Source organism: Macaca mulatta, chromosome 3, assembly GCF_049350105.2.
Source record: "Macaca mulatta isolate MMU2019108-1 chromosome 3, T2T-MMU8v2.0, whole genome shotgun sequence".
Lineage (NCBI taxonomy): Eukaryota > Metazoa > Chordata > Mammalia > Primates > Cercopithecidae > Macaca > Macaca mulatta.
Genome location: NC_133408.1, coordinates 97,967,036 through 98,086,231, shown reverse-complemented (window position 1 = coordinate 98,086,231; position 119,196 = coordinate 97,967,036). Strand labels below are relative to the sequence as shown.

At 37.2% G+C, this 119,196-nt stretch overlaps 1 protein-coding gene, 1 non-coding gene and 2 pseudogenes across 3 annotated transcripts; 3 read left to right on the top strand and 1 right to left on the bottom strand.

Moving 5' to 3' along the window:
• Positions 1-8,228: 8,228 nt before the first annotated feature.
• LOC114677317 (U5 spliceosomal RNA) lies at positions 8,229-8,366 on the bottom strand (annotated as a pseudogene).
• Positions 8,367-9,963: 1,597 nt separating this feature from the next.
• On the top strand, positions 9,964-101,391 carry ZNRF2 (zinc and ring finger 2). Its single transcript, XM_002803334.4, has 5 exons — positions 9,964-11,201; positions 54,469-54,564; positions 86,389-86,494; positions 92,661-92,740; positions 96,334-101,391. The coding sequence occupies exons 1-4, from the start codon at positions 10,739-10,741 to the stop codon at positions 92,716-92,718; spliced, it is 723 nt and encodes a 240-aa protein (XP_002803380.3). The 5' UTR covers positions 9,964-10,738; the 3' UTR covers positions 92,719-92,740; positions 96,334-101,391.
• MIR550 (microRNA mir-550) lies at positions 15,174-15,266 on the top strand. Its single transcript, NR_032604.1, has one exon. It is a non-coding gene; the product is annotated as a microRNA mir-550 (primary transcript).
• Positions 101,392-101,761: 370 nt separating the features above from the next.
• Positions 101,762-109,160, top strand: LOC144339877 (26S proteasome regulatory subunit 8-like; annotated as a pseudogene). Its single transcript, XR_013415413.1, has 2 exons — positions 101,762-101,887; positions 101,958-109,160. The product of XR_013415413.1 is annotated as a 26S proteasome regulatory subunit 8-like (transcript).
• Positions 109,161-119,196: the final 10,036 nt, after the last annotated feature.

Here is a 119,196-nt window from a genome sequence, read left to right as displayed (position 1 = left end):
GTATAAAAATCCTGCTGTATTAAAATGAAAACCTAATTGTAGCTGTCATTCTCCTTATTAATATTGGTCTAGACAGTATTTTTCAATGTTTCACCCCATCATTAGTAGTTGTGGGGGGGCAGTGTTAAGCAACAGAGCAAGATTTATTGCTAGTATGCCATCTGTTAAAAACTGTACTGGAGAAACCAGACACGTGTACCTCTAAACGTACTGAAATGCTACGTTTTACCAAAGAAATTCTAGGTCATTTCTAATGCCTCTTCGGAATGTCAATGAATTACTATTGCAATTGATTACAAACTCTAAAAAGTAAAAACTCATTATTTTCAAACCCTTTGAATTTGCTGTTTGTACAGATCAGGTCTGGAGTGCCTTCCTAAAAGTTATTTATCTTCCCCTTTTTTGCTTGCTTCACAAAAGCAACTGAATTCTGTCAGTGTTTTTATCTCTCTCATATATTTCTGAGAGTCAAAACTGCCTTACGAGGTTTTTTGTTTTTTGTTTTTGTCCTTTCTTTGCTAAATCTGTATGTTTTTAGTGCAGCACATTTTGTTTTCTCATCTGTATGATTTGCTTGAAGGTTTTGATATTTACATGTTATAAAAGAAAATGTCCAAAGTGTATGAAAAACACATTCCTTGTAAAATCTCATTATTTCCTAATGTTTAGGTCTGTTTGTTTCAATGTGGAGGTTGTAGAAGTTTTTTGGCATTAGTATTCTAAAGAGTTTAGTGTTTGTTCGTGTGTACGTTTTGCCTATGAGAATGATGTGAAAATGTATCTGCATCCAATCATTTGATCAGTCCTGCAGAAGCTTCTTCCATTCCTACTGTTACTGATGCTGTCCAGCCTTCACTATTTTTTTAATTGAGGTAAAATAGACGTAACACAAAATTTACCATTTTAACCAATTTTAAATGGTTTAGTGACATTAAGTACATTCACATTGTTGTGCAGCCCCCTCATTCTTTTTTACCTGGGTTACTGAAACAACCTTAAAAATGCAGTCTTGCTTCTAATTGTGCCGCCATTAAGGAAGGAACTAGAAATTGTATCTCTGCTGACTTATTTTCATTGGTGTACAGAAGAAAAATGAAAAGACAGAAGCAGCATTCTTTGTCATTTCTTCTGTACCTTAGACTTCTGAGTTGCTGAAAATGAAATGCAGACAATGTTCTCAGGGCAAAAAAAGGACAAGTACCTGCTGTACTGGTTCCATCCCCTGCTGCAGATCATTCCTTGCTCAGGACATTTCGGCCCAAGCATTTGTTCTGAGAACACATAGAAAATAAAAAAATTTATTTGGCATTAAAGGGTCTGGCCACTGGAAGCACAAAGAAGCTTTCAGAAGTAAATTCTACAGCTTTAAAATGTGCTGAAATGATCATTTCAAAAATTAAAAGGCAAAACTCTTAGATGGCCAAACTAAGTTTGTAAGTGAAAATAAAGAAGCCTGAACTGCTTTGGCCCCCACCAGGGCAGCTGAAATTGGCTGGTGTGCACTGAGTCTTCAGTCCTCTTGAGGGGCAGTAGAGTAGGTGCATCAGAATCAAGGAGCCCACTGCTGCAAATAGCTGTGGTTGGAGCCTTTGGCAGTGCAGTTTTGTATCACTAGATGTCAGTGTGGACTTTCCCAACCTCCACCTTCTTGCCTTTGCAGGAGGTGGACTAGACATCACTTGGGGGCCTTCCTCAAGTCCTGGCAAACATAAGGCTATTTTCAGAACTGTAATTTCACCAAATATTTTGTCCACCTACATATATTGACTTTTAAGAGTTCTAGAAAACACAAACAGAAACTTTGAACCAAAGGTTGTTCTTTTTAATGCTGTGCCTTTCTAATCTCAATGCTTACATTTGGAAGCCTGCTTACAAGGATGTTCCAAGGCCAGCAATGGAAAGTTCCATGTAGGGTCTTTTAACTGCAGCATGGCCAGATACCTGCAGGCCTAGCTTCAAGAAAGTGTGGCTCCTTACACTACCAGGGCTCAGGAGGAGGGGCAGGAAGTCAAGAAGAAGTATATTAGGGCCAAATGTGGTGGCTCAGGCCTGTAATCCCAGCACTACAGGAGGCTGAGGCGGGTGGATCACCAGAGGTCAGGAGTTTGAGACCAGTCTGGCCCACATGGCAAATTTTGTATTAAAAACACAAAAATTAGCTGGGCATGGTGGCGCACACCTGTAATCCCAGCTACTTGGGAGGCTGAGGCACAAGAATCGCTTGAACCTGGGAGGCAGAGGTTGCAGTGAACCAAGATTGCACTACTGCACTCTAGCCTGGGTGACAGAGGGAGACTCTTAAACCTGGGAGGCGGAGGTTGCAGTGAGCCGAGATCGGGCCACTGCACTCCAGCCTGGGTGACAGAGCATGACTCTGTCTCAAAAAAAAAAAAAAAAAAAAAGAAAGAAAGAAAAGAAAAAAAAAAAAAGAGAAAAGTATATCTGATTAGCCATATAGGGATTTAGTGGCCATATTTATCAGATTTTTTTTTTCAAGTAGTTTGTAATCAGCTGCCTTCTGAAACCTTAAAGAATAGTCTTTGTATTAATTTTCCCATTGCTGATGTAACAAATTACCATAAATTCAGTGACTTAAAACAACACAAATTTATCTTACTGTTCTAGAGGTCAGACATCTAAAATGGGACTCAAGTGGACTCACCTAAAATCGAGGTGTCAGGAGGGCTGTGTTCTTCTTGGAGTCTTGGGGAGAATCCATCTCCTTGTCTTTTCCAGCTTCTAGAGGCCACCTCCATCCCTTGGCTGGTGGCCCTCTTCAGGCTTCAAAACCAACAACAGCCTTGAGCATTTCTTTGAACCACTCTGACCCTGCCTCCCTCTTTTACTTTTAAGGAACCTTGTAAGCACCCTGGGACCACACAGACCACCCAGGACTAGCTCCCTATCTCAAGATCCTGAATTTATTGACAACTGCAATGTCTCTCTTGCTCCGTAAGGTAACATATTCAGAGGTTCGAGGGATGAGGACATGGACATTTCTGGGTGGGTGGAGTCGGCACTTTTCTGCCTACTACAGTCATTACTTTTAAAGTAATACATGATGCAATTTTTCAGGTGATGAATTTTTTAACAGACTAATTCAGTGTCACAAACAACTGTTTCTATTGGAGACTATGTTGGAAAATAACAAGGGCTACATTTCCTTCGCTTATGGAGTGATAACAATGAAAATTAATTTGCCACACCCAGCATTCGTATTTGGTCACCTTCCAACTGAACTGAGCACTAACTCCACTCCTTTGTTGACCCCTATGCTCAGGGTGTCCATTCCCAGAACAGCACTGAGCAGAACAGGGTGAACACATACAGAGAGAGCTGGAGACATGATTCCCACACCAAGAAGCACTGAACAAAGTGAAATCCATTGCACTGAGGGACCAGACTAGGGTAACCTGTGCATACCCCTGTGCAAATTCAACATACAGCTGGAGGCCTAAAGCCAAGAGAACCTAACCCCATGCCTTGCCATAACTACAAGGCTGGTTTTGTTCTGCCTATGTAAAGCTGAATTCAGCTCCCTTTCTGGATGAATTTCAACTTCTTAGCTCAGTACGCCAGGCCAGTTACATGCAGCTTTCCAGCCTATTCTCTCACCCTCTCACCTGTTACTCTTCATTCCAGCTATAATTAACTGCTTGAAGTTCTTCAGCTACTCAAAGCCCTCTCTTGCTTCACAATCCCTCAGCCTGGAATGCCTATGGGTGCTGAAGCCAGAAGTCTCTCAAGACTCAGCCCAGCGTCCCTTCTCGAACTACATCTTTGTCCTTCACCAGTCCCCATCCCTTCAGTCAGCTCCAGTATGCTTTTACCACATGGTACTCTGATCATCTCTTCATTTCTATCTAAGTCCCTTGACTAGAAGCTATAAGGTTTTTGAAGCTATATGGTGTTTGATTTAACTTTACATGCCCAGATGCTCAGCCACTCTATTTAAAGAATGAAAATATCTCCAGTGTGGGTCCTAAGGTATTCTGATGTTTCCCTGCACTAGGAATGACCCAGCTCAGGGCTATGTTCCAAAACCTACCCAGTTTAGACTTGTATCCCTAGAATTCAGCCAGAGCCCAGCTAGCTTCTGGGAAACAGAGGGTGGGGTAAATTGACCAGGAGCTCTTGTTGCTCCATCTTCTCATGGTAGAGGAAAGGCAGTCCCGCAACTATGCCTTACCCTTTCCAACCTGGCCTAACTTGGGGGCGTATATCATTCAATAGCAAACTCAAAGGGAATTGGCCCCCTTAGGCACAAAGTTGCCCTGGCTGAACAGTGGGGAAGACAGCCAACTTCACACACAAACTTAAGGTGGTGATGACAGTCTGTTAAGTCAGTAGTAATTCCGGACATGCATTAATCACTGCTGCCTGCCCTTAGCGAGCCATAGCTGTTACTCAAAGTCTCTTGCATATAGATTGTCTTCAGGCTCTCTAGAAGCAGGCACTGTGGGGAGTTAAAAATAAAGCAGAAATAGAGTTCCTGTACTTGGGAGGCTTAAACAATCTAGTCCTAAAATGTAGGGCTTGCCTTTATGGGGGCTTTTGGCTACCTTTGAGGGAGGAAGTGGTAAGAGAAAATGTCTCATAATACATTTTAATCATACATGTGCAACAATCATTCACATACAGTATTCATGATTTAAGCAAGTGACAGGAGGCAGTTTGGAGGGTGCATCTGCATTGGAGGAGGAACCACATGCATTATGTAGCAGAGAGCTATTTTTTCTCCAAGCTAGTCTTCACTTCTTTAGGCTGGGAAAATCCCCTCGGTACCGACCCCATGATACATTTTTCCACTAAATTTTATGTCTTTTTAACAGTATGTCCCCAGTAAAGATCTTGGATTCCTTTCAAAACACTATGTATGGAATCTGAGCGTTTCCTTTATAATGGAGTAAAAGCATCATGGGTTGTGGTTGGTTGGTATTAACAGTTTTTAAATAAGGGCTCTTAAAAATTAAAAAAAAAAATGTTTGAAAGCCCAAGTGAATTAATTGAGAATAGAACGTGATACAAATATTTAAGCTCTTAATAATACTACATACCATTTTGGTAAGCAAAAATTAAGTTATTTTTATTAGCAGGTGCTGACATTGTATCTCAAGCTGTTTTTAGAAAGGAAAATGATTCCGGAATCTATGTTAAACATAGCCATAGGGCTTCGGTCATCGATTAATCAACATGAAATGCTTTTGTGACACATGTAAGCCTATTTAGGACCCAAAGACTCTTTAGCCAAAGTGTTAACTGCCCTGTGGAATCAAAAGAAAAAAAATGTTTAAGGGTTTAAATATTGGAGATTTCAAATAGGTAGTCTCTGATACCTTAATGATAATTTCCTTTCAAATTTCATCTATCTATCTATGAGTATGTGTACACACACACACACACACACACACACATCCATCCATCCCATGGTGGAAAGATATAGATTTGTCATCATGACATATCATACTATCATCATTATAGCAGTGATGTAAATACTTATTAGTAAACTACTGCTAATTATTACCAATACATCCTTATGCATCAATAATGTATTAAAATTTCACAAAATGCTAAAATCAATTCCAGTGAGTGTTAGTATATATTGAACTGTAAAATGTCACAACCTACTGGAGATAATATGGAAATTATTACAATCTGCTAGGAATAATAACATTGAGATTAAAATTTGTTTCTCTATTAACACATTTCAAAGTACTCTCAAATAGAGACTGAATCTTTTGAGAATCATAACCACTCGGTGAAACTGGTATTACTATATGATCATCTGTGTTTTACAGAAGAAACAGGTTTAGCCAGGTTAAGTGGCTTGCCCTAAATCCCACAGCCAGTGTTAGACAAAGCCAGGGCCTAACCCCAGCTTGAGCTCAACCACTTCATGGCATGTACTTTTAATCCTGTCATGATTGGCTCTTGTCTTTTGCTTCTCATTAAAAAACCAATGCAAGTACAGGGGAGGGAAGACAAAATTTTGTTAAAGATATTACATAAACTTTTGATGTTTTCTGAACAATTACCCAACAATGTGATTCGTTACAAACTAAGCTTTTGAATTTAAGATGTAAGTTTCTAATCACCACTAAGATCTTGGACAGTGTATGTGGGATGTATTAACACATATGTAGGATGTATTAAGATTTATTTTAATGTTTAGATGGTCCATTTGTTTCTTTAAAAAGTAAAATAATAGGAAAATAGGCCTATTTAAAAATAGGTAATTATACATATAGTCCTATTTTGGTAGAGATGAGGTAGTGTACGAACACTTACTTGAAAAAAAGAAAAAAAAAACCCAAAGCCATAACCATCTCTTAAATCCTATAACAAGGGGAAAAGTGGGATGGCAAAACCTTAGCAAAATGTGTAAGGCTAGTGCTGGCTGCAGGACAGCCCTGTACAGAGGCTGTGGTCCCTGACTGAGAGGACTAATGGGTGTCACTATGCAAATTTGCTGGCCCACACATCAAAGGTCTGATCCAGCAGAGTTTTAAAAGAGAAACCAAGAGAGGAAAGAGGAACGCAAAGGAGAGTAAGGGAATACAAAGGGAAGAGGCTCGCCCCAACTAAACTTCAAACTAGACAACAACAAACTGATTGGTTAGGCATTTTTATTGAAAGCCCAGAAGTAGCTTACCTGTTCCAGTGTGGGTTTGTGGCCAATAATTTTGTCAATGCAAAGTGCTTTAACAATACCTAATTTTGCACCCCCAAAGCCTTTGGTCAACCTATCATTGAACAGCATCAGGAGGAATATAGTGTATTTTGAAACCTTCAAATTTGAAACATTTTAAAGAGCTGGGCTCTCGTCTCTTAATAAGGTCATGAAGGCATTAAAACAACAGTTCTGACTGTAGAGGAAAGCGCCATTTAGACCAGTGCTTCTCCAAACAAGAGTCTGAAGTCTGACGGCAGCAACATCACTGCGCAGTTTGTTAGGATGCAAATTCTCCAGGCCCAACCCTGAGCTATGGAATGAGAATCATTGAGGGTGGGGCTCAACAGCCTGTTTTAACAAGGTTTTCCTGTAATCCTTGTGTGTGCTAAAGTTTGCAAAGCACTGATTTAGACTACTGTTTATCCAAGTGCAGATTACAACCCCTTAGGGGGTTATAAAATCAATCCAATAAGCGGTGACCAGCATTTTACAAAAGTGAAGTCAAATAGAAAGCAGAGTGCATTTCTGATAGCATGGGTATTATCTCAAAAATCCGTTGCAGTTCTACATATGCGTATACCTGTGTGTACTCATTTGGATGAAGCAGCACTTTTAATTTTTGAAGAACTGGTAGGTATAATAAAGAAGTGACGGCTGGGCGCAGTGGCTCACGCCTGTAATCCCAGCACTTTGGGAAGCCGAGGTGGGTGGATCACAATTTCTGGAGTTCAAGACCATCCTGGCCAACATGGTGAAGCCCTGTCTCTACTAAAAATACAAAAACATGAGCCGGGCATGATGGCATGTGCCTGTATCCCAGCTACTCCAGAGGCTGAGGCAGGAGAATCGCTTGAACCTGGGAGGCAGAGGTTGCAGTGAGCCCAGATCCCACCACTGCACTCCAGCCTGGCGACAGAGCAAGACTCCATCTCAAAATAAATAAATAAATAAAGAAGCGACACATTTTCAATGAAGGCAGAACTATTTGGTTGACAATAACATACATCGAAAGCTTCATGCTGGTGACTGGAGAGAGATGAGAAAGGTGAGGAGAGAGGAAAGAGGGCCAAGGAAAGAACATAGAAGGCCAGCATTTTATCTCCAGAATCCTTGTGGGGAAAGAAACAAAAAGGCCCACCAGAGAGGAGGTGGAAGGGGCATCCACCGCAAGGGAAATGTCAAGGAGAATAAGAACATAAGTTAATGAGTGACATTCAAGAAATAATCGTTTTAGTACAACTGGTGAAGATATATGTATTCACTCACTCATTCATTCATTCATTCATTCACAAAACATTTTTTGTACCATTGCAAGACCAGACACTATGTTAAACACTGGAGGTCCAGACATGAAGTTTATCATGGAGCCAATTGTGACAAGCAAGATGTGTAATAACAATAACATGATCAGAGCTATGAAGGAGTTATTGTACAGCACTGAGTGGGAACACTGAAGTCAGTCTGTGATGCTGGGATGGGGAAGGAGGTGGCAGGAAACATCTGCAGAGGGCACTTAACCAAAATAATGACCATATCTTTTTTTTTTTTTTTTTTTAGCCCCCCCTAAGCAGGACGTCAAAAAATTTGGTGGTGAACTCACAATTGTTCCTCTCCACGGAAATCTTTAGTAAAAGGCGAAAGATTTAATAATGACCATATCTTTTTTTTGTTTGTTTTTGTTGAGACAGAGTCTCGCTTTGTCGCCCAGACTGGAGTGCAGTGGCCAGATCTCAGCTCACTGCAAGCTCCGCCTCCCGGGTTCACGCCATTCTCTTGCCTCAGCCTCCCGAGTAGCTGGGACTACAGACGCCCGCCACCTTGCCCAGCTAGGTTTTTGTATTTTTTAGTAGAGACGGGGTTTCACCGTGTTAGCCAGGATGGTCTCGATCTCCTGACCTTGTGATCCGCCCGAATAATGACCATATCTTAACATGATATTGCATATAAAGCACTGAGTACCTTTGTTTTTCCATTAAATATGTGTGTTTGTGTACATAGATACACGATGCATGTCTTTATATGTATACATATATTCTCCATTTGTTTAAAAACTTGATTCCCATACCCTAAGAGTGATGAAAATCATTACATAAACGACTTATTGCAAATAGTGAAAAATGGCAAAGTATTTATTTCTGTAGTTTCATAAAACACCACTTGCTATTATTTTCAAGTAGAGACTAGACATTTTCAAAATGGGAGTCTCAGAGCAGGCTATTCCCTGGGTATCCAGACCCCACTCTGCCGTGAAGAGACCACACCAACACCGAGGAATGCACTGAAGAGAATTTTATTACATTCAATTTTAGAGAAGTTATAGGATCTTAAAGATGCAGGTGCCCTAGGATTTAACACAAAAAGTCGGCCAGGTGCGGTAGCTCACACCTGTAATCCCAGCACTTTGGGAGACCGAGGCGGGTGGATCACTTGAGGACAGGAGTTCGAGACCAGTCTGGCCAACATGGTGAAACCCTGTCTCTACTAAAAATACAAAATTAGCCAGGTGTGGTGGCACGCGCCTGTAATCCCAGCTATTCTGGAGGAGGAGGCAGGAGAATTGCTCGAACCCGGGAGGAGGTTGCAGTGAGCCGAGATCGCACCACTGCACTCCAGCCTGGGTGACTGAGCGAGACTCGGTCTCAAAAACAAAAACAAAAACAAACCTGAAGTCCAAAAAAGTAAAATAATTTGCTCACTACACATAATTTAGTTTGGTGTTGGGCCTAGATCTTAGGTTTTGTGAGTCAGGTGCAGCATTCCTGGCACGACGGTTTTTGCCCTACCACGGAAGGTCAAGTTGGATTATCCCGAGTTCTTCCAACTCTGCGCTTCCTCCCAGGTTGGTGTTTCACGAGTGAGTCTAATTCAGATCAAGCTGGCTTTTGAGATTCTGTTTTTTAAATCAGTGTGTAACACCAACACCCACCGAAACCAAATGGCTCTGGGCACAGGACACAGCCATTCACGCCCCCTGCCAGGAAAAGCTGCAGCTGACACAGGCTCCTCCAGCGTCGGCGGGCCACATGCGGGAGGAGGGGCCGCCTTCTGGTTGGCGCCGGGTGTCCGTCCCTCCTATCAGCGTAGGCCCCGCGAGGAAGACACGGGCTCGCCCTGGCTGGCGGGGCGGGGCCAGACACCTGTCCATCACCGAGTCCACGGGTGGCAGCACCTACCACACCGCAGTACCTTGGAGAGGCGGAGCAGGGGCGGGCAGGTCGCGGCCAGGGGAGGCGGAGCAAGGCCGGCAGGAGCCAATCGGCCCGGCGGCGCGAGGGGGCGGGGGCGGGGTCACCGCGCGCGACCCAAACACACGGGCTGGGCGCACCCTGCCGCCGCGCCGCTCCGCGGTCTTCCGGCGCGAGGGCTAGGGCACCTCCTCCCGTCTCGGGCACCCCCACCTTCGCGGCCCAGATCCTCCCGCCAGTCCGGCCCCTCCTTCGCAGGGGGAGCGAGGAGACGGTTGCCGGGAAGCGCGCGCCACCCCTCCCTCCCATTCTTCGTCCTCCCCTCGCGCGCCACCCGTTTTTCCTCTTTCTCCGTTAATAACAGCTGGGTGGCTGGGGGAGGAGGGAAGGTGGCCCCGGCGGAGTCTGGGCCGGCACCTCCCACTCAGCCGCCAGCCGCCGTGGGAGCCGGAGGATGGCGGCGGTAGCAGCGGCCGCCCGAGAGGAGGCGGTGCCGAGGCCCGGGGCGCCGAGCGCGGCGGCAGAGAGCGGCAGCAGCCCGTCGTGGCGCACCAGAACCGAAACCAGCGGCAGCCGCACGGCCACCTGAGCCGCCCGTTCCTGCTGGAGCCAGCGAGGGGTGCCAGCCGCCGGGACCTCTTCCTCTCCGCGTCTCTTCGTCTCCTGCGCCCGCGTCAGGCCGCCGGCCTCACCCACTGCCCCGAGAAGAGCGCGCCGGGCGCCGACTGCCCCTCGGGGCGCCGGGCGGCGGCCCTGGACGTGCGGGGGCCTCTCTGGGCCGGCCGCGGCGCCTCGGCCCTGCCCTCTAGCTCCTGCGCTCTCTCCCGCCCTCCCGGCTCTCGGGGCGCAGCGCGCGGGCCCGGCCCAGGGCAGGGCGGACATGGGCGCCAAGCAGAGCGGCCCGGCCGCCGCTAACGGCCGCACGCGCGCTTACTCGGGCTCGGATCTACCTTCCAGTAGCAGTGGAGGGGCCAATGGGACCGCGGGCGGCGGCGGGGGCGCTCGGGCTGCCGCGGCTGGGAGGTTCCCGGCTCAGGTGCCCAGCGCTCACCAGCCCAGCGCCTCAGGCGGCGCCGCGGCGGCCGCGGCGGCCCCAGCAGCCCCGCGCAGCCGCTCCCTCGGCGGGGCCGTGGGGAGCGTGGCGTCGGGGGCCCGCGCGGCGCAGTCCTCCTTCAGCATCCCGAACAGCAGCAGCGGCCCTTACGGCTCGCAGGACTCGGTGCACAGCAGCCCTGAAGACGGCGGCGGCGGCGGCCGGGACCGGCCGGTGGGCGGGAGCCCCGGCGGGCCGCGCCTGGTGATCGGCTCCTTACCAGCTCACCTCTCGCCGCACATGTTTGGAGGTACGGACCCCTCTCCGCGCGCCCGCGCTCGGTCCTCCCGCGGCTGCACGTGGGTCGTGGCCGCCGGCTATTTTTACCCTTCTCCTTTTCTCCTTCGGCCGGGCAGGTCTCTATCCTGGGAAGAAACCCCCGGCACTTAACTCCTGCGGTGCCGCTATCGCGTAGACGCGTGGTTTGGTTTTTAAACATCGTGAGCACCCTCACCTCAGCGGCTCCCCGGTAGAGAAAGTCTGTTTTCCATAGAGATGACTGGAGCAAATGTTGTTTTACAACAAACAGACGAAACAGCCCTTGTGGTTGTGGCTTTTAGTACCAGGAAGTCAGGAGGAGACCCGTTGCTAAATGTAGTTCTATCTGGGGACTCAGTGGGGAACAGTTTTTAAAGGCCAAAAGTCAAAGGGTCTCGAATGAACGCTGAGTTACCATCTTTGGACTGACTTTTAATATAAAGCTATAATCCTTAAATCTGTGTCAGTCCCACTTACTATGTCACTCTAGTTGTATGAATGCGTTAATGAAAAGTTTGTTTTTAAACCTCACTAAACCGCTACTTAAGGTCACAGTTAATGTGAGTCCTGCTTAATTTGGAAAACATTTAGAAAATGGAAAAATTTCCTAAGGAAGTAAAAATTTTGCAAATCAGCCTACTAGGTTCTTTTGAAGAGCAGTGTTGACTAGAGTTAAGGAAAAGTCAGTTGTGAAAAATGGGCATTTTTAATAGCAAAAGATGGCTTTACTATAGAAACAGGAGGAAGGGTGCATTGTCCTGGGAAAAGTGAATTCTTCTTCAGTTGTGTTTTATGCTGATCTACTTTATTGCAAAACGCTAATAGTAAATGAATCAAGACCACCTCCCCTCCCCGATTTATGAAAATAAATAGAAGTATAGAAGATAAGCATTCCCATTTCATCGCATTATGCATCTGATATTAGAAGAATTCGCAGCTGAGCACAGATTAGCAGCGAAAACAGCATCCCCTACATTTTTGTGCCTCTTTTACTCATGTGTTTGTAAACGTAGGAACTTTGAGTGGAGACTTAGTAAAGTGGAATACGTAGTAAATGCATTCCGTTCAGAGCAAGGGACAAACAGTTGAGCTCCATGCTTCCTAGTAAATGAGTAAATTTATCTCTTCTAATGTTCTGTACTATCAGCATATACGCCAGCATAAATTAAAAATAAGAATGTCATGTTTAATTTTTCCCATCTTTTAGTAACGCTTTGCACATTCAATATGGAATGATGCTTGACTTTTAATTAGCTACCTTGTTTTAAAGTAATTTTTGCTGCTTAAAAATATGCATCCCTCTTAAAATTGGGCCATTTTAAAAAGTCATTTGCTTTTGAGTAAAGGAACTCTACTGGTGTCCTTAAAGTGATTTGATCACAACTAACCTACCAGTTGAAGTTGCTGTAGTCCACATTGAAGAATATAAAAGGCAGTTTCTGAGAATTGGTGATTAGTGTGAGATTGAAGAGCAAACTGGTTTTTAATATTTATATTTTTAAAGTGAAAATTTGCATTTAGCAGTTATCAGAAGGTGAATATTTAAGTTTGCTAAAGAAGGGTGAATAGGAAAAGCCTTGTCAAGTTAATAGTTAATATTTATTTAATATGCTGATTATTAAAAATTCATTTTCTAAGAGCTGATAATTCCCTTTGAGAAACATTATATTTCTGTGGGTTTATTTTGTTAAGTAAATGCATTCCGTTCAGAGCAAGGGACAAACAGTTGAGCTCCATGCTTCCTAGTAAATGAGTAAATCAAAATACCTAGTTGCTTAAAGTTGGAGATAAAGCATTTATCTTTTTTCTTATCTAAGTTCTAGGTTTGTGCACTCACTATAGTTCTTTTAGTGCTGTTGGGGTTGGGTGACTGGGACCTAGTAGTACAGTGACAGTTTCTGAGGAACTTATAGCAGCGTGTCTCAACCGGCTTTGTGGAGAGAATTGTGCTGTAGTGTGCAATGCATTTTAACTTTTAGCTCCAGTGCATTTAGGACGGTTTTAGTTATGTATCATTCTTGGAACAGTTGAGAAAACAGTCACTGAAATAATTTCCTGTGTTTGGTGATTCAGATGAGGAACCTCAGTTGAGAATTGCTGGAAAGGGATTGGAGAAACTACCTATTCTTATATGACAGGATCAGATGAAAGTGCCACATCCTGAAATTTTTGTTGAGACAGGGAGATGGAATACACTTATGTAAAAACCCATCTTAGTGGCGTGCTTTACTGAGATTTTTACCTATATTTTAGTGGACAGATTATTAGGAATATAATAGAAGCATGTTTCTCATCATCTTGAGATTTAGGGAGCTAGATGAAGAATCATAATTAAAAAAATTAGACTTGACTATACTTCACATTTACTTAATTTTTTTAGTATCTATTATAGCATTATTGTATTCAGTTACAAATTGTATAAATGGTTATATGCAAATAACTCCATCTGAAAATTGATAAAAGGATTATTTCAGTATTAATGGAAAGTTCATATTGTTTTTTGTAAAACTGTTGTTTTAATTGTTGTTTAGATTATTCACATCTAATAAGAAAATATGGTACCAATAAGATTCAAAATTATTCTCTTGTGAGCTGTCATGTAATTTACAGAGAATGAAAAACAGTCCCCCCCCCTTTTATTTTTAACACTTAAAGATTCTAGCAAGTGGAATTGTTAGTAGTTCCCTCACAATGAATTGCCACATTGAACGAGGAAGTTTTCTGTGTTGGTTTTATGTTTTGCTGTCTTTTGGACATCTATTTTGGCTATATACGCTCTTATTCTCTCTAGAGACTGGAAGAAAAATGCCTAATCCAGATATTTCAGTTTGTAGAAATTTCCTAGAATTGAGTTGTTGGACATCAGAATATGATTATATTTATATGGGAGTTTTTAGGTGAAGTAAATCTTGTCTTTGTTATTCTTTTCAGACTGGGGAGTGTTAAAGTGAACAGACACTTTCTTGACTACTGCTAGTATTGTCCATCACCTTTGTTTTAAAACAGGTCTTAAGGGTATTTCCTAATATTTAAAAATCTTGATAGTATCTTAGAGAGGGTTTGTTTGCCTTTAATTTATGTCTACTTTTTTTTCCACTGTCAAGTAGCTTTGTGCATAAGAGCATAACGTGAGTGGTAAAATAGCCTTTATTGATGCGGCAAGGATGGGGTAGATGAATTGGGCTATAGAAATATACCAGTAAATGGAGATTATTTCCAGAGAAATCGTGTGGACTTCTATAATGTGTCCTTGAGTCCGGAAGTGAAAATGTAAAATGACTTAATCTCAGACAACCAGTGGTGCTGGGTTGCTTTTGACCTCCTGATTTTCTTGAGCTTTTTTGGGTGTGGCTTGCTCTTGAGTATTTCAGTAGTCTGATTGTCATTCAGGTGCCTTGTTACTTGTGAAACATGTTTTCTTATATTAAAAGAGTGCGGGTTATCTCTTAAAACTGAATATGTTGAAGAAGACCTATATTTCTAGGAAGATTTCTCTTAATTTTTAAGGCAGATGTGAAGTTTTATGGTGTTAGGTTATCTTCGTCAATTAACCATTATTGAATTGGTCTCAGTTATCACTTCTTACCAATATCAAGTGCCAAAATGTTTGAATTTGGGATATTGTAATTTATTTCCTATTCTTGAATGTTATTTTGTGCCATTGAAGGCTTTTACGGGGAGTGGCAGAAGAGGAATGTTTGCCTCTTTCTAAGAAAAATGAGCCTTCTAACCACAACCCCTGCCACTCCTGAAGTAACAAGAATTTTGGTGGTTATTGTTTCTCACTTGTAATTTCATACCTTCGTATTATATGCTTTGCTGTGTGTAAGTGTGGCCTATGTCGTGGAAGTTTCTGCTTTGGGGATTTTTTGGAACTATTCTTGACTGCAAGGTGGGGAGGATTGGTGAGTTGCACAGGGCATCACCTGATCTGAGAGCAGCATGACCTGAGAACCTGGTATTTTGATGCTTTGCTGGCTGGTGCAGTGCCTGAGGGAGTAAGAGCCCTGTTGTTGTAAGATAGTGTCCTACTCCCTCAGGCACATCTCCAGCAAGTTCCTTGCTGTCCTCCAATTTGATTGCTTTGCCTGATGACTAGTAAGTAAGTTCTTCTGACTACCAAATATCGTTAATTAGATATCAACTTTTAAACTATTTATTATTGTTTGGGCTTGTAAGGAGAATTGCCCTAATGTTACACTTATTACATCTACTAAGTATTATGTAAAATTGGGTATATTGGCAAATGTGTTAAAAGAGAGTGTAGGAACTGCTTTATGTAGCAAATTACTTCCTAAGTTTTACCTTATGTAAATATTCTTAAGAACTATTGTTTATTTGAAATGTTAGTCTGTGTTTTAATTTTGCATGTACATGACATTTACTTGTTTAGAAATTGGACAAAACGTAGGCCTTTTTGTAAAAAAAAGAGTTCAGAAATGCCTTAGGTTCTGATTTTATTCGTTTTCTAAGCTGCTTATTAACAAATGACTACAAATTTAGCGATTCTAAGCAACACATTTACTACCTCGCAATTTCTGTGGGTCAAGAGGCTGGGCACAACTTAGCTGTGGCCTCTGTAAGACTGCAGTCAAAGTGTTGGCCAGGGCTGGATTGTTATCTAGAGACTCAACTGGGGAAAGGTCTGCCCCCAGACTTCCTTGGGTTATTGGCTGAATTTCTTTCTTTGTGTCTGTTAGGTTCAGAGCAGCTTGCTTCTTCAAGGTCAGCACAGGAAGAGAGTCTAGCAAAGGTGAACTGGTACTATGTTCTTACATAATCATGTACACGTAATCACATACAACCCATTGCCTTTGCTGTATTTCATTGATTAGAAGCAAGCCATAGGTCCAGTTCACGTGCAAGGGGAGGGAATTATACAAAGGTTTAAACACCAGGAAGTGTAGGAATCAAGAATAGTCACATCAGTTCTGTCTGCCACATGGATTATAGACTTAGATTGACAGTTGAACATGTAACTTTTTTGTTAAACTCATTTTCTATTTACTTTTAAAAAGTTGTCCTAATGCATATGGTAAGTATAGTATTAATAAACATGAATCGAGCCCCTTTTAGGGGCTGCGCATTGTAGTTACTGAGGGTTCAAATATGGGGCTTCTTTATGCACTGCTCAATTCTCCACTGAATTTGAGAGATGGGTATATGTGATTATTATACGGTGCAACAAATTCTGTAATAGAACTGTTAGCAAAATGCTTAGTGAAGTATCTTTGTCTAGGCTAGTCAAAAAATGCTTCCCAGAGGAGGGTACATTTGAACTGTAGTTTGAAGGATTTAGAAGTTTTACGGAGAGAGGGCACTATAGACTAAAGAGAAATCCACAGAAGCGTGGGTTTTGATAGGGCATACTGAAAAGTTAAATATGTCTGGACTGCAGGGTGCATAGAGGAATGATGAGAACCTGAAGCTAGAAAAATAGAAAGTGGAGCCAGTTGAAGGATTTTGTAGTGCTATAGGTTTGTTTTATCTCATGAAGTTTGAAAGCAGGGGGAGTATCATGATTAGGCCATTGGGCACAATTAACAATCGTAGTTTACGTGGATGGCAACCTTCTCTAGTGGTGCAGACTTCAGGCTGTATGCAGCAAGCCTTATCAGGATTCAGTTCTTGAGGAGGAGAGTGTGATAGCAGGAGGGTAAGTTAGGATTCGAATTTTAGAATATAACTGATAGAAGATGCCTATGTTGAAAACATGGCATTGGTGAGGGAGAAGAAAAGTTAGATTTGATTGAGATTTCTAAGGTAGAACTGATAGAATTGAGAACCAGGGTACATAGTGATGTCTTTAACCAGTATTAAAGATGAAAAGAACAAGTTTTAGGAAATGATAATGAGTTCCTTTTAGGCCTGTTAAATTTGAGTGGCTGTAGGATTTCCACCTGGATAGAAGTATCCTTTAAGTGGTTGGAAACATGAGTCTCTAATTCAGGATATTACAAAAAAATTGAGAAATCAATTTTCAGGTTATAAATGAATCCAGAAAGTGGTTAAGATTACTAAGGGATGAATATAAATCGACGAAGGACAAGGATGGAATCCAGAGAAGCAAGTATTTTAAGAGACAGGCAGAGGAAGAGGCCAGCAATTAGAATTCAACCACAGGGAAAGGAAGTTTTTTAAAACCTTTTTTTAAAAAATTATAAAAATAATATCTGTTCACTAAAGAAAAATTAACATACAGAAAAGCATGTATAAAAATCGCAAATCACTTGTAATCTTATCACCAGAAATAACCAGAAAAAAGTGTTAATGTCTTTTACATATGTATTTGTTTTAGACACAAAATTAGGAATATTCGTTTTTATATTGTTTTGATTTTAACCTTTCTGATATTCTAATACAAAGTTTTAAAGCTACAATTTTTCCTCTAAGAATTGCTTTACCTGAATCCCACTGATTTTGAAGTGTTCTTGTTAACATTCAGTGAAAAATGTATTTTAATTTCCCGTATGATTTCTTCTTGATCCATGGGTTACATATCCTTTGATAATGTGCTCTTTCCATTTCCACCAGTTTCTAACATCCCATTAAAATTTTTTATAACAGCATTTTTAATTATTACCCAGTATTCCAAAAATCACTCAAATATTTAACGAGGACCCGCTCTTCTGGACACTGTTCTGGAGATACAGCAGTGAAGAAATAAGATAAAAATCCCTGCTTTTAGGGGCCTTGTTATTCTATTTGGGAGAGAGAGTAAACAAACAAGTAAAGTAAATAGTGTGTTAGGGCATTCAGTGTAATGGAAAAAAATGGAGTGCAAAGGCTGATAGAGATTCTGGGATGGAGCCCTGTCTACAGTTGCTATTTTAAATAGGGTTTTAAGGATGACCTCACTGACAAGGTGACAATTCAAGCAGAAAGTGAAGGAGCAAGCCATGAGGATCTCTGGGGGAAAAACATTTTCAGGCACAGGGAACAGTAACTGTAAAGGCCCTGAGGCATGAGTGTACCCGATATGTAGATTTACTGCAGCTGAAGTGCAGAGGGCTGTAGAAGATGAGAGCATAGTGGGGTGGCGTGAGGTTGGGACAGAATCATAAACTGCCTCGTAACCACTGACCTGTAGTTTCTGGCTTTGGTTTTAAAATGGGATGGGGAGACACTGGAGTATTTTTGTGCAGAGGATTGACATAATCTGACTTGGGTTTTAAAGGATTACTCTGGCTATTGTGTGAGGTGGCAAGAGTCAGCAAGGAGGCAGAAATCCAGATGAAAGATAACAGTGGCTTGGAGTAGGGTGGCAGTGCTGGAGGTGCTAAGCCGTGGCCAGATTCTGGATATCCATGTTTTGAAGATAGAGCCACCTGGATTAGATGTGGAGGTATGAGAGAAAATGAAGAGTCAGGGATTTATTTGGTTGTGCCTTATTGTTAAGCATTTAGTTTGTTTGCAGTTTGGTACAGTTGTAATAAAATACTGTTGCCGTGAACATCCTGGTAAGCAAATTTTTACAGTTTTTTTTTTTTTTTCCTTTGGATGGAATCTCGCTCTGTTGCCCAGGCTAGAGTACAGTAGTACGATCTTGGCTGACTGCAACCTCTGCCTCCCAGGTTCAAGTGATTCTTGGGCCTCAGCCTCCCAAGTAGTTGGGATTACAGGTGTGCACACCATGCCTGACTAATTTTTGTATTTTTAGTAGAGACTGGGTTTTGCCATGTTGGCCATGCTAGTCTCAAATGCTTGGCCTCAAGTGACTCGCACACCTCAGCCTCCCAAAGTGCTAGGATTACAGGCGTGAGCGCCCGGCCAGTTCTTAAAAATTTACCAGCGACATGGGATTGCCAGAAACAAAGATATGCTTTGTTCAAGGCATTTGATCTTTATTGCCAATTTGCTCATTAGAAATGGAAACAGCTTCTAGCAAGGTATAATCTTTAGGACTATGTAAAATTTTTTAACCCATACAAACTTGTGTGGTTTTTGATATTTATAAGTGCAGATTGGTAGATATATTTTGAGTAATATCACCTATCAGAGTCATTATTTCATTTTAGAGCTCTTTTTTTAGCAATGAAAATATTTAGTGTGTCAGAAAATTATAGGTATATTCAGCCATTTCAATTTCATAAGTTCTGACCATGTGGAATATCCTAATTTTTGCTTGATTGTGGTTAGTCTGTAATAGTTCTTTAATTTACCTATTTATATGTGAACTGAGGAAAAAAAAAGAACAAAGAAGCCAGATATACATAATGGGTTATTTCTTTTGTGTAATATGTTTCAGAGAGCCAGTGCTCAGTTTGGACAATAAATTTTGCTATTTTTGTTGGTTTTTAATTTTTTCCTACTGTTACCTCTATTCTGTTCTTTCTCATTTTGTAAAGTTAATTTTGTTCTTTCTCCTAGCTTCTTAGTTCTTTTATTTTTTATTGAATATTTTTTAATGATAAAAGTGTTTAAGGCTGTGTTTACTTCTTGTTACATATAGTCACTTCCCATAGCTTTGGATACTTACCATTTTCATTATCATTGAGTACACATTTTCTTTTTCTTTGAAAAGTCAGTTCTATCGAGGAATAATCATGTTAACTGCATTTTGATATTTTCTTTTACTTGGAAGTTATTTTAAAGTGTGGCTTTATTGTGGTTGTCCTTACTACTACCCTTTCGTTACTTCTAGTGTTAATTTAGAAATATTGAACCATGACTGGGCATGGTGGCTTACACCTGAAATCCCAGCACTTTGGGAGGCCGAGGTGGGTGGATCATCTGAGGTCAGGGGTTCGAGTCAAGCCTGGCCAACATGGTGAAAGCCCATCTCTACTAAAAATACAAAAATCAGCCAGGCATGGCGGCAGGTGCCTGTAATCTCAGTTTACTAGGGGCTGCTGAGGCAGGAGAATTGCTCGAACCCGGGAGGCAGAGGTTGCAGTGAGCCGAGATCGTGCCACTGTACTCCAGCCTGGATGACAGAGCAAGACTCCTGTTCAAAAAATAAAAAAAGTATTGCACCATGGTCAGAGAATCTTAAGTCTGTCAGTTGTAAAGGATAGAAGCATAACTCAAAATAACATTAGGTGGAAAAACTGTATATTGTTTCAAATTACTGAAAAGAATCCTAGGGTAACTTAGAGAATTGAAGGAACTAATGCAGGAACCAAGGCCCCTGGAGCTGAAATTTAGAGAGGGGGGTGTGGAGGGGGCGAGAGAGAGAGAGAAAGTGTGTGTGCGCGCACGTGTGTGTTTATGTCTTTGTGTCTGTGTGTGTCTGGGATTACAGGTGTCAGCCACTGCCCCCAGGCAGTATGGACCTTCTTTAAGCTGGGGCCTTGAGACTCTGTACTTTGAACTACATGCGATCTTTCAGGCCTGAAGGGAGTATCTTTCTCTACCTCCAGACTCAGATTAACTCAGTTTGAGTTCTGTGTGTGTCCATAAATTACAAAAGCAGAGATGGGATGCACTTTATGTCCAGGCTGTATTCTGTTATTGTGGGGAAGAGTTTAAGTCTTCAAGTCATGTTTCTTGGGCTGACCTTAAGCAGATTTCTTAGTTCCTCTGTACCTCTGTTTTCTCATCTCTAGAATCAGGCCAGGTGCAGTGGCTTGCTCCTGTAACCCCAGTACTCTAGGAGGCCGAGGGGGGCGATTGCTTGAGCTCAGGAGTTCAAGGCCAGCCTGGGCAACATGGGGAAACCCCGGTTCTACCAAAAATACAAAAATTAGCCAGGTGTGGTGGTGCGTGCCTGTAGTCCCAGCTACTCCAGAGGTTGAAGCAGGAGGATCGCTTAAACCCAGGAGGCTGAGGTTGCGGTGAGCCAGGATTACACCACTGCACTCCAGCCTGTGTGACGGAACGAGACTCTGTCTCAAAACAAAACAAAAACCTGCTTTTGTAGTATTGTGAGGGTTAAAGTAGTCCACATACTTCATGCCTTTATGCTTCTAACTATTGAATGAACCTCTTCAATGAATGAAAAAGTTAAAACATCCAAGATTTATGCCCCACTTCCAGTCTTACCCTCCTCAAAAGACCGTGTGCTTTACTCTGATACCATATTCCTTTCACTTGCCAACTGCTCAGACTGCAGAAGCAATCCAGTTGTCATTATTTTTATAATATGTATCTTCCTTGTATTTATAGAATTCTCCTCTGGACATTTAAATTGAGTTTTTCAGCACATTTACCCTGCTAAACACATGGTAAAAACTTTGTAAATATTGAATGTTTCCCAAAATGTATTTGATAACTACTTTATTGTTTTAAGATAAGATTATTATCAGAATTATTGCTGTGTTTAAATTATGTATAAAAATGTATTGCTCTAGAAAGAAGTGGTATGCTTTGTTTTTATTTGTGTAATGTAAATATAGATAATTAATTTTTGAACCAAATAGGTATAATGTAGATTATATAAATGGAGGCAGTTATAAAATAGCCTTAGAAGTAAAATTATACTGTGCTTATAGCTCTTTTATAACCATTTGAAGGTGTTACAAAGTGTTATCAATGTGAGTGTGTTTTGTGGGCGGTCGAAGATGGTTGGAAGGATGGTTGATGAGGTAGGTCAGTGTTTTCATTAAGTGTGTGCTGCTGCTTCAGGGCAGAGGCTGAAAAACTTAGATTTTTTTTTAGTTCCATGATTTACTGCATCTCAGGCAACCTGGATGACATGGCATTTACTAAAGCAATTCGCTGCTTTGCTGGTGCTTCAGCACCCTTCAGTCCGAGAGTCCTGAAGTCTTGATTTGTAATTCTCCAGATTTCCTGTCTATCATAGCACTTCTTCACAAACAGTGTATCTGGTCACCTTGAATTCTCAGTTCCTTAATAACTCCTTTTGTCCACTCTTCCTACCACTTTACCGTACACAGAGTTCTTTGGAGGATTGCCATTACTTTCTTTAAAACAAAATAAAATTAAGAATTAAGGATATTTAATATTATTGGCCACTTTAAGTGTCTTTATAAACATTGAACTAATACAGTCACTTTCATATAGTAATTTATGTGTTAGGATAGTTACTTCATAAGACTTTTGAGTCTATGTCATAAGAAGTCGGTGGTAGAGTAGATAATTTCTTTAGCTGTTATCTGGAGATGAGACTCAGAAGTTAGATCAACCACTTGTAGTATTTTAAGTGTGAGTTATTCTATATTTTAGTTGTGAAATGTACAGAATCTAATTAACTTTTAATAATTCAGAGTCCTTTTCATACTTGGCTGCTTTTCTTTTCCTGTACAATTTTGTGTTTTCTCTTTTGTCTTTTAAAAAATTGTTAGTTAAAAACATTGTTTAGTTTTACAACCCTCCCTCATTTGTATAAATCTCCTCTCAGATTATTCATATAATATTTCCTGAACGTCATTTTCTTGTTAAAGTCTCTTCTGGGACCCTCTGACCTACCGTGTTCTGAACTGATTATCCTGAGATCGCTTTTTGTTCATCATCATCTTGGAAATTGCATTTACCTGCCTCTCTCTTATGTTCAGTTTCCTGGTTCCTTGAATTTGTGTGTCTTCTTTCTTGATGTTCTCCATTGTTTTTAGTTGATATAATCTCGTAGTTCCTACTGAGAAAGAATATGTGTAAGGTAAAAATGTTTTGAGACTTCCATTTCTGAAAATATTTTATTTCTGCCCTCATTTTTGATTAGTACTTTGACTTGATATAGAATTCTAGGTTGAAGTTATTTTCCCTGAGAATTTTAAATGTGTTGCTTTGTTGCCTGCTGGCTTCTAGTGTTGCTGTCGAGCACATAGACGTCATTATGGTTTTTGATCCTTTGTATGAAAATTTCATTATTACATGCCTTGGGAGGGAACTGTTTTCATTCATTGTGCAGCATATTTGGTAGGCTTTTCGAATTGGCTGCTTTCTGTGATTTTTTTTTTTTTTTGCCATTTTTTTCTTTCATGATTTAGATGTTGTACACCTAGAGTAATCCTTTGCTTTTTCTTTTTTCTCTTCTTTTTTTATGTCCTTGCTTTTTGTTCTTTTTTTCTTTTGGGGGATTTATTTATTTATTTAAAGACAAGGTCTCGAGACTCTGTCACCTTGGTTGGAGTGTAGTCGTGTGATCCTAGCTCACAACAGCCTTGAACTCCTGGGCTTAAGTGATCCTCCTGCCTCAGCCTCTTGAGTAGTTGGGACTACAGGTGCATGCCACCATGCCCAGATAGGGACTTTTAAAAATGTGATCTTATAACTCTTCTGTCAATTTTTATTTGTTTCTGTAATTTTAATTTTTAACTTAATTTTTAATGTTTTTAAAATTTCTGAGGTCTTTAAAAAAGTGTGTTTTCATATATTCCATTTTTGTTTTGTGGGTACAGTATCTTTTTCTAAGAATATTACTGATATGTATTTACATATACATCTGTTTGTGTATATATTTATGTGCAGGTTTGTATATGTGTGTGTATGCTTTGTTCCGTTTCCTGATTACTCAGTTTCTTTCCACTTGCTTTTTCTGTTTGTTTAGCTTCATTCTTTTGTTAGATATTTTCCTTAAATGTTTGGTGATCTTTGGCTAACTCCTGATACTGTTAAAGTGGGAGATCACTAAAAAGCAAATTGGAAACTCTCTGTGCATGTAGTGTGCTCTATCTGGGCCATTTTCTCGGGAGTATTACTGTCTTTTTTCTTGGGCTGGTCATACTTTCCAGAAATGGCTTTTCTTGCCTGGAAGACGCAATCGTTTATGCTAGTGATCTAAGAGCAGAGTGAGAAGAAGATTGAGAGTCCTAATACTCAAAATGATGCTTTCATTTAATCTCCATATTTAGTATCAATACAGGACCTCTGCCTTCAGCTATTCCTGTTGTCTGCAAGTCTAGAAACTTTTCCCTCTCCAAATAACAAACTTCTAGTGTAATGCCAGAGTTGGGGTTGCTTAGCTGCTGGAAGTCAGGGAGGACAACTGGGAGATCTCACAGCTTCTTACAGAGACTGGCAATGAATCTTTCTTTTTGAGGCCTGCCTTCACCCCTGCTTCCAGGGATATCTTGTGCTTTCCAATTCTGGTGCCTGCTGTCAATCAGTTTGCTTCTCTGCTTTCCTAGTTCTGCAGTGAAAATTATTACTCATTAATTTTCTTTCCAGAGTCTAAAGGTACTGCTTTTTATTTCATTTTCTTGATTTTTTTCTAGGCGTATTCCCTTTAAAAATTACATTTTTATCATTTTAGTAGGATGTTTGGACTGAGCAGAAACTAATGAATGTGTACAACTAGTTATCTTTACTTAGAGGTTTTCTTTTTTTAATTGCAGAAGAAATAAGAATTCACTCCTATAAAAATTTAGATGATGCAGCTGGGCGTGGTGGCTCACACCTGTAATCCCAGAACTTTGGGAGGCCGACGCGGGTGGATCACCTGAGGTCAGGAGTTTGGGACCAGCCGGACTAACATGGTGAAACCCTGTCTCTACAAAAATTAGCCGGGCATAGTGGTGCATGCCTGTAATCCCAGTGACTCGGGAGGCTGAGGCAGGAAAATTGCTTGAACCCGGGAGGCGGAGGTTACAGTGAGCTGAGATCTCGCCATTACACTCCATCCTAGGCAACAAGAGTGAAACTGTGTCTCAAAAAAAAAAAAAATTCAGATGATGCAATAAAAGTGGAAGTCACTTTCAGTCCTCTGGTATGAACATGTTCAACTAGTCCTCTTTATCTGGAAGTTCTCTTTTTTTAATTGCAAAAGAAATAGGAATCAACCTCTATAAAAGTCAGATAATTAAGATAAAATGACAGTCACTTCCAGTCTTCCTTTGCTGATCCCATTGTCTTCCCAGATGTAACTGTTATTTTTTTTATATGTATACTTCCGTTTTAACTCATTTACATACTTTTAAGTACATAGAAAAAAGTAGTTTCATTTTGTATGTGATTTTGTGATGGAGGCTGTTACTGGCAAGAATGTGGTCATACTGTGTTCCTCTAAAACCTACTTTTTCTCCATAATATGTATTTAGAGGAGTTTTTCATGGGAGAACATATGAATGCAACACATCTTTTTTTTTTTTTTTTTTTGAGATGCAGTCTTGCTCTGTCGCCAGGCTGGAGTGCAGTGGCACGATCTCAGCTCACTGCAACCTCTGTCTCCTGGGTTCAAACAATTCTTCTGCCTCAGCCTCCTGAGTAGCTGGGATAACAGGCGCTCAACACCACGCCTGGCTAATTTCTGTATTTTTAGTAGAGACAGGGTTTCACTATGTTGGGCAGGATGGTATCGATCTCTTGACTTCGTGATCCTCCTGCCTCGGCCTCCCAAAGTGCTGGGATTACAGGCATGAGCCACCATGCCCGGCACAACTCTTCTTTTTAAGTGTCCTGTACTTGCTGTTCCATAGTACATATGCACCATAGTTTACTTAACTGTTCTATTAGTAAATGTTTAGAATGTTTATAATTTTCTACTTTTCCAGTGTTACTGTAAACATCTTTATGAATACGTTTTTGTACATATGTATGTTTTTTTTTTTCTAGGATGATCACTATTCTGATACCAACAAGTATATTGCAGTATAATTCTAGCACGAATTACCTGAAGTTAGTGTCAGATCCCACAGGTGCTTTTGGGAAGGACACTATCCCAAGAAGGCTGCTTTCTTCAAGTGGCACTTCAAGTGCCAGCCACATCTCAGAGGTCTCCAGGGCACCTGCATTTCTGCCCACCAGGCTAAAATTTGGGGAATTCCATGACGCCTCAAGTTTGATAGTTGACTAGTATGACTCACAGAACTTAGGAAAACATGATACTTATGATTCTTGTCATTTAGTTTTATTATAAAGGATATAGATCAGGATCAGCCAAGTAAGAGACACACAATGCCAAGTGCAGGAGGATCCTGAATGCGGAGCTTTCCTTTGTTCTCCTTGTGGAATCAGGCTGTGGATCCCTCTTGGCATATCTGTGTGTTCACAAACCAGGAAACTCCTCCAAGTCTAGGTGTCCAGACTTACTTGGATTTCATTATGAAGGCATGATTGACTGAAAATTGGCCGGTCAATTGATGGAACTCAATCTCTAGCTCACCTCTCCCCAGAGATCGGGCTGTCCCAGCCCTCTAATCACGTGGTTGGTCTTTTTGGTGACTAGCTCGCATTCTGAATTGTCTATTTAAAGTCAGGTGTGATCCAAGAACTTCATGAATAACAAAGACACCCCATCACTTGGAAAATTTCAAGAGTTTTTGAAGTTCTGTGCCAGGAACCAGACAAATTCTTTATTATACAACAGACACCTAGAAGTAGAATTTTCTGCTTGAGCGGTAGGCACACTTCAATTTTTAATAAATATTGAAAACTCCCCTTTACAAATGCATACTAATTTATTCTGTACCAGCAGTATAATTTCCTATAACTTTTCTGTTATTAGATGGTATTCTATTCTCTTTTCCTCTATTTTGCTTGATGAAAAATTTGATTTATTAGATATATTTTCCAATTGCTAGTGAAAATGGGCATTTTCCCATGTGTTTATTATTAGCTACATGTTTCTTTTTTCAATTGCTGATTCATTGAGTTTACCCGTTTCTCTATTGGGTTATTCATCTATTTTATATTGATTTGTAGTTTGTTATATATGTATTAGCCCCTTTTTGTTGCTGTGAAGAAATACCTGAGACTGGGTAATTTATGAAGAAAAGAGCTTTAGTTGGCTCATGGTTCTGCAGGCTGTGCAAGAAGCATGGCACCAGCATCTGTTTCTGGAGAGGGCATCAGGTTGCTTTCATTCATGGTGGAAGGTGAGGAGGAGCTGGCATGTGCAGATCAGATGGTGAGAGAGGGAGCAAGAGAGAAAGGGGAAGGAGTGCTAGACTCTTTTCAACAATTAGTTTTTGCAGGAACTAAGAGTAAGAACTCACTCCTGAGAGAATGGCACCATGACATTCATGAGGGATCTGTCCCCACACCCAGACACCTACGGTTAGGCCCCACCTCCAACACTGGGGATTAGGTTTCAACATGAGACTGGGAGTGGGCCAAGGGGCACCAGAAGAACCATATCCAAACCATAGCACTATATTATACATGTTAGTCTTTTGTGTTTATATGTTTTAAGTATTTCCTCCCATGCCATTGGTTTCTAAATTAAGTTTTTACAAATTAGATTTATTGTGTTAATTCTAATGGTAGAAGGTTATGAATTTAAAATAAAATGGTATTTATAAGTTTGTTGCTTCCCGTGAATGAAGAAAGGGCCTTTATTGCCAAGGCATTTTGTGATTTTAGCTAGCTTAGATATGTTGGATTGAATTCCATAGAAATTTAAACTACATCGGTTCCTGTCTGCCTCCTTATTTTTTGGAACATTTGAACTCCTTAAGAGTTGGAAGGAAGAAGAGAAAGAATATTTATTGTGGCAGTAGAATGGGAGAAGTCTAAAGGTGATAACTAACTTAAAATTTCTGTGGATGTTATTTATCCAGATCACCCCCCTTTGTTTTATTAAAGGTGATTAAGAATTGGCCATACTCCAAGTTACATAATTCTATAAATATCAAATTCTCTATTATAATTTGTTGTATATAATATTTTCATACCTTTTACTTTTAGAAGTTTTTACAAATTACTGTGTGATAAATTCTGTACTTTGTTCTGTATGGAATATGGAAGTATGTAATAGAAGACTTCTTACATTCAAAATTTTATTACCCCAATTTCTAAGAGATTTTCTAGAGATTAAAATGCTGGGGTTTTTTTGTCATAAAACCCTCAAAAATACATATTAGAAATAGCTTCAGTAAATATTAATGAAGCTTTGTTTCTAGAACTCTTCATTGTATATGGTATTTGAATGTATTTTAATATGCCAGCGTGAATGTTATTTTGCTCATATGGATCTTGTATAATAATATTATTTGTTCACATCTGTAGATGCTTTATAGCTTACAAAAGCATATTGATATCCTCTAATTAAATTTTTCAAGTAACACTTTGCAAAAGGCAGAGAACATAATTTCCTCACTTTATAAATGAGAAAACTGAGTCTCTGAGCTATGTAGAAATTTGACTTTTAAGTAGTATAACTCATAATAACTCTGAATCAGTCCAGTGCTTTATTTTTCGTTTCACAATGAGTGTAGTTTCCGACTGATGCTGTAACAAATTACTGTAAACACAGTGGTTTAAAACCACACAAACTTGTTACCTTTCAGTTCTTGAGGTCAAAAGTCTGAAATGAGTCTCACAGGACAAAAATCAAGGTGTTGGTAGGCTGCTTCTGGAGACTCTAGGGAGAGCCTGTTTTCTTGCATTTTCCAGCTTCTAGAGGCCACCCACATTTCTTGGCTTCTGGCCCCTTTCTCCATCTTCAGAGCTAGCAACATTGAGGCAACACTTAGCACACTGCCATCTCTGGTTTTGACTCTTTTGCCAGACTCTTCCATGTTTTAAGGACCCTTGTGATTACATTGGGCCTACTCAGATAATCTAGGATGATCTCCCTATTTTAAGATCAGTAGATTTAGCAACTTTAATTCTACCTGCATCCTTAATTCCCCTTTGCCATGTACCCTAACATGGTTCCAGGGATTAGAATATAGACACCTTTGGGAGGCCATTCTGTCTACCACACTGTAATAACTCTTGTGTATCCTTATTGTATAAGAAAAATTGCAGTGTTTTTTATTACATAGTGAGTTATCAGAAGAGAAAGAAAAATGATTGAGATTAAACTGTAAAAAAAAAAGATAATTTGAGTAAACTTTAGTGAGCCATTAGCTGTTACACCTGAAAGAAAGTTATGAGTTGTTTCTCTAAAGGAATGTTATATGACTTTCTATGAAACACAGTATAAATCAATGGACTTGCAGAATTGGAAAAAAAAAGGAAAAGAAAAGAAAAAACTGCAGTGATCATCTGGTTTAGTTCCTAACTTGAATAACACAAAGCAGAGTTGTCTTTTATTTTTATTTATATTAAGCAAAATGTTAAAATTGTGTCTAGTTATAGAAAGAATTTTTTAGGTTACAGTGAGAAGATCCCCGAGGAGTCAGTTACAAAAACTTTAGGTGATCCATGAAGCTTTTGTAATTGTATATAAAATTTTGTGTTTTATGATCATTCTTCTAGAGGAATAATTTATAGTTTTCATTAGAATTTCAAGGGGGATTCTGTCACCCCCAAATTAATTACAAACCGTTGATCAGAGATTTTTTTTTCATGTCTAATTGAAGTTCTTATTTTTGGGAGTACAGCTCTCTGATGTTTTTGTACGGTTTTTTAATTCTTGAAAATTCGTATAATACAATATTAAGCTTTTGCTATGTACTGGGTGATAATAATAGTGGGTGTAATATTCATGGACCCTGGCTTCGTGGAGCTTGGTGATTGTCACATTCTTCTTGCGATCCTTTTTTTTTTTTTTTTTTTTTTTTTTTTTTTTTTTTGAGACGGAGTCTCGCTCTGTCACCCAGGCTGGAGTGCAGTGGCCGGATTTCAGCTCACTGCAAGCTCCGCCTCCCGGGTTCACGCCATTCTCCTGCCTCAGCCTCCGGAGTAGCTGGGACTACAGGCGCCCGCCACCTCGCCCGGCTAGTTTTTTTGTATTTTTTAGTAGAGACGGGGTTTCACCGGGTTAGCCAGGATGGTCTCGATCTCCTGACCTTGTGATCCGCCCGTCTCGGCCTCCCAAAGTGCTGGGATTACAGGCTTGAGCCACCGCGCCCGGCCTTGCGATCCTTTTTTAACTGTTTTGATAATTTTTTTTTCTTGAGCTTTAATTTTATCATCACCAGTTGCTGACCTCTTAGTGGGAAGGAAGCAGCTGTTTTTTTCCTTTTTTAAATTGGGGATTAATTTGCATACAGTGGAATGCACAGATCTTTATTTTACTGTAAGTTCTGGGATATATGTGCAGAACATATGTGCAGAACATACAGTACATTAAGTTGTTGCATAGGTATACATGTGCCATGGTGTTTTGCTGCACCTATCAACCTGTCATCTAGGGTTTAAGCCCCGCATGTATTAGGTATTTGTCCTAATGCTATCCCTACCCTTTACCCCCCACCCGCCGACAGGCCCCCGTGTGTGATGTTCCCCTCCCTGTGTCCATGTGTTTTCATTATTCAACTCCCATTTATGAGTGATAACATAATGCACAGATCTTAATTGCCTGATGTGAAGAGTTTTGACAGATACGTAAATGGTGTACCAACATACTGTCAAAATAGAGATTACTTTCATTACCTCAAAGAATTCTCTCATGTTCCTTCCCAGTCATTCCTGCCCCACTGCTAAGAGGCTGATTATTGTTATGTATTTCTCTTGCCTTTGACTAGTTTTCCTGGTTGTTGAACTTCATATAAATGGAGTCATACAGCGTGTACTGTTTCATGTCAGGAGTTTGGACAACTGTAAAATGAGGTTTAAAAAGGGTAGTCATTAGAAATGTTAAGAAAATTCTTGCTATTGCCCTTTCCCCTTCACTCTACCTTGCCTAGCCCCCACCCTGTCAGTTACTGTGTAGTAACACTGCAGTCTAATTTGTGGGCACTAAAACTAAAAATACCCCAAGTTTTTTTTTTCTTTCTTTCTTTCTTTCTTTGAGACAGAGTCTCACTCTATCGCCCAGGCTGGAGTGCAGTGGCACAATCTCAGCTCACTGCAAGCTCTGCCTCCCGAGTTCAAGTGATTGTCCTGCCTCAGCCTCGTGAGTAGCTGAGATTACAGGCACATACCACCATGCCCACCTAATTTTTGTATTTTTGATAGAGACAGAGTTTCACCATTTTGGCCAGGATGATCCTGATCTCCTGACTTCGTGATCTGCCCACCTCGGCCTCCCAAAGTGCTAGGATTGCAGGCGTGAGCCAACGCACCTGGCCAGAATACCCCAGATGTTTAATTAATGATAGATAAGTGAGGCTTGAGTGTGTAGATATCTCTAATAAAAGATAAACTTAATTAGAATCTAACACTTCCTGTTTTATCTATTCTTTAATTTTGCATTATCTGATTAGCAAAGTTTTTGGATGATATTAAGTGTTTTAAATAGGATTCACTACAGCAAAGTGGGATATAGTGGTTGATTCATTTGCAAATTCCAAATCTCCAGGAAAAGGACAAAGTTCAGAGAACTTTATTTTTAGGATAAGTGTTTCCAAATTTGGGAGAAATTTCACTGTTCAAGGAATACAGAGAAATGGTTGAATGAAGATTGTGAGTTGGGAATTTATTATGTTTTGTTATAGTCTGAATCTTTCAATATTAGGTAGACAATGACTACATACATGTAGTTTTCTTTCTGCTTATATGTTTCTTTTTTGTTTTCATATTTAAGCCCAGAAAGTATAAATGAATCAAACAATTTAACTGTAATCCAAAATTACAGCTGGGGCTAAAAAAAATTTCAGCCTTGTGCAAGAGGAGCCTGGGAAGTTCTTATGGTTGTTACAACAATCAGACTATACTGTCTTAAATACGGACTCTGCATTTATCAAAGATGAGAGCAGAGTCTGCTGCCCTGCTCTTACAGCCTTTCTTGTCAAGTTGCCTGGATTGAGAAAAACAACTGGGATGACAGAACCTCATCCTGGATTCCTTTAGTATCTATGGGAAGAGAGTGTTTTAAAAGCTAGGAAAGGGGCTAGGTGCCGTGGCTCAAGCCTGTGATTCTAGCACTTTGGGAGGCAGAGGTGGGCAGATCACTTGAGGTCAGGAGCTTGAGACCAGCCTGGCCAACATGGTGAAACCCTGTCTTTACTAAAATTAACAAAAATCAGCGGGGTGTGGTGGCGCACACCTGTAATCCCAGCTACTTGGGAGGCTGACACAGGAGAATCGCTTGAACGCCGGTGGTGGAGGTTGCGGTGAGCCAAGATCACGCCACTGCACTCCAGTCTGGGCAACAGAGTGAGACTGGGTCTCAAAATAAATAAGTAAAAGCTAGAAAAGGGACTTAAATTACTAAAAGCAATCTGGGGCATGGTTCGCTGCATTCACTTTTGATATATTAAATATTTTTGGAAGAGACACTGGACATGGTCCTCTGAGGTCAATCAGTCTAGCTTTAGAACCTTCATCTTTCACTTTCTTGGGCTTCACTTTCCAAAATGGACCACAGGATAATGAGGCTTTTTTTTTTAAAAAAACAACTTATCTTTGTCTTAGATTTGAATATACTAGAGCGGGCAAAATTCCCATTATAATCCCATTATACCTCCAAAAAGGTAATTAAATGTATAATATAAGAACAGACGATTATGTCAGCAGCCTGGAGCAGGGTCCTTTTATAGGCTAGTGCACTGAAAAGAGCCGTGACGAGATGTGAACAGGAGCATGCTGCTGCTTGTTCAGGGAAGGAGGCTGCTTCACTCTTTCCACAGGGGTGGTGAACCAGTTCTGTCGGCTTCACTCCTTGGTGTTCGCAAGGCAGTTTTTGGAGTCAGAAACTGTAGAGGAATTTGAGAACACAGACACACTTACTTCATAGAAAACTGAAGTCTGTTGAGGACCAAATTGTCTGCCATGCCATTGACATTCCTGCTTTTGCTCTATGTCCATGTACTTAATATTTTAAAGAACTTTTACTTTTTAAGAATTACTATATGTAGCAAGGACTAGAGAAAAATGCACTTCATTCTATATGTGAATATGTGATAGTGGACTTTTATAAACCCAAGCTGCACATGGCTTAAATGTTCTTTTGTATTTTAGCTGACTTAAAATTGAGCATAGAGGAAACTGGAAATGTTCTTTAATATCATGCATAGTCTCTATCTTATTTTCTTTGTTTACTTATTCATTTAGTCAAAAAATACTTCAGCGCATGTTGCAATAGGTTAGGGAGGCTTTCTGGTCATGGGAATGCAAGGATGAAGAAAAACTTCTGTCTATACATTTAAGAAATGTATGGTCTCTAGTGTCCATCCATCAGGGCCTTGGAAACAAATGATTATGCTATAAAGTACTATGGGTTTTTTTTTTTTTTTTTTTTTTTGGTAATTTTGTTACCAAATTAGTGTATATATGTACGTAAAAAAGACAAAGACAAGGTAATGTCCATACACTAAAAATTGGTTATCTCTGACTAGTAGAAATACTGCTGTTCTTTTATTCTTGTATATTGCCATTTATTTTCTATGGTAACACATGTATTTTTCAAACAGAAAGGAACTGGTGACGGTATCATCACTGCTACTCTTTAACTGCTCCTTCTCCCATGCTACCACTACTAATGCTTTCAGAGCTCAAATTCATACTCCAGTCTGACTCCAGGTGTGTGCCATTAACTATCAGCGCCCATAGAGCAAAATCCACTCTGCACAGCATCACTGAAAGTTTATCCTGGAGAATACTGGTCTCATAAGATTCTCCTGGAAGGAAGACTTCAGTAACCGAGCAAGTTGGTAACCTACTAAAGTTCTGTAATAAAGAAGTCTAAGGCTGGGCGTGGTGGCTCATGCCTGTAATCCTAACACTTTGGGAAGCTGAGGCGAGTAGATGGCTTGAGCCCAGGAGTTCGAAACCAGCCTGGTCAACATGGAAAACCCTATCTCTACCAAAAATAGAAAACAATTATCCAGGTGTGGTAGTACGCACCTGTTGTCCCAGCTAATCAGGAGGCTGAGGTGGGAGGATCACTCAACTTGGCCTCAGTTCACACCACTGCACTCCAGCTTGGGCGATGGAAGTGAGATCCTATCTCAAAAAAAAATTAGAAAAAGAAAACTAGTTAACTCATTTTAGTTCAGTATCTCCCAAATTAATTTTATAGTAACTTGACCCTTTTTTAAAATCATGAATCTTTTAGATGTTTTATGATTCTCAAACAAACTTTTGGTGGGCCTGAGAATCACCCAGAGGGCTGGGCTCCACTCCCAAGTTTCTGATTCAGTAGTTTTGGGATGAGGAATGGGAATTTGCATTTCTAACAAGTTTGCAGGTGTTGCTGATGCCTACTCACCCTTTGTTTTGTGCCTAGCAGGTTCCATTTTGCCTTGAGGCGTAAGCTCATAGACTATGATAAACTGTGATGTTAGTGTTTTTCTGCTGGAAAAAGGTATCTTAAGAGTAGGGATTGTGTTGATGACAAAGAGTATGGTCTGGGTGCTTTATTAACTGAATTACCCAGTGTAGCGTTACGGTTGGTCCCAGACCAGCAGCATCAGCATCTCCTGGGAACTTGTTACACACATTTTGGGGCCTACCCCAGACCTACTTAAAACTTGGAGGCAGAAAGAGTACCAGCAATCTGTGTTCTAATAAGCCTTCCGGGTGATTCTGATGCCAGCCAAATGGGGGGAAATATCAGCTTAATAGATTTAAACTACCTAGGAATTATAAATTCAGACTGTAGAAGCAGCAGGAACTCTATTTGTGGTTCCAAATTCTCATTGGTGATTTTTCTATCCCTTCCCCACCCAGTGTCATTATTGAATAGAATTTCCTTAAAGTTGCCTAGGGTAGTGGTGGTAAGGAGAGTAATATTATTTTGTAGTTTACCTTCACAGTGAAGTCATAACCCTTTGAGGGCATCCTAGCTGAAGGCAAAAGCCAACTGCTTCTGTTCACTTTATCTCTTTGGGTTTCCAGTCTCCTCTCCTTTTCTGGCCTAAGCAGTTACAGCTTCTTGCCACCTCATTCATGTATTTTAAGATTTAAAAAAAAAATTCTGGATTTTGAGTTGTTTCAATTAGGATGGCAGGTCCAAGTACTTACTCCACTATATTCCAGGACTAGCATTCCTGTTATTACATTTAATAGATTTTGCCAGATTGCTTTCTAGGGAAATGCAGACTGAAGTAGTAATGTGATAGCACTTTATGCCTGTCAGATTGGCAGAAAATAAAGTAATAACATACTGTTGCAAGTGATATGGCTTGTAAATGATATTGGTGTAAATGCAAATTATTTTGGTCTTTTAGGAAACTTAAAAATGCTTGTCAGGCAAAAACCATAGTGGTGTTGAGGGAATAGGTGGAGGAAAGTATATTTGCAGCAGGTGCAACTAGCCATTGCTTCATTTTTCTGTGATAAAACTGGGGAAAAGGGTGAATGGGTGTTACCAGTCTGTTATGTTTAGGGCCATAGGTTGGGTCTTGTTTGAACAGCAAGGATAGGTGGACTTAAGGGACATTCATCATATAGGCTTAGGGTAAATCATTGAGAGAGGTGATGGATGAAAATAGCATGACTTGCTTCCTCGTTAACCCAGCAAAAAGTTATAGGAAAATGAGGGAAATAAAGGACTGGGGTGAGTTAAAAAGGGAGCTCTGTGCCTCTGGTGTGCTGGAACTAGCTCTTCCTGGAGTTGATAAATTATTAGGACTTCAGCCAGCCAGAGGTTAAATATAACCATCATTAAAATTAAATTATATAAATTACATTTAAATTATATTTAAAACGAAGGAAATACTCAAAACTTATGTGCTAGGTTTATTATATTTTACTGTTTTCTGTGTTCTTGAGGTTGTTGACACCTGTTGTATCTGTGTGGTGGAGATACTGTCTATCAGTGTGCAATTGCACATCTCTTTCCTATTCTGTGTTCAGTGATCTCACTTTGGTAGCTTGAAATAGGACAGACTATACCATGGAAATCAGCAACTACTACAAATCAGGATTTTTTTCCACTGGAGAACAGTTGTTAAATATCTACCCGAATACCACTGGGAATAACGTTTTGCTGTTTTAGATACTGATTGTCTTTCATATTGTAAATGTACTTATTTTCTGAAGCTTCGAGCATTCTAATCTTACATAAAGTTTAATTGTTCTTAGGAAAATAGGTAACTACACTAGTTTTACTCATGTTTTAAAAGATATCTTAAGCTTCAAGAAAGATATGGCTTATTTTGTTTAGCTTTTATTTGCATGTAGATAGTATTTTTGTAAGTTTGTTCTCCTTGTTTTTTAAAACATTGTCATTTAAAAAGTATACTTGAAAAACCTTTATAACAAATAACCACCCACAATTTATCTTTCTTGTAAGTCATTAGTTTCATTTCTTGAACTCATTTTAGCAAGGAGCAGACTTTTTCAATTTTTAATGTGGACATGTGTTTGTGTGTATGATTCAATTCTTACAGCAGTGTTGTAGATGAGGTTGACCAGTTACCAGCAAGAAATACTGTTTCTCTAGTATTTTTAGTTAGGGCTAACATTTGATTTCTTGTAAGATTAAAGTGTTATATTTCCTACTTGTGTATTTAAGTTTATGCTCGGGTACTTTAGTAAATCAGTGAATTGGGAAATTTTTCATAAGACTTGTGATTCTTGTTACATTCATCTGTCATACGTGTTTCTGGCACTTATGGCAATGAAAATAAGATTGAAACATTGAAAACATTATTCTAGGCATCTTATTTATTACTGTTTGTATAGTGTAGTGGTTTTGATTTTTGGATCTGTAGCTGGGCCTTTGGGGCTTTGGCCCAGTCATCTTAACTCTCTAAGCCAGTCTTCCCTCAATATTAAAGTAATAATAATAATAGTAGCTACCTCATGTAGTGATTTTAAAGATTAAATGAGATAATGTAGCATTTAGCAAAGTGTTTGACTTAAAGTGCTCTGCAAATGTGAGCTAACACTCTTATTATCAAAATAATAAATTCTCCTATCTGCAAGTTGCCTTAAATGGTGGGTATGAAGCTAGTAGTAAGTAAAGCATTACATAAAATACTTAAAATAATGAAAGCTATTGAAACAAAGGAAGAATACAATTCAGTCTTTTATGGCTTATTATCAAAATAATAAATTCCCCTATCTGCAAGTTGCCTTAAATGGTGGGTATGAAAGCTAGTAGTAGGTAAAGCATTACATAAAATACTTAAAATAATAAAAGCTATTGAAACAAAGTCAGGAAGAATAAAATTCAATCTTTTATGGCATGTGAGCAAACTAGAATAAGCAGTGTCACTGTTCATTTGTTTAGGATAATGGTTAGGTATCAACCATAACAGCAAATGATAAAACCACCTATTCTAGTCACTGAAATACTAAACTGCTGCTTTAGTTGTATATATACATTATGGATAAACATAGATAATTTTCCTAAAACAGTGGATAATCCAATTGCTGTGAAATAGAATTTAGGTAATAAAGGGATTCCTGGTTTCTTTAGTAGTTTAAGTTGCACATTGGCTTGCCTGTTGACCATATTTAAAATTACAGACTTTCTTTGCCTTCCCAAGTCCACTTTTTGAAATAGTTGTTAAGTAGCTCGGTGTTCAAATGATAAATAAAACAGGAGTAAGAGGCAGAAGGGAGCATTGATAACCCACCTCTCAATACTGCTAGAAAGTTGGCTGCCTCATCTCTCATTATTTTGTATTTATTTGATATTTTATTCTGGGTGCATAGATTTAATATTATGTTGACACTTTTTATCCTTAGTATTGATTGGGTTTTCCCTCTTTTTTCTACTCTGCTACCTCTGTCCCTTCTGGAACCAGTAGTTTAATGGTAAGTATTTAAATAAGATTTACAAAGTTTTGACCTAGTGAGGATTTTTTTACCCTCACCTATCTTGGTGAAAACTTTGTAGACTCCAGCTGGTCTCTGTGGTTTCCCAGGTTTTCATTGTTGCCTTGTTTGTGTGTAGACTGATAAAACTTTAGTTCTGAGGTTCTCCTGTCCTTGCATGCTGTGTCAAATGGCATCCATTGTTTGTGTGTTTCATAGTGATGTTTTTCTTGGAGCTTGCAGTCTCTTTTTTCTCTTCTTTCTGCTTTTTTTTTTTTTTTTGTCTGGGGGTGGAGCGGGGATTGGAGTGGGAAGGAGAGAAGTCTTTCTCACATCTGTACTACTTTTATGTTCCCTATGGCATTTGGAATCTTCCCAAACTAGTATCTTTGGGAAGAATTATAGACTGAGTCCAAGTCCATTAAATGATACTGTTTTTATTGACCCTTAATTCTGCTAAATTTGCTATCAAATTCTGTGTTGTTATTTCTTGTTTCACATTTCAAGATATTTGAGCCTTTCAAGTGTTTTTTAAAGGTATAAATATGTTAGGATTTCTCATAGCAATACCTGTTACACTGTTGCCTCAACACTTTGTATTTTGATTTAAGAAATTTTTATTTACCATTGAGCATAATGTTGCACTCTTTAAACTTAGATTGTGAAATATAATTTAACTGATTAATGAGGCCAGATTTGGTGTGTTAAAACTTAAATGGTAGACTTTGGAAAGCCACTTTCATAAAATTTTATCATCAAATAAAATGTCTTTAAAGTTTTTGTGTGTGAAATATAAATAAGAAAAATGCAGAAAATGGAAGAATAGAGTTAGAAAATGAATACCAATGCGCGTGTCATGCATGTACAGTAGGACAGTGCCAGCACTCCAAAATCCTCCCCTTTGTTTTCCTGATTATAAAGCCCTTTTTTCCTCTTAGAATAATCATAATCTGTACATTTGTAATTATTTCTTTGCTGTTCTTTGTTTTATCATTTATATATGCATTTGTAAAGAATATGTTTAATTTTGCCCACTTGATAAAAATGGAATCATACTCTTTTTTGGGTCTTGCTTCTTTTATGTTTGTAAGATTCATTTATATTGTGTGTAGTTCATCATTCTGTAGTTTAAAGTTTATCATTTTTCATTCTGTAAATACACCAGAATTTATTAAACCATTCCATTGTTGGGTGTTTGTTTCCAGTTTGCTATTATGAATGTTGCTGCTGTGAATTTTTTGTTAACATGTATTCTGGTGCATATGTGCACAGATTTCTTTAGGACAGTATTACTTAAAATATGGTCCTTAAACCAGCACCATTGGTGGTGTCATCTGTGGGAGTTTGTGAGAAATGCAAATTTGTGGGCTCCACCCTTAATCAGAATCTCTGGGGATGGGGTCTGGGAAACTGAAACAAGCTCTCCACATGAATGAATCTTAAGCACATTAAAATTTGAGAACCACTGCTCTGGGATATATACCTAGAAGTAGAATTGCTGAGTCATAGATTATGTATACCTTCAACTTAATAGTGTTTTCCACTGTGGTTATATTGCTTTTTAGTTACACTGGTGTTTGAGGGTTTGTATTTCTTTACATCCTCTGTAACAGTATTGTCAATATTTTATTTTTTTAAATTAGAATTTGAATATTTTCTTAGTTCACTTTTAACTAGATTTGAATTTTGGTTTTTCAGATTTACTGAAAAAATTGATTTAGATTTACTCTACAGACTTTCTAAAAATATTATTATAAATCATAGAAGTAGAGGCAAATAGTACAAAACTAAAAACTTCATATCTCCAGCATCCACATTCAGTATTCATTATATTTTGCAATGTTTGCTTCATTTATCTCTTTTCTCTGAATTATTTTAAAGACAGGTCCTAAATATGATGTCTTCACTCATGTATAAATAAATGCATATCTAGAATGTGCACCATTTTCTTTACATGATGGCAATGTGTTTATTACCGAGGGCCTTTTTATTTTAAAAAGTTAGAATAGGCATCATATTAAAACATGTAAAAATTCTAAAATAATGGCAAAGCAGAGTATATAGGCTGTTATTTGGATATCATGAGTGGGAGGTTTTGATTTATAGTCTTTGAACATTCTCTGAACTCTTCTAATGTATTTAGTCAAATAGTTATACTGAATATTTTCTGTTTCAACAATCAGTCAAATTTAGATTTCTTAAAGGGATTATTTAACCCTTATTTAGGATAAGAATGTGTTTAGAGTGCTCAGAAATTTATCACTTCTCTAATAAAACTTGGCATGTATAGTGTTGATGTCCTAGTTAGAGACTGGAGTAGACAGCTAAAGGATACCCTGACTCTTTACTCCTAGAAGCAACTCTTTGAAAACCCAGACATACAAACTTTCGCATCTGCCAGCCATTTGCTGTGGTACTGTGCAGAGTTCACCATCCTGAATCAGCACATCTCCATCTAAACTTCCAGTAGAATTAAGAGCATTGGAAGTCAGTGTTTTATAGTGAATTAAGCAGTGAGTATTTTTTGAATGTGTGTCCTATGTTTGGTCCTTGTTGGCTAAGAATGAAAATACAGGAAACTATCCTGTTATTAAGCAGTACAGAAAGGTACCCGGTAATTTTTGGTTGTTTTGCATTGTAGTGATTCAGTTAAATGCTAAATTTTGCTGATCAGGAAAGTATAATATGTAGTATGTAATATATTTAAAAATGTTATGTAATTTATTAAAAATTTGTAAAATGTTTTAGGGCATGGAAGATAAATGAGGCTGGAGTTGGAAGGCAACAGAAGATACATGGCTTTGTATATGAATAAAAAGTTGGTATTTGTTTATGTATATTTTCAACCAGGGAGTGATCAGGTCTGGTTTGTGTTTTGAAGATAACCTGTGACAACAGTTTGGGGAAGGGCGAGGTCAAGAGCAGATGCATAGAGAGGTTACTGCCGTAGTCCAGGAAAAAATAACAGTAGCTGCATTGTGAGGGTGGTGTAGATGTCTAAAGAGCTGGTTGAATCTGACAGATACTTAGGAGGTAAAATCTACCAGGTGGGTGATGGCTTGAGAATAAACAGGTGTGGCAGCAGGAAAGCAGTGGTAACACTGGCCTGACTGGAACATCCTCATTGTTTCTTAGCCCTTTGGTTAGACTAAATTTTTTAATCGAACTTACTGGCAGCTTACAGATAAGAGTTTTTGTCATAACCAAACTTTTTCAAAATGGTTTTCTTTCCTCTTTTGAAACAAATATTTGGATATTTTAAACAGGTCTTAATGACTTAATCCAGGGGTTGGCAAATGTCTAGTAAAGGGCCAGATAGTAAATATTTTAGGCGTTGCAGACCTTTTGGTCTCTGTTCCCTTTTTTTGTAGTTTGGGTAAGCCATGGAGACAATATATAAATGAATGTGTGTAGCTGTGTTCAATAAAAATTGGTTAGTGGGCACTGAAATTTGAGTTTCCTATAATTTTCACATGCCATAGCATTTTCTTCTTTAAAAATTTTTTTTTCAGCCATTAAAAAATGTAAAAAGTTCTTGACTCAAGGGCTGTACAAAAATTGGTGGTAGGCCGTAGTTGGCCTACAGACCTATGTAGGGTAAATGCACCTGATAGCCATATCTTAAGCATACCTTGAGGATGACCTTGTGTGGCATACAGGACTGAATGGGAGTTCCAAGCTAGGGAATCCGGGAGTGGCTAATTAGGAGATTCGTTCCTTGTCTAAGGAGAAACATTCGAGCCCCTGTCCTGTCCTGTCCTGTCCTGTCCTGTCCTGTGGAACATGAGCTGTACAGGGGATCAAGCTCCCAAGTTCAGGGTTGAAAGAAGGTTGACAGGTGGAGGTTGTTAGTGGGAGGATGCTAACTGAAAATGCTATATAAACTTACATGCCTTTTCCAAGCTGTTGTGGTTCTTCTGTCCAACCTGCCTCCCCTTGACTGTATGTAAGGTGATTCTTCTGTCCCGTCTACTACCGCTGTACTCTCTGCCCTGTATGTAAGCCTCCAGTAAAACCCCATGTCTTGTTTGCTGGCTCTGGGTCTTGTCTTTGGCCTCTTGAACCTGATGCCATTCCCCTTGGAGTCAGTAGGGGTTTGGCACAAGGGACCCACACTTTACCAACCCCAGAATTTTACCCCAAGTATAATTCTTTATGAGAAACTTTTAAGATAGATAGTAAATAGGCTATAGGATGTTAATTCCTTTCATTCCTGAAGAGTCATAAATGCTTAAGTCTATAGTGCTATATTTAATTCTTCCATTTGTGAATTTGGGGGATGTAGAAACGGAACTACCAGCAAACCCAATATAGCTAAGGAAGTATATAATGCAGAGTGAATTTCATGAAGAGCAGTATATTTAAGAAGGTAATGAACACATACCAATGAAAAGTGGTTTCCATAGGTGAGCCCCAATGGGAAAGAAAGTAACTTTTGTCAGACTAACTGCAGATGTGTTAAGAAAGTTGAGCTGGGTTCTAGTGTAGTTGTGGGAAACTTGGCTTAAATACTTAGGAACTGGCATGCTACCTGCTAAGCTTGAAAATCCTTGTAGAACCAGCCCTTCAGTTCTGAATTAATTTTTGACATAACTCTTAAGGATTATATTATGCATGCGTTGTTTTAGAAAATACTGGTAGCACTGAGTCCAATTATTTGAGTGCAAACAGTAGTCGGCAGAATTTTATCTACGTAAATGATACTGATTACAGTCAGGTGCCCAACTGCTATACTTTAGATATTAATTGTGATAGTAATCTGTTAATGTATATTTAGCCTTCCTTGTTACCTGTTGATTTGCCATGGTGGCTGTAAAAAAAATTAGATTATTGACAATAACAAAAAATACTTTTAGCCAAGTGTATTTAAGATTTTAAGGCCCCAGTTGCTAAAAGGGCATTTAAAATAATTCTATCAAATTTTGTTAGGTACATTTTATATTTGCTCAAGCGATCCTCCCATCTTAGCCTCTTGAGTAGCTGGGACTACAGGCACATACCACCATGCCTGGCTAATTTAAAAACTTCTTTTTCGTAGAGTCAGGGTCTCATTACGTTGCTGTGGGTGGTCTGGAATTCCTGTACTCAAGCAGTCCTCCCTCGTTGGCCTTTCAAAGTGTTGGGATTACAGATGGGAGCTACTATGCCAGGCCTCTGAGGATTTTTAAATAGATAATTTGTTGCCTTTGATACTGGTTACATCCTGATAGTTGACAGCATAGTAAAATCCTCCTGTTGTGTTTGTGAGTTCGTGTGCATATGTATGTGTGTGTGGAAAGTGAGACAGATAAACATAGTGAGCCATGCTTTAAAAATGTCTTTTAGCTGTTCAGAGCTGTCTTTGTTCGATTGAGTACCAAGGAGAAAATTGTGAAGACAGAAAAAAAACCACTTCATCTTCATATCTGGGCAAGAAGCAGCATATATTAGAGGAAGGATATATTTGTTCATTCACCCAATAAATACTTATGTCACTCTGCGTTGACATAGTTCTATGAAGTAAACAGATACTGTGATGTGAAACATGAGGAAGGTATGTTTTAAAATTTTTCCTTATGTTTTTTAGTTCAGTATAATTATTTAAAACATTTTATATTTTTATTTGAAAATCCTAAAGACATTTAAGTGGTAGTTTCATTAAGACTGTAACTGTGCCTGTAGCTCTTGGATTAATTTTAAGTCTAATGAATTTGTTATCTGGTTGCTCTATGTTAAAAGCAGTAATTTCACTTTTGTTTATATTTTAAAGAGGTAAGAGTTTCAGTAAAATTAAACTGAAATTTAGTAAATAGCTTTTGGAATAGCTAAAACATGATAAGACAACAAATGTAAGAGAGGAATAATTTGTATATCTTATAATATTTTAGGGATTATATGTATACCTTACAGACAGAACCTAAAACGAAACAGTTGATAAGTATAAGCCATGTGAGCTGTACCCAAGTGGATACTTTGGTTCTGGAGTTCACTATCATTCTTTGGTCTTATTTCTGCAACTGAAGGGAATTGGAAATGTGTTTGTTTAGAAACATTATTCTGGGACATCGAGCTTAATTGAGAATTTTAGCTGTGGCTGGTACAGATTTTTCCTACTGTTTTGCTTTAAGCCAATGAGTGTAAACAGTAGCCACAGAAGTTAGAGTTCATTGTTGTAATTATTCTGAAACCCATAGTTGTTTAAATCTTTTTTCTCTTCATTTGACTTCTACAATATAATCTAAGACCCAGGTAAAACTAACATATTGCTCTTGTTACATATGGCCTCATAGGCTAGTGGACATTATACATGTGAGAAGTTAGTGTTGGGTGAGAAGCTGTGGCTCAGACATGCATTTCTCCCTCTAGTTTGTGAATTCCCGGAGCAAGTGCCATTACTCCATCCTTCCTCCCTCCCTGCCTTTCTACTGAGAGAAAATTCCCAGAGTAGAGGCTGTTGTCATATTTTTGAAAACAAACAAATAGACTCTAACTACTGTTAAAGCTCATGCTCAGTTCCAAAAGTGCCTTTCTTACTTATTCATATTTCTAAAATTGCCCCCAAGAATGTGGACTAAGCATCCTTGGTACTGAGGCATCCTTCTATTCTGTAGTGAGCTTCTTTCACATCAGTGAAGAATAAAAAACTACTTAACTTCCCTGTGTCTGTCTTTTGATCATTATGTTACCCTCATTCACTACCTTCCTCCCCCAGTGGTGATGTGTGGCCATTCGAGGTTCCCTGGTGGCAGAATATGTTCAGTATATTTGATTTTACAAGGTCTATTTGTATTAGTTAAACCTCTGATCCCTAGGTCCTTGTTGTGTTATTGGAATACTCATATTGTAAATTAAGGATGCCTTGTTTGTATTGCTACATGGATTTTATTTGGTTTTCCATGAGAGCTGACCTGTCCTGTACTACCATAGTTTAAGTTGACTTTTCTACCATTGTGAGTAGTGGTTTAGTTCTTCCCCTTCATCAGCTGTTTGATAAGAGCAATCACATTGTACTCTATTTGATATCATTCGGTAAAATGGATTAATTTCCTAATTCATTCAAACAAATTTAAAAGAGAAATTTTTATTATATTATTTGGTTGTTTTCCCAAGGAAATATCCATGTTGCTCAAGATGACCTTTATTTTCTAATAAAGCTGTAATTTTCTGTGTCCGAATTATTTTCTGTACATTTTATGGGGCACACGTAACATTACATTACATAACATTATACAGCATAGCATCACCGTGACAGGAAAATACCCTGTCAGTGGTGGCTCACTGTTAAGATATTTTATAGTTATTTTAATATATCAGATTTGTAGGTTATATATATTTAAAATGATCTAGACAGTAAAGCATGAAGAATAAAGCTAATGGGATATATTTGGGAGTGAGGTGGAGGAGACAGAAGATGGACAGAAAGTTGTTTGATAGGCTAGAAGGTAATAAAAGGGTATCAGTAATAAAAGCAAAAAGGGGGCATCTGCAATGTTATTTTAAGACTGTGAATATGCCAAAGAGATAAAAATGTGTGCCTGCTTTTCTTGCATTTTATGACTTCAACAATAGTTGTCAGATGTTTTCACTTGTTGTGGGGGAATTGTTGAATCTCAAATACTTTATCACTCTGAGTTTCTCCATAGATTTCCAAATATGGGAAGAGTGTGTGTGTGTATGTGTGTGTGTGGGTTTTTTGTTTGTTTTTTTTTTTTTTTTTTTTTTGGAGACAGAGTCTCGTTCTGTCACGCAGGCTGGAGTGCAGTGGCACAAACTCGGCTCACTGCAAGCTCTGCCTCCTGGGTTCATGCCATTCTCCTGCCTCAGCCTCCTGAGTAGCTGGGACTACAGGTGCCCACTCCCATGCCTGGCTAATTTTTTGTATTTTTAGTAGAGATGGGGTTTCACCATGTTAGCTAGGCTGGTCTCGATCTCCTGACATCGTAATCTGCCCACCTCGGCCTCCCAAAGTGCTGGGATTACAGGCGTGAGCCACCGCGCCCAGCCTATGGGAAGTGTATTTGTTAAGATATCCAAGACTTGGTCCCAGTATGGATTTTGATTTGCTCATGGTACCTAAGTGTCTGTTCTTATCTTAGCCATTCATTCTGTTGGTGTTTTGTTTTGGTGTTCATTTGTTTGGTTTTTGCCACTATTAACAAGAAATAATCCCTTGGAAATCTCAAAATAGACCCCCTATGATTGTTGCATGGTTGTAACATTTTTATGTACAAGATACTGTAAGTCGTTTAATTGGTTATAAATGCTATGAGAGAGGTCTGATAGAGAGATGAGTGGACTGCAGAGTGTAGTGAAAAGAGTACTAGTTCTGGCCCTAGTCCTGACTAGTTTTATGAGTTTTGGCAAGAATTTTTACCGCACAGAGTTTTCTTATTTGTAAAAGGAGATTAGAGTGGATGTTCCCTTAGAGTGCATTTACATTCTCACAAAGTTGAGTCTACCTGGCGTGGGAGTAATTACAGTGAACGTGGAGAAGTGTGTAACTCTTTTTGGACAACACAGAGGGCATTTGTTAGGTACATAGTGTAAAACTTAAAAATGTCTGATCCCATAAGTAAGTTTGTTTTTTGTCCCTAACCAAAGAAAAAGGTGGGCCGGGGTAGGTGGGGAGATGGTAATAAAGACACCTACAGGGCATACTTAAAGAAACCTCGTAAGACATTTAATGAATCATTACAGCACACTGATATCTAACATAAAAAACTGCTTTGAATAGCTTTTCATTCATTCAAATATTTGAGTGATAGTGTGTGTCATAAGAGGCACACTAATGACTTTGGGGCTACAAAAAATAGATCATAATTTTCACTTAAAATTGCTTCATTCATGTTCTCTTTCCATTCTCATCAGAAGTAGTAGTTTTAAAAAGAGAATATATGAAAAAATTAAAAGAATTGTCAGGCTAGGCGCTGTGGCTTACACCTGTAATCTCAGCACTTTGGGAGGCCGAGGCGGGCACATCACCTGAGGTCGGGAGTTGGAGACCAGCCTGACCAACATGGAGAAACCCTATCTCTACTAAAAATACAAAATTAGCTGGGCATGGTGGCACGTGCCTGTAATTCCAGCCACTTGGGAGGCGGAGGCAGGAGAATTGCTTGAACCCGGGAGGCAGGTTGTAGTGAGTCAAGATTGCACTGCTGCACTCCAGCCTGGGCAACAAGAGCAAAACTCCGTCTCAAAAAAGAAAAAAAGATTTGTCATAAACAGGTAGATAGTAGGAAGTAATGATTTTCCCCAGTGGACTGAATATATGGTCCTGATGTGAACTAAGCTATTCAAGAATGTCTGTTATAAAAATTGTTGTATACTGATGTTTTATAGGTTCATCAAGGATTGCTTTGGAGGATTTATTAGAGAATTAGACATTTAGGTATTTAGCCTGGTAAAGTGCTTGTTGAACAAGGTTAAAACATTTCCTGCTACCTTGTTTCAGAATGCATTCTGCTATATTGTGTTACTGGAACATTTGCTGTCCTGCTATTTTAATTTTATTTCAGATATTTTTGTCCCTTATTCAGTCGCTGTCATTTTTAAGTGTATAGATTTTTACTTAGGTGTTTCCTCGTAGGCCTCTTGAGCAACTTTTCCTTTATAGCAGAAAGTTTACCTATTAGAAAACTGTGATAATTTAGAGAGAAGTTAGGTCATCTGCAACTGATCCTGCCTGTGGTTATAGAAGTTAGTTAACTGATTTGCATTTTCTGGGAGATTTTTCATAACAGATAATTCTTTATTTGCCAGACTCAGAACAAATCCTACCAGTAAATGAGATAAGTTCATCTTTTCAGTTTAGACTCCAGGCCTTTTCCTGCGCTTATGTTTTATATACTGAAAAGTTCTTTGCTTATGGAAGTTGATTTATTTGCCTGTTTTTTTTTTTTTTTTTTTTTTTTTTTACTGACATGTTTAAAACAATTTTACCTTTAAACTGAATTTGAAAAAAAAAAAAATGCAGTGCATTCCTGCAAGCAGTGCTTATAATTGTGGTTATGATCACCAGTAATTAGAATTTCCTAATCTGCCTTTAATTGTGCCATTCTGGCCTCTAGAACTGAGGCCAACTGTATAGTTCATTTCTGTATTTATTTGGATATTTATTAAGTGTTGACTGTAGGTCTAGCTGGGTGCTTGGACAGAGTGATCAAATGTAATATACAGAATAATATGCAATTTCTGCCATACAGGTATCAAATTTGGGAGGTAAGATCTACACAGAAGTACTATACGTGATGCGTCAAATGAGTATTATCAGTAAAAGGAATTCAGTAGGACAATGAAGGACGTTTTGCTTTTGAGTTCTCTGGAAAGATTTCATTGAGATGATGAGACTTGATCTGGGCTTGAAGGAATGGGAGTAAATTTTTAGTAAAGTAGGATGAAAATATTGGCTTAATCAAGAGCAAAGGCATGGAGATGTGATGGGTATGTTCTATTGGGGGAAAAGAATTAAATGGCAACACCAAATTTGTGTTGGACTCGTAATGGGAAATAGTGGGAAAGCCTTGTAGGGGGAGTGGTGGCATGGGAGTGCTTGCATGCATTCAGTAATGCAAAAGAGGGCCAACAGCCAGGATGCTGTGGCAGAAAGCTCAAAACTTAGGATTCAGAAGAGCTGAGTTCTGGCACTTTTGATGTCTTTCCACTTAGATCTATATTCTCTTTAAGTGAGCAGTTTAAACTGAGAGAGAATGTAGGTTCCTTATACTTAATATTCTTTAGTTCCATTATCAAAGACAGGGAATGACAGCTTCTGTTTTGTATTACCTGAAGAGCTTTGTATGGCCTGGTGTAGCAGATGGAGGTTGCTTGCTATAAAAATCTCCTGAACACATACCTCTGTCACTGATTCATTCCATTGTTTGTCATATTCATTGCATTTCTACCTAGGAAAGTGTTAAGCCTATTGATTATTTCCTTCTACAAATTATTTAAATTAGTCAAATTACCTAATTGAGATCAGATGGAGAGTGGAGCTTTGTTTTAGGGACAGTATGAAGGAATGGTTTTGATTTTGGGGAAACTAGGAGTGCTGGCTTTGGGTAGAGAACATTTATAGCCAATGAGGTTGATGACATAGGAGGGAGGTTGATGACATCTAGGGGAGGGGCAGAATATTTGTATTATTATAAAGGTTAAAATAGAGTCATCCAAACATCTCGTATCTCTTCTGTCTCTAGTGTAGTCCCTGGTTACTTTTCTTTCTTTTTGGATATAGTGATTGAGAGGATAGGTTCTTCTGTGTGATTTTTACTGGTGTCTTTATTTTGTTTATGATTATTGGGAACTCTCATAACTAATCAAGTTGCATTTAGATGACTTGTTTGCAGTTTTAGAATAATGATTTGATATGTAAATCTCATAATAGGGCCTTCATCTTCTGTCATGCCTAACAGATCTGACTTGATGGTTGGAGTAATTTGTCTACCACCAAAAAAACCAAAAATCTCACCTGTATTTTTCCTGCCAATTGGTATATTCACCAGTCTCAGGTTTAGGATCAGCCCCTTTTTGTTTGTGGTTGATTTCTAGGAGGAAACAGTGTACAAATACTGAGTTAAAAGTAGGATTGGGCCACTGGAGATACAAAGAAAAATCTTTTTGCCTTAGTCATCAACAATGGAAAAGCATTTGGTAAAGTAACTTTGATGCAGCAGTATGTGTCATTGAGTAGTTACAGAAAGTTTTTCTTAGGAGTCTGGATTTTATTATTAAAGAATGTCACAGAGGCTAAATGGGTTGGCTCACGCCTGTAATCCCAGCCCTTTGGGAGACTGAGGCGGGCGGATCACCTGAGGTCAGGAGTTCAAGATGAACCTGGCCAATGTGGCAAAACTCCATCTCTACTAAAAATACAAAAATTAGCTGGGTGTGGTGGTGCGCACCTGTAATCCAAGCTACTCAGGAGGCTGAGGCAAGAGAATCACTTGAACCCAGGGGGTGGAGGTTGCAGTGAGCCAAGATTACACTACTTCACTCCAACCTGGTGAAAGATTGAAACTCCGTCTCAGGGAAAAAAAAAAAAAAAGAATGTTGTTTTAGAACTGTACTTTTTATTTTTAGAGACAGAGTCTTACCCTGTTGCCCGGGCTGTAGTGCAGTGGTGGGATCATAGTTCACTGCAGCCTCAAACTCCTGGTCAAGAACTGTACTGTTTTAAGAATTTACAAAGAATAAGAGTTGTCTGTAAAGTGAAGAGGGGAAAATTTCAATAAATGATAGCCACTATTTACTGAGTACCTACTATGTTGCAGGCATTATATATACGTTATAATCTTTAATTCTCACCAAATTTCTGATGTATAAGTAGTAGTATCCGTGTTTACAGGGAAGAAGTCAGGTCTGGAGGGCTGAAGTGCCTTCCCTGGGTCACCTAGTCTGTATGTAATAGAAACAGGATTTTTACCAGGTCTGTTGGGCCTCAAATTTCTGTATTTTCACCAGACTATTAAGGACAATAAGGAGATTGACATGTAAATAAACACAAGGCCATGTGTTGCATTGAAGTATCGGAAGTATTGTCCAGGTATGGAAGAGATACAAAGGGAGGGAATGATCGAGTAGACCTTGGGGTGGAGCACTTAGAGAAAGATTCCTGGAGCAAGATGATACCTTAGCGCAGGATATTGGTAACCATCTAGAAGTTCTTTAGGGTAGAAGAGAAGGATTAATGACACTGGTGATTCATTGTCTCTGTATGTTTTATTCTCTGTTTAAAAAGAGCAGAATGATCTGGTTCATCTCTGCTGTTGACTCTCTTCATCACAGTCTCTTGACCTTTTATACAATCCAAGATGATCCTGCTGTTCCCATCCCAGTTTTTGTTAGTTTGATCATTTTCACACTGTTTACATTTGTAATATTTACTACTGTTTTGTAGAGATAATTCCTATAGTTATTTACACATATTTCTATTATTAAATAGAATCGTGTGTGTGTACTACTTGTGCGTCCGTGAGTTTATATATTTATTTAACCACGGATTATCTATTCCGGAATTCTTTGTTTTGATTCATCTGTTGGTTGAGTCCTGAGTCTGAATATTTAAAGATAATACATTTCTTGAGTCCCATTTTTTTTCCTTCTAAGAATTCTGAAGACCCCTCTGCTATGTGTCCCAAATAATTATCTATGTATGTTATATATGTAGATCTCTATAAGATCTTTCTATATATACATAGAGAAATTTCTCTCTATATATGATAATTTATAGATACATAAATTTATAAATAAATCTACTCAGATATGTAGAAAGATAACTATAGAGAGAGATGAATCAAGGATGAATCAAAGAATTTAGAAATGGACAGACTGTGGTTAAATAAATATGTAAATAACATACTTGTAGTACACACATGCATACTATGTATATCTATACAGTTTTAAGAGTACTTTACATAGATGTTTAACTTAGGATTTTTGACTTTATAATGGTGTGGAGGTGATACGCATTCTGTAGAAACTATACTGTGAATTTCAATCTTTTTCAGGGCTAGCAATATACATAATGGAACTCGGTGGTGCTGAGCCGAATATCTCACGTAATTTATTGAATACTGTATTGAAAGTGTTCTGAGCACATTTAAGGTAGGCTAGCCTAAGCTACAATGTTTGGTAGTTTAGGTGTATGCATTTTCAACTTAAGATATTTTCAATTTACCATCCTAAGTCAAGGAGCATTTGTATATTGAGGATATTGTCCTTTTGTTTTTGATATACATTGCAAATATGTTAGATTTATTATTTGTCTTTTGAATTTGCTTCTGATATGTTTAACCATGATACATTTCTTTCTTTTGTTGCATAATGCCTTAGAGATGCCCTAAAAAACTGATTGGAAGCTTTATGTGCAAAGATAGGGCTTATTAATAGGCAAGGATTTTGATGTATCATTCTGTGGGACCTTTTGATTTAAGAGAAAAATCTACCAATTTCTCAGTAGAGATGGAGGCTATGGAGTGGGGCCTTTTTCAGTTTGTAGTTCTTTATTCTTCTGTTTTCTTCCCTGCCCATTGCCGTGCCTGGTATTCTCAATTCTGAATATTCTTTGTTGTTGTTGTTGTTGTTTTCCCCACAGTAAATCTCCATTCTCATGCTCTAGTAGGGGTGTGGTATTTGCTTGACTGTAATGGACTGGGGACTTGGGGATCTGTTTTTTTATTCAGTCTTTCAGTCAGTCTAGATTTTGGCCTCGTGTATCACTACTGTCTTGGGAAGTCATGGAGCTCCAGATGCCTGAGTCCTGTGGGAATTATTTAATGAGAATTGGCTTACTTGTGCAGACACTCAGGATCTGTGTTTGCTCAGTGCCATTGATGCTTTCATCTATTTTTTTTTTTCCTCATTTGCTGCCGAGTTCTTTCAAGTTCTTCTTTAACTCATTTTTATTAAATTTTATTTATATTCATTTTAGTAGGTTTATGGAGGGGATAAGAGAGAAACATGGTTAGTTCACTGTATTTAACTAGAAATCCCAGGTGGTTCTTTGTATGTGCTATTTTTCTCCTTAGGCTCTACTTTGTAGGCAGTTGGATGGCTCTCAAGTGAGGCTTTTTAGGTTCAGAATATTACACTTTTGTTTAAGTTTGCCAGTACTCAGATGATTCTGATGATTCAAATCAGTTGCCTCTTGCCCTCTTTTATGCTAAGTTTAACTTCAGGGAAGCAAATTTTTCAAGTTTCAAGGAAGGAATTCGTTAGTTGATGCCTAAAATCTGGTTGCAGTTTTAGGATCTCTTTGTTTTCTCCCCATAGTTGATCAGTTTCACTGTATTTGTTGTAGCCTGTGTTTGGCCATTATAGTTTTTTTGTAGTTTCATTTTTAGGGGTGTCTAATCTTTTGGCTTCCTTGGGCCACATTTTTTATAGTTTCATTTTCAGGCGTGTCTAATCGTTTGGCTTCCGTGGGCCACACATAAAATACACTAACAATAGATGATCAGCTAAAAAAAAATTCACAAAAAAATCTCATAATGTTTTAAGAAAGTTTACAAATTTGTGTTGAGCCACCTTCGGCCATGCGTTGGACAAGCTTGTTTTAATCGAATCCTCTTTCCTGTTTTTTTCTTTCTCTTTTTGGTGGTTTTCAAGAAGTTGAAGTAAACATACCTTTATTCCTTTCTTTTAAAATGCATGTAATACAGTTTGAGAAACATTGTCCAAAATCATATATTTCATTTAGGAAATTGAATACCTGGAGGATTAGCTGTGCTAAAATGTTTTTCCCAATCCTTATAAAGTTTGGCATGAGGTATAATTCTAGCCTCACTTATTTGGTTGCAGTGAGTTTCACATCAGAGTGAAGGGAGGACAGTTCCTGTGAGAAAACATGTGCTGGAACTAGAGAGCTGCCAAAACGTCTCTTTCACCACCTGTCTTAGTTGTCTCTCTCAGTGCTTCCGCTCCTGTCTACACTCTAGCTCCATCGTCTTCATGTGGCCTTCTTTCCTGTGCTTGCCTATAGTTTCTGTGCTCTTGTAAGTTCAGCTTACACCTGAGCCGTCATGGACACCCCTGTTTCTCTTTTACTTACTTTTGACCTTTCTGCTTAAGCTCTTCACTGCTGGCCAATATAGTTTCTCACTGTTTTTTAATCATATTTCCAAGAAAAAAAAATGATTGGCCTATGCCATCTTTTTGTTCCACTTCTGATTTGTGCCTAGCCAAACTATTAATTGGCTCTCTGGGTTCAGGTTTCCAGATACCTTAAGGGTGTCAGGGGAGGGAGCAGTAGGACAGCAGCGGAACATGGTATATCTGAGGACTGTCTTAGCAGGAAGAAGTCAGGGATGGGACATTTACCTTGGTAAGTGAGGGGGCAGAACAGAGCTAAATACATCAAATAGTCCCTTTTTTAATGTGCTAATTTATTTTGAATGGAGTGCTTCAGGCAAATACTTGGTAGTGCAGATGAATAATGTAGGAAACTAGCTAATTTTTAAGTGTCAAAAATTGACTGCAAAAACCTGCACCCCGATCTGATGCTAGTTTCTGTTTTCATTATGACATTAGTGCCATGGTATGGCAGAAAGACCATTAAAGTAGAAGTCAGGAGTCTTAGATTCTAGACCTGTTTTTGCTGTTCTGAAAGGCTTCACATTCTGCATCAGATAAATTTTTAAAGTTACTGAGGTAGAATAGTGTCTAAGGCACTATTTAACTATAAAACTTGTGACTCACAGTATACTATACCAACTTGGTAAAGGTAATTTCCACAAGAGTAGTAAGATTACAAAGCTTTAATAACATGAAATCATGAGTACAGGTTAATATAAAAAATTAAAAATGGGCCAGGCGTGGTGGCTCAAGCCTGTAATCCCAGCACTTTGGGAGGCTGAGGTGGACGGATCATGAGGTCAGGAGATCGAGACCATCCTGGCAGACACGGTGAAACCCCGCCTCTACTAAAAATACAAAAATACTAGCCGGGCATGGTGGCGGGCGCCTGTAGTCCCAGCTGCTCAGGAGGCTGAGGCAGGAGAATGGTGTGAGCCTGGGAGGCAGAGGTTGCAGTGAGCTGAGATCGCGCCACTGCACTCCAGCCTGGGCGACCGAGCGAGACTCCGTCTCAAAAAAAAAAAAAAAAAAAAAAATTAATGAGAAAAACTGGGCCAGTACATTAGAGAGAGATACAGGAGTTTGTAGTGGACTGCGTCCCTCTCATTTGAACTTGTTTTATTTGATTAGGAGATCATCTTCATAAACTGATACAAAAGTCAGATATTATAATCACAAAATTTTCCCCATTTGAGTTGCACGTAAATAGTGTAATGCAGTAAGTGTAATATTGAAGTTTCAAATGCTTTTTGATCTTCCATGCTTTTTAAAAGCCATACTTGGATATTCAGAATAGTTAAGTAACTTGAGTTTCTTTTGTTTTTTAGGATTTAAGTGCCCTGTATGCTCAAAATTTGTACCCTCAGATGAAATGGATTTGCATCTTGTAATGTGTTTAACAAAGCCAAGAATAACCTATAATGGTAAGTCCAATGCTTTAAAATAATATTTTTAGTTAGAATTACCTTGCATTTTATGAATTTCATGTTTCAAGTTTAATTTAAAAGGAGGAAATGACCTTGTTTTCTCTCTGTTTTTACTAGTACATTAATGCAGTGGTTCTCAAATTCTGTGATCTGAAGACTTCTTTACACTTCAAAAAATTATTGAGGACTTCAAAGAGTTTTTCTTTACGTGGGTTATATCAATATTTGTCATATTAGAAATTAAAACAATTTAGAATTTGAAATTTATTTTGTTAAACGTAAATATTATGTTGACAGCGTTTAAATGAAAAGTAAATTTTCTAAGACAAAATAGTGACAAGAGTGGCATTTTCTGTATTTTTAACAAACTCTTTAATATCTGGCTTGATGACAAGGAATTCTCATATCTGCTTTTTCATTCAGTTTATTGTGATATGGCACATCTTGTGTCCTCTGGAAAACTCTACTGCTATGCTGGAGAGAATGGGAATGAAAAAGGCAGATACGGCCAGGCACGGTGGCTCACACCTGTAATTCCAGCACTTTGGGAGGCAGAGGCAGGCAGATCACCTGAGGTCCAGAGTTCAGACCAGCCTGGCCAACATGGTGAAACCCCATCTCTACTAAAAAAAAAAAAAAAAAAATACAAAAATTAGCTGGGTGTGGTGGTGCATGCCTGAAATCCCAGCTACTCTGGAGGCTAAGGCAGGAGAATCACTTGAACCCAGGAGGTGGAGGTTGTAGTGAGCCGAGATTGGGCCACTGCACTCCAGCCTTGGAGACAGAGTGAGACTCTGTCTCAAAAAAAAAAAAAAAAAAAAAAAAAAAGCCAGATGCTGTCTTAGTGTTACCATGAAAATCGTTTTTACTTTGTTGATCTAAAAGGATTTCAAAGGCTCTTCCACTTCTCCTACTCTACAAGATTCTTTGGACCACACCTTGAGAACTGCTGCATTGAAATAAAATCTTCTGGGTTAAGCCTAAGTAAAATGTAATGTTCATAATGGCCATTTTCAAAAAAAAGTAAGTAAGCATGGTTGAAATTGCAACTTTTTTCTTTTTGTTTAAGAGTAAAGAGTAAACGAAGGGAACATATTTAGGAGTAGGGAGGATAAAAGTTTATTCAATAGTAAATAGATGCCTAATGGGAGAAAAAGTCAGTAAGAGAAACCCAAAACTCTACCTATGCTATGCATATGTGTCTCTGTCTTTCCTCCCATAGACAAATTCAATCTGTGAGCTCTGGAGCTAACTGGTGTTTTTGTTAGGTCTGGTGTTTCAGACTGCTCCATTCTTTCCTGACCAAAATCTCTAGATATTCCAAAACCTAGGGAATATTTTAAATGTAGCCTTGGCATACTTTGGAATAGACTTGGGGGAAAAAAAATCAAGGAGTTCTGTCCTAACTAATGAATAGAATAACATAAAGGAAAAATGAAAGTTTTTTTCAAAATTTTATGAAGAAACAGACTTCAAAAGCTTAAGAGAAATTTCATTTTTTTTAAATGTAAATTTTGGCCTGAAATGTGTAGAAAGGGTACCAATAAACACTATAGCCAATTGAAAGATTGGCTAAATTCAACAAATATTTTAAGCATTGATTATTTGCGAGGTACTATGTTAGGAATTACAGATATAGCAGTGAATGAAAAGAAGTGGAGCTTACAGCCTACTAATAGTAATAGTCACTGATTTCTTTGAGCTAAGAATTAATTGGTTAAATAAAAGTAGTCTATGAAAAATTTAGTAAACATAGCAACACTTATCTGAGATTTCTCCTCAGGTAACCAAAACGTTGGGAGGGATAGAATTTAACATTGAAATGAGCATATTACTTTGGATAGTGTTTTGTAAGTTGATTTAGGAATCAGTCTCTCAATTCTTCCCTCTCCTTCACTTTTTCTAGTATGGTGGTGCTTCAGCCACCCTATTATAGGGTTGACAGTAGGGCACTTTTTCCCATTCATTTGCTGATGAAATGTGAAAGTGGTTTTTAGCAATTACTTGGCATAGTAAATGTATCTGTTGATTATATCCTAACCTTTTTGCATTATGAAATTGAATTGGCTACTTTGCATTATCTACTTCAAGTTTGGTTATTTAAGAAATAGAAAGTGTTCTCATTCAAAATTTGAGACTAAAAGTATTTGGGTTTGTTTTTCATACTTGCTCCACTATCTTCTTATACTCTATAATTGTTTATGTTTAATACGAGTGCCTTTAAATATACATAAATCTTAAGCCTCTGACTTTCAATTTGAAAATCACAAATATGTTTGACCATATAATGATATATTTACAAACAGTCTTAGTATTCTGTACATTTCCTTTTTGTATAATATACCTAGAATACAGTCTTCTTGGGTATTGTGATATTTAACAATTTTTTTAACTTTTAAGTTCAGGGGTACATGTGCAGGTTTGTTATATAGGTAAACTTGTGTGACGGGGGTTTGTTCTACAGGTATTTTGTCACTCAGGTATTAAGCCTAGTACTCATTAGTTATTTTTTTCTGATCCTCTCCCTCCTACTCTCCACCCTCTGGTAGGCCCCAGTGTGTATTGTTCACCTCTATGTGTCCATGTGCTCTCATCATTTAGCTTCCACTTATAAGTGAGAACACGTGGAATTTGCTTTTCTGTTTGTGCGTGAGTTTGCTGGGGATAATGGCCTCCAGCTCCATCCATGTTTCCACAAAGGACATGATCTTCTTTTTTTATGGCTGTGTAGTGTTCACATGGTGTATATGGACCCACAGTTTCTTTATGCAATCTCATTTGATGGGCATTTAGGTTGATTCCATGTCTTTGCTCCTGTGAACAGTGCTACAGTGAACATATGCATGTGTGTGTCTGATGACACAACGATTTATATTCCTTTGGGTATATACCCAGTAGTGGGATTGATGGGTCAAATGGTATTTCTGTTTTTAGGTCTTTGAGGAATTGCCACACTGTCTTCCACAGTGGTTGAACTAATTTACACTCCCACCAACAGTGTGTTAAGTGTTCCTTTTTCTCCGCCACCTCTCCAACATGTATTATTTTTTTTTGACTTTTTAACAGTAGGCATTCTGATGCTTGAAATGGTATCTCCTTGTGGTTTTGATTTGCATTTCTCTAATGATCAGTGATGTTGAGCTTTTTTTCATGTGATTCTTGGCCACATTTATGTCTTCTTTTGAAAAATGTTCATCTCCTTTGCACACTTTTTCATGGGGTTATTTGCTTTTTTCTTGTAAATTTGTTTAAGTTCCTTATATATGCTGGATATTAAACCTTTGTCAGATGCTTAGTTTGCAAAAATTTTCTCCCAATCTGTAGGTCGTCTGTTCACTTTGTTGATAGTTTCCTTTGCTGTGCAGAAGCTCTTTAGTCTAATTAGATGCCATTTGTCAATTTTTGGTTTTGTTGCAGTTGCTTTTGATGCCTTTGTCATGAGATCTTTGCCTGTTCTTATGTCTATAATGGTATTGCATAAGTTGTCTTCCAGGGTTTTTATAGTTTTGGATTTTACATTTAAGTCTTTAATTCATCTTGACTTAATTTTTGTATGTGGTTTAAGGAAGTTGGCGTGGGGGGTGGGGGGGTCCATTTTCAGTCTTCTGCATATGGCTAGCCAGTTATCCCAGCACCATTTATTAAATAGGGAATCCTTTCCCCATTGCTTGTTTTTGGTCAGGTTTGGATATTTGACAGTTTTTAATTTCCTGATTTAACTATGCCTAAGTCATTAAACTTTTCTGCTAGATCACTTGTTTGGTGTCTTAAGAACTAATATGTAACTTTCTGCTTGGGGATACCGTAACAACCAAATATTTTGAGTTTTAAATATTTGACAGTATTTCAATCTAAAAATTAATAAATTTCTTGCAATAAGTAAAGTAAATAGTTATAGACATTCTTAAAGTTGCTGACTGAAACCTTTAAAAAATTTTTAAAAATTACATTTGTTTTTAGAGTCAGGATATTGCTTTGTTGCCCAGGCTGGAGCTCAGTAGCTATTTATAGGCACCGTCATGGCACACTACAGCCTCAAACTCCTGGGCACAAGTGATCCTCCTACCTCAGCCTCCTAAGTAGCTGGGACTACAGGTACATACCACTGTGCCTGGCTTCTTTTATTTTTTATTTTGTAGAGGTAAAAAATTCAAGGTATGTATTAACTGTGTAAACATTCACAGCAAGAAGCAAATACCGCCTCTTAATAAAAACCGTGTATAGTTTTTGAGGTTTTAAAACTAGCTCTTGGACAGTGGCCAGTTATGAGTAAGTGAAAGAGAAAGGAGCTTTGCCTGGACTGATTTGGAGGGTTACAGAGAGGTGGCAGATTAATAATGTACTTTCCTATCATAGGCAAGGGGAATTCTAATACCGCCTTGTTTTAAAGCAGACCCCCCACCCCCAGAAAAAAAAGTCTGTCACAGGTGATGAGTCCAAATGGAAATTGGCCTCTTTAATACCTAAGCAAACCATCTAGGATTATTGTAAAGTAGAACAAGGTAAAACCAGAGAATCTCTAAAACTGAATCTGTTTAGTCAACTGGATTCCTCACAATTTTATATTTGAATTCCTACATGTTGATTGTATAGAGAGATGCATCAGATATATTGGGCCTCTAAATTGTGTTAGTGCTCAAACAAAGAACTTTTTTTTCAGCATAGTGCTCATTTAACTTACACTTTTTGCAGCCTTTTCCAAAGTAGCTAGATCTGAAATTTTGAAGTTTATTTGTTAAGTGATTGTTAACTGTCTATAAACATTCATAGTTATAACACAAGAATAGTGGGGATTATTTTCTTCAGACTGGATATATTTATATAGATAAGCTCCTGAATTGGATGAGTTCCAGAAATTCAAATATAAGTTGATAGTTTAGGGTTTCAGACTCTTTCTCACAGAGATGATATTTGAAATACTGGTTTTTCAGACTAGCTCACCAAAACCTTCTTATTTTTTTAAATGCACAATGTATCGGAACACCCACATCCTAGTACCTGAAGAAGAAATTGGCTGACTAGGTAGAAGCTCTCAGGGGTTGGGCAGCTGGCTCGCAGAGGTCCCAGTGGGACGCCCAAGGCTGTCAGGGCAGGGAAGGATTTTGAATGATGTGAGTGGCATTATCTATTGCAGATGGTATTTTGGCAGCTTGAAAAAAATTAAGAATGCCACAGTGAGTCTTCATCAACATAGATTGCCTTCATGTCAAGGACTGCCTGTTTCATATACTTTTCTCTCTTTCATGTGCTTCATTGTTGAGTTTATGGACGTAGTAATTCCTTGTATAGTCTATGAACCTAATACAAATTTTATGAGTATAGAGACTCTCTTCATTTCCTTGCTCCTTATCTTCTAGGATATTTCAGACAAGCCAAAAAATGAATTAAATATTGTTAGCAAATTCTTAGTTTTTAAAGAAGTTTTGTTATGTGTACATAATAGTACATTTACGGGGGTACATGTGATATTCAAATACAAATGTACAATGTGTAATGATCAAATCAGGATAATTGGGACATCCATCACCTCAAGCATTTATAATTTCTTTGTATTAGGAACATACCAGTTCTGCTCTTCTAGTTATTTTGAAATACACAATAAATTATTGTTAACTGTAGTTGTCCTATTGTGCTTCCAAACACTAGGTCTTATTCCTTCTATCTGACTGTATTTTTGTACCCATTTATCAAACCCTCTTTATATCCCCCCCTTCCCCAGTACCCTTCCCAGCCTCTGGTAACCATCATTCTTCTCTTTGTCTCCATGAGATCAGTTTTGTTTTGTTTTGTTTTTTAAGCTCCCACATAATGAGTGAAAATATGCTATACTTTTCTTTCTGTGCCTGGCTTATTTCACTTAACATAATGTCCTCCAGTTCCATCCATGTTGTTGCAAATGACAGGTTTTCATTCATTTTCATGGCTGAATAATATTCCATTGTTTATAGTTACCACGTTTTCTGTATCCATTCATCTGTTGATGGATACTTAGGTTGATTTCATATCTTGATTATTGTGAATAGTGCTGCAGTAAACATGGGAGTGCAGGTATTTCTTCGATATACTGATTTCCTTTCTTTTGGATATATATCCAGTAACAGGATTGCTGGATCATATGGTAGTTCTCTTTTTCATTTTTTGAGGAACCTCTGTACTGTTCTGCATAGTGGCTGTGCTAATTTACATTCCCACCAACAGTGTACAAGGGTTCCCCTTTCTCCACAGCCTTGCCAGCATCTGTTATTGCCAGTCTTTTTGATAAATGCCATTTTAACTGGGGTGAGATCATATCTTATTGTAGCTTTGTTGTAGCAAATTCTTAGTCTTGATTGTATTGGTCTTTAAACCATACCTGATCATGGTATACTTTATATCATATAAAGTTCGGTTTTTACTTTAGACTTCTGTGATTCAAGGCAGTAAGGTTTATTTATATTTAAGGAATCTTTGTTTTACTTGTAGTTGGTACTATGTTTATGCATGTGTACTTAGAAGAGGTACAACTTGAAGTAAAGTTGTCTTCTGGGAGTTAAATTAGAAACTTGTGAATCGAAACAGCTATTCAGAATCATCAGAAAGAAGACCAACTCTATGGACGGAGCAAGATGTGACTATTACCCTGTTAAAGTAAACATGTTTGAAGAAAGATTGAGCCAGTTGGAAGGCAATTTGTTCTGAAGTAAAAGTGATGAAAACAGCTGCCAATTTCTACACTGTCTATGGGAGAATCTGTTTTGTCAAACTCACACAAATATTGCAGGTGATTCCAGCCCTTTGATTCCAGTGTGCACATGCAGCCTGCTAATCATCTGGGTTCCTGTCTAACATGTTTGCAGGAAAGAGCATATTTTTTCCCACTGTAGATATAATCTGGTCTTCCAGGGAGTTGAGGTACTATTATAAGTTATAAGCCTGCCTTCTGCCTTATATATTACATTTTCTTGGTTTTAAGATTCTCCCCTCAAAACACATTTTAATCTTTCTTAATTCAGGATGCTTTCTGAAATCGGCATTTTTTTAACTGAAGTTAAAAAAGAAAAGAAAAGAAAACTTGCCAGCTACTAAGCAGAATTTTAAATAAGAAAGTCTAAGTTATCGCTGCCTGAGCATGTGTGAACTTTGCCTTCTGTGGCAGGTTTCTGTTCTCTGATTTGATGTCTCTGTTCATTTATGTACATTGGTGGTTTCTGCGGTTGAGTTTTAACTTAAATGCGGATCCCTAATTGTAGTCTTAAGTAACTTGATAAAGCTTACATTATGAGGCAGAATTGAAGAGCTATTTTTTATATTACAAACTGTTCTCCATGGAGTAATGTTAAAGGCAATAGAAAATGTCAAATCCCTTTTACTGCCTTACAAAAATCTCAAAGTAGGTGATATGCCAGAATAGCCTGGCAGAAACAAATCCAAAACTGTTCGTCAACCCATATGGGATTCTTATACTAACATACAGTCTCTATTAATGGTGAACTTGTGATGAAAAATGACAAGGAGTGAGAGTAAGCAAATACAAGAATTATTACCCCCAAGAATGTTTAAAATGAACAGCTTTATTTTCTAATCGTTAAAATTATAAACATGAATGGGCAATATGGGAAAAAATAAGACACTGTAAATAAAGAACAGGAAGTTTTGAAAAAGATTCAGATTTAACTAGACATTAATCATTGAAATTAGAGTCTTGCTGAATAAATAGGTTAAGTGGCAGATTAGATAAAGCTACAAGGAGAATTAGTCAAGTATAAGGTAGTTCTGAGGAAATTACACAGAGTGTAACAGAGAGAGAAGCATGGAAAATATGAGAGAGTACTTGGCATGGAGCCTGGAATGAAAGCATCCACCATACATATAAAAATCGCAGAAAAAGAGATGGAATTGTGGAGAGGCATTATTTGAAGGGAAATGCCGGAGAACCTTATAGAATTGCTGAAAGCTACAAATTCTCAGATTGAAAGAGCACAGTGATCCTAACTGGCATAAATAAAAAATCCGTACCTAGAGACACCATAAACCACAAATACCAAACAAAAAGAGAAAAATGTTATTGTAACCCAAAAAATAATATTTTACCTTGTTCCATTAGTGTTAACATTTCTAAAATGCTTCTTGTTTTATGGAGTAATTAGAAATTTAGCAGATGTTTACTTTATAAAGATAATGGATCAGAAATGGTCATATAAGAAACTTGACAATAGTTACAGTCTCATCCAGTTACCAAAATTGTAAGCCCATTTTATATGGCACTAAATTCAATTTTACTTCCCTTCTATAAATACAGATAGCTGCCCAAAAGTAGCACCAATTTGTGTTTAAATTGTTACAAAGTATAGCAGTATTTTGTTCAAACTTTAAATTCAGCTTGTTGAGTCCAGATTCTAATTCTGTCACTTAATAGGAGTGTAATCTTAGTCTTGGTTTTCTCTCTTGTAAAAAAGGAGACTAGAAATAGTACCTGTCTTCATAGAGTTACTGTGAAAATCAAATGAGAAATCATGCATAGTTCTTCACAGGTAATGAGTGCTAAAGTTAACAAGACCTGTTGCCATTACTAAGAAATATTACTCTTGACTTTGAGAGGTAAACATGCTGTAGATACCCTGTTACCTTTAAAAAAAAAAATTTCGGTTGAGGAGGTGGGGTACATGTACAGATTTATTACATTGATCTATTGTGTAATGCTGGCATTTGGGCTTCTAGTAAACCCATTCCCCAAGTAGCAAGCATAGGACCTAATAGGTAGTTTTTCAACCCTTGTCCCGCTCCCTGTCTCCCCACTTTTGGAGTTCCCTGCACCTGTTTCCATCTTTATGTCTGTGTGTACCCATTGTTTAGCTCACACTTACAAGTGAGAACATGACCGTATTTGATTTTCTGTTTCTGCGTTAATTTACTTAGAGTAATGGCCTCTAGCTGCATCCATATTGCTGCAAATGATATTGTTTCATTCTTTTTTTATGGCTGTGTAGTATTCCATGGTATATGTGTACCACTTTTTCTTTATTCAGTCCACCATTGATAGGCACCTAGGTTGATTCCATGACTTAGCTGTTGCGAATAGTGCTGCAATAAACATACGAGTGCAGGTGTCTTTTTGGTTGAATGCTTTCTTTTCCTTTGGGTGGATACCCAGTAGTAGGATTGATTGCTGGGTTGAATGGTAGTACTGAGTACTGATTTTAGTTCTTTGAGAGATCTTCATACTGCTTTCAACAGGGGCTGAACTAATTTACATTCCCACCAACAGTGTGTAAGTTTTGCCTTTGCTCCATTTCCTCACCAACCTCTGTTATATTTTGACTTTTTTTTTTTTTTTTTTGAGATGGAGTCTCACCCTGTTGCCCAGGCTCGAGTGCAGTGGCTTGATCTTGGCTCACTACAGCCTCTGCCTCCCGGGTTCAAGCAGTTCTCCTGCCTCAGCCTCCTGAGTAGATGGGATTACAGGCACCTACCACTCTACCTGCCTAATTTTTGTAGTTTTAGTAGAGATGGGGTTTCGCCATGTTGGCCAGGCTGGTCTTGAACTCCTGACCTCAGGTGATCCACCCACTGTGGCCTCCGAAAGGGCTGGGATTACAGGCTTGAGCCTCTGCGCCTGGCCATATTTTAACTTTTTCTTTTTTCTTTTTTTCCCCTAAGGCAGAGTTTCGCTCTTATTGCCCAGGCTGGAGTGCAGTGGCGCCATCTCGCTTCACTACAACCTCCATCTCCCAGGTTCAAGCAATTCTCCTGCCCCAGCCTTTCAAGTAGCTGAGATTACAGGCACCCACCACCATGCCTGGCTAATTTTTGTATTTTTAGTAGAGGCGGGGTTTCACCATGTTGGCCAGGCTGGTCTTCAACTCCTGACCTCGTGATCCTTCCATCTCAGCCTCCCAAAGTGCTGGAATTACAGGCATGAGCCACTGCACCCGGCCCATATTTTGCCTTTTTAATAGTAGTCATTCTGACTTGTGTGAGGTGGTATCTCACTGTGGTTTTGATTTGCATTTCTCTGATGATTAGTGGTGATAAACATTTTTTCATATGTTTGTTGGCTGCTTGTATGTCATCTTTTGAGAAGTGTCTGTTCATGTCCTTTGCCCACTTTTTAATGGGGTTGGTTTTGCTTGTTGATTCAAGTTCCTTATAGATTCAGGATATTAGTCCTTTGTTGATGCACCGCTTGCAAATACTTTCTCCCATTCTGTAGGTTGTCTTTTTACTCTGTGGGAATTCCTTTTGCTGTGAAGCAGCTCTTTAGTTTAATTAAGTCCCAAATGTCAATTTTATTTTTGTTGCGTTTGCCTTTGAGGTCTTACTATAAATTTTTTTGTCTAGGCCAATGTCCAGAAGAGTTTTTCCTGGTTTTTCTTCTAGGATTTTTAAAATGTTTGAAGTCTGACATTTAAGTCTTTAGTTCATCTTGAGTGAATTTTGATATATAGTAAAAAGTAGGGGTTCAGTTTCATTCTTCTGCATGTGACTAGGCAGTTTTTCCAGAACAAGGTGTCCTTTCCCCATTGTTTATTTTGGTTGACTTTGTAGATCAATTGGTTGTAGGTATGTGGCTTTATTTCAGAGGTCTCTCTTCTTTTCCATTGGTCTTTGTGTCTGTTGTTGTACCAGCACCGTGATGTTTTGGTTACTATAGGCTTGTAGTGTAGTTTGAAGTCATGTAATGTGATGCTTCTGGCTTTGTTCTCTTTTCTTAGGTTTGCTTTGACTACTTTGGCTCTTTTCTGGTTCCGTATGAATTTGAGAACAGATTTTTTGGATTCTGTGAAAAATGACGTTAGTAATTTGATAGAATTGCATTGAATGTATAGATTGCTTTGGGGGAGGACTCTATTATCTAACATGCTAACAAATCTAAAATTTTTCTTTCAATATGTTATTTAAAAATCTCATAGTTATTTAATTCCAGGTTAGAAGTCTGTAAGTCTTGCATGACAGCATTAGTCCTATAATATATAAGGGTGTAGGGAGTGGGAGGTTAATTAGAAGACTACTGCTATCATATGTGACAACTTAAAGCTACAGTTTCGTGTTTTTTTATGTTATAAAGTATTCATCTCTATCCCATGTAAGGCTTTTATATATTTTCGTGGAGAAATATATAATATTTTACATATTATATAAAATATATTAAATAATATATTAAATAAAATATTATGTATAATATATAGTATATTATATAAATATATATTTATAATATATTATAAATATTTATACTATTTTATATATGTTATATAAAATATATTTTATAAAATATATATTATATAAAATATGTAATATTTTACTTTTTATAAGCAATGTGGTGGCCTACACAGCTGACATAGGAAGTTTAGATTTGATGACAGACAGATTGCTTGCTGGGATTCTAGCAGAAATTAATCTTTGTAAGAAGCATAGAACCTTCTATAGTCTATATAGAAATAGAAATACTATAAAAGTACATGGATAAATGTATTTATGTTGAGGTACTTTTTTTTCTTTATGGGTTATTTTAAAAGAAGATGCATAGAAGATAAATTAAAATAAAAATACTTAGTTTGATGAGAAGGAAGGAAGTCCTGATGGATCTAGAAGGCCTGAAGTAGGATTGAGGTTCTATTTCTGATTTCGTTAACGTTTGAGGACTATGACATTTGTATTCTTTGTTTACTGATTCTTAATTTACCTCATCATTTCATAAACCTTTATATTAACCCTGCCTTTTGGGAGGGTTCTCGTTTTCCTTCTGTCACTTTCATAAGGTTGACTTCTGTATCATTCCAACATTCCAAGAAAGCTTTCTTGAGTTTAAAAGGAAAGACGAGAGAAAACAGTACAAGAGACCAAGTGAAACAGCATAACTGTCCTCAAACTTTAAAAGCTTTTATTCTCCTGGTCATAGTTTTTATTTTCGTTAAGATACGGTATTGGTGAAATCTGATTTTAAAGGGTGAAAATACTTTTCCAAATTTATCTCATTTTTGTGTTTCCTTTGTTAAGGAGCATAGCTATGACTCAGCCCACATCTGTCTGCAGTTTTACCCTTTTACAAAATTACTATATACACATATATATACATATATGTATATGTATAGTAAAAATAAATTAGTTCTTAAATTAGTTCTTCATTCTTGAAAGGATGAAGAAGATTTGAAAGAAAGGGAGGCCACGTTTAGAGATAACTAGAAAGGTGTAGTTTAGGGCAAGAGAGAATGCTAAAGGAAAATTGAAGGCAGAAAGATGAATTATAGCTATATAATGAAGTTCTTTTATAAACTATTTGGAACTTGGAATATTTATCTTATATTAGTATGCAAAAGTATTTGTAAGGAAAAGAATTTCTTTAAAGACAAGTTTGGAGATAAGTTCATTACTTTACACGTTCGGGGTGTAGGTGATGTGTTGGAAGGGGAAAGAGGCAAATGTCAGAGGCATTATAAAGAAAGAGTGAGCTGTGTTTGCTGAGTGCTGGAAGCGACTTGAAGGTTAGCAGTGGAGTGACTCAATTCAGGGTTAAAGAAATTAAGAGAGTACCTAGCTGCTGTAAACTGTATGCCAGAGGTGTTAATCTTTGCAAATGTGAAAATTTTAAAATGTGATTCTTAATGATTTTTCTAAAGGAAGGAGTAAAGATATTACAAAGGATGCTTGTATATTTTGTTGAGTTCAGGAAACATTTTAGGGAAGATTGGTAAAGAAATGGCTTGTGAATATTTTTCCGATGACTACATATTACTTGTATAAAACTTTTAAAAGTGCTCCTCCTCCCACCTTAAGTCAGCATTGCCCTGATATCCATAGCACTGCCTTGGACTTGCCTCAGAGGTGGCCATAAGATGTATCTTCTCAGCCACTGAGTAGTTTGGTTTCAGGGAGGGCAATATTAACACAATGGCTCTGTTTTGAGGGGAACTGTATTTAATTCTTAATATTTTAAGTGTTTTAAGGTAACAAAAATAATAAAGGAAAATAATGAAAGTATTTTAGGCATAGAGATGTTTTTCTTATAGCTTTAGTTATCTGAAATTTTAATTTTGTGTTAATTTCTAGCTAGTTTCTCATTTAATTTTTAACTTTTTCTTTGATTCAGAGATTATGTAGAAAAGATACATTATAATTGCAAAGAAAATTTAGGGGAGCAGGGAGATGTGTAATGGGAAATCATTTTGATCTTGGTATTAGAGAAAGCTCTCCATACTTCTCTATATTTTTTAACTGTTTTGATGTTTTCTCTGTGGCCAAGTACATCATTGAGTTCTGGAAATTGTGAATATAAGAGAAGCATATATATTTTCTTCTGTAGAGTGTAAAATCTGCATTTTTCTGACACATACATGGACATGTATGTGTGTATATATGTATGTATTAGAAAACGTGTGTATGTGGGTGTACTTCCCATAAATTGAATTTGGTTGTATTATTGAAACATTTTGTATCCTTTATTCTGTTTGGTCTACATAGTCTGACAAATTTGAAAAGTTTATTAAAGCATCCCTACTGTGACTGTGGTTTTATCAATTTTTTTCATTTTTAAAGTCTCTTGGTTGCTTTGGTAATATTTGCCTTGCAGCAATGTTTTCTGGTTTTATATATTTCATAACTATGTTGTTTGCACAAATATTTATGACTTATATTATTTTTGGATTGAATCTTTTTATGTTATAAAGTATTCATCTCTATCCCATGTAAGGCTTTTAGCCTTGTATTCACTTTATCTATTTTTTTTCTTATGCTTGTTAGAAACTGCCAAGGGTCTGAGATAATAGCCTACTTGCAAGCCAGCAAGTTAGCCTGGCTACATTTTTATGGATTCCCACAGAATATATGAGACTCCTTAATCAAAATCAAGGAACTTCATTACTCATAGCAATAGCAATAGCCAGAATATCAGCATTTTCTTATATCAGTTCCTTAAGCCCCAAGAGGGCCAGGTGACATCTCCTCACTCAGTGAGTTGCATTGCGGAAGAGGGAACCCCTGAGCTTTGGGAAACTAGATCTTTTATCTTGGGAAGTAGACATGTCTGTTCTTTGGAGGTGACACTGTCTCTATTTTCTAGGGCTATTTGCTCTTACAAACATGTTTGAAAATTGGTCTAAAACCTGCAGAAACATGAGACACCCATGGAGAATTGTCTTCCTCAGCTTTTTTTTTTTTTTGCATTTGCTTGCTATCTTTGCTGCTTTATTATACATAAATAAATTAATAAAATAATTAATTTTCTCCATTTTAAATTAATTTAAATTTTATTTTTGAATAGATAATATGTTTGCATGGTTCCTATACAAAGAGATAACAAAGTATGTCCAGTGAAAACTCTCCCTCTCACCTGAATTACCTTAACAGAGGTTGCCAGTGCTACCAGTTTCTTGTGATCCTTCCAGAGATATTTAATGTATATGCTGTGATCCTTCCAGAGATATTTAATGTATATGCAAAGATACATATATTCTTCCCACACTACTTTTTACACTGTTATACCTTGCTGTACACAGTTCTGAACCTTCATAATATGTGCTAGCAGTTATTCCAGATGACCTTCATCATTGTTTACAATTGTCTTATATTTCATAGGTGGATAAACTGCAATATATTAACCAGTCTTGTGTCCATAGATGGATATTTAAACTGTTCCTGGTATTTTGTGTGTGTATGAGTATGTCTATGGGTTGTAGTCCTTGAAGCCTTCCTTATTAATCAGGGATTATGTACATTTCTATTTTTAGTAATTATTTGCCAGATTCCTGTCCAAAGATGCTGTGCCCATTTTTTTTTTTTTTTTTTAAGTTCTGGGATACATGTGCAGAACACGCAGGTTTGTTACTTAGGTATACATGTGCCATGGTGGTTTGCTGCACCCATCAGCCCTTCATCTACAGTACATATTTCTCCTAATGCTATCCCTCCCCTAACACCCACCCCCCCCGACAGGCCCCAGTGTGTGATATTCCCCTTCCTGTGTCCATGTGTTCTCACTGTTCAACTCCCACTTATGAGTGAGCACATGTGGGGTTTGGTTTTCTGTTCCTGTGTTAGTTTGCTGAGAATGATGGTTTCCAGCTTCATCCATGTCCCTGCAAAGGACATAACCTCATCTTTTCTAATGGCTCCATAGTATTCCATGGTGTATATGTGCCACATTTTCTTTATCCAGTCTATCATTGATGGGCATTTGAGTTAGTTCCAAGTCTTTGCTATTGTGAACAGTGCTGCAATAAACATACCTGTGAATGTGTCTTTATAGTAGAATGATTTATACTCCTTTGGGTATATACCCAGTAATGGGATTGCTGGGTCAAATAGTATTTCTGGTTCTAGATCCTTGAGGAATCACCACACTGTTTCCACAGTGGTTAAGCTAATTTATACTCCCACCAACAGTGTAAAAGTGTTCCTATTTCTCCACATCCTCTCCAGCCTTGTTTCCTGACATTTTAATGATCGCCATTCTAACTGGCATGAGATGGTATCTCATTGTGGTTTTGATTTGCGTTTCTCTAATGACTAGTGATGATGAGCTTTTTTTCATGTTTCTTGGCGACATAAATGTCGTCTTTTGAGAAGTGTCTGTTCATATCCTTTGCCCTGTTTTTGATGGGGTTGCTTGTTTTTTTCTTGTAAATTTAAGTTGTTTATAGATTCTGGATATTGGCCCTTTGTCAGATGGATAGATTGCAAAAATTTTCTCCCATTCTGTAGGTTGCCTGTTCACTCTGATGATAGTTTCTTTTGCTGTGCAGAAGCTCTTTAGTTTAATTAGATCCCATTTGTCAATGTTGGCTTTTGTTGCCATTGCTTTTGGTGTTTTAGTCATCAAGTCTTCGCCCATGCCTATGTCCTGAATGTTATTGCCTAGATTTTCTTCTAGGGCTTTTATGGTTTTAGGTCTTATGTTTAAGTCTTCAATCCATCTTGAGTTAATTTTTGTGTAAGGTTTAAGGAAGGGGTCCAGTTTCAGTTTTCTGCATATGGCTAGCCAGTTTTCCCAACACCATTTATTAAATAGGGAATCCTTTCCCCATTGGTTGGTTGTGTCAGGTTTGTCAAAGATCAGATGGTTGTGGATGTGTGGTTTTATTTCTGAGGCTTGTTCTGCCATTGATCTATATATCTGTTTTGGTACTGGTACCATGCTGCTTTGGTTACTGTAGCCTTGTAGTACAGTTTGAAGTCAGGTAGTGTGATGCCTCCAGCTTTGTTCTTTTTACTTAGGATTGTCTTGGCTATACAGGCTCTTTTTTGGTTCCATATGAAATTTAAAGTAGTTTTTTCTAATTCTGGAAAGAAAGTCATTGGTAGCTTGATGGGGATAGCATTGAATCTATAAATTACTTTGGGCAGTATGGCCATTTTCACGATATTGATTCTTCCTACCATTGAGCATGGAATGTTTTTCCGTTTGTGTCCTCTCTTATGTCCTTGAGCAGTGTTTGTAGTTCTCCTTGAAGAGGTCCTTCATATCCCTTGTAAGTTGTATTCCTAGGTATTTTTTTCTGTTTCTAGCAATTCTGAATGGGAGTTAACTCATGATTTGGCTCTCTGTTATTGGTGTATTGGAAAGATTGTGATTTTTGCACACTGATTTCATATCCTGAGACTTTGCTGAAGTTGCTTATCAGCTTAAGGAGATTTTGGGCTGAGACCGGGTTTCTAAATATACAATCATGTCATCTGCAAACAGAGACTATTTGACTTCCTCTCTCCCTGTTTGAATACCCTTTATTTCTTTCTCTTGCCTGATTGCCTTGGCCAGAACTTCCAATACTATGTTGGCTAGGAGTGGTGAGAGAGGGCATCCTTGTCTTGTGCCGGTTTTCAAAGGGAATGCTTCCAGCTTTTGCCAATTCATTATGATATTGGCTGTGGATTTGTCATAAATAGTTCTTATTATTTTGAGATACATTTCATCAATGCCTAGTTAATATTGAGTTTTTAGCATGAAGTGTTGTTGAATTTTATCAAAGGCCTTTCTGCATCTATTGAGATAATCACGTGGTTTTTGTCATTGGTTCTGTTTATGTGATGGTTTATGTTTATTGATTTGTGTATGTTGAACCTGCCTTGCATGCCACGGATGAAGCTGACTTGATGGTAGTGGTTAAGCTTTTTGATGTGCTGCTGGATTTAGTTTGCTAGTATTTTAATAGAGGATTTTCGCATCGATGTTCATCAGAGATATTGGCCTGACATTTTCTTTTTTTGTTGTGTCTCTGCCAGGTTTTGGTATTAGGATGATGCTGGCCTCATAAATTGAATTAGGGAGGAGTCCCTCTTTTTCTATTATTTGGAATAGTTTCAGAAGGAATGGTACCGGCTCCTCGTTGTACCTCTGGTAGAGTTTGGCTGTGAATGTCTGGTCCTGGGCTTTTTTTTTTTTTGGTTTGTAGGCTATTAATTACTGCCTCAATTTCAGAACTTGTTATGGTCTGTTCAGGGATTCGACTTCTTGCTGTGCGTCCAGGAATTTATCCATTTCTTCTAGATTTTCTAGTTTATTTGCAAGGAGATGTTTATAGTATTCTCTGATGGTTGTTTGTATTTCTGTGGGATCAGTGGTGATATCCCCTTTATCATTTTTTATTGTGTCAATTTGATTATTCTCTCTTTTTTTCTTTCTCTGGGTAGGGGTCTACCTATTTTGTTAATCTTTTCAAAAAACTAGCTCCTGGATTCATTGATTTTTTGGAAGGGTTTGTTGTGTCTCTTGTCGCCTTCAGTTCTGCTCTGAGTTTATTTCTTGCCTTCTACTAGCTTTTGAATTTGTTTGCTCTTGCTTCTCTAGTTCTTTTAATTTTGATGTTAGAGTGTTGATTTTAGATCTTTCCCGTTTTCTCCTGTGGGCATTTAGTGCTATAAATTTCCCTCTAAACGCTGCTTTAGCTGAGTCCCAGAGATTCTGGTACATTATGTCTTTGTTCTCATTTGTTTCAAAGAACTTATTTATTTCTGCCTTGATTTTGTTATTTACCCAGTAGTCATTCAGGAGCAGGTTGTTCAGTTTCCATGTAGTGGTGCTTAATCGTGAATTCTAATTTGATTGCACTGTGGTCTGAGAGACTGTTTGTTATGATTTCCTTTCTTTTGCATTTGCTGAGGAGTGTTTTACTTCCAATTATGTGGTCAGTTTTAGAACAGATGCGATGTGGTGCTAAGAAGAATGTATATTCTGTTGATTTGCAGTGGAGGATTCTGTGGATGTCTATTAGGTCTGCTTGGTCCAGAGCTGAGTTCAAGTCCTGAATATCCTTGTTAATTTTCTGTCTTGTTGATCTGTGTAATATTGACAGTGGGGTGTTAAAATCTCCTACCATTATTGTGTGGGAGTCTAAGTCTCTTTGTAGGTCTCTAAGAACTTACTTTATGAATCTGGGTGCTCTCCTGTATTGGCTGCATATATATTTAGGATACTTAACTCTTCTTGTTGCCTCGATCCCTTTACCATTATGTAATGCCCGTCTTTGTCTTTTTTGATCTTTGTTGGTTTAAAGTCTGTTTTGTCAGAGACTTGGATTGCTTTCCATTTGCTTGGTAAATATTCCTCCATTTCTTTATTTTGAGCCTATGTGTGTCTTTGCATGTGAGATAGGTCTCCTGAACACAGCACACTGATAGGTCTTGACTCTTCATCCAATTTGCCAGTCTGTGTCTTTTAATTGGGGCATTTAGCCCATTTACATTTAAATTTAATATTGTTTTACGTGAATTTGATCCTATCATTATGATGCTAGCTGGTTATTTTCCCTGTTAGTTGATGCAGTTTCTTCATAGTGTCGATGGTGTTTACAATTTGTTGTGTCTTTGGAGTGGCTGGTACCGGTTTTTCCTTTCCATGTTTAGTGCTTCCTTCAGGAGCTCTTGTAAGACAGGCCTGGTGGTGACAGAATCTCTCAGCATTTGCTTGTCTGTAAAGGATTTTATTTCTCCTTCATTTGAGAAGCTTAGTTTGGCTGGATATGAAATTCTGGGTTGAAAATTCTTTAAGAATGTTGAATATTGGTGCCCACTCTCTTCTGGCTTATAGGGTTTCTGCAGAGAGATCCATTATTAGTCTATCATTTTTCTGTTTTCTAATTCATTAATTTAGACTTTTGTTTATATTATTTATTGTGCTTTCCTTAGGTATGTGTTTTCTGAATTTATTGTGTTGGGGGTATTAATTTTTCTTTCTTGTTTTTCAGCATAAGTATGCAAGCCTATGAATTTTTCTCTAACGATGTTTTAGCTCTGTTTCAAAGGTTCTGATAAGTAGTGTTTTTATGGTTTTTACTTTTTTTTTTTTTAGATGAGGTACTTTGTATTTTGTGGGTGTCTTTAACTCAAAAGTTATTTGAGAGTATCTTTAGCCAAGTGTAGAGGACTTTTTTCCCTGATTTTGCTATTTGTTTCCTAGTTTTGCTGCATTGTGATCAGAGGATGTTGTCTGTACTAGTTCTATATTATCAAAATTTATTATTTTCTTTGTGGTTTAAGGTCACTTTTGGCAAATGTTTCTTATTCATATGTAATTTAAAAGGTCCTTTGGGAGGACAAAACAGGAGTATCACTTGAGACCAGGAGTTCAAGACCCAACCAGCCTGGGCAATGTAGTGAGACCCTATCTCTATTAAAAAAAAAAAAAAAGAAAAGTCAGCCAAGTGTGGTGGTGCATGCCAATAGTCCCAGATACTTGGGAGGCTGAGGTGGGAGAATCACTTGAACCCAGGAGTTGGAGGCTACAGTGAGCCATAATCGCACCGCTGCACCTCAGCCTGGATGACAGAGCGAGACTCTGTCTCTGAATAAGCAAAAAGACATAGATAAAATTTAATGCCACTGCACTCCATCCTAGATGACAGAGTGAGACGCTGTCTCAAAAAAAGGTCTTTAATATTCATCTTTTTTTAATTCACTTGATCCTTGTGGGCTAAGGTGAATTAAAGTGTACTACTACTTGTGTTTCTGTTTTTCTCTATATTGCATATGTATTTTTTCCCTTACAAATGTTGCTGCTGTTATATGGGTATAAACATAACTATTATAACTTGGGTGCAAATTGCATTTTTTAATATTATAAAAGTCCCTCTGTCTCTTTTAATGTTTATGCCTTATGTTCAATCTTGTCAATAGTAAGATTGTAATTCATTCTTTCTTTCAGTTTGTATTTGCCTGATAAGTTTTTTTTTTCATTTTCATTTCCTAAATATTTTTTGTTTCGTATATGCTTTTTGTATACAATACAGGGTTAGATTTTGTTTGCAATCCAATCTAATCTTTGTTTTTTGTTTGTTTGTTCTTTGTTGGTTTAGCCCATTTATATTTCTTAATATAGTCAGTGCTAATTCTGTCATTATACTTTCTGGTTTCATAACTTTTTAAAAATGTTTCACTAAGTGACCAGCTTTTCTTTTTTTTTTTTTTTTTTTTTAAGACCGAGTCTTGCTCTGTCACCCAGGCTGGAGTACAGTGGCATGATCTCGGCTCACTGCAATCTCTGCCTCCCAGGTTCAGGCAATTCCCCTGCCTCCCGAATAGCTGGGATTACAGGCACCCGCCATCACATGCCCAGCTATTTCGTATTTTTAGTAGAGACGGAGTTTCACCATGTTGGCCAGGCTGGCCTCGAACTCCTGACCTCAGGTGATCTGCCTGCCTCTGCCTCCCAAAGTGCTGGAATTACAGGCGTGAGCCACCGCGCCCGGCCCCTGCTCTTCTTTGTTTCATTTTTTTAAAAATTAGAAATAACTGTTGTTTTTTTTAATTAGAAATAGCTGTTATTTCTAATTGTGTTTCTAATTACATTTCTAATAACTATTTCTATGCTTAGTGATTACTTCTATAATTTTATATAATACCTCATATTTTTAGATACTGGTTTTTTCTATGAACAATAATGAAATTAGTGTATTTCCTATTTTTCTCCTTCCTTCCCGTGTTCTAATTTTAGTTGTTATATTACCTAATGTTTGCTTTTATACTATTAAGTTTTTTTGTACTTCTCCTTGCTTTGTTAGCTTTAAATAATACTTTTTGACACCTAGTTATTTATATCATCTTCCCCCCATCCACCCTCACCTCTTTTAATTTTTGCTAGGTATATACTTTATACATTATCTAATCAATGTTCCCACTTTTGTTTTAATCTTACCATTGTAAAGATTCAGCTCCCACTGCTAATCCTTTTGCTTTAGTTTTTTCAGACATCTCTTGGCTAGCTGAAGTTCATCCTCATAGAAATCCTTTCAGATGGGCTTTATGACCAGTATCTATTAGGGTTGAAATTGTGTTGATTTTTTCTGGGTCAGTTTTCAGGACTCGGTGTGCCCTTTCAGTATGTAGATCTAGATCTGCTTTTATTTCTGTAATGTTTTCTTGATTATTATTTTTGACTGTAGATAGGCATTATTGCATTTCCTTTTCTTGTCTTCTGTAGAGAACACTTTTTCCCTCTAATTCTTAACTCTTCATTTCCTATTTATTTTTCTCATTTCCACCCTTTCATGTTCCTGTGATTTCTTCTAGTGCTCCTTCTAGTTTTACCTTCATTTTTGTAATAGCTTTTTTTTCTCTTCCCTTCAGGTTTCATCCTCATTTGTGATCTCATCTTTGTACGTGCTTTTGGACGATTCCTTGCTTATTTTCTTTAGTATTCATGGCAAATATGTTGATTTATTGAGGTTGGATATACCATACAGAACATACACAATTGTATTTTAACTAGTAAATTTGGTGGTGTTCTTCTCTTATTTTTTTATTATTTATTATTTACTTTGTTCTTCCTAGCCTTTTCTAGGTCAAGTTGCTTTCCCTTTCCTCCAGATTAATTTAGAACTTCTACTATGCACCTTTTTGTTCTTTTAGTGGTTACCTTACTTTAGTATGTATCATTAAACATATGGTTATTTTATTCTGTCAGAATGAGGGATTGTCTCTGAGTTCTTCCGCTGATATGCTTGTTTACTTCCCCACCCTCCACTGCCTCTCTTCAAGTGCTAGTATTAGGAGATAATTTAGACTTTAAGTTTTTACTGGCAGAATATTGCTTTTGTTTCAAAAACCATAGTTACATTACAGTTCTAGATACAGCATTATCTATTTAGATTTAATTTCGCTTATACATGTTTTCTTGCTCTCTGCTGTTGTTTACACTCTTTATTTTTCTCTTACTGAGATCTTCATTCTTATTACAATTTTTGTTTGTTAGGAGCTCTTTCATGAGTAATTTTCCTTGGAGAAAGGTGCCCAAAATATTATTTCATTTGCCTTTATATATGAATACTATCTTGAGTGAATATAGGATTTTTAATTTCAGTGTTTCTTTTTCCATTAAGTCTAAAACTGTGTGTGTGTGTGTGTGTGTACTGTGTGTGTGTGTGTGTGTGTGTGTGTGTGTGTGTGTGTGTGTGTAATGGAGTTTTGCTCTTGTTGCCCAGGCTGGAATGCAGTGGCACGATCTTGGGTCACTGCAGCATCTGCCTCCTGGGTTCAAGCAATTCTCCTGCCTCAGCCTCCTGAGTAGCTGGGATTATAGGTGCCTGCCACCACGCCTGGCTAATTTTTGTATTTTTAGTAGAGACGATGTTTCACCATGTTGGCCAGGCTGTTGTGCAATTCCTCAGGTGATCCGCCTGCCTTGGTCTCCCAAAGTGCTAGGATTACAGGCATGAGCCACTGCACCTGGCCAAGGTTATTCTACTTTTTAACTCGCAGTACTGTAGATAAGAAGTCTGGCTTTGTCTCATTTTTTTTTTTTTTATTTTAGTAACCTGGTCTTTCCATTTGGAAGCTTACAGCATAATTTCTATTTTTGAAAGCCAGAATGTTTTCGTTTTTTCACTGTACTCCCATCTCTAATTAATCCTGCATCTATTTAAGTGTGTTTTCACCCTATTCCTATCTCTTAATTCATCCTGCTTGAGACTTCATGAGCCCTTTCAGTCTAAAATCAAATCTTATTCAGCCTAGGGATTACTTCTAGTATTTATTTGATTATTTTTTGTTTGTTCCTTTTATTCTTCCTGTGACTTCTATAATTTTACTTTTAGAGTTTCTAGATTTGTCCTCTTATGGTTTTATTAATGATTTTTGGTTTCTTTGGAGTTACTTACATGATATTTATTCTAGACCACTAATTCATTATTTGCAGTGATTTTTTCACTGCCTCTGAAATATTAAATTGAAAAATTACAGGTTTTTTAGTGCTAGGAACTTTTACTGCTAAAGTTGTCATCATTGTTGTCTCCTTCCTTCCTGTCTTCCCTCATTTATTCTGCCCCTGTAGTAGGTGCCTATTTAAATTTTTTGGTGTGATTTCCCCTCATCCATCCCTGCATATGCTTACATAGTTAATGATCTTTCTCAGTTATGTAATGTTACAAGTTATAGAATCTGCCATTACCTATGTCGGTCATACTGTTATCTTTTTTCTCAAATAGAAAAAGATAGAATGAAAGTTATTTCTCTTTTGTGAGCCTGTTGGTCAGTAGCTTGTCACATGAAGACTTTTTGTTTGAATTTTGAAATTGTTCCTTGGAGCAGGGAGAGTTTTCATTTTCAGCCCAACCGTGGCTTCTTTCCAGTGCTTTCAGTGTCAGTGAGAGCAGCCTTCCTTCCTGTTCTGTTAGATTCACTCAGGTACTGCAGACTGCTTGGGCAGTTTAAGGATTAGAGGACATTGACCAAGTCCGGTGAAAAAAAATAAACCTTTTTCCAAATCAATGTGTTTTTCACCCTTTCCTTGGAACAATTAAAAAGAAAAGAAAAAAAAAATCCGTGGCAGTGCATGCTTGTAGTCTCAGCTACTCTGGAGGCTGAGGCAGGAGATAGCTTGACCCCAGGAGGCAGAGGCTGCAGTAAGCCGAGATGGTACCACTGCACTCCAGCCCAAGTGACAGAGCAAGACACTGTCTCACCAAAAAAAAAAAAAAAATCACACTTACTGTTTCTTGATTTTCACATGGTTACATTACCTGAGGTTTCAGATGAATCTAGATTTATATTCTTCAGGATCCAGCGATTATTCACAGTTATTTTAGTAGTTTAGGAGCAAGGTAAAGGGGATCAAGAAAGAATTCTCAGTTCATGTTGCATAAGTTCTAATTTAGCCAGAGCTGCTGGTTCTTAGATACTTGATTTTTCTAAATATGTTAGAATTTTATGTTTTGCCTTAATATCTCAGGAATGGACATTTTAAATATTTTTCCGGTTCATACATACTTTTAATACTTCTCCCATATATACTAATAAACATGCAAGCATTTATTGATAAACTTGGCATATTTATATATTCAGCACTTTTTGCTTGAGTGGCTGATACGAACTTCCTGGGTAAAGAAGTTAATACACTTAAAAATTTAAAAAAAAAAAAAAAAAAAAAGGTCTGACTTCAGCTGAGTCACCAAAACCACCAGCAGTCAAAGTGCTCAAGTCAGTGGCAACAACAACCCATTGCTTTGGAGCATTTTCTCTGTTCATTGGCTCTTCACTTGTTGCTTGGTGTTTTCCTTAGTCTTCTGAGATCTGTTGCTTCATTAGTTGTTCAAAAAATATTTATTAAGCACTTACTATGTGCAAAACACTATGCTGCATGCTGGGATAAGCAAAATCTACAAGGTCCCCTGCCCTCATAGAATTTACCCTATTTCTTTAATACAGAGGTGGCAAAGAATTGGCCACATCTGACTCACAACCGTGTTTTATTTTGCTTACACAGTATCAGAAATGTTTTTTGAGCATTTGCAAGTGAGAATATTCATCTGAATATAGGTATTCAGATGAATATACATTTCCACCTGCTTTAAATGTACATCTGGCCATCCTGGGCCTTTATTTTCCCATGGCATTCTACTCTTAACAGCAGCTGCCCCTTTTTGATAGGACTGCATGTACCAGTTTGCTTCCATTCTCTAAAAATCCCTGAAACCAAGACCAAATTCAACAGGCATTTATTGTTACAATTGTGTTATTCTTTTTTCTTATAAAACGATTAAGATGAGCTGCATCTTTCGGCATCTGAGTTTGTGACCCGTGCATACTGATTATGGCCTGCTAATTATCTCACATCCTCTAGAAGAAGCGGAAGAGAAAAAGCCTTACTTACATACTTCACTTTCAACAAAAGCAGTAGTAGATATGTACATTGTAATACTACTCCTTAAATTCATTCTGACAAAATGATATCAAATCCTGATTTATAAATCTAATGATAGTTCTGATGTAACACTTGATATTTATTGTTGCATGTTGTAATAGCTGTGTGAATTGGCATTTTCCAGCTTATTTCAGTATTGCTGTAGTAAAATTTTGTTTACATTCAGCTAACATTTAGTGCCTTTTACATATTTTTACGTTCATTAGATTTTTTTTAATCATCAGTATTAAAGACCGTGTGAGATGTAGGTATTATGACTTGCAATTTATTGTATGAAAATGAGGCTCAAAGAGGTTTGTGACTTGTCCAAAGCTCAAGCCTGTTCTTCTTCCATGAGACTACCTTCATTTGCATTATCTCCTTAGATCTTCATAAGGATCCTAAGAGACAGGTCAAGCAGGTTTTATCATTATTACCATTTCAGATTGCAGAAAACAAGCTCAGACTCCCTTCTTGCCAATAATCACGTACCTAGTGTTCAGAACATACCTGCTCTGTTCCAGGTATCTCGCTAGGCATTTGAGAGGTATTTATTTCTACCACTGCCCTGTGAGGTAGGTACTATTATCCCATTATATTCCAGAATAAATTGGACAAGTTGGAGTTTGAAACTAAACTGTAAATTTTTTTAAAAAATTGCTACGTATTACCCAGATTGCTGGACTCTTATTGCCACTATGAGCCTACATACATTAAAATGTAAACATTTGCCTAATTTTAAACGTATACAGTAATAAGCTTGAAAATCAGATAAGGATATTAGCTTTGTTGTTTTTTCAGGACTGATGCTTTTCTCTCCATAGCGATTGAAGAGAAATTAACCTGAAATTTTACTTTAAAGTATACTTTATTCTATTTTGGTTTGTATTCAGCAGTTCCATTTTTTTTTTCTTATTCATGTGGACAACTCATTTAGGAAAATATTTGTTTAGGCTTTAACAAATCAGTGTAATTGTTTTTAAGTTTTACTTTATTGTTGATTTGTGACAATTAGAGGGCATAGGAAAATTATTTTAGTTTGATTTGATGGTTGGGAAATAACTTGGTAATCTAATAATTTCCTAGACAACTTGTGTGACTACTTGTGACTTGTGAGGTATTTAACTTTATAAAATACTTAATCCTGAGTTAGCTTTTTAAGGTAAGTTAGGAGCAAAAAGGCCCAAGAAAGCTATGTCAAAGTGTGGAGTTAGTGCTCCTTTTGTATATTGTAGCTTTTAGAGTTTCTGATTTGTGTTCCATTTTATTTTAGTTACATTTTCTTGGCGAATTCACCAAATTTCAATTTCCAGAATATCCCCAAGTGTATAAACTTTTTTTAAAAAGTCATCAAAACAAATTTTATTTCCTCCTAAAGAATTAGTCTTAATTTTGCATTAAGTTTCTAACAGTGCAGGTGAAGGGTAGCTACATGTTTAACGATCAATTCTTAGTTACATTTAAACTAGAGAAGCATTGAAAAAGTAATTTTCGGTGGCATCTAGGCAGAGAAGCCCAGATTGATAAACGTTATTCCCATATTTTTATTGATATATTTATCTTACAGTGAAAATGGCAGTTTCCCTTTGTTAAATATCATTTCTAAGCCTATTTATATTTGAGTACAGTAATAGCTCATGGATCTGTAATTGAAAGAATTGTTACATTCTTTTATACCTATAAGAGATAACTTAATATATGAAAGTATTTATTAAAACTTGTGAGCCCCAACTTTTTGTTCTTTGAGTAATTGCTTTTTACTAATGTTGTAAATTTTTTTAATTCTTGATTTTTCTAGGGATTATTTCACATTTCAGCTGCTTTTGTTTTCTACTGCTATCATTGAGGGTTCAAGAACAAAAAATAAGTCTTCAGGTAAAATGCCTGATCCATAATAGTGCTTGGCATTGTATTTTGCTGAAAAGATCATATACCTGTTTGGATGCTTGATCTGAAAATAAAGTTGTGATGATTATGAAATTTTCGCATGAAGTTTCCTTGGCTGCCTAACAAATTCAGTGTTATTTGTTGATTTGGTTTGTTTTTTTGTTTTGTTTTGTTTTTTGTTTTTAAGACTTTTGGCTGTTTGCTTTCTTTTTTTTTCATGTTGTCTTGATCTGCAATAACTATATGGATATGTGCTTGGACCTGCTAAGTATTTTAATTTTGCATATTTGGCTGCTTGAATTTTAAGTAATTTCTTTGGACAATGCATATTTTAAGAGCTTGAGAAGCTGTAAGTGAAATATCAAGTAACAGAAGTTTGTAACTAGTTTATAAATGTGTATTCATTACCCATTATATATTTTAAAGTTTCATATTTTACCAAAATTAAATTAAAAATTCAGTTTCTCAGTTTCACAGGCCACATTTCAAGTGCTGTTTCCAGGCCATATGTGGCTAGTGGTTACCATTGTGGACAGCACAGATAAAAAATGTTTTTTCATCACCCTCCGTAGTTCTGTTGTACAGAGCTGTTTTAAATTGTGTAAGCAGTTAATTGTAAGGTCATTTCAGTTATTTTATCCAGAAGATAAAGCGTGTGACCAGTCTTGACAGCACTTCCTCTAAATATGTAGCTTATTTAAAACTTAGTTGTTTAAAACAGTCCAGTTGCTTTGATATTTGTGTTACTTTAAAGTGAAATTGTTTCTTGTAGCAGAATTCATGAAGTAGGAAAAATGCCAAGGACTTAGTCTAAATTTGAATCCTGACACCAGGACTTACTAGTTTAGTAACTTCTGGTAAGTTACTTTACTTCTTTGAGCCTCAGTTTCCTTATGTGTAAAATGAAGGTGACAATAGTTATTACTTCATAGGATTAACATGTGACTTAAATATGTCAAAAGCACGTTAAGTGCATATTTTTAATCCTTTTAAAATATGGAATGAAGCCAAAACATAAATTAATTAGGCAGCGTCATCTGCTTGGAGTTGTTCCCAACCTGGCAGTTATAATAGGTGCCTAAGTTCGTGATCTTCATGGAGTTATTTGATGACAGTGTTTAATTTTGAAACAAGTGGAATACCAAGATGGAGAGCAAAAGAAATAGGAAGATGACTGACTTTGTTTTTGGAGAGGTGCATGAAGTACTATCTGGTAATAACTAACATTTTGTTTAGTGTTTTTTATAACTTAAAAATTTTTTTCATACAATTCTTTAAAATTTCATCTCTAATATTTTGAGTACCTTTAGCAGAAGAATAAAAGGAAACTTGAGGTTGATGAACATTTTTGTTCGTGAGAATGGAAATTCATATTAAGTTTTCAACTTTAAATCTTAGACTCTTTCTACTTAAGCTATTCTTTGATAGCAATCGCATTTGTGAGGCAGGCATATATTTCAGAATCTCCAGGGATGGGGCTCAGGTACATACAATTTTTTGTTAAATGTTGAAAATGCACCCATTGAAGTGATTCTAGTGCCCACTTCTGGTTAAAAATCATTGCTCTTTTCCAGTCTTTTAACTTTTCTTTTCCTGTAATCAGTACATCTAAATTAATGCATAGATTACATGACTAAGACAAGGCACTAAATTGGTAAGCAATGCGCTTATTTAACATTTACTACTATAGATGTTGAGGTACTGTAGATGTTAAGATGTCTTATAAAGCAACACGTTTAGTTCCCTATTTACAATCTCGCGTGTCTCCATTGATCGTTGCTTGTGGAGGAGGAATCCAGACTAGCCAACTATTGTAGTTAAATCTGTGAGTGTTCCCTTCTCTGCTTCTTTAATATCACTTTTGGCTAGTTAGTAGTCTACCCCAAGATATTCCGGTTCCGAAGTGTGACTCTTAATCCCTGTGGGTGATATCTTCATGAATGTTTTCAACTGGTTGATCTTTAGATTTTTTATCTTTTCCCAACTGTCTTGAAGATGCTTTAGTATCCTGGGTTTAGTGGTATTTCCAGGTCCTATTTTTAAGTATGAATGTATTACATTACTAACAAGTCTTTCAAAATTGTGAAACCTAGTTACCTATGGGAAGGCAAAAGCTCAAAACTTTCCTTTGAATGAAAGTGTCATTATAGGGGTGAGAGAGGGGACTACTCTAGCAAACCCTCAGGTAGGCAAAAATTAATCACATTCCACAGTGAATTTTCAAAACTGAAAGTGTTTTTAAACCTACAAAGACACATTCTAGTGGAAACAAGACTTTAAAATGTGAAAATTAAGCATTTGCTATTTGAAGCTGTAATCATGAGGTTTTGAAGTCAGAGTGAACTATCTTCTAACTCAGAGTTGCTCATCAAAACGCAGCTGATCAGTGGCTACAATATGTTAACATTAGCATTTAATTTTCTGAGCAGAGATTATTTCACTAGAAGCTATTTTTAGTAGACACTAGGCTGTTTCTACACTGAAATCAGTGTGTTCGGGATGTTTTTGTGTACAGGTATACTTTTCTTGAACAGAAAATACAATTCTGAAGTACAGTTCTGATTATTTTTTATTGCTAGGGTTTAAGGGACCTTATCTTTTAAATGACTTTAACCCAGCATTCTGAATTACACTAAAAAGATTGTTTAAAATTAGTACCTGCAAAGCATCTGAGGGATAAGTCTTGTCCCTGTCAATTTTAAGCATTGTGTTCTTAAAATATGTATCATTCTGTTAGTTATAGATAGGCTGGATTTGTCTTTGTTGTACTGTAAATTTTCTTATAAATAGGATAAAATTTAGACCTTTTAAAATATTCTCATCTCAGACTTTGAAGAGCTCTGAAAATGAGATACGTCTAAAATCGATGTTGCATCATAGTTTAATGGAAGCGTTTTTTTTTTTTTTAATTTGGTGGTATATAAAGCTAATGGTGCATATTATGACCATTGATGTTTTAGGTTTGATAAAAAGTGGTGGTTGACTTTTTAAAATTGGTTGTGAAACTTATTCTCACATAATTCTTTTATAAGAATGGTATATCTTTGTGATGAAAAAATATGTAAGTGGTGAGAATATACCATATTACTTGGAATTATAGACCTTTACCAAGTTTTTTTAGTGTTTCCTTTAGATCCTTTTTCTTTTTGTTCTCACTGCTATCAGTAAGATGCTTTACATTAAACTTGTTCCCTATCTGAATCTCCTATTGAAAGATACCAGAACAATAAGAGAAAAATGGAGATCAAGAGGATGAGAAAAGGCATGGGGTGCAGGATGGAGTGGGAGTAGTGGGTAGGATCTCTAGGGCCAAGAGAAAAAAAAACTGGGGAAAGGGAGGGCACTTCAGGGAAGTGGTAATAACATTTTCCATTTATCCAGCTTTGCTTGTCCAGAAATCTTTACCTGCTTAAGTTTCTGATTGTAATACATTAGCCTGTGAGCTGCCCAGTAGTTAGCTGAAATCACTCCTAAGGTATTCAGTCCGTTCAGCTGATATAAACCCTTCTTGCTGAGGCCTTTGCTTATTCTGCAGAAGGTGCCCTGTTACCTCCTCCAGCCTTCTGAGTAAATCATCTCCTGGTAACTTCTCTTATGTAGACCAAATAGAGTCTGTGTTCCCTCTTAATGTGCAGTCTCAAATGAATAATTAAAGGGAAGAACCACTTCTTATAGAATGAATTTTTCTGCAAGGTACTATTACAGATAATGTACACAATCGAATTTGTTGATTGGTTTTTATAGGAAGAATGGGCATATCAAACAAATATATAACTTTAGAAAACTTTCCTGCCTTTCTGTTTCTTTCAGAATTTAGGTAAAGATTGATGCAGTCTTTCCCGTTTAGCATATTTGATTTTTTATTTTGAAAAGCAGTAATTTGTTAATTATAGTATAAATTCATATTGCATGTTCCTGCTTTAGCTTTCCATTCTCTAAACGAAGAACATATACTCTGGAGCAGTTTATCCATGTTCTTCAGTAATGGCATGTTTTGTTCTGCGTTTAAAAAAGAGTAACAAAGTAAATCTGGCTTACATACTCTATTTTAAGCAAACTGCTTTTAAAAATTAAAATTTAGCATTAGAATATAATTTTTAAAAGAAAAATGTGTATTATGAAGAGATTTACCCTTGGAGATTTTAAGCATACCATAGAGTTTTTTGTTTGTTCGTCTGTTTGTTTGTTCATTTTTAAATACCCTGCAGATCTTTTGGAAGCCACTCTAATTAATGCCTGGAGTAGGCTTGGCATTGTCATGGAAAAAGATTATGAAGAATTGCTGCATCCAATTCTGAAGTCATCAAATTTCCAAAAGTCTCTTTCAGAATCTACACAAAACTTTTGATATTCCTTTGCATTTTCTTGAGTTAAGCAACTTTTTAAAAGTCCCACATTCGTGGTGATTTCTTGTACTTACCCAATTTTATTATTTTGTAATTTTTAAAATTATAGTATTTTGTTTTCATGTCTTTTTTGCCACATTACACTGTAAAATTCTTTGAACTATCTTGATCACATTAAAGGAAAAGAAATTCATGGTACAAATAACTAGCTTATTGATAAACTTATAGAGCAAAATCTGCACAACTTGGGTGATTCTGTACTGTTTTTGCTTACTGAAATGCTTCAGTAAAATAGAAATGAAAACGCGAGACACTGGGAGTAAAGGTGAACATTATTCAGTCATTTATGAATAGTATTTCAGATACACGTGCTGAGTTTTATGTATTTCTGATGAAAAGGTATGCCAAGTAAGGTAGAATCACAACTTTTTATTTATTAGCATTCACATAATTCTTTTTTCAATTTGATGGATAATTTTATTGCCCTGAATTCATTTTATCTTTCTTCAGAGGATGTACTGAGTAAAGATGCTGGGGAATGTGCAATATGCCTTGAAGAATTGCAGCAGGGAGATACTATAGCACGACTGCCTTGTCTATGCATATATCATAAAGGGTAAGTTCACCAAGTTGGTATTAGAGTAAAAGATTATTCTCACAGTTTCTAACATTGTAATTAGGGCTGAAAAGGAATCTTCATTGAAACCACCCCCTTCCTGTCTCACACACACTTCTTAAAACTTAATGATCTTTTTTCTCTACTTGAACTAAGACTTGAGCCCACATCTGTTTGTATCCAAAAGGCTACTATTTTTAAAGCATGTGCTATGACCCAGCTGTTGTCCATAGCTTCTTAAATAGATTATCTCATGTAAGCCTTGTAACCATTGCATTTTACAATTGAGGAAATAAGCTAAGGGGCAGTATGGAATTTCCTCAAGGTTACAAGGCTAGTAAATGGCAGAGCTGAGATTCCAGTAGATTTGGAATCTGCTTGACTCCAAAACCTGTCTGCTTTCTCATATGGTCTTCTTGCTTTTAGGGTGATACAGAAAAAATTGGGGGTTAAAAAAAAGTTTAAGGTAACCACAAAAAGAAAACTATAACTTTCAACCTGATGAAAATACGGTACTTAATACTTAAAGATAGGGTGGGGGAAAAACTTAGAGAAAACAGAGTAAATAAAACAAAATATGGAGACAAAAATATATCCAAAGATATCAGTTATAATAAATATACATAGAACAAACCTACTAGCTGAAAAACTAGTGAAAGGTTGGGATAGATAGTTGATAACACATTTAAACATAAGGATACATAACATTTGAAAGTAAAAGGATAGACAACTATATCCAGGCAAATATTAACTAAAAGAAAATCTGCAAAGCTAAACTAGTAGTATTAGACAAAGCAAACTTTACAGCAAAAAGCATTATTAGGGGTAGAATTCCTATAGAATGACAAAAAGTATATGACATTCTATTTTTATGTATCTAATAACTCAAAATATTTATAAAACCCTCAGACAAAACTGACAAATTTATCATCAGAATGGGACATTTCAATATACCTTTCATTGAGTCAAGCCACATACACAAAAAATGAATCAAGACCTAGAAAAATAGAGCAATGCAGTTAACAAGTTTGATCTAATTGATGTGTATACATATTTGTATCTGTGCCCATCAATTAATTAGAGAATACATATTTTTCAACCACACATGAAGTATTATAGACATTGATCATGTCCTAGACCATAAAGTAAATCGCAGCAAAGTACAAAGAATTGGTGCCATATAGGATGCTGTACACTGACTACTATTAGATGTCACTAATAAAAAGGTAAATAATCCTCATAAATACTTTTGAGTAACTTGTGGATCAAAGAAAAAATCATCATGGAATGCAGGAAATACTCAGAACTGAATTACAGTGATATTTTTGACAAGTACCTAGAGTGATCCTCAGAAGGTTCATGTTACAGTAGAAAGAAAGGCTGAAAATCCAATAAGCCAAGTTTCTTACTTAAGAAATTAGAAAAGTAACAGCAGAATAAACACAAAGAAAATAGAAGAAAATAATGAAGATCAGAGAAGAAAATAAATTTTAAAATGACATACTAGAGACCCACAAACCACCAGTTGGTTCAGAACAGGATTGCCTCTAGAGGGAAAAAATGAGGAATGTGAATTCAGACGCAGTAGAAATTAAAAATAATGAGAAAAAAACAGGCCTGTAGAGACAATGCAACAATGAATTCTACCAGATATCCAGAGAACACCATGCTAACAACCTTAGATTCTTCAAAAAAGTAGAAAAAGATGGTTCTCCCGTTTATTTTATGAGAAAAGTATAAACTTGATACCAAACTCAGGTGACAGTACAGGAAAGAAAATTAGGAAGCACTCTCATTTATGAACATATATATAAAAGTCCAAAAACATATCAACAAACCCAACTCAACAATAACTATCTAACAATATATATCTAAAATAATGCCTCATGACCAAGTTGCATTTATGCTAGGAATGCAAAGATACTGTAAGATAGAAAATGTGTAGATGTAATTTACTACATTAACAAATTAAAGAAACATTAACTTAATAAATGTGAGAAAGCTTTCAGTAAAATTCTATCCTTGCATATTAATGATTTAAAAATAAAAGCTAACAATAAATACTGGATAAATTATTAAAATTCATGAGAGTTCAACAGGGTTGCCGGATATGAGATCAACCTATGGAAATAAGTTGCATTCATATTGCAACAAGAAAAAAGGAAATATATCTTAAACTATAACATTAATGTCAACAGAGACTAAAAGGACTATAAGGCGTATTAGGATTAAATTTTATAAAAGATATATAAGACTTTAGATAACATTTGAAAACTTTATTGAAAGATATAGGCAATCTGAAATAAATCTGGACATATACCATACTGTAGATAGGAAGACTCAGTGTCATAATGATGTCATTTTACCTCAGATTGCTCTATATAGTTAATACTACCTAAGTCAAATCTCAACTGGTTAGTTCATGTAATTTGACAAGTTGCTGCCAAAACTACATGGGGACCAACGAGTGAAGGGCCAAGAACAGTTAAGACACTCATGAAGAAGAACACCATGTTGGTGGAACTTGTCATGTACAGATTTATTATAAGACCATATTGATTAAGACAGTATGGAAATGGCACAGGTGAGCCAGTGGAACGGAATGGAGTCCATAAACACTTGTGCCTATCTGGAGAGAAAGCATAGCATGGGAGTTAAGAGCATGGACTTTGAAGTCAGGACACTCAATATTTGAATCCCAGCTCCTCCACTAATTCTCTGTGTGATTTTGGTCAAGTTAGTTTTTTTCTCTCTCAATTCATAAGATGAGGACAGTAGAAACAACTTCATAGACTGTAAGGGTATAAACGAGTGCTGACACATACATAATAGATGCTATATAAATGTTGAATAAATGAAAAAAATTGATTTGCCAGAGATGGAATTACAGTATAGGAGAGAAAGAATGAACTATTCAATAAATGGTGCTGGGATCAATTGGTTATTGATATGGAAAAACAGTTGAGTCCTTATCTTGCATTTGAAATAAAAGTCGATTCTAGGTTGATTAAACACCTGCCTCTGAGAACCAAAATCTAAAGTGGTGAGGAAAGAAAATAGTGGAAATGTTTTTGACCTCTTGGTAGGGAATTATTTTTTTGTCTGGGATACACTTCTCCCCAAGAAATAATTTCAAGATTAATAAATTTGGCTCTATTAAAATTTAAAACTTATTTGTTTCATGACACAGCAAAAAAGTGAAAAACTAGACTTTATACTAGGATTGTTTTTCAATACACATAATAAAAGAGGTTTGGTATTGGAAATAATATTCTCCCTCTATGACTTTCTGTAATGCACTGAACTCATTGCAATTGGTAAATGAGAGAGTGAAGACAATATAATCAGGATCTTACTGGTTCTACCTAAGATTTTCCAGCACATTAATGTTCTGCTTCATCAGATAACAGCTACAGTATACTCATCTCCCCGTGTTCTTACTCTTAGTTTAGTTAGACCATGGGCTTTGTTGTGGAGTCCTTATTTCACAGTTCTCACAATTTGTGCATTAGCTTTTTTCTTTGTAACTCAGCAGTCTCAATCCTACCTTAATCCTCTTTCTGTAAAGCTAACTTCACCATTTAAAAAAAAACATATTTACAGTAGTGTTCTATTTATTGGGAATGAGCATGTCTTTGTTCTGGTGATAAAATTGTGTTATTTGAGTAGTCTGCCTTAAACCTGACTTTGCCCCCAAGCCCGGTTACTTTTAGCTTACAGTTTTGTGGAAAGCAGTGTTTGTCAAAAACCTGTATATTATAACTGAAATACCTGGATAATAGTTTCCTAGAAAACTATCAGTCAGTTCAGAAAAAAGGACCTTCCATTGGCCAATAAATAATATAAATAGGCATATTTTGTAGATAACTCTGTAATAGCTGTGTGGAGTACATATTCTACAACTCAGTAATTCCACCTCTGCATGTATGCCCTAGAGAAACTCTTGATCTTTTGCTGTAAGACAGTGCTACTATTCAAAGTGCAAGTCCAGAAGGCAATAAGGAGTTTCTGCCAGTTAAGTCAACACTATGCTTCTTTCATTGAGAAAGCTTTGCTGTGATTTTTTTAAGTGATTTGAAACAGTGTGCTTAATGAGGAAATTAACTTGTATTTGGGCACAAACTCCTTATCTCAAAGAATATTCATAGCATCATTGAAAATATCCATCAGTAAAAGAATGTATATGTAAATTGTGTATATTTATATAATGGAATGCTGTGCACAATGAAAATGTAAAAACAGGCCACGTGTGGTAGGGGCTTATGCCTATAATCCCAATACTTTGGGAGGCTGAGGTTGGTGGATCACCTGAGGTCAGGAGTTCAAGGCTAGCCTGACCAACATGGTGAACCCTTGTCTCTACTGGAAAAAAAAAAAAAAAAAAATTAGCTGGGTGTGTGGCAGGTGGTGCCTGTAATCCCAGCTATTGGGGAGGCTGAGGCAGGAGAATTGCTTGAACCCGGGAGGCGGAGTTTGCAGTAATCCGAGATGTTGCCACTGCACTCCAGCCTGGGCGACAGAGCAAGATTGTCTCAAAAAACAAAAAGTGAAAATGTGAAAACAAGAGACTTACTAACAATTGCAAATCTCAAACTGTTTTAAACATGGAAACAGTACTATATGTTGTTTTAGAATATACGCATATATAGTTATATAGAGTAATAAGATGCCTAGGAATGAAAAGTACCAAATTGAGGATAGTGCTTTCCTGCTGGGCATGAGAGAAGGTAATATAATCATGTAAATAACAAATAAATATAGCTTAGAATGGAACATAAGTAGATTGATAGACATTTATGTGAAGAGGACCTGGAGTTTTAAATGATTACTTTCTCATGATGAGCCAGAATTACCTGGTTGTAAAATAAGGAGTACTCATGTTAGATTGCAAATAGATAATATTCAGATATATTATGAATTAACACATCTGGAGTATTTTGTTTGATTCTCAGAATTTCGTTTTAAGAGATTTTCTGGTAGACACAATGGAACTTCCAGGGCCAAGTGGTAGAGAGCAGGCTGAAAACAACGTCTTAAGCCAAACTGGTATATATTTAGAGAACAAAAGTTTTAATGGCAACTGAAATTCAGATATTTGAAAGAACCTGTTGATGTGGTACTCTACCTTTTTTCTTTTTAATTTCATCTATCACTTTTCCTACCAAACCAACCTCTCTGGACATGAGGATGATAAATGTTAATTTTGCCCTTCAGTATATTAACCAAGCCTTGTTGCTTTGCGGCATATCCAGATTTGAAATATGTCACCAGTGAAAATGTTGAACAGGTTGAATCTTGCTTGGATAACTTGCTAGCTGTTAGGAAAGTAATAGCTAGTTACTAGACTTTGATTTTGTCATCTGTCATGGTACTGTGAAACAGAACTTTCTACCATAATGGAAATGTTCTATATCTATGCTGTCCCCTAGAGTAGTCATGAGCCATGTTGCTGTTGAGCGCTTGAAATGTGGCTAGTGTGACTAAGGAACTGGATTTTTAAATTTTATTTAAATAAATCTTAAATTACCAGTATGTGGCTCTTGTCTACTCTGTTGGACAGTGCAGATCTACAATGATGATGATCATATGCACCCTAATATTTAGCTTCTAATAAAATAAGATCATGAAATACTTCATAAATGCAAATGGTTTATGGTATATTTATTTGTGTGTATATGTATTACATGGTGAGCTAGAATTTAAATATTCAATAATCGCATATAAATATAGGTTTAAAAATGATGAAATATTGGCAAGGATTAAAATTTAAAAGCTGTTTTTTATTACATTTATAGGTGACATGAACAGCTTGATAATGTGCATAAATGAATAACTGTTTTGAAAAGAGATATTATCCGAATTTGTCATTCAGTTTTGAATATTAGTAAAGTGCTAGTTCTTCACATTATCTTTTGGAAGTAGTTCCATTTGAACTTTAAAGGACTTTATAGCATATTTTTGCAAAGTTTTTTTTCTTAATTGCTTAGAATCAAAATATAATAAACATTCTTATCTGTTACTTATGTATGCCAAATATAATTTAAAATGCTGATTTTTTTCTGCAAAAAATATATTAAAGTCAAGAAGTAAGTATTTTTACTGTGACTGTCATGATATACATAATTAGTATAAGTATCTCAATTTTTCTGGTTTTGTTCCTTTCTAGCTGCATAGATGAATGGTTTGAAGTAAATAGATCTTGCCCTGAGCACCCTTCAGATTAAGCATCAGCTTCCTGTTTTATAGGTAATTTTTTTGTAATTACTTTTTGAAGCATTAGCCCAAATTATACATTCTAAACTATAATTTTAATTTATTCATTTACTCATTGAGGTGCATGAGTGTGTGTGTGTATGTTTCAGACACTTAGGCTACTGCATAGAAAACTTACATTAAAAATATTACATAATTCTAATTGTTGGCTGGGTGTGCTGGCTCATGCCTGTAATCCCAGCACTTTGGGAGGACTCAGGCAGGTGGATCACTTGAGGCCAAAAGTTCAAGACGAGCCTGGCCAGTGTGGTGAAACTCCGTCTCTACTAAAAATACAAAAATTAGCCAGGCATGGTGGTGCACACCTGTAATCCGAGCTACTCGGGACGCTGAGGTACAAGAATCACTTGAGGCCGGGCGTGGTGGCTCACCCCTGTAATCCCAACACTTTGGGAGGCCAAGGTGGGCGGATCATGAGGTCAGGAGATCGAGACCATCCTGGCTAACACAGTGAAACCCCATCTCTACTAAAAATACAAAAAAAATTAGCCGATCCTGGTGGCAGGCGCCTGTAGTCCCAGCTGCTCAGGAGGCTGAGGCAGGAGAATGGCGTGAACCTGGGAGGTGGAGCTGGCAGTGAGCCGAGATTGCGCCACTGCACGCTAGCCTGGGCGACAGAGCGAGACTCTGTCTCAGGAAAAAAAAAAAAAGTCACTTGAACCCAGGAAGTGGAGGTTGCAGTGAGCCGAGATCATGCCACTGTACTTCAACCTGAGCGACAGAGCGAGACTCTCTCAAAAACAACCAAACCAAAAAATAATAGTTCTAATCATTTAGTATTATTATGTGCCAGATGTTGTTGTAAGCATTTTTGCATCTGTTAGTAACTCATCTAATTGTTACAATAACCCTTTTGAGCTCAGTACCATTACTATTCCTATTACACAGATGAAGAAGTTAAGTATAGAGAGGTTAAGAAACTTGACTTTTCAAGGTCAGATAACTAGTTTGTTGATGGGGATGAAATTTGAACCCAGGCATTCTGGTTCCAAAGACTGCTCTTAGCAATTTCACTCTTTTTAGGTAGGAACATTTTCTTCCAAAAGTCGCATCATAAATTTATTCATTCAATTTAATCATTCACTTTTGTATTTTTAGCATGTAATAAAGTGCCTGTCTATATAGTAGGCAAAAAATAAAGTTGCATTTTACAACCGAAAAAAAAAAAAAAACTAGTTTTGTTCTATTGATTTAAGTTTTTCGTGGTTCTGCATTATCTGAAAATGTTTCGTGAATTGAATGCTGACCTCAATTGGGTATTTTCATAGGCCTTTTTTTTCACATTTCATAAGTACATCAAATTGACATCATTTAGCTTTGAAAAAATAAAGGTTAATTGCTATCTTCAAATATATGAAAAGCTTTTATGAAAAGACTTGCAGAGATGATAATAAAGCATTGGATTGTTATATCAAGGCAGAGCATTTTGGCTAATCCTAGAATTAGCTAAATTTCATGAGTTAGAGTCTCTTTGTTCAGGGACTCAAGACAGTAACAGCAGACTTTTCTGGGAGGCTGAGACTGATGGCAAGGAACTAGACCAGATGACATCCTGAGGTCTAGTCCTGTGCTGGTCCCCCCATTTCCTTTTATTTCAATAACTTATCTTAAATTTGAGAATAAAAGTGTTGAGGTAATAAACACAGTCAAGGAATTCTGTTACTGTATTGGTGGAAGATGATTTAAGAGTAGCAGATTAGAATATTGACAGAGAAGATTTGGGATAATAGCAGCAATAGCACCTGAAATGAGAACTGCAGTTGAGTCTCATAAGACTACGCATGTGCATGTGAAATGTGAAAGCCTTGGTAAACTGTAGAGTACTAAAAGATGGTCAGATTTTAACCTTTCCTGTGAACTTACTCAGAATATGCCTTGACACATTTAAAATATGAATTGAGGCTGAGCACTGTGGCTCACAGTGTAATCCCAGGTTTGGGCGGCTGAGGCCAGAGGATTGCTTCAGATAAGGAGTTTGAAGCTGCAGTGAGCTATGAACACACCAGTGCACTCCTGCCTGGGTGACCGAGCAAGTCCCTGTCTAAATAGATAAATAAATAAATTGTGAATGGAAGTAAGAATACTGGGTAAGAGAAGTATAGTGGTGGAGTGGTATTTTGAATATATGTGCACATATGTTTTTATTTCACCATAGAAAAGGTTTGGAATGCCTTCATTGTCACCTTACGTTTGAGACAAAAGGAAACTGTGGCTAAAATTATAGAAGCATTGTAAGGGAAGTACTGAAAACTGTTGCTAACAAAATGAAATTTTTGTCTTAGTATTTTACATGTCAAAGTAATACATCTAAATCCTTCATCTATAGGTAAAATTTGTCTTTTTATTCTTTCTTAGTGCATTTTGGGCTGCTGTAACAAAATACCTTAGTTGAGTAATTTATACATGATAGAAATATAGTGCTTACAGTTCTGGAAGCTGGAAAGTCTAAGATCAAGGTTCCAGCCAGTAGATTTGGTGTCTGATGAGGGCTCATGCCTCATTTATGGCACCTTCTGTGTGTCCTCATGTGGTGGGACAACAGTCTCCCTCAAGCTTCTGTAATGATACTGACTGCATTCATGTGGTCAGAGCCCTCATCACCTAATCATGTCCCAAAGGTCCCACCTCTTAATACTATAGCACTGCAGATTAGGTGTCAACATAGGAATTTTGGGAGTACACAAATATTTAGACCATAGAGCTGATAAGCTGTTTTTTGTGAGGTGGAATTATGTCGTATACAATTTTTTTCTTTCATCGGCTGAATTTTTCCTTTAGTGTCACAGTGAGCTTATGGGATATGTGGAGCATACATCTCATCTCATAGCTGAAATGCATATGTCTGTTGGTCTTCAATAACATTTCCATTTTCTTATGTTACATATGAGTGTTATATTTGCTTATTTGTTTGTTTTCATATATAGAACCTGAATTTGAAACTAGCCTACTACATGCTCTGTTCATCAGGTGTGTACAGAAATCTGAACCAATGGAGTCTGCTTCTGTGGGTCTTGAAGAGTCATTTTTAAGAATTTATAGACATGGAATATCTTGACTCTTGTACATTTTTGCTTCTGTCCTGACCTTATTTATCAAGTGATACATTTTTGTATACATTTTAATAGTCCTAGATTAAAGGTATATGGGTTTGAGGAGGATTCAGTGTTGTTAAAACATTTTGTAAGGCACTATGTAGCCATAAAGCTCAACGTTTTCGATATCCTTCAGCATAAGAATTTAACAATCAACCCAAAATAGAGAGACATGAATATTTGTGGTCTTAATTAGTTAGAAAATTGCTGTACTTTTTTTGGGATTTTTAGTTACTTAGGAGAAATATTTTAAAACTCCGTGTGTGTGCATTCTTTACTTGGGTGTAGTCCTTATTGTGAAAGGGGGATGACTTCGTTATGTATTTTTTGTGACTAAACTTTAATTGGTCCTTCTGTGTCTTAATCTGTTCTTCTCCAGATCACTGGCTTTATGAGTTTTCAGAACAGTAAGTAAGGGTATGAAAACTTACAGTAACTAAAGCAATGTTCATGGAGAAATCTATTTTTACACAGGTTTTCTCGTCTTTACAAGATGCTTGAAAAACCAAGAGGATATGAAGATCTGTCTCTGGAGAAACAAAAATGCAGGCATACTCAGCCAGAAATCTGAGTTTTGTGGGACTTGGTAATACAGAGATGGACAATCATACTGGGGTAAAAACCCTGCTGAAGAGAGGACAGTGACCACAGAACTCAGTGTACCAAACATGCATACAAAGGACACACAGGGATTTTGAAAATGCTGCATATCCCTTAATAGTCATCTACATAGGGTAATACTGATAAACATTTTGTATTCAGATGCCAAAGTTAACTGATTTCAAAGTTGATTTACTTTTTATTGAGTTCTCCAGAGCTGCACAACTAGTTATGTTTTGATTTGTTTTGTTTTTCAGTTTGGGGTCTCTTTGTTTTCCCCAACATAATGTTTCTGCATTCATCTGTTCTTAAATTGAAAAACATATAATTTACTTCTTATAAATTAAAGTGTTAAATGTGAAACCAAGAAATGTAATCAAGCAGTAAAAACATTCTCTGAATGTAGACCATGATCTCAAGTTCTTCCATTTTTTTCCCCCAAGAGTGGAAAATAGACTTCTACATAGGAAAGCTAAAATATGTTAATATTTTTAAATTAAAGGTTTAATATCAGAATGCAGTCCAAAGAGCAAATCACATTACATAATTACATTTTAATTAAATATAGAATATTCTACTGAATTGCAATTTATTAAATATTCTTATCCTCTTAAATAAAACTGCTCAGCAGTTAATCAGCAGTGAATCATCTTGCAGCTATGCAACTTAAAAAAATACAGATTACCAATTTTAAGTGCTGCCAGCTAAAATAACTGTTTTAACGGGTATCTTTTGTTTGTTCTTTTCATGTAATTATTTTATTGTGCTTTGCATCTCCAGGCAGTTCTCTCAAATTTGGGTAAAATGTTCAGCAGGCTGTAAACTTAAGAAAAGGGTAAAATAAAATTTTCTGGAGTAAAACTTGGAATAATTTGAGGGAGATTTTATATACCTTAAAAAATTGTAATTTAATTGGGATGCCAGATTTATAACAATTTGCATCTTTAATTTTCCAGATAATCTGGAGGTTAGCATTTGATAAATGATTTTTTTTAAGTAGATATGAAGATTTTGTTAATTTATAATTTATTCATGTGTTATTACTGTAATTGAAAATGTTATAGACACTTTTAAATTCAGTTTGTATAGAAAGAAATGTGTTAAACAAAATTATGTTAATAAATATTCCCACATAATACATCTGAATGGTTAAAAATACTGGAAGAGTTGTCAGGGCTACAATAGTGAATGTCTTTTTTTTTTTTAATATCAAAAATATCGATAAGTAGGTTTTGTGTTTTCAACATAGGGAAAATGTTATCAGTGACTAGGTGGTGCACTTTACTTGGTATAATTGAAAGTTGCACAGTAAGTACTGTTTCCTTGTTTTAATCTTCCTTTACTCCTAATGTATTTAAGAATTTGCTGTTTTATTTAACGCTGCTACTCTTAATCTTCTCTAAACTTTTTCCCCTACTTTTTCTGGCTTCTGTTTCACATTTTTTAAAAGGGCAAGTACAGGAGCAACTGCTGCTACCCAGAAAAATTTGTGTATTATAAATAATTGAGTTTTTAATTGCTTTTTGTATGATTCCAGATCAGATAACATTTTCCCTGAAGTTATGCTGTGAAATGCCTTTTGTTATGCTGCAATTGCTAAAGGAATCCAAAACCTCCATTTTGACAGCTGAAGGCACAGTTTAATAGGTGCTTTTTAACTAGTTATGGAAAATATTCATCCCTTAACGAAACAATTCTTTTTCTGATTTTTTTCTGTTACCATGAAGTCTTAATTTGAATTCATTTTATTTCATGTTTTCGATTTTGTAAGCTTTCATACCCTCCTGCCCAGCCTCCTCAAGTAAAACCTCTTAGAATGTGAATAATTGATTCATTTTCTATTACTGGCATACTGTTGTGATGAGAATTGTTTTGTTGTCTTCCATTCTTAAAGGAAGAGATTTATTACAGCTGTGAGGATTAACTATATTCTCCTGGAAGTTGATTTTGTGATAGGTTAATGCAAAAGTCATTGCAAAAACTGCCATTACTTTTGCACCAATTTAATAGTTCCGTTGTTTACTTTCTAACCTATATTGGCTTAAATTCACTTTTTAGCCCCTCTTTGTCATAAGGTTCTGTGCTGCATTGCTACAATAGAAGCTCCTATGGTTTTAAAGAAAGTTCAGTGCTTGTCAGTGTCAAGTGCTACTTGATTATTATATTTGTCTGGAACAGTATTCACTTAAATCTGTTTATAGCAATCCCTTTTTTGACAAAATTTACAAAGTTGACATTTTTACTTTAAATTCAATCTCTGTCAGTGACTTCCTAAAAAGAACAACTTAGAAATTGAGGGAAAAAAATGTTTTTAAAGCCCAAATGTTCCAGTTTTTATTCAAAGTCAAAGTCGTTATTCTGGAAAATACAAGTAATATTCTATATAATGTCACTTAAAATATTTGTAAATTTATTATGCAAACACTGAATAGTATAAGTAAGATATAAAATCACAATAGATATTTAAATACTAAGCTGAAACTACTGACAACTAATTATTATGAGGGAGACAATAAAGATTGAAAGCCTAGGTTATCAAGTTGGTTTTAGCTTTCTAGAATCTTTGTAAATACTCATGTTCAAATAAGATCACACATGCATATGTAGAAAGCAATATGTTCTGAAAGTTCACTTTAGTGCCACTGTTTGTCCATAATGGATTTATTGCCAATTTTGAATCCTCACCTTACTTTGATCTGGCTTTTTTTTTTTTTCCCCCTTACCAGAATGTTTAGGAGAAAGTAAAATTATTCTGTTTTACTTTGGCTTTTTGCCAGAGATACAGACTAAGCATAGTCTTAATATGTGTTTTTCAGATCTGGTTACAAGACGGATTATAGATTGTGTTTTAAGAGCAGTGTTGTAATTGAAATATAAATAACGGCATAACTTTTTTTGTGTTAGCAAAAACAACATTAAAAAGGTTATGTTACATAATATGTAAGTTTTGGTTTCTTAGTGCAACTCTTATATTTCTTTTAAATGTTACGTAGTTATTTCAGTTTTCACTCTAGCTACTTTACTAAAATGTAGCCCCCAAATAGCCTCAGCATATCTGCCATATGTATTTCAAAGATTACAGTCTGAATGAGTTAATGAAAATGGCAGGTTCCTTTTCAAAGTTTGTTTGACTCACAGCCATATTGCTAAGTTTGGGTATAGTGACGTTAAAAACAGTCACTTAAATTAGTGTCTTATAGCAAGATATACTGACATTGTTTTAAATGAAAAAGACTGTAAATTCATTGTAAATATTACCTAACATAAGAGTGGAAGAGGGGAATTTTTTAAAAAATAAGCTATATTTGAACAAAGCATGAAACTCTTGTTTTAAAATTTAAGAGTAATTGAATTTACCATCTAATTGACATCTGTACTGTGCATTGATAGTAATATCCAAATCATCTTATTCTTTCACTGAGGAAGTTCTCATATAAATCAAATTGCTGAGAACTATATAAAACTACATAGAGGTAAATGGTGCTTATTAAATATGAGTATAGTTTGTTACTTGCTGGAAGTCTTCTAGTTCATTTGGACCATTTTCTAACAATTTTGATTGATCCTGAGGTGAGCTCAGTATCTATTGGCAATGAGTGGTTAAATGTGAAGTGCCCTTGTTCAGTGTCCCTTGTTCTTGTACAGGTATTTTCTTAGTTTAAAAAAAAAAAAAAAATTCTAGCATGCGAACATTTGTCTTTGGCCTATTCCCTTTTTTCTGAAGTGTGTAACTTCTGATTTTTTCTTTGCTGTGTTGTGAATAACAGTAGTTAAATTCTCTGTTTTACTATCTACTTTTCTTTTCTCCCCAGATCTTTTCATTCTAAAACTAAATTGCTTGGTTTTCTTTAGAGGAAATTGCTACGTGGTGTGCTCATAGTGATTCATATTCAAGAATAGCTGATAAACCTTTCTAGGTAATAACTTATCCAAACAATACTTTGAGTATCATATTTTGTGAATGCCTTGCTTAAGCTAGGAAACTGAATATTCTTTTTAAATCATAGAATTCCTGTATTAAATGTGAAGCACACAGTCTCCAAAGTCACCTGATTCTCTGTGGAAAATGAAAGGCACTGAAGGAAACCAGATATGTTAATACTTAGTTTTAGTTGAAAATGCAACATTACTGTACTTAGAGCGGGGGTTGGTTTATTTTTAGATATTTAAGCTATCATTAATTTTAGACCAATGGCTAATAATAAGAGCGATTTTTGGTTGCTCGTTTATGGAGAGACAAAGAACAGCACGGCATAAACTTACATCACAGAAATAAATGAAAAAATTTAAGTGATAAAATTGTGTTTTCTATGAACCAGCATTGTATATGAACCAACATTGTGTTTCTTAGCTCTGACCTGAACAGTGAGGTACCTCAGGACCCCTAGACTTGGCACTAGAAATGACAGAGTTCTCCTGTTACTAAATTCTCATGCCTTCCTTTTCTGACGTAGTAGGTTGAAATTGGTGGGCACTGATGATTTATGTTTGATAAAGTTCTGCTTGTATCCTGTTACTGGTAATTCTGGTACCAAAATCTCAAAAGGTTTGATTATTAGTAGCATTTTGAGTACCTGTGTTCATATAATACAGTTAGCAGACCCTTATAGAAGTCAAAAGAGATTTTGGAATTTGGTGATATTGGTCTTTATAACACTAGCCTATTACATTTTCTTTCTTTATAATAACTGTTTATGTGAGTTTCATTGAAAATCATGGCTCTATTGCTTTATTCATGGTTTCCACAACTCTTTCTGTAACACCTTAATTTTCTCTCTTAGGTATTTTCCTGTTAAGTAAGGTATCAAAAGCATCAATCACAAGACAGAGAAAATGTATTAGGAACAACTTGTATTAGTATATTCTAAACTGAAATGAAAAAGCTCATTATTCCTATTTTAATAAATAAAACTCCCAAATGATCTTGCTAAATTATCCCATTATTTAGAAGTAGAAAGTAAGAGTGCTTTCATGGAAATTTGTCATATTCTCCCTTCTATCTAGAAGTTGACAATAAATTGCACTAAAACTGAGAAATAGCTGAATGCTGAAAAATACCATGAATTCATGTTATGGCTTCTTTATTTTTGTATATCCATTCCCACAAATTGAATTTAAAATTATTAATGAAAATTCTATAATAAGTAATAATGTGTGTATTAGTACTGGGCAAAGAAGTCTTTCTTTGTTACATTAACCATTAGTAAAAGATGTACTTTGACATTTCTGATGTAAAACCTATATGTAAATGTTGTAATTGAAATATGATTGGACAGCTGTCAAGTTTTGGGGAGGGAAGCAGATGCCGGCGTTCTCTGCTGAAAAGACAAGATGGAACTTGACAGACCACAGCAGATGGAGCCGGAAGAGGAAAAGGCAGGCAGTGGACTCTGCCAGTATTATCTGTTCAAGATTGAAGAACTCCAGGGTCAACTGCAATATAAATTGGATGGGGGAAAGCCACAAGGAACAGTTCTGAACTCCAGGTGCATATGCAGCTGTTTTTGAATGATAAGACCCTAAACCTTTGGAGGCAGCAGGTGCACAGGAATGAACTAAATACTAAAGTGTGCCGATTTCAGGAGGAGCTACAGCTGCTGCAGGAACAGGACTCCTATGTCGGGGAAGTAGTCCAGGCCATGGATAAGAAGAAAGTGTTGGTCAAGGTGCATCCCAAGAACAAGTTTGTCGTAGATGTGGACAAAAATATCAGCATCAGTGACGTGACACCCAGTTCCCTGGTGGTTCTAAGAAATGACAGCTACACTTTGTACAAGATCCTACCCAACAAGGTGGACTCCTTGGTGTCACTGATGATGGTGAAGAAAGCACCAGATTCGACTTATAAATTGATTGGTAGACTGGATAGGCAGATCAAGGAGATCAAAGAAGTGATCGACCTGCCTGCTAAGCATCCCCAGCTCTTCAAAGTACTGGGCATTGCACAGCCCAAGGGAGTGCTGCTTGGAAGACACTGTTGGCCTAGGCCCTGGCTTATCATAGGGACTGTACCTTTATTCATATCTCTGGCTCTGAATTGGTACAGAAATTAATTGGGGAATTTCTGTGATGGCAGAGAAAATCCTCATCTGTCATCTTCACGGATGAAATCGACTTGATTGGCACCTCATAGCTGGAGGGGGTTGCTGGAGGGACCAGTGAAGTGCAGCAGACAATGCTTCGAGGATGGCTTTGAGGGTACCAGGAGTATCACGGTTTATCACGGCTACTAATACGATTGATATCCTGTACTCGGCACTGCTTTGCCCAGGGCACATTGACAGAAAAATTGAGTTCCCACCCCGCAATGAGGAGGCCTGACTGCACACTTTCAACTCTTTCAAGATTCATTCTCAGAAATCAACCTGACCCAGGGGATCAACCTGAGAAAAATTGCTGAGCTTATGTCAGGAGCATCGGGCTGGAGTGAAGGGCATGTGCACAGAAACCGGCCTGTATGCTCTGAGTTAACAGTGAGTCCATGTCACTCAGAAGGACTTTGAGATAGTACAAAGTCCTGCCTCATGCCAAAGGACAGTGAGGAAAAACATGTCCATCAAGAAACTATGGAATTGAGTGGACATCTTTTGTGTGTATCCCTACAGTAAAACTCAGTGGAACAAGAAAAAAAAAAAAAAGAAAAAGTTTTGGGAAGGGATGATCTGCTAGTGTATAATCAACTTTTAAAATTTAGCTTGTATTTAGTAACATTTCATTATGTTTTGAAAAAAAGAGTAAAAAATCTTTTGAAGCACAATTTTCATGATGTAAAAGATGCTGAGTTTCCTAGCGTAAGAACATGAGTTCTGGAAACAGTCTTAGGGACACTGGGCAAGATAGAGCACCCCTCCCCCCTCACCGCCAACCAACTTTGTTTGTAAAAAGAGATAATACTGCCTACATCAGGGTTGGTGTGAGGATTAGTTAGAAAAGTACATGTATGTAAGCACCAGACACATAGTAAGCACTTAATGTTAGTGGCTAGTGTAAACAAACATATTTGTGCCCACTTACGAATAATTTTAGTATTCTCTCCAGTCATGAGGTGTAGTAGTAATATCTAAGACCTTAACTGAAGTGTTTAAAGAAACCTAGGTATAATAGAGAACATCATGGGTGCTAATTTACACTCTCACTAAAACCCAGTGATTTTACTATATCAGCTACCATAAAGCACTACTTGATTCTGTAGATTATATGGACCAAGAACGTAGAAATGAGATAGCCGATCTCTAGGAACTGGATTTTTAGTGGGTAAAGCAAGCAAGCATGTAATAGAGAACAATAAAAGCTCTGATAGACATATGTACAAGGTGGTGTAGAGGTACAAAGGAAAATTAGACTAGACAAGAGAGTGATTAAACTTAAGTACTTAAGAACAAATAGATCATAGTTCTAGGGGACGTGGAACATGCAAAGTGGAAAGTTTGGGAAGAGTATTCCCAAGGCAAAAAACTTAGCACGTACAAACATAGGAGGAAAGTGAGACACTCTTAAAGAGTTGCTGTGCTTTGGGAAGCGGACGGATCACGAGATCAAGAGACTGAGACCATTCCGGCCAACACAGTGAAACCCTGTCTCTACTAAAAATGCAAAAAGTAGCTGGCGTGGTGGTGCGCGCCTATAGTCCATCTACTCGGGAGGCTGAGGTAGGAGAATTGCTTGAACAATTCTCCTGGTGGAGAGGTGGAGGTTGCAGTGAGCTGAGATTGCGCCACTGCACTCTATCCTAGCAACAGAGTGAGACTGTCTCAAAAAAACCCAAAATGTTATGTTGGCCAGGCACGGTGGCACACACCTGTAATCCTAGCACTTTGGGAGGCCAAGGCGGGGTGGATCACTACCTGAGGCCAGGAGTTTGAGACCAGCCTGGCCAACATGACGAAACCCCAGCTCTACTAAAAATACAAAAATTAGCCAGTGCGGTAGTGTGCACCTGTAGTCCCAGCTACTTGGAAGGCTGAGGCATGAGCCCAGGAGGCGGAGGTTGCAGTAAGCTGGGATCGTCCCACTGCACTCTAGCCTGGGCAATAGAGTGAGACTCTGTCTCCAAAAATAAAAAAAGAAGAAAGTTGCTATGTCTGGAGAGGTAAACAGGTGATAAATCATGAAGAGATTTATGTCTTAAACTATAATTGAAGGATTTGAAACAGGAAAAAGAATCACATTTATACTTACGAGAGGTATGAGACTGGAGGCAGAGAGACGTGTTAGAACATTTATACTAATTCAGGCAAGATGATGAGGGGCAGAACTAAAGCAATGAAAATAGGGAAAGCAAGTGCAGAAGAACAGAACAGATTTAGAGAGCAGAATTGACCCATCTGGGACAAGTTCTAGTTGTCCATTCTGTTGCCAGTGCTGCAGAGTCCAGAGGCAGCACAGTGCTTCATTTGGTGAGGGAGTTCACAAGAGAAAACCAAACTAGCTTTTTTAACAGACCCATTTGTGAGAACTGACCTAGTCCCTTGATAATAACCATTAATCCATGCATAGATTAATCCATTTTTGGAGACATAGATAGCCCTCATAATCCAATCACCACTTAAAGGCCCTACCTCTTAATATTGATACATTAGGAATTAAGTTTTAACACAAATTTCAGTGGGGGCAAACATTCAGATCATAGCAGTGTCTATTAGGGTGTAGGAGGTATCTCTACCCAAATGTTTAGGGTGTCAGTAAGTATGTGATAAGTGGGATTGTTGAGCTAGTTTAACGACGTCTAGGTTGGTTGGGTTGGACTTTTCCTCATGTCCCCTCCCTGCTTAGCTCTAGCTGCCTATTGGAATGTAGCCATGCTTTTCCTGGGTTTGCTTAGTGAAATGCTGAGATGCACTCTGAAGCATTCTTGAGGTTTTCCCTTTGGTTCATTTGTCCCATACTCTTTCCATTATGCCAGTCTTCTCAGATCTTCACAACACAAGTAAATCTGTTGGAAGCAAGATCTTGTAGAAGTAGACATATAGGAAAAATAGAGCCTGCTGTCCTGATGGATGCTGCTGTTAAAATAGGTTGGGTTGGCCTAGGTAAGAGGAGGACCAGAAGAGATTTATGATTTCTTGGAAGGCTATGAGTTGCTGCTGGCCCCATCATAATCTTTGTTTAGCAAAAGTTGGGAAATGAATATTGGTACACTTACATTCCTTGGAAGAGCAGCAGAAACCTTGGGATATCCTTGTGGGTCAAGGAGACAACTCTCCTCATGGATTCCCTAATTTGATACAGCATACTCATGGAAACGCCAATTCAAGTTTTCACAAGTTTCTCTTAAAGTTCACTTACGATTTCCTAGACCAAGAAGTCCTACAATGCAAGGCCTGTGAAAATGTTGTAAACTTAATACCTGACAGGGAGATATTCAAAGATGTCAAAGCCCCTGTTTTTATAAATATTTCCACATGGTTTAAGATTTGCCTTCCCACATAAAATGAGTAAAAATAACAATAATTTTTCTGCAATACCTTAATGATGCTGTAATTATAAAGCAGGGTTTTAAAATTCTGCCATGTAGTGCCTTATTTTTATAGTAATGTTTTCTATGAACCTTTGAATTTAATGTGTATTAAGAGATTTAAAGAGTATGTAACTAAAAAATATCTTTCCAACAGAGTCACCTTGAGATTTAATGCTTTCCAATTGGCTTGATCATTTGGTGGCAAGACAACTAGTTGGGTAACTGAACATAGACTATACAGTGTTAGCAAATACAAATTTATATTTCAGAAAAATATCAAATAACTGTATATCATCAAAGCCTGTATGCATCTTTCAAGGTAACACATTAACACTTGGAATATTATTAAATCTGTAAATACTAAGGATATTATCTAAATAGATGATATCCATCAAACGATATATAAAGTTCATCTGTTGTTGGAAATCAAATGTTGCAAAGGCCAAAGGTATTTAATATCCAAACTATTGTTTTAGCATATATTTAATAATATAAAAACTCTAAAGTGATATATTGCATTTTTTTTTTCAGTCTTTGAAATCTGGTTGTGTTTTACGCTTACAGCACATCTCTATTCAGGACTATAGCCACTTTTTAAGTTGTCAAGAGTTGTATGTGACCAGTGGCTACTGTGCTGGCAGCACAGGTCCAGATGACTCTGGGAGGCTTTTCTACTCCTATCTGTCCTTACCTGAATATTTCTGAAGGCCTTCTAATTCCAACTTCATGAAGACTCTTGGGTCTTTTTCAAAGTTTATTTAACTGCTGCACATGAGCAGAACTTGTCCTAAATTATTACTAAATTGAGGCAGTTTCCTCATTTTTAAATGAAAGAGCTGGAAATATCTTTAAAAGGTTGAGGGTCTAATGAATCGTCTTCATGTACATTCATAGATAGCATTGGCTTTCATTGTGATTATGGTTTTTGGTGAGGGCACATGAGCTTTGAACACCTAGTTAGTGTTTTAGTTAGGAAGTGCAGTTTATGAGGCTTTGGCCAAATAATCATCCAGGAATTGTGAGTGATGCTGGTGAATAGTTCTAGTCAGATTTGTCCCTTGTGTTGAGTTCTATGGAGGACATTTTCATGGGTTTCAGACCTTACAGCTAATAGTTGGCTTCCTGCCTACGTCAGTGCTTAAACTGTCAAACTTGTCCACCAAACCCTCAATTCATAAAGCTGACTCTTCAAAATCCAGCATAAGAGGCACCAGTAGTCAAGTCTAATTTTCAGTAAGATATTCCCTAGTTTGCCTAGAGATTCTGTGCTCAGATGCCATGTTGAATGGAGTCAGCAGGCAGGTGTTGGCAGGGAGGTTGTCTATGAGGTTGGCATACACAGTGGGAAGACAGACGTTACATATGTCTTCTTTGGGATCCCCATAAGCCACTGGTTCTCAATACTTACCTAAACAATAGGTCAACTCAGGGAGGAAAGACATATAGAGGCATCTGTTTAAATATATTAAGGTCTTGACCTCACCCCAGAGATTCTGAGTTAATCTAGTGTGATTCTGTTGTATAGTCAGTGTACAACCTATCAAAGGTTTTCTCATACACCTCAAAAATAGGGGTGAACCTATGAAGAGGAAAGGGTGCCAAGAATGTCTCAGACCTCTGCAACTAAGCTGTAGCTATATTCCTTTCAATTTTCTTTCCTACTTGATCAAACTCTTAACTCTTTTTGGATGAGAAAACTGCTCTGGCATCATTATGCATTCTACCCAAATCTAGTTGATAGGACAATGTCTAATTCAGCCAGGCTCCGATCCTTAATTTTCACAAAGAATTTGTAGATTCTCAAAAGCTCTTTTTACTTCCAGAATGGCTCTGACAAATCAAAAGCCTTTGGCTTCCAGACACTTCTCTTCCTTTGGATTTAAAGAACTTGACTTTGACATTCAAAATAATACCTTTGATTTGTCCTCATTTTCTCTCCCTCCTGAAGCAGTGACCATCAATGAGTCATTGAATAAAATGCCATGAGCAACTAGGAACATGAACTAGGAATGAAAAACGTTCAAAAATAGTATTCTGCTGCACTCACATCAATCGATAGAAAGCTATTGAAACCTAAATACATAACTCTAGTCTGATTTTCATTCTTAGAGTTATGTGGTGATCTTCAGAAGTCTTCTCTCCCTGAAGAAGAATGTGTATAGGAGTTACTTGCACTAGAATGCAGGCACTATCATTCATTCATTTAGCACATATGGTTGGTTGTGTTGGTTCATTTAGCACGTATTTCTTGAACATTTGATAGATGAAAAACACTGGGTGAGACACCACATATACATTGATGGGGAAAAGGATAGTGCCTGCCCTAATGGGCTTAATCATTTATAGTATCACAAATCTATAAATAGCAGGCTGTCTGAAACCTGGTTCTTAAATAAGTATTTGTGTCAGTTCTTACAAGGAATGAGGTTATTAAGGTCATTGGAAAACCCTTTATTTGACTCTACATCCGGTAGGACTTTTATACTTTGTGCCAGACCTTCCTGTGTGTCAGTGCTATTAAAACAAAGGAGAAAGTAGGTAAAAGTACTTCAAACACTAGGATTGAGGTAGAGCCAGCCAGACACAGATTTCCTAACTTGTTTCCATTTTTAGAGGGCTATTTCTTCAGTAAAAACAGTATTATATTTCTAATCAGCTTTTTCTTCATTGCTTCCTAAAGGCAACTTTGTTTTTTTTAATTATATTTTTTTGAGACAGAGTCTTGCTCTGTTGCCCAGGTTGGAGTGCAGTGGCGAGATCTTAGCTCACTGCTACCTCTGTAAAGGCAACTTTAAATAAAGTTACAATTTACATGCAACAAAAACATGCATGTACAGTCTGATTAATTTGTGCAAGACATGCATACCTGTGTGACTATCACCACAACCAAAATAGATAATATTTTCATCACCCCTCAAAAATTACTTCAGGACTCTTAATTGGTTCCTACCCATCACCCCACAGCCCTAGGCAGCCATTGATCTGCTCTGTGTCACTGTAGATTAGATGAAATCATTCAGTATGTACTTTATTTGTGTAAATTTGTTTTGCTAAGCATAGTGTCTGAGAAATATCACAGATGCAATGATGTTGCCTGAATCATCGCAAGACATTGCTTGAATCAGTAGTAGTGTTCCATTCAATGAATATGCTACAGTTTGTTATTCTCCTATTGGTGGGCACCTGGGCTGTTTCTAGTTTGTGGCTATTACGAATAAAATGACTATGAAAGTTTGAATATAAATCTTTGTGTGAACATGTGATTTCATTTCTCTTCAATAAATACCTAGGGATGAAATTGCCGAGTCATGTGGTAAGTATTTGTTTAACTTTGTAAGATACTGCCAAACTGTTTTCCAAAGTAGCTGTGCCATGTTACATTTCCACCAGCAATGTATGAGGGTTGCAATTTTACCACATTATTGCCAATACATGCTGGTGTCGGGCTTTTTAATTTTGGACATTCTAGTGGGTCTGTAGTGGTATCTCGTGGTTTTAGTTGGAATCTACTTAACCACTAATGACATTAATCATCTTTTTATATGCTCATTTGCCATTCCTGTAGCTTCTTTGGTGAAAGGTCAGTTCTTTATACCATTATTTTTAACAGGTTTATTGAGGTTTAATTTACATACCATAAAAATCCACCCACTAAAAGTATATAATTAAATGGTTTTTCATATATTTTTGGAGTTGTAGTCCTTAGCATAATCAGTTTTGGAATATTTATATCACTCTAGAGAAACCTTATACTCATTAGCAATCACCCTCAATTTTCCCCTCCTCTAGCCCTAGGCAACCACCAGCTTTCTGTTTCCATAGATTTTCCTTGACTAGATATTATGTATAAGTGGTATGATACAAAATAGAGTCATTTGCATTTGGCTTCACCTAACATAATTGTATCTGAAGATCACCCATGTTTAGCATGCATTAGTAATTCTTCCCTTATATTTTGCTGAATAGCAAAAAATAATTTTAAAAATCCATTCTATTGTATGGATATACCACATTTGTTTATCCACTTGCCAGTTGATGGATTGGATCATCTCCACTTTTGGGGCTTTTATGAATAATGCTTGTATGAACGTTTGCCTTCAGTTCTTTGTTTAGACGTATGTTTTCATGTGTTTTGGGTAAGTATTTAGAAGTACAGTTGCTGGGTCATACGTGTGCAGCTTTATACGCAATGCTCACTGTTATCTTATTCCCTAGGTCTGTTAAATTCCTGACTGTTTTGCCCATCTGTGGCTTGCCCCAGCCAGTATCTCAATCTAGGTACAATGTTGGCCTTACCTGTTTGCTGTTCAGATCGATATTGTTTTTGACAACACTCCTGCATGTGTATTTTTCCCACATTCTTCTCCATATCAGTTCAGCCCCCTCCAGCAGGGAGGCTGCAGGCCTTGACGGCCTGCCCACCCTGGTAGAACTATAGTGCCACAGAACTTGAGGGACTGGGAGAGAGTGAGATGGGGGCAGCCTCAGACTACAATGCCACAGACTGCCACTGTTCTAACCAAGGTTCAGTAGGTTTTCTTGAATAAATGTTTCTCAGCTTGTTGCATGCATTAGTCAGTTCTCAGAATTCTGAAATGAGTATTTTCACAGTTTTGTCAAGTTTTATCTTGCTTTTTGGGGAGAAAATTTGCCAAACTCATTACTCAGACATTCCTGAAATCTCATTGGGATGCTTTTTTGTTTTTGTTTTTATTTTTATATATACTTTAAGTTCTGGGATACATGTGCAGAACATGCAGGTTTGTTACATAGGTATACATGGGCCATGATGGTTTGCTGTACCCATCAACCCATCATCTACGTTAGGTATTTCTCCTAATGCTATGCCTCCCCTAGCCCCCCAGCCCACAACAGGCCCCAGTGTGTGATGTTCCCCTCCCTCTGTCCATGTGTTCTCATTGCTCAACTCCCACTTATGAGTGAGAACATGCGGTGTTTGGTTTTCTGCTTCTGTATTAGTTTGCTGAGAATGATTGTTTCCAGCTTCATCCATGTCCCTACAGAGGACATGAACTCATCCTTTTTTATGGCTGCATAGTATTCCATGGTGTGTATGTGCCACATTTTCTTCATCCAGTCTATCATTGATGGACGTTTGGGTTGGTTCCAAGTCTTTGCTATTGTGAATGGTGCTGCACGTGTGTATGTGCCTTTGCAGCAGAATGATTTATAATCCTTTGGGTATATACCCAGTAATGGGATTGCTGGGTCAAATGGTATTTCTAGTTCTGGATCCTTGAGGAATCGCCACACTGTCTTCCACAATGGTTGAACTAATTTACACTCTCACCAACAGTGTAAAAGTGTTCCTATTTCTCCACATCCTCTCCAGCATCTGTTGTTTCCTGACTTTTTAATGATCGTCATTCCAACTGGCGTGAGAATGGTATAACATTGTGGTTTTGATTTGCATTTATCTAATGACCAGTGATGATGAGGTTTTTTTTCCGTTAAGTTTGTTGGCCATATAAATGTCTTCTTTTGAGAAGTATCTGTTCATATTCTTTGCCCACTTTTTGATGGGACTGCTTGTTTTTTTCTTGTAAATTTGTTTAGATTCCTTGTAGATTCTGGATATTAGCCCTTTGTCAGATGGATAGATTGCAAAAATTTTCTCCCATTCTGTAGATTGCCTGTTCACTCTGATGTTAGTTTCTTTTGCTATGCAGAAGCTCTTTAGTTTAATTAGATCCCATTTGTCAATTTTGGCTTTTGTTGCCATTGCTTTTGGTGTTTTAGTCATGAAATCTTTGCTCATGCCTATGTCCTGAATGGTATTTCCTAGGTTTTCTTCTAGGGTTTTATGGTTTTAGGTCTTACGTTTAAGTCTTTAATCCATCTTGAGTTGATTTTTGTATAAGGTTTAAGGAAGGGGTCCAATTTCAGTTTTCTGCATGTGGCTAGCCAGTTTTCCCAACATCATTTATTAAATTGAGAATCCTTTCCCCATTGGTTGGTTGTGTCAGGTTTGTCAAAGATCAGATGGTTGTAGATGGGTGGCGTTATTTCTGAGGCCTTTGTTCTGTTCCATTGGTCTGTATATCTGTTTGGTACCAGTACCATGCTGTTTTGGTTACTGTAGCCTTGTAGTCTAGTTTGAAGTCAGGTAGCATGATACCTCCAGCTTTGTTCTTTTTGCTTAGGATTGTCTTGGCTATACAGGCTCTTTTTTGGTTCCATGTGAAATTTAAAGTAGTTTTTTCTAATTCTGTGAAGAAAGTCAGTGGTAACTTGTTGAGATTAGCATTGAATCTATATAAATTATTTTGGGCAGTATGGCCATTTTCACAATATTGATTCTTCCTACCATTGAGCATGGAATGTTTTTCTATTTGTTTGTGTCCTCTTATTTTGAAGAGGTCCTTTATATCCCTTGTGAGTTGTATTCCTAGGTGTTTTATTCTCTTTGTAGCAGTTGTGAAGGGGAGTTCACTCATGATGTGGCTATCACTGGTGTATAAGAATGCTTATGAATTTTGCACATTGATTTTGTATCCTGAGACTTTGCTGAAGTTGCAGTTGTATATCTTATTAATGAGTTGTAAGAGTTCTTTGTTTTTTATACAGGTCTTAGGTATGTAATTTGTGAATGCATTCTCAATCTGTGCTTGCCTTTCCATTTTCTTAATAGTGCCTTTGAAAGAGCAAAAGTTTTAAATTTCAATGTCAAATGTATTAGTTTCTTCTTTCCTGTTTTCCTGCCTTTTTTTGTCCTAAGGAATTGTTGCCTAATATAAAGTCAAAAAATATTTTCTCTATGGCTCTTAGATTCAGATCTGTGATAGAATTTGAGTTAATTATTGTCTATTGTGAGGATAAGGGCTGAGGTTCATGCTTAACCATATCACCCTCCAGTTTGTTCCACGTCATTTGGTAAAATGAATAACTTTTCCCTGTTGAATTAACTTTCCATCTTTGTTTCAAATCAGATAACCTTCTATGTGTAGACCTGTTTCTGGCTCTATTCTATTCCATTAATTTATATGTCTATGTTAATATCACACTACCTTGATTACTGTAGAATCACAGTAAATCTTGAAATAATCACCTTCAGTTTTGAAATAAATTTTTGCTAGGCCTAGAATCCTAGATTGTCTTTTGTTTTTGTTGTGTTTTCTTTCAGCACTTTAAAGTTGTTGTTCTACTCTTTCGTCTTACATAGCTTCAGACAAGAAGTTTGCCATTATCCTTTTTTTGTCATTTTTAATTGAGATATTTATATGCCATAAAATTCACCATTTTGAAGTGTACAATTCAGAGTTTTGTTTTGTTTTGTTTTGTTTTTTAGCATATTCACAAGATTGTACAGCCATCGCCATGAATTCCAGAACATTTACATCACTTTAAAAAGAAATCCTATGCTCATTAATGGTCGCTCTCCATTTCCCCCTTCCCTCTTTGCCCCAAAATAACCTACTTTCTGTCTCTATGGATCTGTCTATTCTGGACATTTTATTAAATGGAATCATACAACAGGTGGCCTTTTGTGTTGATTTCTTTCATTCAGCCTAATGTTTTCAAGGTTCCCTCATGTTGTAACCCATGTTCATACTTTATTTTTTTTCATGGTCGAATCATATTCCATTGTATGTACCACATTTTGTTTATGGAGATTGGGGCTGTTTTCACTCCTTGGCTGTTATGAATAATGCTACCATGAGCATTAGTGTATAGGTCTTGGTGTGAATGTATTTTCACTTCCCTTGGGCATATACCTAGGAGTAGATTTGCTGGGTCATATGGTAACTCTGTGTTTAACTGAAAACTGCCAAACTTTTGACTACACCATTTTACATTCCCAACAGCAATGTCATTATGAGGGTTCCAGTTTCTGCACATCTTTGCCAACACCTGTTATTGTCCATCTTTTTTATTATAGCCATCCTATAATAAAACAGCTATCAGGTTGCATCTCATGGCTTTAATTTACATATCCTAGTGACTATGTTGAGCATATTTTCATGCTTATTGGCCATTTATATATCTCTTTGAGGAAATGTCTATTCAAATTCTTTGCTCATTTAAAAATTCTGCTGTAGCATTTTAAGAGTTCTTTATATGTTCTAGAGTCACCAGGGGTGTCCAAGGGAGAGAATACAGTCATGTGTTCTTAGTTTCTGTTTCTGGTTGGGCCAGTAAAGCCCCTTCCTCATCCCTCTTTCCCGCTTATCACTAGAGACGGAAACTAAAAACCATGACTTCAGGCTGCTAAACTCTAAAAACAAAACAAAATAGAACAATAACAACAAAATAAGGTGGACTAGACAAACTTATATCTAGACACTTATCATATATGTGATTTGCAAATATTTTCCTTGTGTGGGTTGTCTTTTTACTTTTTTAATAGCGACCTTTGCAGCGCAGAAGTTCTCATTTTGATGAAGTCATATTTATCTAATTTTTATTTGGCTGCTTATGCTTTCAGTGTCATCTAGGAACCATTGCCTAATCAAAGGTCATTAGGATTTGCACCTTTCTTTTCTTCTAAGGATTTTATAATGTTGGCTCTTATTTAGGTCTCTGATACATCTGGAGTGAATTTTTATGTATGGTATGAAGTGTGGTGGTTTAAAGTTTAAAATATTGAAAACTTTAATATTTTGCATATGGATGTCCAGTTGTTCCAGCATCATTTGTTGAAAAAACTATTCTTTCCTCACGAACTGTCATCTTGCCTCTGTTGTTGAAAATCAATTGACTGTAAATGTATGGATTTACTTCAGAACTGTTCATTTTATTCCATTGAGCTCTATCTATTATGCCAGTAGCATACAGTCTGGATGACTACATCTTAGTAATACGTTTTGAGACTGGAAAGTGTTCTTGGGCTGAGAAATGTAAGAATTTTCCATGGTGTTTGACCTAGAGATTAGATCATTCCAATTCATAAGTATTTGTATATGTCCTAGTCAGTTTTGTATTGCAATAAAGGAATACCTGAGGCGGGGTAGTTTATTTAAAGAAAAAAAAAAAAAAGGCCAGGCACAGTGGCTCACGCCTGTAATCCCAGCATTTTGGGAGGCTGAGGTGGGCGGATCACGAGGTCAGGAGATCGAGACCATCCTGGCTAACACGGTGAAACCCCATCTCTACTAAAAATACAAAAACTTAGCCAGGTGTGCTGGCACACACCTGTAGTCCCAGCTACTTGGGAGGCTGAGGCAGGAGAATCACTTGAACCCAGGAGGTGGAGGTTGCAGTGAGCCGAGATCGCACCACTGCACTCCAGCCTGGTGACAAAGCAAGACTCCATCTCAAAAAAATAAAAAAAAGAGCAAGGTTTATTTGGCTCATGTTTCTGCAGGCTGTACAAGAAGCATGGCACTGGCTGCTGCAACTAGTGAGGGTCTCAGGCTGCTTCCACTCAATGGTGGAAGGTGAAAGGTAGCCTATGTGTGCAGGTGTCACAGGGTGAGAGAGGAAGCAAGGAGAGTGTGTGTGTCAGACTCTTTTTAACAGCCACCTCTTACAGGACCTAATAATATAGGAAGAACTCACCCCTGAATGAAGGTATTGATCTATTTATGATGGATCCACCTTCATGACCCAAACCCACCTCCTATTCGGCCCCCACCTACAATATTGGGGGATCATATTTTAATATCAGGTTTGGGGAGACAACCCAAACCATAGCAATGCAGCTTTATATTTTTACATATAGCAAATGATGGTGATAGTATCAATGACAGGAAAGACCTCAGTTGGGCATTCTTTAATAGGAGTTGATCACCATCTTGGCTTTAAAGACTTTTCATTAACTATGCTGTGTTTTCCCTTGACTGGCCAACTGAGAACTCAAACCATGTTGATTTTTGCTGGTAAGTATTTGAATTGTTAGTTGACAGTCAAGCCAGTAGCTCTTTGAAAAACCTTTCTTTGGGAAAACTACAAAAGCAAAAATATAAGTACCTACAAATGCAAAGAAAAATAATACTACCTGAAATCCTACTGTATATGGATAACCACTGTTAATACTTGATGAATGTACTTTCACTTAGTAATCTGTGCAATCACAATTTTACATAAATGCTGTCATACCATACATTCTGTCTTTCAACCTGCTTCCTCAACAGTATGTCACAAATATATTTGTCATTAAATGTGGGTCTACTTCATTATTTTGATGATAGCATTAAACCACTATTGAACTATACTATTTCATATAATTTCATTAATAGTTTTTACTATTGAAATTTTAAGTTGTTTCTAGTTTATACTCCCACCAACAGAACATGTGAATTAAAGTTTCCTCATACTTGAGGCAAAACAGAGTTTTGTCACCCTTTTACCATCTTTGCTATACTGTAAGCAAAAAATAAGTTTCCATTGCATTTCATTTTTGATGACTGTAATTGAATGTCTTTTCATTAGCGTCCTGGCCATTTGTATTTCATTGTGAATTACTTGCTTATGACTATTGCCTGTTCTTTTTATCCTTAGTGATTTATTTTTATATATTTTTAAATGTTAGACTGTTAATCTTTAATATATGTTGCAAATGTGCTTCTCAGTTTGCCATTTATCTTGGAATCTTCATGGTAGTGTATTTTCTTCTTAAGGTGTTTTTGTGTATTTTGTTGCTGTCTAATATTTTTGCCTTCTTATAAAAATAATCACACTTTTCAATATTTGCTCTATGTTTTTGAACTTTGTGGTCATGCTTAGAAGGATTTTACCTATCTGAGGTTTACATAAACTTTCACTTGTATTTTCGCCTGGAACTTTTATATGTGGTTCATATTTAAAAACATTTAATCCATCTATGTGAGATACAGTTTTTTATATTATGATATTTATGCTCTTCCTCCAAGTCTTCATTTGGCTGGCTTTTTCTTTGTTCAGACCTCTGCATAAGTGTCACACCTCAGAAAGGCCACCTGTGGCCACCCCATCTTTATAAAATAGCCTCTCTCTGATCATTCTGTCTGAAGGCGGCCAACCCCATTGTTCTGCATCCTCTTCCCTGTTAAACTTCTTAGCACTGCCTACCTCATCGTGTTTGTTTTCTTGTTTATCTTATCTCCCTTCTCCCACTAGAATGCAGAGTCAATGAAAGCGGGATTCTTCTTTCTTGTTCATTGCAGTATCCCAGAACCCAGAACAGATTCTGACACATAATAGTCATCTATAAATATTTAAGTCAATGGCTGAATATTTAGAAAATTATTGTGGCATTTTTTCAGAGTGTTAACTTCTGTTAAAGTGTTGTGTGAAAGACTTACATCCATTAGTAGCTCTGAAATTATGAATTAAAAAGAAGGCAATAGGCTGGGCGCAGTGGCTCACGCCTGTAATACCAGTATTTTGGGACGTAGGAAGATCACTTGAGTCCAAAACCAGCCTGAGCAACATAGTGAGACCCTATCCCTATAAAAGTTTTTAAATCTAGCCAGGCATGGGTGGGGCATGCCTGTAGTCCCAGCTATTCAGGAGGCTGAGATGGGGGGACCACTTGAACACAGGAGGTTGAGGCTGCAGTGAGCCATGATTGTGCCACTGCACTCCAGCGTGGGCAGCAGAGCAAGATCTTGTCTCGAAAAAAAAGGCAGTAGGAGAATATAATTCAATATAAAATAAAACTTTGTGGAGTCATCTAATGCCAGGGACATAGGTGGACCACACCTAATGATGATAAAAATAAGATTATTAATGAAGCAGTCAACATCAGCCTTTTGATACTATGCTTTTATCAATGCAATCTCATTTGTGTAAATGAGATTATGCTGATAATAGTGATGGCTCTCACTTTGGAGCACTCACCTGAGGTCAGGAGTTCAAGACCAGCCTGGCCAGCATGGCAAAACCCTGTCTCTACTAAAAATACAAAAATTAGCTGGGTGTGGTGGTGCACACCTGTAATCCCAGCTACTCTGGAGACTGAGGCAGCAGAATCGCTTGAATCTGGGAGGCAGAGGTTGCAGTGAGCAGAGATCATGCCACTGTACTCCAGCCTGGGACAGAGCAAGACTCCATCTGAAAAAAAAAAAAAAAAAGAAGAAGCAAAATCTGAATTTCACTCATCTTGAGTATGAACTGGCCTTAGTAACTTGTTTCCAACTAATAGAATGCAACAGAAGTAATGCTATATGACTTCTAGGACTTAGTTAGAATAGGTAATACAGCTTCTAACTGGCTTTCTCTCAGGAAGGTTCTCTGTGGAACCAAGCTTCTGTGCTGTGTGAGAAAGCCCTGGCCATGGCAACCACCAAACATGTGAGTGAGGAAGCCTTCTAGATGATTCCAGCCTAACCACCATCTGGCTAGAACTGGATGAGAGACCTGAGGGAGAGCTGCCTAGCTGAGTCCAGTCAACCCCCAGAATTGTGAGAGAAGATAATATATGATTGTTATTTTATCTCACTAAGTTTGGGATGGTTTGTTACATAGCAGTTGATAACTAGACCAGAGACCTTTCCTAGAAACACTGAAGAACATGTGCCAGGATAGTCCTGGACATCTCCATGTTTGCTGTTTGCTTCTCTGCTGTGCCCATTGCATGTGCTTTCTTCAAACCCCCTATTAACCAGAGGTTCTTAGCTACCAGAAGTTTTCCTGTGTTAGGATCTTGACACTTTGAGACTCTTCGAAGTTATGAGACATGATGGAATTACTATCAAAAACTTGGCAAGCACAGTTACATCAGCAAGTGTTACTTTGTCAAGTAAGAAGGGAAATAGTGCAGCATGGCACTTAACCCTGTGCTCTTTAAGCTTTTACAGAATGTCAGTGGGTCATTTAAGAGACTTGTTAGCCACATGCATGTCACTTTGCTGATATTCAGTATTGATTATTCTTATAAGAGTTGTATGTAATTGTTTTGAGCTTAAAACAAAGAAAATGATTAGTTTATGGTTCTAATCTTTTGGAATTTTTTTTTTTTTTTTTGAGATGGTGTTTCACTTTTGTCGCCCAGGCTGGAGTGCAGTGGCACGATCTCGGCTCACTGCAACTTCCACTCCTGGGTTCAAGCGATTCTCCATCCTCAACCTCCCAAGTAGCTGGGATTACAGGCTCCTGCCACCACACCCAGCTAATTTTTGTATTTTTAGTAGAGAGAGGGTTTCACTGTGTTGGCCAGGCTGGTTTTGAACTCCTGACCTCAGGTGATCCATCCACCTCGGCCTCCCAAAGTGCTGGGATTATAGGTGTGAGCCACCACGCCTGGCCTTGGATGTTTTAAAGTAAAATTTTTCCCACTGCAAGATAATGGATGTGTGTTGTAGGAACTTTTGGAAACACAAGTAAGGCACAAAGGAAAA

Coding starts and splice junctions, on each gene's coding strand:
- ZNRF2 (XM_002803334.4), top strand. CDS start 10,739: ATGGGCGCCAAGCAGAGCGGCCCGGCCGCCGCTAACGGCCGCACGCGC. Junction 54,565..86,388: donor GCCAAGAATAACCTATAATG/GTAAGTCCAATG, acceptor ATCTTTCTTCAG/AGGATGTACTGAGTAAAGAT. Junction 86,495..92,660: donor CTATGCATATATCATAAAGG/GTAAGTTCACCA, acceptor GTTCCTTTCTAG/CTGCATAGATGAATGGTTTG.